The sequence below is a fragment of the Amphiprion ocellaris genome, chromosome 22 (assembly GCF_022539595.1).
Source record: "Amphiprion ocellaris isolate individual 3 ecotype Okinawa chromosome 22, ASM2253959v1, whole genome shotgun sequence".
In the NCBI taxonomy this organism is placed as follows: Eukaryota; Metazoa; Chordata; class Actinopteri; family Pomacentridae; genus Amphiprion; species Amphiprion ocellaris.
The window spans coordinates 10,086,798-10,230,976 of NC_072787.1; the positions used below are offsets into that span (position 1 = coordinate 10,086,798).

At 39.3% G+C, this 144,179-nt stretch overlaps 5 protein-coding genes across 8 annotated transcripts in view; 3 read left to right on the forward strand and 2 right to left on the reverse strand.

The window, feature by feature from the left end:
• Positions 1–3,072: 3,072 nt before the first annotated feature.
• Positions 3,073–22,577, reverse strand: rec8b (REC8 meiotic recombination protein b). Of its 2 annotated transcripts, none has more exons than XM_023275457.3 (18): positions 21,440–22,577; positions 21,259–21,327; positions 20,428–20,570; positions 15,659–15,734; positions 15,024–15,141; positions 13,399–13,474; positions 12,580–12,647; positions 11,238–11,319; positions 10,506–10,572; positions 10,049–10,241; positions 8,624–8,758; positions 7,960–8,035; positions 7,123–7,325; positions 6,759–6,798; positions 6,578–6,653; positions 6,399–6,500; positions 3,756–3,862; positions 3,073–3,561 (listed from the first exon to the last, which is right to left on the reverse strand). In XM_023275457.3, the coding sequence occupies exons 1-18, from the start codon at positions 21,493–21,495 to the stop codon at positions 3,470–3,472; spliced, it is 1,779 nt and encodes a 592-aa protein (XP_023131225.1). In that variant the 5' UTR covers positions 21,496–22,577; the 3' UTR covers positions 3,073–3,469. The 2 variants fall into 2 exon arrangements, with proteins under 2 accessions (XP_023131225.1, XP_023131226.1); XM_023275458.3 differs by having other exon boundaries at positions 6,379–6,500.
• A 2,972-nt stretch (positions 22,578–25,549) lies between these two features.
• On the forward strand, positions 25,550–56,913 carry pdcd6 (programmed cell death 6). 2 transcript variants are annotated; one of them, XM_023275445.3, is made up of 6 exons: positions 25,550–25,752; positions 29,715–29,776; positions 41,589–41,633; positions 44,146–44,316; positions 55,358–55,467; positions 56,006–56,913. In XM_023275445.3, the coding sequence occupies exons 1-6, from the start codon at positions 25,670–25,672 to the stop codon at positions 56,102–56,104; spliced, it is 570 nt and encodes a 189-aa protein (XP_023131213.1). In that variant the 5' UTR covers positions 25,550–25,669; the 3' UTR covers positions 56,105–56,913. The 2 variants fall into 2 exon arrangements, with proteins under 2 accessions (XP_023131213.1, XP_023131214.1); XM_023275446.3 differs by having other exon boundaries at positions 25,551–25,752; positions 44,146–44,304.
• On the reverse strand, positions 47,762–50,037 carry LOC118469573 (lysine-specific demethylase 5B-like). 2 transcript variants are annotated; one of them, XR_008600418.1, is made up of 8 exons: positions 49,880–50,037; positions 49,627–49,749; positions 49,310–49,375; positions 49,092–49,181; positions 48,878–48,983; positions 48,550–48,655; positions 48,323–48,384; positions 47,762–48,079 (listed from the first exon to the last, which is right to left on the reverse strand). XR_008600418.1 is itself a non-coding variant. In XM_055007198.1 (7 exons), exons 2-7 carry the CDS (start codon positions 49,333–49,335, stop codon positions 47,990–47,992), a joined length of 480 nt encoding a protein of 159 aa, XP_054863173.1. In that variant the 5' UTR covers positions 49,336–49,749; positions 49,880–50,035; the 3' UTR covers positions 47,762–47,989. The 2 variants fall into 2 exon arrangements, 1 of the variants encoding a protein (XP_054863173.1); XM_055007198.1 differs by having other exon boundaries at positions 49,310–49,749; positions 49,880–50,035.
• A 155-nt stretch (positions 56,914–57,068) lies between the features above and the next one.
• Positions 57,069–91,225, forward strand: zgc:101569 (uncharacterized protein LOC449822 homolog). The gene is made up of 8 exons (XM_055007197.1): positions 57,069–57,419; positions 66,465–66,635; positions 71,994–72,091; positions 72,876–73,020; positions 83,800–83,949; positions 86,343–86,458; positions 88,070–88,215; positions 90,810–91,225. Exons 1-7 carry the CDS (start codon positions 57,278–57,280, stop codon positions 88,175–88,177), a joined length of 930 nt encoding a protein of 309 aa, XP_054863172.1. The 5' UTR covers positions 57,069–57,277; the 3' UTR covers positions 88,178–88,215; positions 90,810–91,225.
• A 1,854-nt stretch (positions 91,226–93,079) lies between these two features.
• The window catches only part of bmp6 (bone morphogenetic protein 6), a 59,947-nt gene continuing 8,847 nt past the window's right edge, over positions 93,080–144,179 (forward strand). The window contains exons 1-4 of the mRNA XM_023299867.3: positions 93,080–94,044; positions 125,569–125,761; positions 129,940–130,088; positions 130,278–130,475. Coding sequence (XP_023155635.1) covers positions 93,636–94,044; positions 125,569–125,761; positions 129,940–130,088; positions 130,278–130,475 — 949 coding nt within the window. The 5' untranslated portion in view covers positions 93,080–93,635. The remainder of the gene's footprint in view (positions 94,045–125,568; positions 125,762–129,939; positions 130,089–130,277; positions 130,476–144,179) is intronic.

Consider the following 144,179-nt stretch of genomic DNA (forward strand, 5'->3'; position numbering starts at 1 on the left):
TGTAATTTTCTTCTTTTTCAATCATTGAAACGTTCAAAATCTGTTATAAAGTGAAAGATAAACATATTTCAAACATGAAATCATTCAATAATACAATACAAACAATAATACAAATGATTATTCTTCACCAAAATGATAAAAATGGCATAAAACACATTGATTCTTATATTTTTGACCTACTTATGGAAGAGTGTAGGGTTCAATCATTCATGCATCTAAGGGTTAAAATGCAGAATATCTGACTTCCTGGATGTAACTCCAGTCCTATACATGCGTATCCCTCTGTCTGGCTTCTCTGCTGGTGACATGAAGCATAAAAATGCTCAGGTCAGCTGAGGTTCAGTGTGGACATCAGATTTATGACTGAGTGTAATGAGATGATCCTCTCCTCCACGTCCAGTCTCATTATTCCTCCTGCTCCCTTTGTCTCATTTGTCAGACAGCTGACATGAGTTTGATGTATGGACCTTTCACATTGCAGCACCACATTTTTCTGCTTTTGAAAAACGCATTCTAGCTGTTACCTTCCAAGGCCGTAGGACACAAACATGTTCCTCGTGTTGAGCTGCATGTGTGTGTTTGTCCTGTACAGCACACATCTTTTCCCACTAAAGCAGCACTCTGAACTCAGCATGTCACATTCAATAGTCAGCCCCGACAAATCCTCTAACTCAGATAGCTGTACGTCAGCGGTGTAGGGAGGCAGGTGACGGAAAGAGCTGGGAATGTGTAGGACCACAGGGAGGTTGGCTGTGTAGAAGGTTTTTGATCAAAAAGCAACAGACCATGTGTTTGCAAAACTTTGCTTCTCGAAGAATTGTCGTCTAACTCTACACTGTAGAACAAGCAAAACAAAATGCAGTTTAAAAAAAAGTGAAAATTTGGTATTTCTACTGCACATTAAAAAGCTATGGAATACTGTAATGTCCTAAAACTGTAAAAATATTGGCAAATATCTGTAAGATTATGAGATTTTTAACTGATTTAAATGCAGTAAAACAGTGTAATTGTGTACCCACACATTTGCGAAAAAAAAGAAAAATGAATTGTATGTTAACATGTAAATTAATACATTTGTCTGTGATTGGACTAGATATCTGCTCCGCCAAGGAATGTGGTGGAGATATGTGACGATCCACGTACATCTGTCTGTCTGACTGTGTGCAACATTACTCAAAAATGGACCAATGGATTTCGATGAAATTTTCAGGGAAGGTCAGAAATGATACAAGGACCAATTGATTAGATTTTGGCATCGATGCGGCTTGTGGTCTGGATCCACGGATTTGTTAAGGATTTCTGTATCATTGTTAGATAGCGGCACAGCATCACTGTAACTATGCCTACAAGTGAACACTACGTCAGCTGCCTGCTGACTATCACATGATTGCGATCCTACAACAAATCCACCGCTGGGGATTTATCAGGACATATTCCGATAAAAAAATACAGAATATGTCCCCTTTGGGTCCCACAAGTCGTGTCCTTTTCTACAGTGTAAGCTGATTTGTTCCAACCCCACAGTCAACTAAATCTCCATTTTCCTAACTGGAATTCTGAATGGATTGCTGGTTTTATTCCTTTGGCAATCAAGAGAAAGAAAGACCTGACTGGCTAGGAAATTATACAATGACTGAGCATCCTTGGCGGAGTACTGTGCTCTCTGAGTGCTTTTCTTGTTTTAAATGCTTGTATTTTCGATTAAAAAGCAGGGACAATCTGTAAGATAAAACTCAATAATTGTTTTCTGTTTTTCAATCCATAATATATATATATATTTTTCAATCAAACGTCACATCTCTCAAAAACAACATAATCCCATATGTATTCTTTTATAGTTTTGGTGTCTTCAGTATTAATCTACAATGTAGAAAATAATTAAATTAAAACCATTGAATGAGAAGGTGTATACAGAAGAAAAATGCAGGAACAAATTACTATTTGTAATTTGTTTTATGTGGACATTATTTACAGTTTTTCTTCTTTTACAGTCCCATGTAAATTCATATTTTTTTCTGTGATTTTACCAAATTTACTAGAGAATCATGAAAAATAACGGTAAATTGCCACCCCCAAAATACAATTAAAACCTGTTCTAAAAATGTTTAAGCTCTTTGTTTTGATCGCTTGAGTCTAAGTTCACTCCCTCCACTCTTATTTTAGTCAGTCTGCCTCCCTCACCAGCCTGTGACCTTCCCAGCAGCCTGCTGTGTGGTTGTAAACACAGTGAAGTCACTCTTCTATTTCATCCAGCAGTTCCAGTGATGCAGCAGCAGCTGTTACAGGGAATGCTCCACTGTTGGTGACACTGATGACTAACTGTGAAATTATATTTGCACACAATAGAAAGAACATTGTTGACCAGCTGTGTTTTTGTATCAAAACATTACATAGCGGTGGAAAAAGACATTTCCTGGCACCGCAACCTGAATGTATCACAAGCAGTACCAACAAAATTACCATTCCAGTACGCTGATGTGAATTAGGATTTGTGCTCTGTGACTGCAGCGCTGACCTCAGCTCAGGCCTCTCAGACACAATGAGGTGCCACACACGCACACACACGCACGCACGCACGCACACACACACACACACACACACACACACTACAGTACGAGTGCATTTAACAAGCAAACACTACAATTGTGAAGAGTTATTGGGGCGTGAGGTCAGACAGGAGATTTCTGCCAGCGAGGCACAATCCACTCCTGTTGGAGGCAGGAAGATAAACTTATGTACTTTCTGCACATTTCATTGATTTTTATGTATTTTTCTGCATCATAAGCAGAACATCATAAATGTAAACTGTGGTTCGTGGGCTGCTTTCATTCTCTGGCATGCTTCAGTCCAGAGGAGCCAGCTTCAAGCACAATACCATTATTATCTGGAGGATCGATTTAGTGACAGGAATTTGTATTTGGTATTAAATAAGGCTTAGTTTACTTTACTAAGTAACAAGTAACATTCTGACAAATTAAATCAAATATCAGCATTTCTAAGAATATGTGTGAATATGTTTAGTGCACAGAAAAATAATTCAAGATTATACATAGTTCCTCTTAGTAAATAACAGTTTATTAAAAGTTGAAGTACTTAAAAAGATAACTATTCATGTAGCAGATACAAACTGTATAAAAACTGTAGCTTAAAATCATTTAAAAGGACAAAAGTCCATACAAACATACAAACTCCTCAACAAAACCTGCTAGTTTCAGACTTCAGTAACACTAACAAACTGTTCAAAAATACAACCAGCAAGATTTAAATAGTTTTAACCATTCTTAAAAATACAATTAGTACAGCTCAATGCTTTACTCTCCTGAAGATTTTTGAAAAATATGCATAAAAACAATGATAACTGATGATGTGTTGGTGATAAAAAGTGAAAGACGGATTATCTTCTGACAGTGGCTAAAAACAGGAACAGAAACTGTAACTCTGTGGGGCTTGAGCTGAACGCTGTGGTTGTTCAGACATCCACACCGAGCCCTGCAGGCTTTATACCGATGTCACTGTATGGTTCAGTCTGATGTGCAGTCGCCTGTCCAGCAGACAGCAGCTCTGAAGGGAGGAAATGATGCACATTAATCAATGACAAAAACCTGACTACATCTCAGTCAGAAATGAATGATCTCTGCTTTATTAACACCAACATCCTCCTCTTTCCTAACATCTCTGTCTGTCTACATGAAGTCAGATTCCAGGTCGGTATTGCAGTTGAACAGAACATGATGCGTTCATTGTGGTTTCCTCACCCAGCAGTTTGTAGAGTGTGTGAGCTGCAGTGGAGCGGTGGGTCTCCGGGGGCAGCAGAGAATCAAAGGTGACTTTTCCAAACCTCTGCAGGATGAAGCTGATCCATCTGGAAAAGAGCAGAAAACAGGATTCAACTAACAAGTATTCTGGAGGCCTGACATGGTTCTAACATTTTATTTTGATCAGTAAAGTGCAACATTACAAACTAATTCAGGTGTGACTGCTCCCCCACAGACCAACACTGTAATGCTGCTGAATTAACAAATACTGCACCGAATCACACTAATACTTCATATCCAACGTGACCAATATGCGACATTTACACTAAATCTATGACAGCTTCAACACAAAGGTTGTGGTATCTGATTGTGGAGTTTAACAGGGATAATTCTATAGAGATAATTCTATGAAAGCAGCTCAACCTGTGCCACTGTAGACAAGAAGTTGCATAGAATAGAATAGAATAGAATAGAATAGAATAGAATATCCTTTATTAGTCTTACAAGGATAAATTTGCAACGTCATAGCAGCAAAGTGACAGTAAGAAAAATCAAGAGAACATAACTAGAAAATCAAGGACATAAGCTATATACATTATATATACAATATAAATAAGAAAAAATGAAGTATGCAAGGTACTGACAACACAAATTTAAGAATATATATACAAGGATGTATGATATAATGTGTGATAAACAGTTTGACTAAATATTGGAATTGAAAATATACACTAATAGAATTACAAATTATTCATACTCATACCAGATTTTGATTTATAGTGTTGCTAAGACGCTTTTTGCCTGCTTTCAATGGGATTTTGTTCCACTCCTCTTTTGTGATGATCTCCAAGTCTTTGAGGTTCAATGTTCCTGGGGTTGAATGTTTCTCCCACATCTCTGTGTCTAAACAACTCCAGAACTTTAGTTCTCCTTGGTTAGCGTCCATGCAGGCCAGCCTTGTGAAGTGTCTGCTGGTGTGTCTGCCTTAAAATGTTGTTACCAGACATGTTCAGTTACATCAGGATGGTCTTAGTGTTGATCCTTGGATCCTCTTGGCCTCTCAGACCACCATTCCTGCCAGTGCACGGGCCATTTGGGGCTGCCTTTGAAATTTCTCACAGTGTGAAGCTCTTTGTACTTTTAAAAATATTTTTACACTGTGTCCACTGACTCTTGAAATCATTTGGATGTGGCTTTAGAGCCTTTCCCAAAGCAAAAACTCTGCCTGAGTGATGAATCCTGATAGGAAGTTTTTTGCCAGGACTTGCAATTGACTGACTGGAGAACTACTGTGGAAGCTGCTCCAATTAGACGGGCATAGAAGCTCCATTTTCTCAAAAATAAGTGACAAAGTATATGAATATTTTTGGCATTTTATTAATAATGTGTAAAAAAACAACAACAAAAAAATGTTTAAATGTATTGACAACATCTCTAACAACAATAATTACTCCGCCAAGGAACGCGGCGGAGTTACATGACGATTGGTGTACATTTGTCTATGAATCTGTGCGCAACATTACTTAAAAACGGATTTGGATGAAATTTTCAGGGAAGGTCAGAAATGACACAAGGACCAAGTGATTAGATTTTGGCAGTGATGCAGCTTATAGTCTGGATCCACGGATTTGTTAAAGATCTCTGTATCATTGCGAGATAGCGGCACGACATCACTGACTTATCGGGACTTATCCGTCAGAAATGATACAAGGAACTGATTAAATTGTGGGGGTGTTTCAGAGTCCCATCAATTCCTGTTGCCTGCTACATATTTACGTCGCGTGATTTGGTATCTGTACATAACGTACACATGCATATCACACGCCTGTACTCAGTGCAAGATCATTTTGTCTGTGGGTACATCTACAGTAAATGGCCACATTCTATAGTGCTATGATTTCTGATCATCAATAACTAATAAACAAAGACTGCATTTCTTTAAAAAAAAAAAAAAAAGCTGCATTTCTGACAATGCAATATGTTGGGATGAACATCCTTGGCAGAGTACTGTGCTCTCTGAGTGTTTTTCTTATTGTTAATGTCATTTCCAGACAGAAAAAAACCTATTGGTCAAATAAAAATTCACTACAAATCAACATTTTTCATGGGTATGAATAATTTGGGGTTTAGCTGGCATGTTCTGATGAAGCCAAAGAGCTCTGGAGTTATTTCTTTCACACATCAGAGTAAGCTGAATATTACTGTCAAAAGTCAAATAGACAGAGAGGTCAGAGGAACATGCCGCTAAGGACTAATCACATCAGGATAATTCTGGCAACAGTACAGAATCTGGAGTCTTCACATCTCGACACAAGGGAATATTAGTTCAATAAAGTGCAACTGGAGGTTTTGCAGCATGAATACCGAGTCAGCAATTCAAACTCAGGGGTCAGAATGGACAAAATGTCAGAGGAAGGTTTGCAGCATTATCTTTTCTTATCCAGTACTACCACATTAAATCTTAAACGGGTTTGTATCCAGAGAATAAATCACTGGCATGATTCTCACATCTTGATGCTTTATTTAACTGTGTGCATCTGCAAAAGGCTTCTCATGACTTCTTTGAAGTAATGCAGACTAAAATCATGGCCAACCGAGTATGTATGTGTGCTTGTGAGCTTACTTGAATGCGTATAGTAGTACCTCAGCATGTTCCTGCTCTCTGTGTCAGTCAGAGCCTCAGGCAGCTGAATATTTTCCTCGGCTATAGGCTCCATTGGTGGTTGGATATCTTCCTGCGGTGACCTGCACAAACACACACAACTCAGTGATCTGTTTCCTATCCATCTAGCTGTCCGTCTGTGTATCCATCGGAGGCTTACCATCTGCTGACAGGAGTAATCATATCACTTGCAGATTTGTCTTCTTTGGACATGTCCAGGATCACATCTAACACAGCTATTTACACACAATGAATGAATGAGGTGAATAATCTGTTTATTGTGTTCTCATAAACATGATCTGAAAACTGACGTGTCTGAGTGAGTGAGGTAGGTTTCTTACATGAGCCTTCTACAGGTAGCAGTCCTGATTCACTGGACATCTGAGAGAGCGAGAGAGAGAGAGAGAGAGAGAGAGAGAGAGAGAGAGAGCTTCATGAAACAGAAAGGTTTCTAATCTAATTTGTGTCACCACTGAACTGAACACGCTCAGCTGGCAGGCTCTGACTGCAGGCTAGCAGGCTAACAGATAACCTTTATTTCTCTAGCTGTGGTTTCACACATACACTCAGGTTTTGCAATGGCATTAAAGTGGAGTTTGGTAAGATGATTAATCAGTTATTACTCCAGCTACCACTGTTTTACATCCTCCACACAGCTGGCTGAACTCTCATCTCCTTTCAAAACGTAGCTTCACACAAACCCACCTCCTTCATGCCTGAGCGCCTCCTCTTCCTATCCATCCTCAGTATCTCTCTGTCCTGCTCTGACTCCCCTCTCGCCTCCTCTTCTTCCTCCTCCTCCTCCTCCTCCTCCTCCTCCTCTCCTCTCTGTCTGTCCCCACGTCCAGGCAGGACAGTGATGGAGGCCTGCTGTTTCCATAGCGACATGAGGTCAGCGTTGAGGAGGGCTGCAGAGGGGTCAAAAGGCAGAATGTTTGCCACGCTGAAAGGTTATTCTGTATTTTCCTCACAAGTGCTGATAATTGAGAGTCATTGTTTTTCATAGGCTGCAGTCGATACTAATTAAATGTTCCTGATGCCCTACAAGGTTGTTATCGATTAAAAAACATGCAGGTAGTTTGTGAGTTTTACTCTAGTTTTAGTCTACAGACAGTCAGGTTGCAGGTTGAGTGTAAACATAAGATCTATTATGAATCACCTAAATGTTTTATGTATAAAACTGACTAATATTCAACTTCTATTCTTAAGGCATCGATTTATTTTCGTTTTTAAACTGAAATTTGATGATCCAGTGCACCACTTCTTCATCTTTTAAAATGTAAGTTTTAAAAGGAAAATATTTTATCTTTTCTTCACTTTCCATTATTTTCAGTGATTCAGACGGTGTCAATTACTTCAACATGATACAGAACCCTGTTATGCATTCATCTATATTGCTACTGTGTTTCTATAGCTCTCTGTTCCTACTCTTCTCTTATCTGCTATTTCATCACTCCCTTCTACAATTTCATCATTCAAGAATAAAGCGACATTAGAAGCAATTGTTCAGTCCATAGTATTGGTTTTGTATTTGGTACTGACATCCACAGGGGGCATTGAAGAGCTGAGCAGGAGTTGCACACTTGGTCAGAGATGGCAGGTCCAGCAACACCGTCGACTGAAAGGAAAAACAAGATATTAGCTTGATGGTTCTAGTGGGGATGGTCCAAACAAAACTTTCTGAGTGCAGAGAGAGACAGAATAGGTAGAAGCCAATCATAGCATGTCAAAGGAATTGACAGATGTAAGGATGGAATGGAGGGGGAAAAAAAGCAGCACAGGAAGAAAGCAATAAAATCAATGAGTGCTATTCCAGAGGGTTTAGACTAAAGGAAGAGAAGTGGAGCGCTGGAGTTTAATTAACTAGCACCCTGGTGAATAGACACTTTGATGGCAGAACTTTGATTACACACCATCAAAGACTGAATATTCAATTGCTCTGTGAACCATTGATCCCTGTCAACTGAAAGAGTGTACGTTCTTGTACATACATATAATGAATACAGCTCTTGATATGCTCTGTGTGGTTGAGAGACAACAGGCAGTTTAATGTGTGCTCTTGCAGGCATGTGGTGCAGATAAATCTTAAAGTGGTCCAAACCTTAATTAATCATCTGAAACATTGAATTAATTCAGTGCATTCAGACGCTCAGATGAATCTTTAATTACAGCTGTTAAGTGACTTTGTCTGATTATGTTTAAACACCAGGTCTTGTGTCTCAGCCAGCGGGTTTCCAATCTGCTCCTTCATTGCTCTGTCAGATATCTGCACCTCAGGGTCGGCAAAAACCAGCTGACGCTTTCCTCGTCCACCTCGCTTCCTGAAAGGAGGAACAACCATCTGATGGCAGAGTGAGAAACACATAGTTTTAGTACTGGATCTGTAAGATGACATCAGTCTCTGGTTCAATGTGTGGACACGCCCTCATGTTCTTTCCATTACCTGTTTCCGAAACAAAACAAGCTGCTAATGTGCCACTTTGTTTGTAACTTAAAGCTGATGACAGCTGTCACGGTCATCACAGTGTTTCCTGCACGTCAGAACTTGGCAGCCTCTTGTTTTAGATTTATATTTGGTGCTCAAATACAAAAAATGTAGATTTAGTGATTTGTAATTTCCATTTAAGTAATTAAATGGATGACCATTTTTCAAATAACACAGTAGTGTTAACATTAGGGCCCGACTGATATGGATTTTTGAGACCGATGCCGATTCTGATATTTGGCAGATAAAAAAATCTGATTACCGATTAATCGGCTGATTGATTTAAAAAATATATAATGAACAAAATAAGTTCTTTTTTGGTTCCTCAATGCTTACAATAACAAAGATATGTATTACAGGCAGAACATTTCACTGTTTTACAATACTTTGTCCTTTAATATTTGTTTAACTTTACAACAGAGAGGAATTTTCAAGTAAATTTAACCTCTGGGAAATTATATAACCTTAAAACACTCAATCTATAAATAGGTTATGAAATACATCTTGTCTAGTACTTCTTGTTGCTGCAAAATAGAGGCAGGTTATAGTGCAGGTAGAAAAACTTTTAAAAAGTTGTAAACAGGTAACAGAGAGGAAAACAACAAAAATACTGAGGTAACATTCTTTCACAAGCTTCCTTTATTTTTCTACTCTACAACTTTCAAGAACAAAGAACTTTAAAGTACAAAATAATGTGAAAAACTGCAGTAAATTTCTGCAAAATAAATGAATAACCTTATATAAAATGTAAATATATAGATGAAGTATAAACTCTATCTTGTCACATCCTCCTTTCAGTCCTAGAGTCCTAGTTTGAATGGAGTCAGAGCTCCATGTTTTGGAACGGTGCAAGGACATCATTCTGTGTGAATCCGACACTTAACAGCATTTATTGTTTTATGAGAAATTAATAAGATATCAGTGTTTAATTGGCAAAACTCTGGCCGATGATTATTATTTTGAAAAGGGCTATTATCGACCGATAAATCAGTCGGGCCCTAGTTAACATGTCTCTGTTAACTCTGCAAAGTGTCTCCAAAAAGTGATAAAGTAAAGCAATAAGTACTTGCTCACGGCAACACACAGCACATCTTTCACCAAATCACAAAACAAAACTTGTGACAGTCAGCATCACCCATGTCTCACCTCCTCACAGGGGCTTTCTGTCCCTCTGACCTCAACTTTGTCGGATGCTCTGGAGGGTGGTGTTGGCATGGCAACATGCACAGGGGTCATCTCCAAGGCAACAGCTGTCATCGAAACCTGTACAGGCTGACCCGACTCCTCGTCCAGCAGCCACACACTGTCCTGCTCCGTCCGCAACACTGACTCCTTCAGCCTGGAAACAGTAACACACACACTGACAGTACACACTATAACAAATATGTTTAGATATTATGACAAGCATTGTTGTTGCAGCTTTGAGATTAATATATTGACCCAACTGTGACTGAAGTAGTTTTTTTCTTGTTGTAAAAGTGTCTTTTCTTCTGTCAGTGTTTGTTTTTCAGCAGGCTGTAACAGACAAAACTAATGCTAACACACACAGTCTGACTGGTAACACCATCATGAGCACAGCTCTTATTGCTGTGCATTGACTCACTGGTCAACAGAAGACATGGCTCCCTCAAGTTCCCTGCTCCTCCTCTCTGTTTGTCTCCCCTTCACTTCTGTTTAACACATACAGTGTGAACATAATGCACAGTGAAACAAAATACATATAAAAATGCAGACACAAATTAACAGGCACTCATGTGAACACATTTTCCCCAAAATGATTTAATCTATTAAAAGCTCATTAATGAAGCACATGACTTAAATTGTTAATTAGTCCTTGTAACAAGCTTTATGACAAATCCCTTTCTACTGATGTTTTAATGCAAGAAATTGAGAGCGAAAACAAACTCTACCCATTTAAACACCAGCCACTATCATGTTGCCATTCCTTGCCTTTGTTAATAACAGTAGGCAGCTGTGTACTCTTTCTTAATCTCTGTTAAAGTAACACAGACTATCTCATTCTGCCTCTCTGTTCTCCCTTGAAATGAAACAGCTTCCAGAAAATAACCCCTTTCTCTCTGGTAACGAAAGCGCTCACACAGGCTGAATTGCTTTTTTTTTTTTTTTTTCAATTACAGAAGTGGCACATAGAGTTTGACCTGGCTGACTGGTGCAGACACATTACAAGAGAGGAGCATACTGTGGAACTAGTGAGCTGGACACTTTACACGTCTAAACTTTACTGCAAACCTACAGTATAATGTTACACTAAACAACAAAGTCATGAACATATACTATATTGGCAATCATCTACATTTATGAGAGAAACACACACCACTACGGAAATGGTCTGGTTGTTCCATCAACAAGTGAATCTCTCTGTCTGTGGCTTCAGGAAGGTCGTCTCCCTCAAAATACTGTTACAGAAAAAACAAGCAGAGGAAGAATAACATAAGCAAAAACACTGAACTACAACACAACATACAGTAATACAGTATATATATCTATCTATCTATCTCTATCTATCTATCTATCTATCTATCTATCTATCTATCTATCTATCTATCTATCTATCTATCTATCTATCTATCTATCTATCTATCTATCTATCTATATATATATATATATATATATATATATATATATGCTAATGTTCAAAAGTTTGGGGTCACCCAGGCAGTTTCATGTTTTCCATGAAAACTCACACTTTTATTCATGTGCTAACATAATTGCACAAGGGTTTTCTAATCATCAATTTGCCTTTCAACACCATTAGCTAACATGATCTAGCATTAGAACACAGGAGTGATGGTTGATGGAAATGTTCCTTTGTACTCCTATGTAGATATTCCATTATAAATCAGCCGTTTCCAACTACAATAGTCATTTACCACATTAACAATGTCTAGACTGTATTTCTGATTCATTTAATGTTATCTTCACTGAAAAAAATACTTTTCTTTGAAAAATAAGGACATTTCTAGGTGACCCCCAGCTTTGGAATGATAGTGTATATCAGCAGACTTTTGCCTGCAAAGCAAAATCAGACCCATGGCGCACACAAGCAGGGGCAGAGGACAACAGGGATGGTAGCAACATGTCTCTGTGAGCAAACTGTTAGTGCACACTGATGTAATTAAGTCAGATCGTATCAAGCCGAAGTGGACTTCATCATCTGATGATGCTTCAGGAGGAGCATTATCAGGTCCTAAGTGACACAATGAGGAGGCTAATAGAGCATGAAGGTACTGCTCGACCCGACTTACTGCAGTGAATCACAGCTGCTCTTATGACTGAACAATATAACTCTGTCTTCTTTAAAACAATGTAGATATTGAGAGGTGGACTCAGGATAGTCTGTTTGCCATCATGTATTTTATGTGTAGAATCCCTGGGACCACTAACTCCTCTGCAGTATAAATTCAAGAAAATCCTATAAATATGGGGGGTTTATTTAAACTGACTTAAAACCTTCACATCATGGTCACAAACACAGAACATCTCCTGGCTTTAATGCTCCTTTCTCATCTCATACTGAGGCATGTGACAAAGATGTTAACCAGAGATGTTGTGGCACACGGCCCGTGTCCCAGCTCAGTGATTCACCAGGACACCTGCTGTGTTTAAAAATGATGATTGGAGTTTTTCTTGTCCCTGGACTCGGACAGAGAGTTTACCTCAGCAGCGGTGATGACGAACTGCTCCTTCTCTGTCATAGTGATGGCAGCTGGAGATGACCTGAAAGCTGCAGAGGGAATTACGAGTCAAGTATGTTTGAAGCATAAGAAGAGAGAGGCTGGAATGTGAATTATTTTAGGGAGAAAAACAGCCAGAACAATTAATTTTGACTACCCTGGATTTAAGATTAATTCAGTGATGCCTTTCAAAGTTTTGTTCAAATTTTTCTTTAAAGCAGAGAAATAGAAACCTTGCAGTGCTAAAGTTTTTTTTTTTTTTTTAATTGACATAGTATAAGGTTTAATCCAATTAAGAACCCCATTTTTAAAACTTTAGAACATTACCTTGAGTAGAAATCAATTATAATGCTGAAAATTAAGAATGATCCATACTCTTATTTGATGTAGGTAAGTTTATTTAAAGTGTGTAATTAAAGTGTCATTTAGAGGTGTATTGAAAAGTCATTTTTGTATTGTATAGTTAACGCTGTCATACAGTAAGCTGTGTCCTATTTCAGATGAGATCTCTTTTAAAGTCTACAAATCTGTAGTCTTTTGAGGATTGGAGGCTAGCAGGCAGAACCTGCACATCATCCCCAGTTGAGATAGTAAAAACAGCATTTTTTAGGAGACAAATGAGTACTGGGCGATGGATTTTGAGACCATTAATGCAAAAAAAAATAGTCACGTCCTTCAAAGTTTCTAAGAGCCTTCAAGTGAGGCAAATTTATCAATCCATAGTTATGTTTGGTCTTGAATTGGTCATCCCTGAAATGGGATACAGCTACAGTGGTTCACATGCTAAAATATCAATCTCACCATTCTGGTCAAGTGTGGTGTGGGGATTGGGCACCAGGGAGTGCTGTGAACCCATCTCTTCAATCACAAACTGTGTCTAGAAATAAACATTGCAAACATTATGTAACAAACAGCACACATAAACACATTTATGTTCAATTTTGGGATGATTCCAATGCTGACAAAAAATGCCTTTTCACAACTAAAATGTGCTTGAACATGAGACTAGTGTTATTTTATCTTCTTTTTACCTCTGTTTACCAAAACGCTTAACTGTGGGTTCAGATGGACATCTGTGGTGATCTATATGTGTAACAATGGATGAGATGAGTGTTGTGTAATCTGGCTTGCCTGATACTTTATATACTGATACTGAAATTCAAATTTGTATCTGAACTCACAGCATGTTCTAATTTGCATCGCAGTGTAGAGAGCCTTTAAATTCCATAATAGTGCCCAATGAAATACTTTTATATCACTGCTCACATGCTGTGTTGTCTGTTCAAGAATAAAGTCCCAGATGATTTTTCCATGGGGAAAGTTTACAAGGAGGACAAAGTTCAACAGTGTCTGCCTGATTTACATCACTGAGACTGAGTATGACTTATCTATTGTGAATTACTGTATCTGAGAATACCAAAGGGTTGTATGGAGGGATGTGGGACATGTGCTATGCTAGAATGGGGGTGACTTGTGTACGTAATACCATAACAACGATGATATAAGGAAATGGTAAATTTGTAATTTATGGTGCTTGTGTCAAGAAACATGAGATGTGGGGGGGAAAATTGAGCATTCAAGCTGCGACTGTATAGCTTGGTCTGAGCAATGGTAAAATGCTTTATCTTACCTTTGGAAAGGTGTGGCCTGTAGTGAATGTATTTAGGTTAACCCTTTACTGGACTGGATTACAAATAATCACTTGTAGCTGAGCATTTGAGTTTAATATATACTACTAGTTTGGACACACTTTCTCATTCATTTGGATGAGAAAGTGTGCCCAAACTTTTGATTGGTAGTGTAGTCAGAGTAATGTACATTTTCACAGGAAAAGAGCCAAACAATCTTCCATAAAGCATTCCCTCTATCAATTAACTGATCTATCTATCTATCTATCTATCTATCTATCTATCTATCTATCTATCTATCTATCTATCTATCTATCTATCTATCTATCTATCTATCTATCTATCTATCTATCTATCTATCTATCTATCTATCTATCTATCTATCTATCTAGATGTGCTGTATCAATTCACACCTCCACATTGCAAAAACTGCCCGAGAAAGGCATGAGGAACACAACAAAAAGTCCATTGGCTTTCCCTCCAGACTCTCCAGAATCCAGTGGGATGCACCTGAACAAGGCTGATCTACTGAGGCCCCTCCATGCAATCCACAGAACCCAGAACATTCAATACTGATGTCCTGGTGTCACTACAGGACATCCCCAGAGTGTCTGTGTCAAAGCTCTGATGGTTAGAGCTGTTTTAGCTACATGAGGGGGACCTCACGAAGACCTCATATGACTTGTTTTAAAAATAACTATTATTGTACCAGTCGTGTTTATGTGTTTCTGGTAGATGTTGTTGCCCATATTCATCCTGCCTGCATATGATTACAGAGTGGATGTCTTACAAACATACCTGGTGTATTTTATAGGGGCTGGGGAGTTGGTACAATTCCATTAGACCGAAGAAGGGATCCTGAGCTCCCTCAGCCTTCTCCATCATGTACAGGCTGTCTGGAACATCCCAACCAATCCTACCAGATAAGGAAAGTGTGACACAAATAGTAATACTCAGCGTGTTAAAGCATCCCATACATTTTAAGTACTCTTGTATCACTATGCATACTTTAATTTGCGCTGGTGGTTTTATATATTTATGAAATAATGAAATATTGCTGGGATAAGATTAACATAGAGCATATTTAGACTCCCAAATGTGGAAAGATATATTGCACTTGCAGACAGGAGAGCTCATACATTACTGCTGTTCCATAGCGTGGCTTATTAAACAGTTACGCAGCTATTCACATGAAAGTAGCTCAATTTGTTTGGCTCACTCAGTAAAATGCTACCTTCTGCTTTTCACAGACTTTATTCCCCCAGACAATCTGCCTCATAAATATTCCACCACAAGCCTTTGAGCTCAGACTTCACCAAACACGTACGACATCCTCACAGCTCTGCTTAAAATTTTAGATGCCCCATGATACAAAACTTTCTTCATCTGTGCATCATCAGCCTGTGTGAGTGTGTGTGTGTGTGTGTGCAGACCTGTCAGATTCAGCCATGTCAATATGTATGCATCTCTTAGAGCGCAGCAGACGATCAATGGTTTTTTGGACTTCCTCTGGAAAATAAAAAGGGGGTTAAAAATGTTCACACAGATCTTTCAGAAAGGCAGTTTTTCCTGCAGAAACAGTAGCACAGATGTCACATGTGAGTCAAAGTTGACAAATCCAATGGATGTGACCATTACAACTCCTCTCTAGACATGAGAAGAAGATGGCTCAGATTTGGAGTTTGTCAACTCCTACAAGTACCTTGGTCTCTGACTGGATTCTTCACTTCCTTTCACTCCTCACATCAATATTCTACAGGCTAAAATCAAATCTAGACTGGGGTTCCTTTATGGTAATAAGACTTCCTGTATATGCTCTGCCAAAAACACTCTTGTGAAGATGACCATCCTCCCCATGTTCGACTATGGCAATGTCATCTATAAAATGGCCTCTAAGTGTGCCCTTGATGTCCTTCATCACTCAGATATCCGTCTTGCTACATTTGTTTGTGTGTTTTTTCAGCCTTTTAGATCCTGTATGTCGTCTTTCTGTCCTGGAAGCCTTAGCGCTGATTCTTCTGTCTCCCTTTAAGCCTCATAGTCCATCAGTCAGACAGGAAGAAGCGTAACTCTGCACAGCACAGACACTGAATGAAAACTTTTTATTTTACCTTTCTCCACCCACCATTGTGACCTTTACAAACTGGTGGGCTGGCCCTCCTTTTACACCAGGCAACTCCAGCACTGGCTTTTACTCATTTACAAGACCTTATCAGAGAAGCAGGCATGGCAACAGCAAATTTTGATTTCAGCTGAAAATGTTTGGTATACAATCTTCAGGGGGCGTCTAGGGGGGCACAGCCCCCCTGAAGCCGAGAGGTTTTCAGTAAAATAGAGGTGATTTAGAATGAAAAACATGCATAGAATTACAGAAGACTAGATTGTAATGAATAAGTTAATTTAATGAAAAGTTAACTTACTTTTTCTTCAATGTTGTCTCACTGCATTTAGTCCTACAATTTTTACAGTTCTATAGGTCTTTTAACACTATTTACACTGGAGTTCTACACTGGTCACAAAGTCACTTCTAATGTCACAGTTTCCTCTATGGAGTCAGCTGTGTCAGTTTTTTTTACATTTCCAGAACACTCTTTAAACACTATCAGGGATTCATTTTGCCCTGAGTCATGATAGATAGATAGATAGATAGATGGACGGACGGACGGACGGACGGACGGACGGACAGACAGACAGACAGATAGATAGCTTTATTTGTCATTGCACACTTTCATATACAATGAAATTACATTGAGCTGCCCTGCCAATGACAGCTCCGGCTGCTGCATAGTGCTGCACGGCGCCTTTCTTCAGGAAAAAAAAGAAAAAACATGTAGGGATCTGGGTAGGGATAGCAGAGGGTAAAAGAAAAAAAAGGCTCGTTGTATCAGATGAAACCTCCAATTATTGGGAAATTCGATTTGAGAAGGAAACCTAAAAAAAAACAAACCCGCAAACAGGCAAAGCATGACGTCAGACAAGGATAGTTGGGATAAGGATGTGGGGTGGTGGAGGGGGGAAGCACCGCACAGTTAGCCGGTTCCTGGGCAGCAAAAATTTCCGCGCACGGATTCCTGGCTCCTGTGTATGGTGAGGAAAGCTTGTGGAGGCGGGGGGGATGGGGGATATGGACACGTGTGCAAATGTTTAGCTCAGTCCTCAGTTCATGAGTCCGATGTGTGTGTATGCGTGTAGCCCATCTTCTTCCGTCTCAGACCTCCGGTGTCTTCGTTCACGAGGGTGGGAGCGCGATAACACAGCAAGGTTGCTATGGAGACGTCCTCGGTTGGCCCGGTCCAAAAGTCAACAGGTGTCCTTGGGAAGGTGGGGGGGGGTGGTGTAGGAGAGCTATCTCTTGGCCATGAAACTTCCATAGGAGTTTGTTATTGTTCCAGGGGCGCCAGAATGTAATCAGTTATTCACATGTTTGGGCGGGAGAGAAGTAATTTCACCTTCTCCCTACTGCTCTCAACAATTTTAGACCTCAGCTGTAGCGATTCTCACCCTGATGGCTTCCAATCTGCGACTCAAATCAACAGTCACACCAAGCAAATTGTTCATCTTACGACTGAGTTCGTCATACCGAGAATCGGCAGCCGTGATCCGTTCGTTTGCACAGACCAGCAGAGTTGGACGTCATTTCTGTCTGCGGTCTTCCTGATTTTCCAGAAGCTCAGGCCAGTGAACAAGCCAATTATCAGCAGGCCTGTCATCATAAATCCGAATATATAAGCATCTTCCACATCCTCCATGGATAGGGGTGCCAGGCACATGATCCCCTTCCACTTTCCCCAGGCGTCGATCACGTAACCAGAGGCAAAACTCCCATCCGGGCAGGTAGGCTCCCCTAGGCCTGTGCTCTTTGTGGCGACAATCTTGTCAATTGCGTTGAGAGACCAGTTAATCAATTCCATGATCGGTGTTTCGAAGGTCCAGTGCCAAGCGATCACTCCAAGTCAGACAGACAAGACGAAGATGAAGAAATGCAGCAAGCAGGGAGACATGAGGGTAGGGAGGAACAGAGATAGCGGAGCAAGGAAAAGTGCGACCGCCTCCTACGAGAGCTGAGAGCATATATCAAATACCCAATGTTTTGTTAAATGACTCAGATATTTTACTTATAGTGAGTACTTCTGATTCATGGCTTGAGAAATCAAAATGATTATTTTAAAGCAAACTGACCCACTCTGATAATATTTGACTCAAGGTTTCAAACTGTCATGTTTTCACCTTTACCGTCACTTTTCTCTCAAGCCAATTCCATCGGAACTGGTTTTTGACACTTGTATCTATTTCTAGCACCGATGACTCTTGATCTTTCGATAAAAACCTCATGATTCCACCGAAAACGATCCCAATAGCTCAAAATTCCAACACGATCATGCCGCCATGTATTGTAACAAAAGAATGCATCGAGCAATTTGATTGGTCCAATCGTTGGCAGCTAACCAATTTCCACCAATCGCAAGGCCTTTTACAATGCAGCAGGAGCTAGACTGGTTCTCTTTGTCTGTTACGCTGCGGGAGAAACGCCGAGCGCTTCTCAAAAACCGGGAGCAAGAGTAACAAAAACATACCTCACCCCCCCTAAAATTTTCTCAGCGGATTTGGACGATTCACAGAAATGATCAATTTGAAAATTAAAACGGCGGATTTCCGCGGAACGGCGGAAAATTGCCATGCCTGGAGAAGACACCACAATACCTCTCCAACCTCCTACACCCCTTCCATAACAACTACTACCTGATGTCCAGTGATTTCATAACACTGTCTATCCCCAAGGTTCATACCGTCTTTGGCTGGAATTCCTTTTGCTTTGCTGCAGCAATCGATTGGAATTCCCTCTAAAAATCTCTGAAACTGTCATCTCTTCCATCACTTTACATGTTGAAGCAGAAGCTGCAGCAGACCATAACTGACCGCTGCAAATGCTGACTGTTTTCATTGCATTGCTAGGATTAATCTAGGCTGTTTTTAATCTCTGCTTAAACACTTGTGTGCCCTTTTTTTGAGTATGAGTTGTTTATTTCTTATCTTTCTTCCAGCAGGGGCCTCCTGACAGGTCATCACTGTAGCTGAGAAATTGTTCTCAACTGATCTTACCTGGTAAAATAAAGAATTAAGAAGGCAATGACGCAAAATGATGTATCCTCACAGCTCAATAGTTCTAACGTCAAGAAGTTCATCTGTATTGTCTTTGAAGTTGTTTGTGCATCAGTGCTGGGCCTTTTGAAATCTACACTCCAGTACGAACAAACAAAGACTTTTGTCCAGACAGAAAGACATTTAAATATAATTTTAAAATATCATATGAAACTGAGAGTACAAATTCCCATATGCCATTCTTATGAAACATCATCTAGGAACATATTGCCGACACCACCACTGTTAAGTAAGAGCCTTAGGAGGTTCTGTTCTGTTCTAGTGATGGATGAAATTAAATGCCATTACTGAATCCTAAAGACACTGTAGACAATAGAGAGTGGCTGCTTTCTTGGCTTCTCCTACTGCTGATCATCCTGCATTGTGTTTCACCATTTTCATCAACCATGGCAACAGCATGATTGCAAATCTATCTGATGCAATATCAGTGTCATGGTGTAATTTAAGACTGGATGAATAGAGACTGCTGAGCTGTTTTTGACGATATTGCTTTCATTAGCTCCACATTGGCCTCTAAATCACACTTACTAGCGTGAGTAGGGAAACATGCATTACACAGAGTGCCATGATAGCACTGCTTCGGATTTACAACACAACAGCATTACTGGGATTGAGAGAACTGACAGGGACAATTTGTCTGCAATGTTTTGCATGAGGAAAACAAACAGCTTTTGCCCTTTTCACCTGAGGTAACTTTAAAAAGCTGTGCAGTAGAAAATGATGAAAATTTGGTTTCATTTTCGTGCTTCTTGTTCTGCTGAGAATCATTCTGCACACTGACTGCATTTTCTGTTAATCCTATATAAGTAAGCCACCGTAAAATCCCAAGTTTTTGGTAAATACTATAAAATTAGATTACTGCCACAGTTGCTCAATGTATAGTGAATGAGTTTTATATTGAATAATGAAGCAGTCTTTTCCCCTCATTAATCCCTCTTCATTCCCTCAGTATATTGCGTGCAGACAATGTAGATGGGAGCCATGCCTGATCAGAATTTTGAGTTTCTGGTTTTCCTACTCTTCCTTAATCCTTTTCTCTCACCAAGCAGGATGCCACACTGCCGGTGGTAGACGACAACTACTCCATACTGTAGCTGGGATGACAGGTAGAGACTGAACCGAGGCTTGGGCAGGTTGGGTTGTGGTGGAGGAACCTGTGCGGTCACATAATCCATGATGTCCATACTGTAAACATTTGAGAACAAGAGTCAGAGACATGTACACTGTAATTCATCTGAAACAAAACTCTCCATATCCCTAAAAATAATGTACAACAAATACGATATAATGCAATCCAAGGTTTTTTCCTACATGGAGGAATTTTTTTTACATCCCCTAAAGAGATTTTATCCAGTGAAAATCTCGAGCTGTAAAATGGGAAGAATTTTTTTTTCTTAGTTTTCAGTTGAGATTTCATTTGCTCAAACATAGAAATAACAGAAAAATGCATAGATTTCTGCCATATTAGGCTACCTAGACCTGCCTTTACTGTATGTGGACTGATCAAGCTTACCGTTGTGCATAATCACCTTCCAAAGAGCCATTCTGATCCAGACATATCCCTGAAGTGTGCTATTTTAGGTAGTTATGCAAAGAGAGATGATATTTCTCTCTTTAGCTTGAAAAATTATTTATTTAGAAATATTTTTCCACCAACTATAAACTAACACACAGATGATTTGAAAGAAAACTGCTGAAAATTTGCATTAAACTATTTGTGTAATTTAAGTTTAGGAAGTGACATATAGGTAAACATAAAAAAACCATACAAAACAAAAGTTCAAAACATCTTGATGTGGGCTAACTATAATCACATATCTGTCTGCTAGCAATGAAATGGGTCAGAAAAGGTATTAACAGTGAACAGTCTTACCAGGTTTGCTTGATATTGACTCTGAGAAGCTCCCTGCGAGTGACCCTGGCACCTCTAGTAGCTGCTAACCTGAAAAAAAAAACATATTTGCTAATATTTCTTGCTTTTTGCTGCAACTATGATTAGCAGCTAAGTTCTTTTGTTAGCTTTGTAGCTACATGCTAACAAGTTTGTAACTTACCAAATTGTGGAAAAACATCCAGTAGGACGCTGGAGGACATTCGGGTAGTAAAACATTTTGTTGTACCTTTGTATACAGGATTCTTTGAGTAAAAAATTCAAGTTTAAGAGTTGGACTGATGGGAAAAGAAAGTGAAGCTAAGTTAGTCACTGAAGTTTGCTCCGGTTTTCCCGCGTCAAATCACGGCGGACCAATCAGGTTACGAGATTCACATTGAAAGTAAACAATAGTGATGCTTTCAAGTGCTACAGAAAAAAATCGGGACACTGGCCGTTTAGGTGCGTTTAGGTACTTTTGTAATTTTGGGGTTTAGAGGTGGATCTGTTAGTAATAAAAAAAACACACTACAGCATTGATCATGACTATTTTTGTCTTACTGTAAGACTGTGCATGTGGAAACATAAAATAACCATAAAGAAGAAGAAAATATTTATATCTATGCACTGTGTGCATTGTGTGCTGCTCTCTTTTTTTTATTCAAACTGTTCCATCTGCTGCTGTTACACTGTAAATTTCCCCGCTGTGGGATCAATAAAGGTTTAATCTATCTATCTATCTATCTATCTATCTATCTATCTATCTATCTATCTATCTATCTATCTATCTATCTATCTATCTATCTATCTATCTATCTATCTATGTAAATAGAGTGATGGAAGTACTGAAGCACTGTATAAGCAATTGTAATTTACTTACACAGGTCTCAAGTACTATTTTGCTATAGGAATACAACTTTATTCTCTGGTACACTTAACAGCCAAAGCTGCAAATTAGAGATCGCCAGTCTGTGGTTACAAACAAAGAGATACTAGATAATAGACATGTGAATTATATCCATACACTGCTTAATCCTCATTAGGGTTGCAGTGGTGGCTAGTCTCTCCCAGCTGACTTACGGTGAAGGCAGTAGACACTTGGACAGGTCACCAGTCTATCATAGGGCTACACATAGAGACAAACGGTCACACTCACATTCAAACCAACGGACAGTTTAGAATCACCGGTTAACCTCAGCATGTTTTTGGACTGTGGGAGGAAGTCGGAGTACACGGAGAAAAGCCACGCATGCACAGGGAAAATGTGCAAACTCCATACAGAAAGATCCCGAGGGTGGGATGCGAACTGGGGATCTTCTAGCTGCAAGGCAAAAATGCTAACCGCCAAGCCACTGTGCAGCCTATATAAATTATATAATCTTTAAAATAATTTTTATATCATATTTTTATTGTTCAGATTAAACTACCCAACAGTATACAAAGCATAATAAAGTATAGAGAATGAAAATCCACTCAGCTACATATGCTTTTTCCGTGGTAATGTTTACATAATAGTGGACCAATTTTATTGTGTTATATTGCTGCTTTTTCCTAAGCTAAAGATGGGAATACTTCTCTCAAATTCAAAATGCAAATCAACTTCAAAATTTTTTAGCTCCATTATACACTACGGGTAAGTAAACTCAGCTCTCTGCCCATATGACGGTACTTCAAAAAGTTCTCAGCCTCACAAGAAAATTTCACAGGAGAAAGTCTGGTCTTGTATTATTTTTCAACATAATCTCCTTGAACTTCAGTGCACTTGGTCCACTGATGTTTAAGCTTCACTATCCCTTTGCGGAATAAGGTCACATCTTGAGCCTTCAGAAACTCCTTGACAGCACTGATGACTTTATCATTGCTCTGAATATGACGACCACACAAATGACATTTCAGTTTGGGAAATAGAAGTCAGAGGGTGCATGTCGGGTGGGTACCGTGCATGGGGCAACAGTTCAAAGCCACATTTGGCTGCTTCTGCCACCGGTGCTGTGTGGATTGGCACACTGTCTTGGAACGACAGCAGACAGCTTGAAGATCTCCTCTCCTTTTTTCTTTGAGCTTTTGTGAACAGTGATATAAAGCTTTGTAATATACAGTTATGCCCCAAAATGGGAGTTCACCTTGTTTCCGGGTGACACCAGGAATTTTTTTCATGTTGAGATTTGACAGCATATGAGGCTGTTTTTGTCTTACCAAATATTCCCATACTTTAAAACGTTGCTCATGTAATGACAATATATAATCCTCTATGCACACAAGTTTTTGTAAACCTATGAATTAATCCACATCACCAGATTGGCATTACTGTCACCTTGGCTTGCCATACTTGTCACACATCAGAATCTACTTGTGTTAGAAGCCTCAAAACTTTGTGAAATGTCGACCAAAGACTGTGATATTTAGGGCCAATAATAAACAATTTCACCTCTGCTGGAGCCATTCAATCAGTTAAACCTCAGAATTATATTTGTGGGAATATTGAACCTTAAATATGACTTCCAAGCCATTTTTAAAATTCAAAACAGAGAATTTTCCAGGTGTAAAAAAAAATAAGAAATTCTAAAAATCCAACCAAAATATTTTATAGGTCAAAATCTGAGACAGTGCAACAAGATATTTTCTGCATCCTGTCTGAACTGGCACAGACTGTCCTGAGATGAAGAATGGCCGCATGACAAAAAGCGCAAACATTGCATATTATATGAAATGTCTGGCATGGAATTTGAAGTGTTTGAAGTGTATGCTTTTGTGAAGAATGTAAATTTTAAATATTTGTTCACTACTTTTAACAACTTTCAGTAACTTGAACAGCATAGTTTACCAGTAGCTTGAATATTCCAGTTTATTGGTAACTTCAGTGGCTACGTTTACATGAGACCTTTAATTCCTCTTTAATTCTGAATTAAAGTTAATTCTGCTTTAAAATATCCTTGTAAACACTTAATTCCGAATTAAAAAATTAATTCCGAATAAACTTAATTCCGAATAAACTACCTGGTTTATTCCGATGTTAATTCCGAATAAACTAATTCCTGTGTACGTTCTATTCATGTATAAAGTTAATTCCGCTTTAGTTAATTCCGGTCATTCTGCGCATGCTTGGCTCCTCACGTAGCGATGACGTAGCGACGTACACGTTCTGCTTCTCAAGTGACGCAACAGAAGTAGTACGCCATTGTCGAGTTGCTGTTTCAGAATGAGAATAAAAAGCAAAGCGAAAAGCGTGCTTATTAGTTGTTCTTCCATGTTGTTGGGGAAAAGAAATGCTGCGACAAATGGAGTTTGTTTTCTTCCGGTAAACAGGGATACGTCACGTCCACTCCCTGTCCAATCAGAATCCTTTCCAACGCCCAAGCGTTAAGCGGAATTAAGGAAGGGGAATAAACGTGCGGTATGTAAACCTTAATTCGGAATTAATATTTCCATGTAAACGCGAAGCACAAAACTTTAATTCTGAACGAGTTAATTCCGAATTGATAATTCCAAATTAAAAAACTTCATGTAAACGTGGCCAGTGTTACAGTTAATGTTAACTTGGATGTTACAGATTATCAAAAACTAGAATGTTACAGTTTGTTAACCCCTTGAATGTAACAGCTTATCAGAAAGTTGAACAATATAGTTCACCAGTAACTTGAATGTTACAGTTCATCAGTAACTTTAATGTTTCAGTTTATCAGTAACTTTGATGTTACAGTTTATCAATAACTTGAATATTACAGTTTATCTGTATCTTTAATGTTACAAGTTATCAGTACCTTGAATGTTACAGTAAATGGCAACTTTGATGTTACAGTTTATTCGTAACCTGAACGTTATAGTTTATCAGTAACTTCAGTATTACAGTTTGTTAGTTACTTGGATGATACAGTTTATCAGAAACTTGAATGTTACAGTTTATCAATAACTTCAGTTACAGTTAATGGCAATTTGGATGTTACAGTTTGTTAGTCCCTTGAATGTTACAGTTTATCAGAAAGCTGAACAATACAGTTCACCAGTAACTTGAATGTTACAATTTATCAGTAACTTCAATGTTACAGTTTATCAGTAACTTTGATGTTACAGTTTGACAGAAACTTGAATGTTACAGTTGATCAGTGTTATGGTAATAGTAACTTGAATGTTACAGTTTGTTAGTCACTTGAGTGCTACAGTTTGTCAGTAACCTGGAAGTTACAGTTAATGGTAACCTAAATGTTGGTTTCTATTTTTACTGTTAGTGAGCGCGGGTGTGACGTCACCATCCTTCTGGGTAGTGCTGAATGATTGGCCCCGCCCCTGAGCGCGCGGAGGCAGGCGGTAACGTGAACGTCGGGCGAAGGAGTCTGATTGAAGAGAGAGGAGAAACTACAGCAGGAGGAAACACAGGCTGTACTAGCACAATTTCGCACAGAGCACTCCCTTTAAAATGGCGTACCACAGTCCGTACAGAGCTCCCCCGCACATCAACGCTCCTCCGGACCAGGGCTTCCTATGGAATATCTTCCAGAGGTGAGTGGCGGAAGGCGGCTTGTTGTCTCGTTCCGATCCCCAGTGAAAACTGCTGTCGAGTGTAGCTCGGAGGGGCAGAGAGTGGGGCTGGGTGGTGCTGACACTAAATATTTCATTGACAGCTCTTTTTGTCTCGTTTACTCTCGCGTCCTTCTAAGTATTTTTGGTTCCGAACAGCGCCTGGCAGTGAAATTAGTGATTTGTCAGAGCTAAGGTTACCTCTCAGTTGAGGAAATGTTACTTCACAGTGTAGCCTGCTGCTGCTACATGTCACTCAGCTGTTCCGGTGCGTTACATCGCTGCACCTCCACTGTCACATGGCTGTGGAGTTGACGGTAAATGAAGTCACAGCCTCATTGTTGTCTTCCCCAGCAATGAGAGTTTTTAAACCTGAGACCTCCAGGAGTCCTTGAGGGCTTTTCCCCTGAAGCAAAAAGAAACCCAATTCACTTCAGACTTCCATTTTTGATGTGACTCACATCCCTAATGAATGACTTCTTACAGCACTACTTGTGCCTCTGCATCACATCTGCACCAAGCCAAAAAAAACCAAAAAACATCTGTCAGTATGGGATTACCTGACAATTGTAGCTCTATATGACGCAGGAGATCAATTTATGGGAGGCTGGTGTGAATACATTTTAAAGCTAATTTCTATACGGCTTCTGTTTTTCTTCCCCTTATTTTATTATTGCAGTATCTGTGGCGGCTTTCACCTCTTGATAGTCATCAATTTCCCCATAGTCTGAGTCAAAAGTGTGTCAGCAGCTAAGAAGGTCATAGTAGTATTCAGAGAGAGAAATGCTGATATGCTTTGGCCCCTGGTAATAGCTATAGAGTTATGTAATACTGCAGAGGATTTTTTTCTCACTACACTGAGATGCTGCGAACACTGCGAGGCTTGAAACACCCTTAACGAATTATTTATGTATGTTGCAAAACCTCTGAGAGATCAGGTCACATGTGAACGCTTTATCTTCTGCCATCTCTTTCTCATTCACACGGTCCTGCTGCTTTGTTTGCGGTCAAGCAAACAGCACTCCTCATGACTATCATGACTGTGTACTCATACGGAGTCAGCATCAGTTTGTGTCAAGTGTTGTGACTGTCATGAACACACAGAGTCAGCCTTCCCACGAGCATTGTGTCACCTCATCTGCTGCCTCTTGGTGAATATCTGGCTGCTGGAATTCCCTCGGTCATGTGATCAGAGTCAATAGAGCATAGTTGACGTGGGAGGCCTCTCAATCTCACATACACACACCAAGCAGTTCATGACTCACTGTCCTTCTGCTTTTAAAAATCAATTCATGCACTGTAGCTCACTTGTTTGTCCTGTGAAATCATTAGTCTGTCTGATTGGATCATCATGGTAGGAGAAGAAAACAGTCATTCGTTTTGAAGGTGTTTTCCACATGGTGAAGGTGGAGAATCTCCAAACTGTTTCCATGACTAGAGACTGAATGACTCATGAAGAATTCTTTCCAATTAGCCTCCTTTCTTATGGATGACGTTGGCATGACAAAAATGTTTGCACCCAGCCCTTCAAGAGTCAAGAACAACAATGCTCTTCTTTATAGATCAGCAATGCAGATTGATTGCTATGGAAGAATGACAACCACATGTTTGCAGTCTGTGACTCCTGAATACTGAAAATTTTCAGAGTTGTAGAGATTTTGCTGGCAATTCGTTTCAGACGCAGCATGATTAGATCTAAATGTCTCAGGATTCATTCCACAAATTGAACCTTAGAATACAAAAATGTAAAAATAGAAAAAGTGGCAAGGAAAAATGTTTTTTTCCCTTTTTCCACCATGGGAGCCACAATGACATCGCCTTACATTTGGACCAGTTGTGTGGAAAGTAGGGCGGGCGTTGTTCCGCAAGCCATATTCCAACCTGACTACTTAATAGGAAACAGTGAAACATGGGGCAATGTGAGCAGAATAACTGACTCAGTTGTGGTGTTTTATGTCGTCCTGCTGCTTTACAAGTTCTGTTTTTAAGTTCTGTATTTGAAAAGATGGAAACACCAGATGGTTAACTGTCAGTTCTGCAGGCGAGAGGGGAGTTTTAATAATGCTTTCACTTCTTTCTCAGTGGCGAGGTAGCTTTACCTGAAGTGTTAGTAAGGTGAGGACAGGAGGAGGGAGGAGGCCTGTACACACACACACACACACACACACACACACACACACACACACACACACACACACACACACACACACACACACACACACACACACACACACACACACTTCTTTGAGTTAATCTATCGGTGTTTAGTGAAGGTTGGGTACCCCCATTGCCTGCCCCAACCCAACCACTCCTCACCTTCACTGGGACAAAGCGGGCTTTTATGGACACACTGGGAGCTGTTTTTCCTCCACCAAGGAAACCACGTTGGTCTCCTTGTTTGTTTTTCTTTAGTTAAGTGGGGGAAGGTAAAGTAGAGGAGCACACACGGACATATAGCTGATCGGCGTAAAGAAAGCCGCGAAGGCTGCAAACATGGAGATATGACCACACGGTAATGCATCACAGCTGGGAGCAGAAGCCCAGCCCACAGAGTCAGCACTGGGCTGGACCTGTGGAGGGGTTCCCCGTCTCATCTCCTCCCTCTTCTGCTCTGCTGATATTCAGAGTGTTTATTGAGCAAGCTCTGCATCAACAGGTTGGGTCAGGCAGGTTGCTGAGGAACAACTGAGTCACTGGATGTTTGAGTAAGCTGCATTTCAAAACCCGTTATTTGTGTCACAGTTAATGTTTTCACGTCTCTGCATCCCAGACAAAAATCACGGCTGAATGGAGCTTTAGTAAATCTTAATAGATACAAGCCCGGCTTTCCCTTCTACTGTTTGATATCTACCAGCAAGCCAGCTCCTCTGTAGAATAGCTGTGCACTTTCCTCCACTTCTTCCTCCCTTACAGAGATTTAAAAATTAACCATTCACTTAGAGATGGGACGCCCGAAAGGCTTGTTTAGGGCTGAAACAGTTGAATAGTTGAGTCTAGTGATTTATTATTTATGTCAAAGATTCTCTGTTTGTGGCCTCACCATTGTGTTAAAAAAAAAAAAAAAAGTTTCTGTGACAACTCTCAAAGGTTTTGACCATTTTATGACATTTTGTAGTATATTAGATTCATATTAATGAAAAGAATCCAGAATTGCAACTCTTTTATTGATTAAATACTTGTTTCGTTAGTCATTTATCCTTTAGAATGTCAGAAAATAATGGAAAATCACATTGCTCAATGTTCAGATTGCCATGTGAAAAGGTCATACCTGAGAATGTTTGATGTTTTTTACTTAAACAAAGATCTGATTTGTTACTGATTAGTTTTCTGTCACTTGTTTGTTTCAACCCTGGTCTCAAACTAAGAGACAGTCCAGTTTATTGTATCATCATGCATACTTCTAGTGAATTCCGTCTTATTTTGACAGATTGAAAGCTATTTTATACTTTTTTTTGGACAATTTTGTCTTTGATATTTAATTAAATCAAACTGGTTACATTATCCTCATAGGATCTTATCAAAAAGCAGTCAGAAGTTGGTTAATGGCTCACAATGCTTCCTCTTATCTGAAGAATTGGACTGTTTTTAGTTTTCGTCTCACTCATCACTTGGAAAATCTGTCTGAGATTCTTCCAAGCTGACACTGTGCGGGTACGACTAAGAGCTGTTTGTAACATTCAGTGTCACTTTGCAGTCTCAGGAGCACACACACATTCACACACACTCTGAGCTTGTGTGGCTGCACTCTCAGAGCTACAAACTGTCTTGTGTGCCTCAGTCATACAGCTCCATTCATTCCCTGTGGAGTGTTGAAATACTAACACACGCTTGGGGATAAAGTTTCAGCTGGCGACTGCTGTTGTCGGCGGCTATTGTATGCTGGAGTGTCTGTGGGTGTGAAGTGGTTAAAGCCGGCAGTATCTAATCTGTGTTTTCGTTCCCAGGGTTGACAAAGACCGGAGTGGAGTGATATCAGACTCAGAGCTTCAGCAGGCCTTATCAAACGGTGCGTGTCAGTGTTTCTCTGAGGATTGTGCCACTCCCATTTTTGTAACTTTCTCCTTCTTTTTCTGAGCATTTATGCTTCGTTCCCTTCCCTTCTCCCCTCCTTCAGTCTCCATCTCTTCTTTGTTCCACACCCTTTTCGTATTTTTTTCTCTGCTTCTTTTTTGATCCTCTCCCATCTCCTTTTTCACACACCACTGGTCTCTCTGATTTAAGAAACTGCCGAGTCTAAGCACAAAGTGGATTGGGAATTTATTTTTATCCGCGGGTGACAGGTGGATCGAATAAAAGTGAATGCAGTTTTATTTTTGTCCCAGGACAACAGAGAAGCAGGTGAAAAGTTTATCAGTGTAGCTTCAAAGAGCCCACTTTGATATACTTCAGTGTCTCTGCAATGACAACCAACTCACTGCAAGGACTGGTTAATGGTTGAAATTGTGGGTGTGGATGGTTTACTGAGTTATAGTCCACAGTGGTCCAAACAGTGTCACACAGACCTGCTTCTGGAGGCTGTAGTAAGAACCACAGTCTGCATTTTGACAAGCTTGAATAGGGGCTTTTTTATTGTTTAATGTTTTCTGTGACTAAAATACAACCACAAAAGCGCAAGGAACTGCTAACAGAATATTGTCTGGGCTCCAAACAAACTAGCTTACTGCCTAGTATAGTAATCCAGTGTTACCTTCAAGGCCCAGGCATTTCATGCTACATTGTTTTGTGGGGATTAACAAAAAAAAATCCCTGTTCACGACTAACTTCTCCTTAGTATGAAAGCTAGTCTGGATGCTCTTATGGCAGAATGAGTCTCTTTTCAAGATTTGAAAAAACAGAATTAGCGTAAGACTGTATAATGAAATTACACGTTACTTGCAAATTTATATAAAAAATTTATAATCAAGTCATAACAATAAGACTGTTTTCATGTGGTGAAGGGTGGAGGGTGAATTCAGTAATCTCACAGCCTGAAGAAAGAAACCGCTTGGAAGCATGGTGATACAGCAGCAGATACTTCTGTGTAGCTTCCCCAGACAGCAGCAGGGCAAACACGCTGTTGCTGGGGTGCAGACACATTGTCTCACTGACATCACTGATGTTCAGTAGATGATTCTGGTGTTCTTTAATCATCTGCTGCAGAGTCTTCCCGTCTTGGACCGTGCACATCTCAGTTTGTGATCTTTCCAATTAAGATGCTCTCTACTGCTCCTCTGTAAAAGTTAATGAGAAGTTGGCACGGCAGTTTGTCAAGTTTCCCTCACCTCTCCTCTTGCAGCATTGAAGGTGAAACACACAGCATAAATCAGCCTTATTTTACCCATCTAGAGACCTAAAATGTCTTTAACCCCTTGCAATTTGGTTTTAGATCAGGGGACAGCTGCATTTTTGCCTCACTTAAACTCGTAAACGATATTCTGTGTGCTATTGTCAACAGAGAATACCGTGCAGCTGTTTTTGTAGACTTGGCTAAGGCATTTGACTCTGTCGACTACTTCATTCTGTTGGAAAGATTACGAAATATCAGTCTTTCCAAGAATTGTCTAAGTTGATCCAGAAGCTATTGTTCTGGGTGCATGGAGTCAGTGAGGGTGGATGGTCTTCTCTCAAATCCTTACCAATTCACGAAGGTGTTCCGCAGGGTTCAATACTTGGTCCAACACTCTTTAACATTTACATCAACAATATGACCCATGCCATAACCAATTCGCACATCCACCTGTACGCAAATGACACCATTGTCTATGCATCCAGTTCCTCCCTCCACACTTCCCTGTCTGCACTACAGATTAGCTTCAGTAACATTAAACATGCTTTTTCCGATCTCCTTCTGACACTAAACATAAGCAAAACCAAAAGTATGGGCTTCAACAGAAACCTCCCACAAATCGAAAACCCGATGAAACTCCTCTGACTGAACACCACTGAGATTCAATTTGTGTCCTGCTATAAGTATCTGGACATTTGGCTTGATTGAAACACATATCAGTACGCTCCTCTCCAAATTTAAATCCAGAATCAGCTTTCTCTACTGTAACAAATCTTCATTCACGCACTCCTCTAAATACCCTCTTGTTAAAATGACAGTCCTTCTATTATTTGATTATGGTGATGTGTTATACAGATCCGCTTCAAAAAGCCTCCTTCATAAATTAGACACTATCTACCACTCTGCCATCCGCTTTGCTACCGAAGCTCCTTGCAACACCCACTGCTGCAGTTTGTACTCGCTGGTGAACTGGCCCTCTCTTTACACTGGTTTCTGTACATCTACAAGACCCTCATTGGTTAAACATCACCTTATCTGCGTTCATTACTTACCCTTCATAACAGTTTCATTAAGTTCCACATTCCCAAAGTCTGTACCACTCTCGCTCGAAAAATAAAATAAAATAATGTTTTCTAAATGGCTCAACAGGTTTATAGATGACTGTCATATGAGTCTGATCTTAATTTATCGTACTTTTAATACTAGGATTAACTAGTGCTGCACTTTTATGACTTCTGTGTGGTTCATCTGTGGGTGATGATGATGACATTTGGCCAGAAGCACACAGAATTAGCCTCAGTTTTCAAGCACAATATCATGTACAGGACCATCAGGTGCATGTTTATTTAAACCCTTTAACAGGTTCTTAGTGAACAGTCAATTAAAAACATTTAATCCAAGCAGTAAGCCATTTATAATGCAGAATGATAGTTAAACTGATTGAAGACGGCGAAGAAATATTTCCAAAATCAGCGTTAAAAGAACTCGAGGATACAACACGAGGATTACATTACATATCATTTCATCAAGTAGTCCCACCTGACCCCCTCAGATTTTTCTAAATTTTTACATACTTATAGAACATTATATATGATGGAAAAATCCAAAATTTCAAGGTTTAATTGTGAAGAGTTCCAAAGTTATGACCATTTGAAGTAGGTAGGGGGTACCCTAAAATAGCGACCAAAATTAAGACTTGAAATTTTCGGCTATTTTCAGGCTTCTATAACTTCTGAACAAAAAGAGCTAGAGGTCTGAAATTTTCAGGATCATCCATAGTCCTAAGAAATGTGAAAATATTTACTTAAAATTTCTAATTGCATGTTACAGACAATGACAAATTTGAGATTTTATCCATCACGAACTTCTAAAATGCTACTTTTGGCCACCTGTTAAACAAAAACTAATCATCCTATTCATTAGAAATTTAATGTGCTGTATCTTGGCTATCTAGGGAATGGATCTCTGTAAAATAAAGGTCCTATGTTATGTTATGTATGATATATGAACAGCTAAAAATCAAAAATATCTGTCCGACCTTCGGATTCAAAGGTCAATATCAGCATGTGGGATAGGTAGTATCACAAAATAAAAGACACCATGTGAAAGTACAGGAATTGCCCTAAATTTTGACACCAAGCACAACTTGCTTCTATAAATCCTTCTATGTTAAATGTTCAAATTAAATATGCACGTTTTCACCCCATATTTTAGCCATATATAACAGAAAATTTAGTGATTTTCAAGTGTTCAAATGTATGTATTGCAGAGTAAAGAAGATGTTAAGTACTTACACATTTTCAAGAATTAGTTTGCAAAGTTGGTTCATTTATGTCTTTCAGAAATTTTTTTTAAACAGTTCAGAAACCTTCTTTTCTGCATCCTGGCTAAGATTATACTGACGACCCGTTGCTGTCGTCAAATCCGCAATTTGAGTAAGGATATGGTCTGTTGGCACCCAACACTGGTCCTTCCTTTTGGGTCAAGAAAATGATCTGGCAGGGCCTTTTGGTTTCATGAAGTCTAGGAACACATCTGCCTGCTCAGTTGATACTTCCACAACATTTCCCAAGTACCAGTAATTATCATAAACAGCTGCAACATACTGGCCAGGATGCAGATCATGCTGCAAGAAATCTGCCACAGTTTCTTCAGACACAAGGTCATTCACTCTAACATTTAATTATAAATATAAATATTTAATTTGAACATTTAACAAAGAAGGATTTATAGAAGCAAGTTGTGCTTGGTGTCAAAATTTAGGGCAATTCCTGTACTTTCACATGGTGTCTTTTATTTTGTGATACTACCTATCCCACATGCTGATATTGACCTTTGAATCCGAAGGTCGGACAGATATTTTTGATTTTTAGCTGTTCATATATCATACATAACTTAACATAGGACCTTTATTTTACACAGATCCTTTCCCTAGTTAGCCAAGATACAGCACATAAAATTTCTAATGAATAGGATGATTAGTTTTTGTGTAACAGGTGGCCAAAAGTAGCATTTTAGAAGTTCGCGATGGATAAAATCTCAATTTTGTCATTCTCTGTAACATGGAATTAGAAATTTTAAGTAAATATTTTCACATTTCTTAGGACTATGGATTCCTATGAAATGATCCTGAAAATTTCAGACCTCTAGCTCTTTTTGTTCAGAAGTTATAGAAGCCTGAAAATAGCCAAAAATTTCAAGTCTTAATTTTGGTCGCTATTTTAGGGTACCCCCTACCTACTTCAAATGGTCATAACTTTGGAACTCTTTACAATTAAGCCTTGCAATTTTGGATTTTTCCATCATATATAATGTTCTATAAGTATGTAAAAATTTAGAAAAATCTGAGAGGGTCAGGTGGGAAATTTTCTTAAAATCTGTTGATTTCATATGGAATGACCCAGCTGGTTGTGATGGAAGTGCAGTTACTCTTGATCATGTGTAGCTCAGGAGGAGGAGGAGAATTCAGACAGGATTAAGGGTTCATTTCCCGTCAGGTCTCCTAAACAAAAAAAAAAGAAGTATACTTGTGATTCTGCCAGGCAATTTGGAGAGCAGTGTTGAATAAATGATACAGGTCCTCTTCTCTGCTCAAATCCTGGCAAGTTGTACACTTATTTTGACTGAGCAGAGCTGCCACAGCAGGGGCAGGCTGATGAAATATCTGTTTCAATCCACACACACTACACTGCACCAGAATTGCTTCTTGACCTTGCTTGCGAGATGTTGAAATGTGGTACTGATTAATGAGACGTATATTTCGGAATGCAGTTCGCTCTGTACCGTACTGTAGCTCAGGTTGAAGTTTTGTCTTCTCATTAAAATATAATGTGTGCCCCATCAAGTTTATGCCTGAATTGCACCAGCAGCTTTTCAAAGACTTTTGAACAGATTACACTTCCCAGAAACCCATTTTTCTGGGCACTTCAAAGGAGAAAAAAAAGAAGTGTCTAAGCCAGCAGCAGCTGTGAAAGAAGCTGTTATCAGGCTGCGCAGTGGCTCTGGCTCAGCATACTGATTAGTGTGCGAGTGTGTTTGAGCATGCATGCACGGACACGTGTATTTATCAAGACTATGTGTGTTGTGCATTTCATCAGATTTTTTCTTCCCCTTTTAGACAAGGGCTAGTGAGTAGCCTTCTTTGTTTTTAGACTTGGCTTGTATGTGTGTGTTCTTGCCATGTTGTGTGCTTGTCCACCGTGCTGTGTGTGCGTGTAGCGAGCGGCAGGTTTCCCAGTCCAGTCTCCGCCGGTTTATTAGGCTCATTCTGATATGAAACAGAGCCAGTGGAGCTGAACACACACCGCACTGCATCCTGTCCTGCAGTTTGCTTGCCAAAGCCACCAACCTCGTCACTGTTGGACTGTCTGTCGTGACTCTGCTGACCCTGCAAGTGCTGCTTTTATTTATATCAGCTTCGACCGAGCTTTGTCTGCCGTGTCAGTGTTGTCCATCTTAATCTTTTATTTTATCACCCGCCTATTCTTTACTCCTCTCCTTTTTTTCAGCCCTCCTGTGTCAGAAGTGCAGAGAATTATCGTTTTACAAAACATTATGAACAAACTGGAAATTCTTAAGAAAAATAAGTTCAATTTCGACAACATTATGCCTCATTTTATCATTTACACATTACAGCTTACAGATCACAGTGTGTTTACAGAGGCACAAAACATTTAGTCACAGGTATCTGGAACTGAATGATATAGTATTTTACTTTAAAAAGACAAAAAAACACAAAAACAAGACAAAATATTACAAAAATTAGACACAAAATGATAAAAAATGAGACAAACGACACAAAACAACAAAAGAGACAAAAAATCAGACAAAGTTACAAAGCCACAAAAAATGGTCAAATGACAAAAACGATACAAAAATTGCATAAATGACACAAACAAGACAGAAAACAACAAAAGTGAGAAACGGAATGACAAAAAAATAGACAAACACAGCGAGACAAAAATAACACAAAACAACAAAAACGATGCACAGAGCAACAAATGAAGCGAAACACAAAATGATAAAAATAAGACAAAACACAAACGAGACAAAAAGGAAACACAAAATGAGAAAAACGAGAAACAAAATGACAAAAACATGAGACGTACGACAAAAGTACTTTACGATCAAAACAACTTGTCATGGTCTAGAAATTATTTTAAATAGATAATTTTACAAATTTACAATTTGTAGTTGATGTCTTCTTTGTAATTTCCATCCTTCTGTTTATCTCTCCTTTGAGTCGTCTGTCTGCTTGTCTTTATGCACATCTGAAATCAGCCAGCCTTCACTTGCATGTTTATACAACATCCTTTAAAGTCACGTTCAGTTTTAGATGTGAAACAACACTACAGGATATTTTCAGTTGTTTTTTCCGAGTGTTTTGATGCTCACTGTGGCAGGATGTTGCTTGTTTTGCTGTCACAAACCACATTATAAGCTTGGCAGATCATTTCCAAAAGGTTCTAAAGCACAATACGTTACTCTCAGCCTTTTATTGTGCAAACACACTAACGTTTCAACACTACTGTGTCTTGATCAGAGTCAGTGTGATCAAACACATGAGGCAAACGGATATATTCAAACCAAACCAGGTGTTCAGCTCTCATTGGATAACTAGTTAAACAGGATGTGAAATCTATTGGACAATAAATCCGGGGAGGGGGGGGTGTTGCTATGTCCGTGTCCAGGTGCCACTCCCCTAACACCATGCCAACACCACAGGTACCTGGGCATGTCTTAAAGTTACAGACACAGAAGTAGAAGAAGCATCAGAAACAAATATGTGACTCGCTGCATAAAAGACTGTTGAACTGTTTCTATAAACTTTTAAGATGGATCTATTTTTCTCCTCTCCTCTCCTCTCCTCTCCTCTCCTCTCCTCTCCTCTCCTCTCCTCTCCTCTCCTCTCCTATTTCATCTCCCTACTTTCCTCAGGAGGATCTGCCTGCTGTGTTCTCTCCTCTTTTGTCTTCTCTTACTCTTAACTTTCCCTCTTTGCCGCTCATCCATGCTCCACACTTAGTCCCACTTTTCTCTCCCTTCTCAGTCTCTGTTTGTCCTCCCTCTTTTCCTCATCCCTCTCTCAGTCCTGGGTGTGACGGTGCATCAACCCTGATGAGTCTGTGATTGGTTTCGTGCCGTTGAGATGCATGTCAGTGCTGTGTTGCATGCATGCCTACGCCATGGTTTTTTTGGCCTTCCTTCGCTCAGCAGTGAGCAGATATCATACCAACTCACCATCATGCTCCCCCACTCTCCTGCACACGCTGATTTATGCTCCTCTTTAGTTATTTATTTAAATGTGTAGAAGACGCAGTAGCGTAGTAAAATTGCTGAGATGCAGAGATGACTCATTAGCACATTCTGCTACCTTTATCTTTTACACTTGCAGTGTTCTGTTGAACTCTGATACGCAGAAGTTGAGTTAGATGGATAGGTATTTTTGAAAGCCAGTGTTAAGCTTTTCAGTACATTTTCATCAGTTGTTGATCATTAGTCATGGTCAGCCATTTGTGACTGGCTCATGCACTGATTGTGTTAGACTTAGTCATTTTGGTCTGAGGCACCAGAGCTGTTTTTCCTGGATTCCTTGAGCTCCTTATTGTGAGTAATGCAAATCATGACTGTTGACTGTCGTAAACTACAAAAATAGACAGAGCTGACTGACTGATCACCCTATGACTACTTTTGTTGTTTTGTGACACATGAGCAACAAGAAAGGCACTCACAGAGCGCAGTACTCCACCAAGACTGCTCAGTCGTTGTATGATTTCCGACGGGTTTGTACTAGGATCGCAATCATGTGACAGTCAGCAGGCAGCTGACGTAGTGTTCACTTGTTGTCATAGTTACATTGATGCCGTGCCGCTATCTCACAATCATACAGAAAATTTAAAACAAATCTGTGGATTCCGACTGTAAGCCGTATCGCTGCCAAAATCTAATCACTTGGTCCTTGTGTCATTTCTGACCTTTCCTGAAAATTTCATCCAAATCCGTTGGTCCATTTTTGAGTAATGTTGCGCACAGACAGACAGACAGACAGATGTATGCGGATCGTCGCATAACTCCGCCACATTCCTTGGCGGAGTAGATATCTAGTCCAATCACAGACAAATGTGTTAATATTGATAATTTAGTAATGTTGCACACAGATAAACAGACAAACATACACTGATCTTCACATTACTCCATTGTTCCTTGGCGGAGTAATAATTTGACTGAATGCTGCTGATACTAGATGCTGCACATGCAACTTAATTGCAAGAAGAATCACAATGATGGTAGTGTTTTTTGATATAGTTGATATCTTTTGTAGTTTTTGGATAAAGTATAGATGAAACTGATGCCTTCATTTGAAATATGACTTGTATTTTTTCATCTCAAGGTCAAACGTTTACCTCAGACAAGATGTAGTCCATGTGTGTTTTTGGGTTCAAGACTGTGTAACTACTTTGTGAGGTGTATATCTGAGTATTTAACGTGTGTTTGGAAAAGTTCATATCCATGTGTGCTTGCTTCTGTCAAGTGTGTACGTACAAGCATCTCACTGAGCTCTATCACGGCCGTTATATGCATGTGTGTACACTGCGGTCACTGCACTCTTTTTCCACCAGCCTGCCTCTCTCCTCACCTCCTATGTTCCCTCTCTCCCCTCCTCCTCACCTGAGTGAGCAGTTGCGTTCACCGGTGAGAGAGCCCAGTGTACAGACCGGACAGAGGGCGTATTGTGCCTAGTTTGCCGTCAGACGCACACAAACATCTCAGCCATACTGGCCGCCTCACACTGGGCAGCCGCGGTCTCTCTGGCACATACAGCGGTGACCTCACAGCCAGCTACTGGTGTGAAACGTTTGCGAGTTGAAGAATTCAAGTGACTGGAAAGGTCATAGCTTGCTCTTTGCTCTACCTTTGGTCATTTATCTGATGGTCTCATGCTGGAGCAACATTTATGCTACAAAAGAATATTCGCTGTCTGTGTGAGAAAATAAACACGTAGTAATGCTGACCTGGCTCTACAAATTGGCCTCGCATCAGTAAGCTTATGATACTTTATTTTTGTTGCTTCAGATCAGCACTCCTAACAGATGAACTAGGAATATAGATTCTGGCCCAAACCCCAGCTCCAGTAAGAGCCTCAGGCCTGGTCCCAGAACAGCTCTACCCAGAGTCCAAGACAGCCTCACCCATCAATAAAACGAACCAAGGAAGAGGGAGGAAATGACTAGTGTCTTCTGGAGCACATGCAGTATTTATCATCCCAAAACCTTGAAGTTATGAAGTCCTAATTTTATTTCAGCAGCTTTATTATTTATTTGGTCACTTTAATGGACTTTCAAAAGTAAAATTAAGGTGAAAATAAATCAATAAAGAAAGGAAGTTCCTGTTTGGCTTGAAGCCTTCTTATTTAAACGAGGTGCTCTTGTCTAAGCTCTTACTGCAAACCTGCTTACTGCTGGCAGAGTTAAACTGTGGAGGGAAATCAAAAACAAGCAGTAGCGTGAAGGAAAAAAAAAGCTCCATAACGTCGGCAAGATGTTAAAATCCTGCAGATGCTGTTTTAAGGTTTGCGGATGGAGTTGCAGGGAAGAATCTTAGGTCAGCAAAAGTATTCTAGAGAGTTCAAGTTACTGCAACATAACCTAAACTGAAAATGTTTTGTTCACCTCATCTCCTCGTGTCTCTTCTCTTCTGCTGGTTATCACCCCTGTTGTCTTGGGTTTTATGTTTCTCTTCTCCTGCATCCTCCTACACTCACTTCTCTTTATTCTTGATTCTGAAGTGTCAGCCTGCTAGTAATAAAGTGAGGTGGTGAGTCAGCAAACAGTTCGATGACCTGATAAATCTCAGCGTCTTGAGAGTTGAGACTGTGACGCAGGCTATAAAGTATAAACACCCATCTGAACTAAAGGCCCATCAGTCTTTTTTTCTGACCATATAAATGGCAGGTATATTCACATATAATTGAAATTCATCCTCCAGATGAAAAACAACTTTGTGTGTTTGGAAAAAAGTGGCAATAAAATGCCACAAAAGTCACTTCAAGTGCCTTTTTAAGAACTTTAACTTATTTTGTTCCCTGTTATGATGCAATATTGTGATGTATTTGGTTTAAAAATCCTATGAACTCATCTGTTTTAGTTTTTATGTCATTTTGTGAATCATTATATCATCCAGTATTTCAGGAGGAAATGATAGAGGAAACCAAAATGTTACGGCAGACTACAGACAAAAGATATACAGGATATTCCTAATTCTGTCAATCTTGCACTGGCTTCCATTGTTGCTGACATGTAATTTAAGGTCCTCAGATGAGACTTTGCTCTCTGTCATTAGGGTTAACAAAAACGAAAAACATTATCACCTTAATTTATTTTGCCTGATCACATTTTAATATGTTCTTATGTTAGGGAAGGCCTTCTTCACAGCAGCTATTTTGGTTTGTCATAGTGGTAGAAGTACAGGTAGGATTAATAGCATTAATAATGGTTCTGTGTCCCAGTAAATCACGACAGTGAGCCAGCAAGCACAATACATCCTCCTCGTGTCCGACACTTTGACATGTCATTACAGGACAAGCACTGTGGATTAGTAATGATAATGATGTAAGCAATGACACTAATGACTGCTGCATTCTATTTTGGGGTTCGGTTTCAGGGCCCGCAAGCTCTCGACTTTGCTTACTTGAACAATTAAATGCAGCAGAACCCATCATTAATGTAATCAGTACACCTGAGCTTTTCCTGACAAGTCAACATCTGCTGTGAAAAAGTGTCCAGAATTACTCCCTCATTCACTCATCTGCTGCTCCCTATACGATACACTTGGGATTTTACTGATGATCATCATTTTTCATCGTCACAGACCGCTGCAGAGCTTTGCAGTGGTAATTTTCTCTTCTGTAGAGCATTTCATAGCGGCTTCTTTTGCAGAAAGTAATGTACATGCAGTGGACACTACACAACAATCTGCAGATTGAAATAAAACAACAGACAGTAATTATTGTCGATGTGTGCTTTTCCTACTATGATGTGTCAGAAAATGTGAGAAACGCCTCTTTGAAATGTTTATCTAAGCAAGAAAACAAGCTGACATTGTAAAAATGGAGAGAAGATAAACTGGGCCACTTATGTTATTAATGCTATTATTACTTGTCTTAAAATTAAGATTAACATTGCCATCATTTGTTTGCCAAAGATAATGAAGTGATAAAAAAAATCTGCAAAACCAGATCATTTAATTACTATGTGGTGATATAGTACTGGGCTGAAAATGAATATGGACACACCAAAAATATTAATCTTGATAATTAAGTCACAGTGATAAGATAAAAGTGCTTGTTTTCCAGAAAAAAAACTAAGCAGTGATCTCCAGATTATTGCTTTAAAAAAAAACTTAAAAGAATCTTGTCAAATGTGCTTTTTAAAGCATGTATTCTGTCCTAATTGTGGTATTTCATCACAGTTCCCTTTGTTTCTTTAGCAGCTAAATAGAAGAAGTTATTGGTGATGCTATTGGTATGTTTTTAACCGATGTTCCTGTTTAACAGGCACATGGACTCCTTTCAACCCAGTGACAGTCCGCTCCATCATATGTAAGTAACTGCTGACTGTGACATACCCAACCTTCACATAGACGCCTTTTGTACTTGCGCTTATTAAGTTGTTTATTTGCTTCCTTACCATGACAACCAGATTAATTCATTAAGGTTTGTGCAATCTGCGGTCACGGACAAACAAACCTTTGCTTTAGGAACTGCTGCTCCAATGAAAACCTGCAGCCATCAATAAAATGAGGAAGAGAGAGCATCTGCAATGAAATGGGGAAAGTGGGTTCCAAAGGGCAGCTGCCAGTTGCCTCAGACTACAGATATTGATCTGTTTACACTTTTAAGACAGTTGTAATATGCAGCTGAGGATAATAACTTTAAACTCTTCAATATAGCTGAGGAGAAGTTGGCAGCTTTTGAATAAATCTGCTGTAGGTCAGACTATATTTCTATACACATATAAACAAACTATCCTTTGGACGTCTGAATATGTTTTGCTTCTAGATTTGATAGCATGTCCATGTGGTATGTCTGCTGTGAGACATATTGAGGAGGCAACAGAACAGAAGTAAATTCTTATATTAATTGTTATAAAAGAGGTCAGGTCAATAAGTTTGTGGGTCATTCCAGAATTGGAGGACATTTTACGTCCCACCCATCAAATTTCAAATAATCCATTTGCAAAATACTAACACATGCACTTGTTGTGTAAATTTACTTGTCCTGAGACCAAATCTAAAAAGACAAAGAGAAAAGAAAGTTTTAAAATACCAAATATGTCTGGAGTTCCCCTGAAAATGCCATTTTTCTCCTGTCCCACCTCCCTGATGACCAAATTGAATCTCAAATAAAACAGTTAAAATGAAATTTAAACCTCCTTTTTTGGTATTATTTTTCATTTTCATTGATGTCTCTTGTAATTGTGGGAACATTTTCAACATATTTGAAATGATAATTATTATGCATGGAATGTGTGTCCCGCAACAACCCTGTTAGAATAACCTTTTTAGCTGGTAAAAAAAGAAGAAAACAGTGAATCACTTGATACGCTGGAATTAACATCATCAAACAGTTCTCCAAAAGAATGGGTAGAGCAAAGCTATGTCCTCTCTTCTGTTTTTCATATTTTCATAACATTGTCAGCGTTGACTGAATGTCTCACTCTACCTCATGCAACCTGTTATGCATATTATCTGGATAAGACAAATTGTTTTTACTGTTTTCCGTCAGTCAGTTTGTCCTCTTGGTCAGCAGTAACAGCTAGCTAAATATCTAGCTTCTACTCCTGAGAAAAAGCTAACATTAGCATGGATTAGCAACCCTGTTACTGTGATTAGAGTAGGGTTAGCAAATAACAAATAAAACATGGAATAAAAATTGTGCCATTGATGTGTAAGCTGAGCCAATCAAGTCTTTGATAGTTTATTACCTACTATTGATGAGTATGTAGCAGAAAACTGTAAAAGAGAAGGTTTGTTTTTCAAATATTTTGAAGCCCAAATGTCCTCCAATTCTTGAATGACCCTAGTCTACATGCGCAATAGCAAGGATCTGAAAGTGTAAAGATCAAGTTTTTTACTTTGTTAACATGTCTGTATGGTGTTTTTTGTATGTTGGCAGACATATCATGATTAAAATATGACATCAACGCCATGGAGAAGTGTTTCCACCCTCAAATTACGTTGTAGTGTAGATTCTGACTTCCGGGGTTTAGTACATAAATAATGTAAAGCCTGTCGCCACTTTTAGTATCATTACTCTTTTTCAGAATTAGTTTGCTGTTCAAATATGTGGCTGATATACTAAAATATTACAATTAGCCATTGCAAAGCTCAGAGTAAATTTAAGGTGTTTGAGATAGGTGGATGAAGAGAGATAGAGGCAGGGATTTAATAGAACTACGTAGTGTGTCGAGTTACATCTAAGCCATTTTAAGATAGAAAGGGATTATTTTCATTGAAAACCATTTAAAAATGTAACTTTCATACATCAAAATGAATTGTAGGGGATTAAATCAATGACCAGAATGGAACTGTAGCTTCCTGGCATGCTCCAGCTTCCTCTTTAAATAAAAATGTCAAAAATATCTTTTCCCAAGTCTCATATGTACTTTGTTTCGCATTTGTTGTGTGACTTTTAGAATAAATCCCCAAAAATTCCTTTGCCTCTCCTTCCCCCTGCACCATGCGCACTAAGTCCATTGTTTAATAGTCCCACAGCAAGAAGCATATCCTGTGATAACACTCCCTTTGTTGGGAGGTAATTGGATTGAACTGCATGGGGGTGAGGAGAGGAGTACTGGTGGGGGGGATCAAGCTGTTTTCTTTCTCTGTTATAATGCAGTCTTATGAGGCAGGAGTTAGTCAAGTGTGAATCTCTCTGACCCGCTCTGTTAACTCTACTGTTCTCCCACAGTCCAATAAAACTGTATGTGGCACCAAACTGTCCCTCATGTTAGTCAGCAGTTATCCAAGTCCAACATTTCCACAGATGTGTGCATATATTTCTTTGTGAGACAGTGTGAGTGATGTTTCTTACTCTCGACCCTCTCCTTCAGCCATGTTCGACAGGGAAAATAAAGGCGGAGTGAATTTCAACGAGTTCGCCGGTGTGTGGAAATACATCACAGACTGGCAGAACATCTTCAGGACCTACGACAGGGACAACTCCGGCTTCATCGATAAGAACGAGCTGAAACAGGCGCTGACAGGGTTCGGTGAGCAGCAAAGTATGCTTGTATATTTAAATTTAATGGCAGTGGTGGAGGGCTCCGGGCTATCTCTCAGCTTTCTGTGGGTCAGAAGGTCAGGTTTTTTTTTTGTCTTTTCTGGTAATTCTGTGTGTGTATGAATAGAGCAGCATGCCAAAAGAAGACTTCTGAATTTTATCCCCATTTTTTACTTGCCACTCATGTAGTAAAATTTTACATTAATTTATCTCCAGCTTACTGTTTACAATGCAGTGCAACTAACAGTGGGCAAATCCAAAACCAGTCTTTATTGGATTAAAGTGCTTTAGACCAATGGTTCTACAGAAAAATGTCTCAGTAAATAGTGTAACAGTTTCTGTAAAGTCCCTTTCAGACATGCAGTACTTTCCATTAATCTGATGGCAACTGAACAATGCGGCTTCATGTCTAAATGAACACCCTGCTAACATAAATTGAGGTGATCTCACTTTGTTGAATCGAGTAGAGAACACAAGAGACACAGTTTGTGCCAAAATCACAGAACACCTTTCTCACACACTGTGCGCTACAGTTTCATGTCTATTGGGCTACAAACTGAAAAGTCCATAACAGTAAAACTTTACTGCCATGACAACAGACTCTAGCAGCTCAAAATAAGTATACTCACCAAAAATGAATGTAATCTCTCTTTTTCCAGAAGACATCAAGAGGAGCTGAGGTTTAGTGTGTTGCTTCCAGCTGTTTGTAGGGATTTTTCCTCTGAGTTAAATAATTACCAGCAGCAGGATCTATGTGAGCTTCTCCAAAATAAGATAGTTGCATGCATGAAATAACAGCATCAATAACTTCATAAAATTATCTCTGACATCCAAACAAAATTCTTCACATTTTACATGTTAGATGTCACACAAAGTTTATAAGCTTCTGATAAATAATTTGTTACACAGCAGTTGTTCTCTGCTTAAGTCCTTGAGCTCCATCACAGCTGTTGGTATATTTTCATTTTGCAGTTGGTAAAGTTGTAGTTAGATTATCATCACACACAGAAGTTTAAATAACTAGTGAAATCATACAGACACTAAGCTATTACTATTAGTTAATTTTAATCTTGTGTTTATTATTGCATTATTATGTCTTATACACTACCAGTCAAAAGTTTGGACACACCTTCTCATTCAGTGCTTTTTATTTATTTGTATCATTTTCTACATTCTACATTTATTTATTTGTATTATTTTCTACATTGTAGATTCATACTGAAGATTAACACTTTTTTGCTTACAAGATAATTCCATATGTATTTTTTTTAATAGTTTTGATTTCTTATTAATCTACAATGCGTAAAATAATTACATAAAAACCACTGAATGAGAACATGTGTCCAAACTTTTGACTGGTAGTGTACAATGCATGTACTGTCCAATTCTGTGTGAATGTTGAATATGATGCATGTGCTGCAGCTCTCTCCATCACTGTGGTTGGTCTGAATGAAGCCACAAGAAACATTAATAGAAACGTGACCTAAATGAGAAAATGCGGTTAGTTTAATAGACTCATGAAGCAGCAATGCTGCGTCTGGAAAGGGCTTAAGTGTTATATTAGGGGAGAACGTGCACAAATGAGCAATTAAATGTTTAAAATAACAATCTGAAGACTCCAGCAGCCGCATGATAACTTTGAACACTGGAGGCTTTTTTTAAAACTGAAGAAGACTTCTGGATTTGCCCTCCAGTGATTACAGTAACTGTAAATGAAAAGCTCCAGCTTGTTATTTAATACTGTTAAAAAAACGAGTGAATAAAAATATCCCTTTGTGCAATATAAGTGGCAAGTAAAAAAAAAAAAAAAATCAGTGTTTGACTTTGCATGCTTTCTGTATTTCTTTGTGGTTCTGTTTGCAGTGGGTGTGGTCTAAAACTGGATCAGCAGTGTAAAGGACTTAAATTCATTAGGGTCAAAACGTGTGGAATTTTATTTTGAAATGTACTTCTTGTGTTTTATGTTGTCATTTCCTGTTATAAAGGAAGTTTATTGTGAAAGGTCACTTAGCGCGCGCAGCGAGCTACAAAAGTAAACGGTACACGGTAATGACGGTAAGAAGCACAGAGAGAGTAACGAGTGATAAAAAAAAAAGGCAACGATAAATGGGAGAGTAAGGTGTAACAAGTTATTTAGCTCCAGTTGAAAGTGGCAACAAGTTACGGTAATTAAATATTCTCAAGGTTATACTTTAAAGGAAATACGGTGGTACTTTTGAAGCCAGCTAGTGTGACATTTCTGTGTTTTATTTCCGGTGTCGTGCCAAAGTAGTTACCCCCGTCAGAAAGTGTATCCCCTGCCGCGGGAGCGCGCATGCATTCGGAAGTGTGGAGCTATAATTCTGTGTTTAGATATCAGCGTAGTTTATGAATAAAACTAAATGTGGATTGTTACGATCACGCTTTGATTGTCAAACATGTTTGGTAATTTAGCACATGACAGTTCAACCTAAATAAATGCTTTTGCTATACATCGCGTGTTGCCTAATTAATAATATTGATAGCGCTGCCTAATAATGTCTTTTCCTTCTCCTTTTTGTAATAAAGTGTAAGCGATCACCCTACTGACTAAACGTAGGCTCAATAGTCTTTGGGTGGGTACTAGATTCAAACGCGCTATAATTCACTCTTTAGATCAATCTGTCCAACTTCTGATACAGTAAAATCAACACCACTGTGAGCATTTTAACACACTGCATTTGCTGCAGCACTGCCAGCAATAGTTGTTGCTGTAACTCACTTTCCACAGGCTTAGCAACACCTGTGAATTAGGACTAATTTCATTAATCACAGCTAAAGTTATAAGGGAGTACAAATTATTTCAGCCTCATTCGCTGGACCTGCCAGAAAATGTACCCCCCTCTATATTCTTCAGGTGATGTACTAACATCATGTGGTTTATTCTGCAGACATTTGTGGTCATGCACAACAAAACTTGTGAATTAGGACTAATTTCATTAATCACAGCTAAAGTTATAGGGGGGTACAAATTATTTCAGCCTCATTCGCTGGACCTGCCAGAAAATGTACCCCCCCTCTATATTCTTCAGGTGATGTACTAACATCACGTGGTTTATTCTGCAGACATTTGTGGTCATGCACAACAAAACTTGTGAATTAGGACTAATTTCATTAATCACAGCTAAAGTTATAAGGGGGTACAAATTATTTCAGCCTCATTCGCTGGACCTGCCAGAAAATGTACCCCCCCTCTATATTCTTCAGGTGATGTACTAGCATCATGTGGTTTATTCTGCAGACATTTGTGGTCATGCACAACAAAACTTGTGAATTAGGACTAATTTCATTAATGACAGCTAAAGTTATAAGGGGGTACACATTGTTTCAGCCTGCTTTTTTCTTACTGCAAAATTTGTTTTACAAAATGCTCAACTTATAAAACTATTTTTAAAAAAGTAAGTACTGTTACATAAAAAAGATGCATCTTGCAGAAAAAAGGAAATACACTTTAATACTATACAGTTAAAACAACGTCTCTTAAAAGTACTCAGCTTACCAATAACTTATATAAATAACTACACAATCACCATTTGTTTTTACGAAAAAAGCATATCCAGTTGAAGATAAATAACAAAAATAACAAACACAACTAACATACTGGTCCAACTATTTAACAATTACAACTCTAGATACTATTCATCCAGCTAAGGACTTTAACAAGCAAGACAAACAAAATCCTCTTCTGCTGGTGGGCCTTGAACACACATTTGGTGGAACCACCGCAAACAAACATCACACTGAATCTGAAAGACATAGAATCCAGGTTTTAAAAAAGATGTCTTTCAAGAAGCTGTACATTGTTATTGTTGTGTTATTGTTACAATCAATTCAACAAATATTACTTCAAGTGGAGCGAAGGCAGAAATAAAACAATAGTCCTAGGTAGAACAGAAGAATCTAACATAAGCATTAAAGACAATTCCCATTATCAAAAGAGTATTCCATTTCAGATTTAGAGTTGACTGTTACTGAATAGCTCAAGTTACCCAGTTCACATCGGACTCATGTTCCTGTTCCCCACAAAAGTGGCATCTGTCTGTCAGGTCATCTGTGAAAAAAAAGAGGACAGAAAAAATAAGAGCATGTGTGATATTGTCATGCATCAAAATTTGCTTAATATTTAGGTAACGTGAGAGTATTTACTATGATACAGTTGTAACATTTTTACAGGATTTTTATGGACAAGTCTATGAAATACCAAAATATCTCCTACCAGTTTCCAGGAGAAGAGTAACAGCAATTTCTAGCCTGTGTCTGTTTATGGCCTCTTTCGTGGCAGGAAAACTGGTGTCTTCCTTTTGCAACAGACATTCTGCAAACTGAAAAAGGCATTTTAACATAACCTTAAGCTATCCCTCTTAGTAATTATGAGCTTATATGTCACCATATAGAGATATTAATCTGCTGTAACTTAATAACTTCTGAGTTTTAGATATCTCAATAAAGCGTAATATTATTTGTCTTGGGGGAAAAAAACAGGACAGTCGTGTTACAATACAGAAATTTGAGGATGATGACATTACTCTGCAAAGCAAACATACCTTCAGTGCAAAGACTCCACACGATGTACTGTCAGATTGTTGTGTGTGTTGTACAGTACCGCATGTCCACCTTGAAAAGTTGCAGCCTTTTTTTCGCATGAAAGCCCTACAGAAATAAAAGATTAATTTCTAAATTGATATTACATAAATGTGTGCCAATTTGTAGCGATAGTTGACATGCCTATTACCACGCTTTTAAAACAAGTATCCTCACCTTGTTGTGTTCAAACATTTTTTAATTGCTTCCTTCGACTCCCCCAGCGAATCCAAGTACAAGGATTTTTTTTTCTTGTGGGTAGATGACCTACAAATAGTTTTCCCATGAAAAAAAATTAATGAGACATTATTTCTTCGCCTACTCTATTTTATACCAAGCACTGCATTAGTATGTTTACTCTTTTTATATTATGTTTTATTTATAATTTTTTTTACCACAAGTGTCCAGTGATGATGCTCATTTACAATTCCCAGAATAATGTCGTACTCCAGGGGTTTAATCTAAAATTGAATGGAATAATAAAATGGAATAATTTGATACAAATATGAATTGCACATTAAAAATCTATTAGAAATGTGGATTCCTACAACTAAACAGTTTCAAGCACAGTATCTCTTGACATATGTGAAATAAAGATTTACAATAGATGTATTTGGAATCTTGAAAGCATTAGCTTTCCATTTAGCTTTGACATTTGAAATATATTGAAATCTTAGGGAAAATCCATAACATTCATAATACCAATGCTTACCTTGAGTCTCTGAGTCCTTTTTTGCCACATTGCAGTCATAGCAAATGAATCAATGAATGCTGCTTTTGCAGGATTCTGGCGATTGTGTTCACGCACTATGACTGCCAAATATGCATTGATTACCTGTAAGAAAAATTAAGCCACATAAGATAGTATTTTTTTTTTAACATAAAAATACATTGACTGTTTTAAAGCTGACTTGTAAAGCTGTAAAACCTATCTATATAGCAAATAATAAAGTTTAATATTGTACCTCGCTTTCCAACTCCATGTCGGGACCAACTCTGTGAATGTCCCAGTAATATAATTTGTATGCTCCTATTTTGGAGAGGAGGACATGGACTTCTTTTCCTGCCCAAGCGTCCTTAACATCTATCAAAATAAGAAAAGAAGAAAATTATAAAGAAAATTAAATGAGGGGAAAGAAGCAAGTGATATATATTTTGCTATCTTTGCTACCTACCCACCCACACACACACACACACACACACACCCAAAGACATGAAGAAAGACATAGCGACAGGGAGGAAACAGAGACAGAGAGAGGACATGCGCACAGAAAATCTTACATTTCTCTGCAAGAGTTTGAGTATATGTTGGTGTTTCTGCTGCTGGCTGTAATGGTGGTATGGAATTTGGGTGGACTATGGTTGCTGGGACAGCTGCTGGGGCTGTAGCTGCTGGGGCTGTAGTGGCTGGGGTTGTAGCTGCTGGGGCTGTAGTTGCTGGGGCTGTAGTTGCTGGGGCTGTAGCTGCTGGGGCTGTAGTTGCTGGGGCTGTAGCTGCTGGGGCTGTAGTTGCTGGGGCTGTAGTTGCTGGGGCTGTAGCTGCTGGGGCTGTAGCTGCTGGGGCTGTAGTTGCTGGGGCTGTAGTTGCTGGGGCTGTAGCTGCTGGGGCTGTAGTTGCTGGGGCTGTAGCTGCTGGGGCTGTAGCTGCTGGGGCTGTAGTTGCCGGGGCTGTAGCTGCTGGGGCTGTTGGTTTTAATGGGGATGATGATGCCTGTTGTACCACTGATGCCGTTTTTTTTTGTCACACTCCGGTGTGGCACTCTGGCTGTGTCCTCAACGGTCAACTTTAGTTGGTCCATGTTGACTTTGCAGAAAACTGTCCCTTTGTCATCTTGGAGATCGACACTTTTGTCGGTTATCGCCACAATAGTATAAGGGCCCAAAAAGTTGTTTTCCAATTTGCCCCCCTTTCTCTGTTGGCTCCTGATATTCTGTCTCCAAACTCTGTCCCCAACTTTGAAGTTTGATGGTTTGGCTTTTGACTTGACTTTTCCCTTTGTTTTTTCATGTCCCTTGTTGAGATTGTCTCTGACCAGCTCCAAGAGGTCCTGTTGCTGCCGAATGTCCTGTGACAAATCCTCCTGTCCCACTATGTCCTCCACAGAGTTGTCAACCTTTGAAGAACAAGAGATTGTTTGATGTTTGAATCAAAATCTTTTTAGGGTTATATAGCCTACCACAGATCACCACTAAATTTCCTCTGTATGTGCAATGTTTGTAGATTAATATAATAATCCTTGGACAATTGTCATCTAGATATATAAATCTTGGAAGCTGATAGGAAGACAGCGTACCATAATGCATTCACATCAGTCTGATCTGACAGTGTGTACAGAGTGTGAGAGAGAGAAAGACAGGTTAACAAATGGACAAATACAGATTGATTATGTACTTAGACTGACATAGAGACAGATAGGTAGATATATAAACCATAAACCAACCATATAGTGTTCTGGGACTTGTGAAGGGTAACGAGCCTCTCTACCAAACATCAAGAAGTATGGGGAGTATTTGGTGGTCATCTGTTTCTTGGTTCTCAGACCAAACATCACTGCATCCAGATAATCATCCCATGTATCTGGATGTTCACCGACCACTTTGCTCAGGGCTCTGAGAAAATAGGTGATTTTAAAGCACTGATATTCATCACCGTAACAAAAACATGAAACTGACTTTGACTTTGTAATAATATTTCTCCATGTGGCTTGGAAAGCCACACCCTAAAACATGTATACAGACATAATTTAAGTAACAGAGTTTAAAATGTTACAGTTTAATTTAACAGACACTCAAAGTGACATGGATCTGGAATTTACACAACACAAGCAAGGATCATATCAGAAGAGAACAACACAATGTGCCATAAAGCTTTGAGTGTAAGTTACACAGCATGCTATTGTCAACAGAAAATGCACAGAGGCAAATTTAGAGTTATCAATTTATGACTATAACGAAGAACTCACCTCTGGATTGTGCCATTCATTTTTTCTACCAACCCATTTGTTTGAGGGTGATAGGGAGAGCAGAGGCTTCTCTTGATGTGAAGGATTTCACACACTTTAGAGTTGATCTACAAGCATAAGTTTTTGTTGACATTTTTGATATGACATTAATAACAACATCCTGTCAAAAAATCAGTTCATACATACGGCTATGCTACAGAAACAGAATGAATCAGCAACAAAATGAGGGGTTACCTGAATCAAAAAATAATAGTTAAAATTATTGGTGACTAATATTTAAGAAAGACAAATTCTGCCAAGCATTTAAATACTTACAGCATTGACAAATTCTTTCCCCTGGTCTGTTAAAATTCTTTTGGGCGATTCAAACTGATGGACAAACTTGATGATGCATTGTGCCACTTCCTTGGCTGTCTTTGATTTCAGGGGGTAAGCCTGTGGCCATTTTCGTGAAATAATCGATCATCACACAGATGTATTGATGTCCATTGTTTGTCTCAGTCAGTTTGCCTATTAGATCCATCCCCACCAATTCAAATGGCTGGTAAACCTTTCGTAGCAAAAGATTGTCAAGTTATAGTTTTATTCAACAAATTGCAATAATGTATACTGCTTTTATGTTGATATAGAATAACATTCAACACTAACTACTTGTGATACAAAAAATGCACTCTGTCTTTTTTCTACTGAGAAAAATATTTCTATAGTTTCTATGGATTTAAAAATATTTGTGCCTTCTTTGGCTGAACTCACCTTGATAGGAATGAATTCTGTGGGCTTTTTAATAGAGTCACTGCTTGCCTGGCACACTGTACACTGGGAAACCTTATGATGACATATTATGCATGAGTAGCGCTTTTTAAATAAGCACATGTACACTTAATACCATGATGATTTTTTTTTTTATTATCATGGAATTTGAGCAAAATAAAAAAAGAATTTAGGAGAAACCGTTTTTCCATGAACCTATTCCATAGTAATTACATGTGGTTTCAATTTAGGGGTGACTTACCCACTTGCTGATATCCACTGACATCCCTGGCCAATAAAACCTTTTTGAGATAGCATCTCTTGTTTTTGTCTGGCCACAGTGTGCCCCAGTGGGACTTGCATGAAAATCGACAAAGATTTCATTGGCCTCATTAGCTCCACAGACCACTTTGGTTTTCAGGGCTTTTGCAGTACCCTTGTGTCGCCAATAATAAAGCTCCCGTCCTAAATAATGAGAAGAAAAGCAGCAGTATTTCAGAAATTGATACTCTTAAGTGCATGATACATACTGGATGGTATGCGTTATTATATGATACGGTTTCAGATAATGCTTGAAAAAACGCCTTAATGTTAGTCTTACTGCGGAGATTACATAGGTTTTATCTTGCAAAACAAACCATTAGATTTAAATATTATTTGTAAAATATTATGAGACATAGTCACTTCTCAATAAATCATGACATACTAAAACTGCGTCAGATATGATTTTAGACTATTTTATTTTTTACATGTTTATTCTGTCACATTAGCGAAATGGTTATAACGTCATTGGCCTTACCTTCAATCTCATACAGATGAGCCTTTCGTCGAAGTAATAATTTCTCCGTCTTCGTGAAGTTTGGAGGATACTCTTTTTTAACTTTATATTGAACAATGTCTTTGTAATCCGTAGGATTCATTGCTAACTTTTTTTACTTGTCAAAGTCAAGGTTGATAATGCCGATGATGCTGATCCTCGACCTGCTCCAAAATGGTGAAGGCTAACCTTGTGTAATTTGCATAATTGATTGAAGGAATCACGTGTACTACACATGACTGCACCTGAGAAACTTTTCATTACAGTGGAGGGATACATTTTCTGGCAGGCGCAATGCATGAGGCTGAAATAATTTGTACCCCCCCTATAACTTTAGCTGTGATTAATGAAATTAGTCCTAATTCACAAGTTTTGTTGTGCATGACCACAAATGTCTGCAGAATAAACCACATGATGCTAGTACATCACCTGAAGAATATAGAGGGGGGGTACATTTTCTGGCAGGTCCAGCGAATGAGGCTGAAATAATTTGTACCCCCTTATAACTTTAGCTGTGATTAATGAAATTAGTCCTAATTCACAAGTTTTGTTGTGCATGACCACAAATGTCTGCAGAATAAACCACGTGATGTTAGTACATCACCTGAAGAATATAGAGGGGGGGTACATTTTCTGGCAGGTCCAGCGAATGAGGCTGAAATAATTTGTACTCCCTTATAACTTTAGCTGTGATTAATGAAATTAGTCCTAATTCACAGGTGTTGCTAAGCCTGTGGAAAGTGAGTTACAGCAACAACTGTTGCTGGCAGTGCTGCAGCAAATGCAGTGTGTTAAAATGCTCACAGTGGTGTTGATTTTACTGTATCAGAAGTTGGACAGATTGATCTAAAGAGTGAATTATAGCGCGTTTGAATCTAGTACCCACCCAAAGACTATTGAGCCTACGTTTAGTCAGTAGGGTGATCGCTTACACTTTATTACAAAAAGGAGAAGGAAAAGACATTATTAGGCAGCGCTATCAATATTATTAATTAGGCAACACGCGATGTATAGCAAAAGCATTTATTTAGGTTGAACTGTCATGTGCTAAATTACCAAACATGTTTGACAATCAAAGCGTGATCGTAACAATCCACATTTAGTTTTATTCATAAACTACGCTGATATCTAAACACAGAATTATAGCTCCACACTTCCGAATGCATGCGCGCTCCCGCGGCAGGGGATACACTTTCTGACGGGGGTAACTACTTTGGCACAACACCTGTTTAGCTCTTACGTTGGGTCCTATGTTGAGCTACGTTGGTCTAAGTTGGACTTGCAAACTGCAGCCTGGTTTATGACATGTAATAAAAGACGTTTGATCATCAGTCCTGGCTTTCACTAATTTCGACTGGTACGCTACAAGCAGTATCATGGAAGACTACTTTTCTTCATAAATGCCAAAAGACCCTTATTAAATATGCTGTTTACAAGAGTGGTGGTACTGCTGATGATTACTTGAAGTGGGGTAGTGTCTCAATAAAACAGATGTACGGTGTTTGTCTGACGGCGACAGTCCTAAAAATGCCTTTAATCAGACCGAATCATAACACGTCTCAGCTACTGCCACAACTTGTTCATCTGCCTCGGCCAGTCTGTAGTCGTCCAAGCCATCTACAGCTCTGCCACAGTTAGTTTTAAAAATGTTATGGTTCATTTAAAAGTCTTTACCTGTCCAGGTCCCTTATGTACCTAAGAGTTTTTACATCCCTCCTCGCTTCAGGATGATTCGAGGTCTGGGCTGAAAGCCGGAGGTGATCATCCAGGTTGATTCATTTGGTGTGTTCAGTGGATGTCCACAATGGAGACTAAATGCTTTAGATCTACACTATAAAAACACAGGCTGAATGTGTGGGATGTCTTTAAAATGTAGACTATATATCTGATGTTATATTTGTCGTTGTGTGTAGGGTATCGTCTATCAGACCAGTTCTACGGCACTCTGATAGATAAGTTTGACCGCCAGAGGAAGGGACAGGTGGCCTTTGATGACTTCATCCAATGCTGTATTGTACTACAGGTAACACTGAATTCTAACAAGCTGGATATACTGTAGTAGAATTAATCATTTTCTTCCCAGCTGTATGCACATACATGCATATATATGATGCCCTTGAGTTTAGTACTAGCATCACAACAAGGCTACTCATGTATTCATAAGATTCAAAGAGGAGTTTTAATTATGCATATTTAAGAACACATTAGTCTTCCCTTTCTAGATGAATGTCTAACGAGAGTTCCACTTGAGCCAGTTTGTTCGTTCTCAGTAATTTCATACATTTAGGAGGAGGCAGCCGAATGTAAATGAAGCATGAAGAAGTTTGAGATAGTAATATACCAGGAGCTTCAGTTTTTTTTCTGAGCTAGATTTGAATTAATGGACTCATGTTGATTAATATGCATCTTCCGAAATGTAGAGTACAACAATTCAACAATGACAATGTAAGCAATTGCACTAGTCAGTGATTAAGTGTTCAGTTTGTTCACATTGAAGCCTTTACAATATGTTTTTTTGCTGTTGTTGTGCTTTAATTCACTACTTTCTGTTCTTTCTGCAGAGGTTGACTGACGTTTTCAGGCGGTATGATACAGACCAGGATGGCTGGATCCAGGTTTCATATGAACAATATCTTTCCATGGTCTTCAATATAGTATAACACACACGGATCATCACAGAAGAGCACAACTGGACATAACTGTGCCAAAGCTACCGGCACCTCCCGGATGTCTGCCATGGTGGACACTACAAGATTTTTTTAAAACCTAATTGTTAGCCCTACTTGGGCTGTTTCCCATAAATTTATAAAATTAATACTAGAAACCTTTGAGGAACCTTAAGTTATTTTGAGGTTGTAATATTACCCAGATGATAGTATTTATCTGGAAATTGAATGCTTGAAAAAAAAAAAAAAAAAGTCTTGTAGTGTTTCGTTTGTTGACCAATCTGAACAATGTCTGTGTTGGGGACTCTGGGTTGGGGAATATCATAGACACATCTGTCTTTCTGTCCGTCAGTCTGTCTGTTAATGTCGACAACATTTTTAATGTCTTAACTTTAATTGATACAATTAAAAAAAAAAAAAAAAAAAAAAGATTCTCCGTTGAGAGTGAAACGATGCATTATAAATATGATTTGCATGCTTTTCAGGGAAATTTAGCCCCATGTTCAAGCATGCTTTCCCTTTCCCTTGACTTTTCCTCAGCCCTATTTTGCTCAAAGCCATGTTTACAAAAACTGTGAAAGCAGACGATGTTCTGCTTTGGGATTCACTGACATGCCAGCTTACATGCCATATTTGTACAAACTTATTTTTAACGGCAAATCTTATGTTAGAACATTTAATTTTTGGTAGAGGGTCAGCTAATGCTTTTAGTATGGCTTATTTTTTGTGCATGATGCCTTAAAATGTGTAAAACAAAAATAACACACGAGAAATCTTTTATTAAAAAAAAATAGAACATCTGATTTGGGGTTTGCTCATTATTTACGGCACAGCAATGCATTTGCTTTCATTGCAGAGGGAAAGTGTGGATTTAAAAAGGCTCAATTTCGCCCTCTGCTGTGGGTTTGAAGTTTTTACCACTGCAATGCACCAAGTGTGGGTCCAGAACGGTTGCTTTTGTTTCAGTTTCTGTCAGGGAGCGTATAAATGTTACACCTTGATAGGAAAGTTGTTTTGAAGTAAGCTAGCTTGTTTCGACTCCGAGCTAAAATCCTAATTTTTGGCTTCCAGACATTTTGGAGTATATATATTTTAAAAATATAATAATTACCGATAATTATTTTCTAAAGTTCGAGCCTGTCTTTTTTTTTCCTGAGAGAGTTAACAATGGCGCTAAGACAGTTTTGCAAGTTGACACCAGTTTTAGGCGCTAACTATCGAAGTAAAACATTCAAACCGCCTGGAAAGACGACTTTGTTGGCAGTAAAATCCTACGGCGCTGCAAATGGAGGCAAGGACACAGGAGTAGGTATGAGTGAAAACATGCAGTAACTTAATAAAGACTATAGGAGGTAGTATATATATATATATATATATATATATATATATATATATATATATATATATATATATATATATATATATATATATATATATATACATATATACATATACATTATTATATATAGTGAGAGACATCTGCTAAGTCAGGCTTCTAAAGCTCTCAAAACAAGCTCAGAAACATTCACACAATTGCACAGTTAAACCTGACTTTGTAAGGTGACTTTTTAAGTCCTTCACAACTTTAATTAATGATTAATCAGATTAGTTTTATCTGCAATATCAAAATGTCTGTTGGGAGACATATTGAGGGGCAACACAAGTACAGACACAATTACCTGAAATGAGGTCAGGGTCATAAGTGAGTCTGTATGCACATTGCCTTGAAAGTGGTAAACTTAAAAAACATCCCTGTCAAGATACAATTTTTTTTTTTTTTTTTTTTTTTTTTTTACTTGCCATATAGTGATGGAAAAAAAGTTTTCAGACACTCCATACCTTTGCATGTATATTGCATTAAGAATCACTCTCAGGTGCACTCTTCAAGTGCAATTTCTATTAGTACAGTCACAGCCATGATAAAAACAAATCCTAAAAGAGCCATTAAATACTTAAAATCGATTGGTTCCACAAAAATAAGAAATTTTAAGTATTGGGTCATTTTGGTAGAATTTAGTTGTGTCAGTTTTTCTTGTAAACAATAAACAAAAAAATATAGAATTTGTATTTGTTTGTGTCTGTCTAATGCAGCCACACCTTTTGAAACACAAGAAAGATTTTTCCACAAATATTTCATGGTAATATTTGAGATTGTGTAAAATTTTAAGGGTGTCTGAAAGCTTTTTTACACCACTGTATGCTGTTATTTCATATGCTTGAAGACCTATCATGAATGAAATAAGTAGTCAACACAGTGGCTGAGTATTTTCACTTTGAAACTGCAGTGTAGTGATTGTTAAAAAAAAAAAAAAAAAAAACAGATTTAGAGGTATGTGTGTGTAGCAAACCGAAAGAACTAATCCTGTGCGAAGCAACACTTTGTGTATTAATACTCTTCCGAATTGGTTTCCAGTTTTAACATGTATGACTTCAATATTCTAACTTGCTATTGTGTAGCGTAGAGTAGTTTTAGCATTTAAGCAGAGTCGTAGGTGGAGAGATAGTGAAGGACTTCACAGATCTGCACATCCTAGTGGAAGCAACAGTGTTGAGTTACATCTAGGCCATTTTAAGGCAAGAATGGAAATTTGTTAATGGAAAAGACTGCTAAATATGTAACTTTAACCCTGTAAAACCCACTGTTGCAGAACTACAACATCAGTTTTATTTTTTTAAAATATTATTTGCTATTGTGTGTATATATATATATATATATATATATATATATATGTATATATATACATATTGTTTATTATATATATATATATACATATATATATATATGGCATGCCGTTTAGGAAATTATATATATATATAAAATTCTGAATATATGGAATGAAAGTCGGAATATATATATAATGAAAGTCGGAATATATATAATGAAAGTCGGAATATATGGAATGAAAGTCGGAATATATGGAATGAAAGTCGGAATATATGGAATGAAAGTCGGAATATATATAATGTTCATACTTTCATTCCATATATTCCGAGTTTCATTCCATATATTCCGACTTTCATTCCATATATTCAGATTTTCATTCAATATATTCAGATTTTCATTCCATATATTCCGAGTTTCATTCCATATATTCCGACTTTCATTCCATATATTCAGATTTTCATTCCATATATTCAGATTTTCATTCCATATATTCAGATTTTCATTCCATATATTCAGAGTTTCATTCCATATATTCAGAGTTTCATTCCATATATTCAGGGTTTCATTCAATATATTCGGATTTTCATTCAATATATTCGGATTTTCATTCCATATATTCCGAGTTTCATTCAATATATTCAGAGTTTCATTCAATATATTCGGATTTTCATTCCATATATTCAGACTTTCATTCCATATATTCAGAGTTTCATTCAATATATTCAAAGTTTCATTCAATATATTCAGAGTTTCATTCAATATATTCCGAGTTTTTACCTACCGAGCCCCGGAAGGGACATGTCGGTATGGCGAAACGACAATGGAGGACACCCACCCGTACGAGAGTTTTATTGAGTTTTATTTTGTAATCAGCCTAAAATACAAAGACATTCAAGCAGTGCGATGCATGAGGAGTCTGCCATGCAGACCAGCGATCCTAATCCTGGTAAGTTTTATTTCTCCAACACCCTGCTGTTAGCCCACTATGAATACACAACTACAGTAGTCCCACATTAATATTATGAAGGCTACACCAGCTAACGTGGTAGGACACAGCATCAGTGATCAGAGGTTGGCGTTGAACTGTTGTTTGCTAACCAGTTAGCCGCCGCTAAGATAACAATTATGAAACAATTCCTTATAAAACCTGAGAAAAGGAGCAGCAGTATTTCCTAACAAGACCTGTATTCAAAACCTCCCACGTTGTTACACAACGACCCATTAATTATATTACTGAACTATATGGTAATCATTGAAATTTCTCTTGAAGAACCAATGAACTGTTTGCTAACATTATCATTAATGTAAGTCTAAAACTAATTCAACTGATCAATTTAACACAATGAAGTAAAGAGTACTGGTAATGTGCAGCTATTTTTATCATTTCAAGGTAAAATGCTGATTGTTCTTGAGGTTTCAGCTTTGCAGATGTGGAAATTCAAAGCATTGATTTCCTTTACTCAGATTTTTTTGGGTGGTTTCCAGTTGTGCCTCAAAGCAAGGCATTTAGCACTGTTGGAAATTATTACAGGTATTTTTGTAACACTTTCTAACATCGTATGGACAAAGCAATAATTAAACAGTTAATGGAGAAAATGGTTTTAAATTACAGATGCTATCATCAACATTTCTTGTTCATTTATTTAGTTGTCGGCCTTGGATGATGAGGTCCAGTTACCAGGACTGTTACTCTGCAGCTCACTGATCCCATCCTGCAGCTCATCCATGTTGTCCTTCTCTCAACAGACCAAATCAAGTAAGATCTGTTTAGACTGTGTGGACAACAACATGATCAATATGTTAACTTTCAGCCCATCCTAAAATCACAAAACAGAACATTTACTTTAACTGTGTTTATGAATATAGAAAATAATTACTAACAAATAATACCTTTTTGGGTGCTTTTATGCAGGAAAAAGGAAGCAGGATGCTACTGTGGATCTGCTCTTCAGATTAGCTCTGCTGTGATTAACAATCTGCCTTCATCGCAGTCACAGCCAACGGGGAAGGCAAGTAATTGTCAGAGATGTTTTGACTCTTAACACTGAACATGTTAGCGTTAGCTTAGTTACTTAGCTTCGACTATGTTTTCATCCATTACATAACAGTTAAACGCAGTAAGTTGATGATAATATCTATGTTCATCTTTACAGATGGTCTTAAGGTTAATTGTGAGGCAGAGGTCAGCTGTTGCCTGGATATCCGTGATCACGCCACTGGTGGGACACAATTGTACTGGATTTCAGCTGAAGGCTGCTGTTCTGTCCAAACGGTCATGAGACACTGACATTTTTATTGTGATATACCCACCACTGTTGTTAGTTTTTGTTTCAATAAATAGTTTGAGATGAGGAAATCGCTATTGCATGCTTCTACTTAACTGCCCTACTTTCATGATTTGGTATTACCATAGCATGAATTTTTTCCATTTTCCATAAATTTCACCCAAAAGTTGAATAACTATTTGTGAGCGGTGTATGTATACACGTCATCTAAGCACACTTTAATAATATATCTGCTGCAGTAGTGCAGTTTATCTATCTTGCTTGGTGTGATATGTTCAAAAGCACCACTAATTATCTGTCAAAATGTGTGTAACAGAAGTGCACTGAACACTGAATAAAGTCTGTAGATTATAGACAAAACACGCATCTTTCATCACAAATTTCTATTTATTCCCCCAAAGTGCAAGAGTAAAAATACAAAACAGGTGAAGTTAAATAACTAAAATGTAAAAGAATTTACAAAAAAGAAGATTTTTTTTTTTTTTTAAAAAGATCAGAAGTAGTGGATAATGCAGTTTATTTCTGTGACAGTCTCTCCAGCACTGACACCGTACGTCCCATCAGTCCAACCAAGGTGTTTGAATTTTCATCCATCCTCTGGATGTTCTGGAGCATAGCAGTGGTCAGGTCTTGGTCTCTGGATGTTCTGGAGCATGGCAGTGGTCAGGTCTTGGTCTCTGGATGTTCTGGAGCATGGCAGTGGTCAGGTCTTGGTCTCTGGATGTTCTGGAGCATGGCAGAGGTCAGGTCTTGGTCTCTGGATGTTCTGGAGCATGGCAGAGGTCAGGTCTTGGTGTCTCCTCAACTGTTCCTCTGACCTCTCCAGATACTGCAGCAGATCCACAGTAGCATCCCGCTTCCTTTTTCCTGCATAAAAGCACCCAAAAAGGTATTAGTTGTTAGTAATTACTTTCTATATTCATAAACACAGTTAAAGTAAATGTTCTGTTTTGTGATTTTAGGATGGGCTGAAAGTTAACATATTGATCATGTTGTTGTCCACACAGTCTAAACAGATCTTACTTGATTTGGTCTGTTGAGAGGAGGACGGCATGGATGAGCTGCAGGATGGGATCAGTGAGCTGCAGAGTAACAGTCCTGGTAACTGGACCTCATCCTCCAAGGCCGACAACTAAATAAATGAATAAGAAATGTTGATGATAGCATCTGTAATTTAAAACCATTTTCTCCATTAACTGTTTAATTATTGCTTTGTCCATACGATGTTAGAAAGTGTTACAAAAATACCTGTAATAATTTCCAACAGTGCTAAATGCCTTGCTTTGAGGCACAACTGAAAACCACCCAAAAAAATCTGAGTAAAGGAAATCAATGCTTTGAATTTCCACATCTGCAAAGCTGAAACCTCAAGAACAATCAGCATTTTACCTTGAAATGATAAAAATAGCTGCACATTACCAGTACTCTTTACTTCATTGTGTTAAATTGATCAGTTGAATTAGTTTTAGACTTACATTAATGATAATGTTAGCAAACAGTTCATTGGTTCTTCAAGAGAAATTTCAATGATTACCATATAGTTCAGTAATATAATTAATGGGTCGTTGTGTAACAACGTGGGAGGTTTTGAATACAGGTCTTGTTAGGAAATACTGCTGCTCCTTTTCTCAGGTTTTATAAGGAATTGTTTCATAATTGTTATCTTAGCGGCGGCTAACTGGTTAGCAAACAACAGTTCAACGCCAACCTCTGATCACTGATGCTGTGTCCTACCACGTTAGCTGGTGTAGTGTTCATAATATTAATGTGGGACTACTGTAGTTGTGTATTCATAGTGGGCTAACAGCAGGGTGTTGGAGAAATAAAACTTACCAGGATCAGGATCGCTGGTCTGCATGGCAGACTCCTCATGCATCGCACTGCTTGAATATCTTTGTATTTTAGGCTGATTACAAAATAAAACTCAATAAAACTCTCGTACGGGTGGGTGTCCTCCATTGTCGTTTCGCCATACCGACATGTCCCTTCCGGGGCTCGGTAGGTAAAAACTCGGAATATATTGAATGAAACTCTGAATATATTGAATGAAACTCTGAATATATTGAATGAAACTCTGAATATATGGAATGAAAGTCTGAATATATGGAATGAAAATCCGAATATATTGAATGAAACTCTGAATATATTGAATGAAACTCGGAATATATGGAATGAAACTCTGAATATATGGAATGAAAATCTGAATATATTGAATGAAAATCTGAATATATTGAATAAAACTCTGAATATATGGAATGAAACTGAATATATTGAATGAAACTCTGAATATATGGAATGAAACTCTGAATATATGGAATGAAACTCTGAATATATTGAATGAAACTCTGAATATATTGAAAGAAACTCTGAATATATGGAATGAAACTCTGAATATATTGAATGAAACTGAATATATTGAATGAAACTCTGAATATATTGAATGAAACTCTGAATATATGGAATGAAACTCTGAATATATGGAATGAGAATCTGAATATATGGAATGAAAGTCTGAACACTTTCATTCAATATATTCCAACTTTCATTCAATATATTCTGACTTTCATTCAATATATTCCGACTTTCATTCCATATATTCAGACTTTCATTCAATATATTCCAACTTTCATTCAATATATTCCGACTTTCATTCAATATATTCAAACTTTCATTCCATATATTCAGAATTCTAGATTTTATATATATATATATATAATTTCCTAAACGGCATGCCATATATATATATATATATATATATATAATATATTATATATATATATATATATATATATATATATATATATATATATATATATATATATATATATATATATATATATATATATATAATATATTATATATATATATTTTTTTTTTCCTATATTTGGCTCTTACAGGGTTAATACACAAAGATTTGTTTTTAGTGGTTTTGTCACTGGATGATGAGACTGCTTAAATGATGACCTGAAAATTTTCTGCTATTATGTGTTAAAATGTTAGTTACAAAAACTACAATTTGTGCTATAGTTACCAGAGGTGCTCCTGTTATTTTCATTTTATTCTTTGCCAATTAGTTTGCTTCCAAAAAAATGTCAAAAAGTAGTCATGGATTCTCATCCAAGATTATTAGATCCTAAAGTCATAGAAATTTTTAAAATTTTCAGCCCTTCTGCTTGATACATTACTTAAGTGTTAATGTAGTTGGAGACTAATATACTAATTATTCAGAGCTATTTTAATAGTTTAAGTAGTTCTTTTGTTGTTGTTTTACAATTTTTCTCAATTGATAAGATATTAATTTCCATTCACTGCACACAGCCACCAACTGACTGCACACATTTCTCAAAATCAGGACACTGCTGTCCAAATTTTGGACACTATTCATGGTTTGCACACAGTTTCCAAAACTCTTGCACTCTTTTTGCAAAAGACTGAACACGTTTTTTGCTCATTTGAACACACTTTTTCACTCATTGCACACATTTTTCAAAAAGCGAACACTAGGAAGCAGAATTGGGACACTGTTCCAACACTGCTGTCACAATTGAGACACAACAGGTCAAAACTGAAAACACTTTTACCAATGAACTGCACACTATAAAACCTGCTGGGAAGCAGAATTCGCTGTGCAGAATGCAATCTGTTGTTCAGGTCAGCAGATAGTAAAGATGGTGCATAAAGTAAATGGTTTCAGGTTTACTGTGGTTTACTTCACATGTATGTAAATGTTGTTTGTCACTTCAGTGACATGTCTATACTGGAACAATACAAGCAGTCAGAAATGTTCTGAGAATACTGTAAAAAATCAAATGTATAATTCTGGTTCATGAGTGCTAGTAAAATTACAGAAAGTGTACATGACTGACTCTTCTCTGTTTTGTGTGCGTTTGTTCCAGAGAGTTTTTCAGTTGGATTCTGATGATACACATGAATACATCTGGGACGATGTTAGTTTTCATAGAGGACTATTGATTTGGGAATGTTTCAATATTAACCCTCAAGTTATTGTGGTTTTTCTGCCACCATATTCTCTCCCTTTCTGAGTCCTATAGAAGAATTCTTCTCTACATAGAGGTGGAAGGTATATGAGCGGCAGCCATACTACTTTTGAAAATCTATTGCTATCAGTGGTCATGGCATGTGGTGATGTTTCTGTTAATGCATGTCAGGGCTGGATCAGACACACTAGGTCTTTCTTCCCAGAGAAAACATAGCTTGTGATGTTGATGAGGTCCTGTGGCCTGACCAGGCTGAAAGAATTGATGCAGACGTCGTGTAAATATTTGCATACTGTACTGTGTACCATACAGTGTTGTATTTTTTGTCTAACATTATTTTTATTTTATAATGTACAGTCAGGCACTGCAATGGCCCCCTCTGAGTCATTTATAGGATGCATTTGTGTTTAAGTTGTCATTTTTGAGGACTGTATCATTTTTTTGCACTTCATGTGAAAACACAGTGAGAGATGAGTGTTTTGTATTTAGCAGTACAGTGTCCTAGTTTTGCTACGTGTGTCTTAATTTTGAAAACAAAGTTCAGATTTTGACAAAATGCGCTTTTGACACAAGTGTGCAGTGCTTTGTGAATTGTGTTCAAATTAAAAAAAAATAGTGTGCAGTGTGTTGGGAAATGTGTGCTATTTTTCAGGAACAGTGTCTTATCAATTGAGAAAAACTGTAAATGCAAAAAATAAATCTCCCTTATAGGCAGTTATTCTACCAAAAATGTGGTCCTAAAGTTTAATCTGCTGAGTTTTTCCCACACTTAGAGCTTCAGTCCTGCAATGTAACTGAAATAAAATGGAAAACAGCCCTCCAGAGAGGTAGTTAAAACATGGTTCCACTCCCTTGGACCTGTACTAGTACTGTGTAATTATTTGTTTGAGATATAGCAGAGAAGAAAGTGCGGCGCATGACAAATTGCTTGTTTTTTCATCTTGCAATGCCTCCCTTCACTGGGTTTTGTCCCAGAGTCCATCCTCCTCAGAACGGCCTGCGTGAACGAGGTTAATGCATCCAGTAGCTTTGTTTTCTTGGCTTTCGGATGCAGTTGCCTCTGGGTGTGGTTGACAGTCGGATTCCCTGGGTGAACCTAAACGCTGTCAGGTCAACTGCCTGCTGCAACCTCAAGCAACAATCACTGGCACACAGACGACACACACTCATAAACACACACTGAGACAGAGCGAGTACCAAGGTCCTCACCTCAGCCAGACCATCTCTTTCATTGTCTCATTCTTGGTCTTACTTTTATCAAGTCTGTCCACACAGGACAATTTATGTTCTATCACCATTCCCCCTGCTGTGAGGTTTAGGCTTAATGTGTCTGGGTCAGTCTCTTTCTAAGTGTTGTGGTCCATATTGGTTTCCATCTGTGCATCTTTTTCATTCTCTGTCATTAGCTGCAGGTCAGACTGTGGTCTCAGAGCGAAGGGGATCCGTGGTTACTGTGGCAATAAACCGACCTGAGATGCGTAATGCGGTGAACCAGGAGATGGCACGGCATCTGCTGAAAGAGCTGCTGGCTTTTGACAGTGACCCGGATTTGAACGTGGCTGTGCTGCACGGGAAAGGTAAAAGAACTGTCAAGTACGGAATGAAAATGAGCTTTTCACTGTTGTTTAGGAAAGCTGCCACACATTCAGTCAGTTTCTCTAATTTTGAACAGATTAGCATCAGTGATCTGGACTTAATTTTTTCAGGTTTACTGCAGGTTATGGAAATCTTTGGAATATTGTGAAATTTTGAGAGCATTACACTTTAAAGCAAATAGCTTTAAAAATAAATGTTTGTACTTGCTGAGAGTTGGAGGAGGAGATTGGCATCAGAGTAATGTTTCTTTAGTAAATATGAAGTAAAAGTTACAAACTAAAGGTAACAAAATCCTCTAATTAGTAGTGTAGTTTAACAAAGTTTTATGTCCCTGGTTTGTTTTTTTGTAGTGCAGCAAGATTCAATTTTGACGTCCTCTGATGATGTGATAGTAGATACATTATTGTCCCTGTTGGAAAAATGAATCTTGGACTTAAGTGCTACACACTTATAACTGCCTTTGTAGCAAGTCACAATCCCATATTACACAGATTTCAAGTATTTCACAATTAGTAGTAAAAAGTGCTAATAAAACCATAAAGGAATTGGATGACAAATGTAAAAATTAAAAAAAAATATTAAAAGCTAGAATGTTCAACATTTTTCCCTTGTGTCCACGGGTGTTACCAACCTTGGAAAAAAATGTGACTTGACATACTATAGATATTTTACTACTTATAGTACCGTTCAAATGTTTATGGTCACTTAGAAATGTCCTTATTTTTGAAAGAAAAGCATTTTTTTTAATGAAGATAACATTACAGAAATACGGTCTAGATATTGTTTATGTGGTAAGTGACTATTCTAGCTGGAAACGGATGATTTTTAATGGAATATCTACATAGAGGTACAGAGGAACATTTCCAGCAACCATCACTCCTGTGTTCTAATGCTACATTGTGTTAGCTAATGGTCTTGAAAGACTAATTGATGATTAGAAAACCCTTGTGCAGTAATGTTAGCACATGAATGAAAATGTGAGTTTTCACTGAAAACATGAAACCTGAGCCCAAACTTTTGAATGGTAGTGTAGATTATTAATTTGTTTCTATGCTTGCGTCCAATCTGCTCTGAGTAAACACAGCCTGCAGTTCAGCCCAATTCAGTTGGAAAGTCCAGCTGAGTCACTACCACTAGTATGTTTATTTTAAAAAAATAGAATCTGGTTAAGGCCCGCTGTTTATTTTAAATGAGATGTGTAGAGTACAGGAATTTTGATGAAGTAAGACAATTTCAATTTAGATTTGGTCAGGTTTAATGATTAAATGGCACATCATGCATTAATAGTTACAGAACCATCAGAAAATTGAAAATCCAGCGATTCTTTCTGCTTTCATAGTTTCTGGCTCTGATTAATGGTGGTATTTGGGCAACTTCTGTCCTGTTTGGCTTGTTTTGAGGAACTGTGGCTGAAGTCTTTACAAGTTAGAGAAGAGAGGGTTAATAAATTAAAGCAACCAGATTCTTTAGTCCTTTAATATTAATCTTTTTGCGCAGAAAATGTGCAAACCTGACAGGGATTTGGATCATAACAGTGCTCTTAAATAGAGAAAGTCACGGGATGTTTACTAAAGATTCATTGTTTGTTTTATTCGAACTTCTTTCCATCTTTCCTCAGCCCTTCTTCTCTTTCTTACCTCCATCACCTGCGCTCAGCCCACCTTCCTTCAATCATCTTCTTCATGTATTTTTTTTCCACCTTTTGCTCCTTGGAATGCTTAGATCTTGCCGAAACACTGGGGTGACCAGACAAGAGCACTTGCAGTGAAAAGACACACACACCTGTGAGGTGGCCTGCACTGTGTCAGCTACCCAAGTCCAGAACTGTGCCAAAACTCCTAAAGCTTCTAAAAATAATCATCACACACAGTGAATGAACTCTTTCCCTCAGTGGAAATAATGTCTTCAGCCTGGAACAACCTGTCTGCTGCATAAAGTTCACTGTGGCCTCAAAGCATATACTTTAGAGGGTGGGGTCTCTCCAGATGATGGCTGCTGATGCCTCTAGTCTCAGCTGTGAACTGAAAACACTGTGTTAGAGAGTAATTAACTTGCGTTAAATGGGTTAGCAATTAGCAGCACAGTAGGTAGTTCCAGCAAAAGTGTCTCTTCTACGATTCCCAAACTGTCTGTAATGCAATTTTATTCGTTCCACCGCACATTCCTGTCAGCATGTTGTCTAGTATTGCTGCTGGACTACAACAAGATGACTGACATTCAGTAGTGTTTAGCAGTGTCTGCATTGTGAGATGATGGAGAGGGAGGTTCTAGTTTGGATGTAGTGTTTCTGCAAACATAAGGAATCCATTTTGTTCAAATTAGCACAGACACAATCACTCTCCCAGCTCTCATTTTTCAGTGTTGGGGTGTTTTTTTTTTTTCACGTATGAAATTAAGAATAATTGCTTTCAGCAGGTTTTGAATATGCTGGGACATTTTGGAGTGGTTGGGATTCGGATTTCTTTGGGTGTTTGTGGTCACGTATAGATGTCAATGCAGCTGTGTCACTAAAGGCGCCACATTTAGCTGAACGGAGACGAAGATGCTTTGAATGTCTTGAAAGCCTTTTTAGTCTCGTAAAACACAAGACAGAGAAGTTCTAGTTTCTCACAAAGTGTTGGATGAGGTTAGGTCTTTGTGCTGACTGGTTGGTTTCCTTTACACCAAACTGGAAAAACAACCTCTTTATGAACCAGACTGCACATGAGGCATAGGCCCTTTATGCAGCAGATGCTTTGACTGGTCATAGAAGGTAAAGCACAAGTGTTCCCAAGAACATTAAAGGGATATTTCAGTGTCTTTGAAGTGGGATTGTATGAGGTACTTGGACACAGTCACTGTATAACCTGTTGTAGGTAACAGCCTCCAGTTTGAAGAAATAGAATGATGATGGCAAAGTGGTGAAAATATTCAGAATATAGCATACACTTAACATCTACAGCAGGGCATCACTTTGATTTTGTGCTGGTCCTGATGTCTGCTTCTCCAAACTGAGGCCATGATCTACAGTAATTATTACACTGACTATGGATAAGTACTTCATATAAGCCCACTTCAAAGAAACCAAGCTATTACATTAACATTGAATCTCTCCTTTTCCTACTGTGACATGTCAGAGTTTTCTGAATGTGAGTGGAGAAAGTCTGTTGTCACATCAGAACAGGAACAGTTGTTCCCCAAACAAAGACTTGGAACAGTGGTTCCCATCATTAGGATCCGAGCATCGAATGGTGAAGACTCCATGGGGTTCTTTGTTTACATTTTTTTCTGTTGCATCTAAAATTGCAGTTTTCCAGGCCTAAAAATAGTCGAAAATGCGTGCAAATTAGGTGTGAGCCAAAATGGCTCAATAGTGCCACCTACAGCTATGAAATTTGGTACACATATGTAACCAAAAATATAACTGACAACCATACCTAAAACATAACAGGAAGTCAGCCATTTTGAATTGTGTCTCATATTTTGGACGATTTTGGTCCAATTTTTGCACTTTTTCAAAAGCTGTAAACTCAAACAGGGTAACCCCCACAGAGCTCAAATTTGGCCAGGATGTACACCAGGCATGAGCGATCAAATGTTATTAAAATGCATTACAAAAGTGTGAGGGCGCGGAAATGGTGGCTGGTGGAATTTTTCGGCAATTCTCCATGACAGGAAATGCTTTTTAACTAGCCTGTACATGCTCCAATCTGCCTGAAACTTTACATGTGTGATCAGAGTCCAGCCCTGATGACATTCACGGGCTGATATACTCTTACAGTGATAGCGCCACTGGGTGGACAGTTCTCATGGATTGCCATCAAACAGTCCATAGGCCAAAATGCACTCTTTGTTGCAGCTCCGGGCTGCACAGTGGCGTAGTGGTTAGCACTTTCGCCTTGCAGCGAGAAGATCCCTGGTTCACGTCCCAGCTTTCCCGGGATCTTTCTGCATGGAGTTTGCATGTTCTCCCTGTGCATGCGTGGGTTTTCTCCGGGTACTCCGGCTTCCTCCCACAGTCCAAAAATATGCTGAGGTTAATTGATTATTCTAAATTGCCCGTAGGTGTGAATGTGAGAGTGCTTGTTTGTCTTTGTATGTGGCCCTGCGACAGACTGGCGACCTGTCTAGGGTGTCCCCTGCCTTCGCCCGAGTCAGCTGGGATAGGCTCCAGCCCCCCCCCGCGACCCTATTGAGGATTAAGCGGTGTATAGCTAATGGATGGATGGATGGATGTTGCAGCTCCACCTGGTGGACATGCTTGGATTCACTGACCCGTTCAACGCTGCTTGCAGCTTTAATTTGGAATATGTGACTGCATCTGTGGATTTGACCAGGTTTACCAAAGATTGCTTTTCCTCTGGTATATATGAAAAGTTTTTAAGGAAATTTAAATAGCAAAATTTTGCCAATAATTCACAAAAATGTGGCAAAATTAGGTCAACCCCCTTTGAAGATAATTGTGACTGTCAACATACTTTTGGTTCTGTTTTATAATTTATACAGCAATAGCCCTCATGAAAACAGTTTGTGTGTTTAGCGTTGACAAAATATGTTATTTTTCATAATTTCAGTAAAATTTCCCTTTAAAGCCTCAAAGCTTCAGTGACCCATTAATTTCACTTACTCATGGCAGTTGATTAACTGCATCACTTTTATTTCTTGTAACCCCTGGAAAAGTTTAGTCTAAATCTCAGAGCTCACATTTTAAGTAAATTGAAGATCTCTGTTGACCTTTCAGTTCAATAACAAACTTCCTTTAAGAGACTAAATAATTGCGTTTCTTCCGTGAAGCTCCATAGCTTCTGCTCATTTCCTCTACAAGGACAAATGGATTTAAGCGCTTCGTCACAATGCTGCTCCCTTACACAGCATGTCACACTGTTTTTTTTCTGTAATTGCCCTGCACTGACGGCTATAATCAGAGCTCCCAGTTGATGGGTGTTGCTGGCGCATGTGTTCATTACAATCATTTTCATTACTGTTACATTACAGAGAGAGGAGGATTTTATGAGTCCCTGCCTGAGCCTGTGACATAGTGTTTGTAGGTCTCTTGGGTAATGTTGTAATTACCACATGAATCCAACGGAAGGGGTTGTGGTTGCAATATGTTACTCTTCCATTAATGAGAATATGTGCATTTGTGTGTGTGAGCACATGCGTGATCTGTGTCTATGCATTGGATTTGGGTTCTTTAGGGAAGAGAAGCATTTTGTGTGCCAGCCAGCCCAAAACAAGCTGCTGTCCAAATTGCAGCCCTCAGACTCCAGCTCAACTTGTTGTTTTTTTCATCCTCATCATTTTCCCTTCCTCTCTGACTTTCCAGCTGCCATACTTTGTAATTTTGTGGTCTCTTCCAGGAGGGAATTTCTGCGCTGGTTATGATCTGAAAGAGCTGGCCAATCACACAGGCCCCCTCAAATTGGAGCAAGATGTCACTAAGGGTCCCGGTCCATTGGTGAGCGGAGTCTGGAGTGTGTGTGTGTGTGTGTGTGCACTTATGAGGGTTTTATCTATATTTTCCTTATAATGTTCAAGAGGATTAAAGGTTTCCATAAAATGTAAAACCAGAAAATGTGGTCAGCATTGATTGTGTTTATTTTTAGGGGTTTGGGAGGACAGGTAGTAGTAAAGATTTTGTTTCAGGGAACGATGTTGAATCAGGGAAATGTCTCAGTAAGTAGAGTTGTGTTGCTATGCACAAGCAGAACGTCCTCGCTTCTGGTACACTCTAATGACTTGACAAAGAGTAAGAAACCTAACGCAAATGATGTGCTGTGGGCTATAAAAACTTCAGCCTCTATAAAATCGAGTTGGATTGCATGTTAAGTCTTTGGGATTGAGTGGACCTCCTCTGCAGAAAATTATAGCATTGTATCTCCTACAGAATACACAGTGCCTCATTTGTTCAGCTGCAGCCAGAGCGAGGATCATTTGTTCCCTTTTTTGTTTGACAGTTTGAGAAATGAATTAGGAAATGAAATCTGGAACATTTTTAGTAGATAAACCATAGCAATCAAAGCAAACAGGCAAAAAAGCATGAAAGGGATAGTGAAAACATCCACATAAATATACACTGTGACAATATACACACTTAGTTTTCAGAATGTTTTCTTCTACGAGAGGCTGATGTTGCTGCCTTGTTTACAGCGTGTATCCCTTTCATGTCGGTTGTAGTTATTTAGCTTTGTGTGTATACGCGCATGTATGTTTGGATTTACGAATCCAGTTGTTTCCTCTAGGGTCCATCCCGTTTGCAGCTGTCGAAGCCGCTGATAGCAGCAGTGAGTGGTTTTGCTGTCGCCGGAGGGCTGGAACTGGCTGCGCTGGCAGATCTGAGAGTGGTGGAGGAGAGTGCCGTCATGGGAGTCTTCTGCCGCAGGTTTGGTACGTCTAACACCTCATGATGCTGTTATGTTTATTGCTACTATAGCCACTACTGTGCCATACAATACTAATAGTGGTGGATGGTCAGGACAGCTACTTTCTTGCTTTAAAAAAAAACAACTACCAGTACACTTACTCAAAGAAATTCTAACTTTTATTTAAACAAAGATGTTTGACTGTGAGAGTCACTTTGTACTCACTGTTTCAGCACTGATCTTGAAACTGCACAGTATTGGCAGCCTTGTTAATAAACAATATGCAAGTACTACTCTTTTTAGACTATTTCCACTCTGTTGGCCCACTGATGGACACATAAACCTGCTTCAGTGACGGACTCTTCTACTTTTTTTTATTGCTTTTCGAACTCCGTGTCCATTTCAGCAAATCTTACTCCTCAAAAGTTTTCTAATGTCATCACTGATCAGTAATAGAAAGTAACTAAATACATCTACTCAAGTACTATGCTTTAGTGCAATTTTGATATACACTATATTGCCAAAAGTATTCGCTCACCTGCCTTGACTTGCATATGAACCTAAGTGACATCCCATTCCTAATCCATAGGGTTCAATATGACGTCGGTCCACCCTTTGCAGCTATAACAGCTTCAACTCTTCTGGGAAGGCTGTCCACAAGGTTTAGGAGTGTGTTTATGGGAATTTTTGCCCATTCTTCCAGAAGCGCATTTGTGAGGTCACACACTGATGTTGGACGAGAAGGCCTGGCTCTCAGTCTCCGCTCTAATTCATCCCAAAGGTATTCTATCGGGTTGAGGTCAGGACTCTGTGCAGGCCAGTCAAGTTCATCCACACCAGACTCTGTCATCCATGTCTTTATGGACCTTGCTTTGTGCACTGGTGCACAGTCATGTTGGAAGAGGAAGGGGCCAGCTCCAAACTGTTCCCACAAAGTTGGGAGCATGGAATTGTCCAAAATGTCTTGGTATGCTGAAGCATTCAGAGTTCCTTTCACTGGAACTAAGAGGCCAAGCCCAGCTCCTGAAAAACAACCCCACACCATAATCCCCCCTCCACCAAACTTTACACTTGGCACAATGCATTCCGACAAGTATCGTTCTCCTGGCAACCGCCAAACCCAGACTCATCCATCAGATTGCCAGATGGAGAAGCGCCATTCGTCACTCCAGAGAACGCATCTCCACTGCTCTAGAGTCCAGTGGCGACGTGCTTTACACCACTGCATCTGACGCTTTGCATTGCACTTGGTGATGTATGGCTTGGATGCAGCTGCTCGGCCATGGAAACCCATTCCATGAAGCTCTCTGTGGACTGTTCTTGAGCTAATCTGAAGGCCACATGAAGTTTGAAGGTCTGTAGTGATTGACTCTGCATAAAGTTGGCCACCTCTTCGCACTATGTGCCTCAGCATCCGCTGACCCCGCTCCGTCAGTTTACGTGGCCTACCACTTGGTGGCTGAGATGCTGTCGTTCCCACACACTTCCACTTTCTTATAATACAGCTGACAGTTGACTGTGGAATATTTATGAGCGAGGAAATGTCACGACTGGATTTGTTGCACAGGTGGCATCCTATCACAGTTCCACGCTGGAATTCACTGAGCTCCTGAGAGCGACCCATTCTTTCACAAATGTTTTTAAGAGCAGTCTGCATGCCTAGGTGCTTGATTTTATACACCTGTGGCCATGGAAGTGATTGGAACACCTGATTCTGATTATTTGGATGGGTGAGCGAATACTTTTGGCAATATAGTGTATTTGCATTTCACTTAAATATTTCCATTGTATGCTGCTTTATGCTTCCACTCTGCTCCATTTCAGAAATAAATATAGCACTTTAAGATGAAGATTTTCCATAATAGAAGATATAACAAGCTTTTAAAATATAACACATCGTACAAGATTAAACTAGTGATTTCCAACCTCGGCTTCTCACGCAAAGCAGTGTGTAGATGTCTTCGAGATGTTAACATCTCCGCCACCAGTGATTTTTCTCTCAAAACTTCTCACATGGTTTCATTTCAATAAATGTTCAAATGATCCAATTTCTCAACAAAGATTAGAGAAAAACACCAGCAACTGAAAAAAGTGGATTATTTGGATCAAAAGTTTGTTTTTTCGTCTTCTCTCTCCCATTAAATCATCTAATGGTTCCTCAGATTTATCTGCTGTTCCTGTATATAAGACAGTTTATAAAGTACTTTAAACTAGCTCCACCTGCAGCAACTACAACAGTAACAAACTGCTGACGCACGCATGCTTCACTATTAATAATCTAGTGATACCATATGTAACAATATAGCAGCCGGACTGACTAAACCAGTACTTTTACTTTAATACTTCAACTACGATTTGCTCCTGATACTTAAATACTTTCTCTTAAGTCAGATTTTTCACGACGGACTTTTATTTGTAGTAGAATATTTTTACATTGCTGCATTGGTACTTTTACTTAAGTGGAAGATATGAATACTGTAATCAATCAACCTTTATTTGTACAGCACTTCTCATTTTTCATACAAATGGAATGTAACAGAAAGAACAGAAACAAATAAACATCCACATCCCCCCTTTGATGAAAGAGTGAAGTACTCGATAAAAACAGGCACTGAGGAACAGAGGAAACCCTATTATAAATACGTACAATGTGGAATACTTCTTCCGCCACTGCTGATATTATTGATTCAAAGATAACTAGTACATTTCCAGACTCTGAGGGCCCATTTAATGTACTTGTAATCTTTTACCGTAGCAGCTGTCACTAGTAGTAGTAGTAGTAGTAGTAGTGTTACCTCTTGTACTTGCCACAACGATGTGAAACCCTCTACTTAAAGGAGTAGGAAGACATACTTTTTTATCCTTTAATCCTGCTACTACACATATTTCAAATTCAACCCTGTCAGTGGTAATATGTATGGTTCTGCTGCTACTACTGGTGTTACAGACAAGCCAAAGGCCTCGTTTTTGGCAAACCATCTCTCTTCCCTCTTATTTTCAGTTTCGCTGCTCCTTCAGTTTGCTCAGCTAATTATATCTGTCCATGAAGGTATCCTTGTGTTTTTCTTGGCATCCAAGCATACGTCATCATCTGTCTCCTAATGCCAGCAAGCCGACCCTTGTTTCTATTTTTTAACTTTGTTGCTCTGTCCTCTGTTATCACCCCAACCTCCTCTTGTTTGTGCGCGAGGATGGAGTCATAGTGCGATAACGCCAGTGACTGTGACCTTTTGGCGTCACGTCCAGAGTCTGCTGGGCAGTCTTGATAAGTACGAGAGGAAGTGACCAACTGCCAGGTTTCCACTGCAGGGCCAAACAGGGTTTACTCATTATTTATGTCACACAATTTCCTCATAAACAACATTTTCCTTTTTCGGCGTCTCGCAGCTTACCAGCATGGTTTGCCTGCTGACTCAGCTATACTTCAAGCAGCACTTTGGATCTTCTGCTCTAAACACTTTAAGCTAATCCTGAGCCCAGAAAGTCACAGCCGGCTTCACTATGTAAAAGTGGCTCGTGTTGGACCGTTGCAGCATCTCTCATATAGCTATCACTGCTCTAACCATGCTTCTGGAGGGCTTAAATACAACCATAGTGTTTATAAATACAGCTGTTGTACTATAATTTACTGGCAGTACTAGATTTAGAGTGTAAACATGCATGGCTTATCATCTGAGGCCTGTAATTTAACGGGGGAGCATCCTGGCAGTGCCCTTGTCTTTCTGTCTGACAGACAATGTATCCTCACAGACAGGACATCCACTCTCTCTCTGCTGTGTTACTGTACACTTAAAGAGCTATTTTACTGTTATTATTGTAGATTTCATGACAATTTGAAGGATTCTTGATTTTTTTTCCTTTTTATGCCCATGTAAAGCAGCTGTCATCACAAAATAAATAACTTCATTCTTAATAACAATTTGTTAACTTTCTCCTTTTTTGATTAAACTATTCACCCTTGTAATAATTCATCTGATAAATAAAAATAACCGTTCTTAATAATAAGCTCTCTAGTTCTCAATGTTAGTAGAGAGAGCTGGAACAAATCTTTTGCAACAACACAATCAAGAATCATGGTTCACTTCGTTTATCAACAACATTGATCTCCATTCACATCTTATGCAAACCAAAATACATCTGTAGCACCAAATATCAAAAATAATTTAAACTGATGTCAAATGTATTTTCACATTTAGTTATTTTTTACGTTTACCAGCTTTTAGATTTGTTTCGTTCTCAATTCTTGTATAGCTCTTTGTGTCTGTTGTTGATGCCAAGCTGTTTATTACCAGTTATGCATGTACAGGGGGTCCTCAGTTTACGATGTCATCGACCTACGGCGTTTCGTCATTATGTTGGAACTGGTTACGTGGAACTAGTTACGTGGAACTAGTTGGTGAGTGGAGTGGACGAATACGTCGTCACACCGCGAATGTTTACATTCCCCGGTTGTATGCCACCTTCGATTGTGCTACATTCGCTGACTTTCTGCCCTTCATTATGGCTCTTAAGCGTAATTCAGACTCTTTTGATGGCAGTGCTTCGAAGAAAAGGAAAGCCATCTCCATCCAACTAGTTAAATTCGTGCTTGCAAAATGAATCATGAATCGTAGCAAACTTGCCTTCTTTACTGTGGCCTCTGACCTAATGTAATTTCTATCTATCACTTTCAACATGGCACAGTTCTAAATAAGCCACACAAGCAGCATGCTTTGAGTTGGATGAAATGATTTGGAGAAAACCTTATCCACATTTCAGCACTAGTACTGGTTAGAAAGAAAGACTTCCAAATGCACAGTTTGCAAAACCACACCTTTCTCATTTACTTGGCTTGACAGTTTCACATCTATTACAAACTAAAATGTCCTTAAAAATAAAGGTTTACTGTCGTGTACATGGAAACTAATAGTCTTTCCTCTGAATTTATGAATCTGCTGATAAATTATCCCTGACATGGAAGCAGAATCGGTCAGGATCTAATGGCAAGTCACACTGTGTACTTTTCCTCACTTCAGGCAGATAAATTGTTACGCGCAGAGTCAGAGTTTATCAGCTGCAGTTGAATCATTTGACACATAGCAGCTGTCCTCAGGTTGAGTCCTGATCTCCATCACAGCTGTCGGAATATTTTTAGACTATCATCACACAAGGACAGAATTCTCTGTGTTTAGGAAATTATAGATGAACGAGGCTATTAGTTATTTGGACAATTTTAATAATCTGCTATGAGTTTAGACTCAGTCTTTTGTTGATCAGTGCATTTTTATGTTATACATCACTTGATGTACAGCCCAACCTTGCAGGTATGATAAATATAGGGTGCTTACTGGGAGCTGTACTCCCATACTCAAAAGGCCAGTGTTTTTACATATCGTATGCAAGTAAAAAGCTTTAGAGTGAGAATTATACTCAAGTTTAAGCTACATCTTGGCCATTTGCCAGAAGCAGAAAGAGAGGTAGGAAAACCTTGATTTGAAGATTGAGTTCCAGATTTAGGAGATATAGGAGCAAACACATAAGGCAGTTGTTAGAATTTTAACAGTGGATTATCAAGAAATGTCTGGACACAAACTGCTTTAATCAGAAATCTTCACTCTGCACGAAGAATGCAACTAATCTGATGCCTGCACTCAGGCCCCTTCTGTCAGCTCAAAACTATGTTTGGGAGGCAGAAATTAGCATTACTGCGGTTTTGACATGTTAAGTCGCACATTTCCTCCTTGTAATTAATTCTCAGGCTCTTGATTGCCTCACATCTTCAAGGCTTATTTGTCAACACATTTGGGTTGTTTCCTCAAGCTTAGCTGAAACCACTGTGGTTTTTCATTCAGATGTACACTTAGCAGAGCAATTATTACTTTCACTGTGTGTTCTTTCACCCATTTTCTGCATAGTTCTACGCTGCACAACCAACATCCTCACCTTTTCAAGCCAGTAGTTGGTGTAGATTAAATTAAATGGTATGTGAGGGAAGCTTAGTAAGATTTAATGAAGCTTTTTTTAGGGGACTAGTTTTTTAAAATGTGGCTATAGAGTGTTAAACGATCCAGCAAATGCATTTAAATGTATTTTATTTGACCAACATTAAACAATTGAAACTTCCCTTGCCTTTTCCATCAAAATGACTGCTGTTCTGTGGGACACACAGTTTATTTAAAGATCCCAGTGTTTCTTAGCGATTATTTCCTTTTAATGGTTGGATTCTGTAACCGTTTTTGGGTCAGGCACAGATGGCAGCAGCCGGAGGGAATCCCTGGTTGCTTTGGAGTTGAAAAACCCTCAGAGGCTTGCTGCACTGTTCTGATGTGGGCCAATGGCTACCACAAGGATCTGACAGTTTTCTGGCATGTGATTGGCTGCCGAAACCTGTGGCTTCCTGTCTGGGGCCCCTCTGCCCCGCCAAGAAGGAAATGAGAAGGAGGAGATGGTTGCGTCACAGGAATCTGGTATTAGTGTCTACTGCTCTTGGAATTTTTAGAGACCTGAATGAAAAACCACAATGCTTACCTAATCCTCACGATGTTATTTTGGTACTTTAAACCAGAGGAACATCACAAAGCAAAAAAAGAGCTGGCATTAGATAAGGAAACTTAAATAAAATACTTTAGTTCAGTCAAGGAGTTTTCTTTATATAGAGAAGCTAAATCAGGCAAGCATAGAGGTTGTTCTGGATTGGTCCAAGGCTACACTTCTGAGTTTACTGTTTTGAAATTACAACCATGAAGTTGAAATCCCTTCAACACTTCAGTCATTCAGCGGCCACAGAGAATTTCAGTTTCTCCTTCCTTTTCTTTCTTCCCAATTTTAAATCCTTTCTTTGGATGACAAGGATAGATGAATAAAAAAGAAGAAGCCAAATGTTGAATTTAGTCAAACCGCAGTCCAAAAACTGACATAGAATCAGCCAACTCAAACACCTGCTTAGTAAGTTTGAACCTGAGGGACACAATCCAATGATTACATCATCGTACTTCAAAAGCAGCACTCACTTTGAAACTGCAGATTTTTCTTCCATGAAGAATGAATGAACAGTGCAGTTGGGCTGCTGAGATGGAAAACAATCAGCAGCACAAGTAGATAAATTGATATGGGCATAAGCTCTGTGCAGTTACAGATAGCTTTACATTAGTCCAAAGGTACAGCGTGGCTCTTGTCTTTCCCAATCTTTTGAAACTTTGGGGCACATTTCTGTCCTGATAGGATCTTATCATGTTCAGCTTTAATGTCATTTTAAACTTTTTATGAGCTATCCTCCTCTGCAATTTTCATGCTGCAAGGTCCTATTTGCAGCCCTGGTGGTCTTATATAATAGTGATCTGCAAACTAAAGAATAGGAGCCCTGGTATTAAATGAGTAGGCTAAAGACATGAAATCAAGTTAACTGTGTGGCACTCGTCTCTGATCCAGCCTAACTGAGCTGTTTTTCTCAATCCCCAGCAAGAATTTCAAAGCAAGCTTCCGACTGAAGGTCTGCTCTTTTACCTCTGTCCATTTAGTCTGGAGTTATCCGGAAATCGTTAATCCACATCAAACTTAATCGCATTACCTTCATGGGAGGCCATTGTGGTGGGTTTTGCTTTGATGTGGTAACGATGGAGCAAACCAGTTAATCCAGTGTGTCATGTTTCACACTTTTCTTGGATTATTGGTAGCTGTAGACTGGTGGTTGTCCCATCTCCTCACATGGGATGTGATGCCAAAAGAGTTGTATAGAATATGTACAGATGATAATTGGAGGGAAATTGCAGTTATAGACCGCATACACTTATCAGCCACAATGTCAAAACTACTGATAGGTGATGTGAATAACATTGATCTTCTTGTTACGATGCAAATTGTTATGTCTTTGATTAGACTACTTTAAAGCCTTTAAAGCAAACAAGTGTGCACTGTAGTTAACTGTAGTTGACTTCAAGTCATTAAAAAGCATCTCCATCACAACTAATACTAGTGAAGACTTTTCTCTCATTTCTCTAGTGATTGACAGAAATCAGTAGCAAAAAAAGCACCTTAGAAGCCACAGTTTGTCTGTAAAACAATATGTGATGACTAAGAAGATTCAAGAAGACCTGAACTGTGCTGCATCTATCACAGGCTAACACATATCAAAGTTTGTGGTAAGCAGATAAAGTACAAGACTTGTCCTACACATCAGTTCAGTCAGATAAGCAGTGATGGCCCTGTGATGCAGGAAGGGAACCACCTTTCATATCTGCTTATTTAACAATAGGCTTTGCTGACTCATGTTGGGCCCTGTTAATAACTCAGCCTTGACAGTGGACTTATCTGCTTTGAACAAGAAGAAAGAGGACGCTTTTTTAAAATGTTCTGCTCATTGTGGTGGATCAAAGATGAACAATCCAGATTTTTGTTTTGCAGTCACTGACTGATTATCTTGTATCAGGATCACTGGCAAATATTTCCCTCTAAAAAAAAAAGAGGAGGCTCTCCACCTCAGCCAGGCTCTTTAAAACCAAACATATCTTTTGAGTTAAAACTCTTCAAGGAAGTACTCGCCAACCTCTCAGCTTCCATTCATGTGGGACAAAGCACAGGTCTGTCAAACAGGACGCATCAGAGACGAGACTATCAGAAAAAGAGAGGAGGGTGAGGGGTGGAGGTGCTGGAGACGGGTGCTATGGATAAGGAGGAAGATCTTTCCGGTTTACTGATAGCAGTGGTGCCAACAGCAGTGCCAGAGATAGACAGACTGGAGGTCAACCTGTCTCTTTATCTGTTCTTTGAGTCAGGCTCTGTCTTCTTCTGCCTCATTCCAGCTCATTGTGCTACTTGTTGCTTTCTTGCCAACCTTGTCTGGTCCTCTTTCTGTCTTTTCCTGTGAATGAGTTTTTAGGGATTTAGCAAGAAGAATCAAAAAAGACCGAAGAGGGACTTTAAATGTTTAAAAAGTTAACAAGCGAGTAGGGAGGACTGAACAACCAAAAGAAAGGGCAAAAATGATTGAACTGACGACTAGAAGTGATGAATGAAAAGTTTAATTATAAGTCAGTGTAGTAGTTAAACTGTTGGAACAGATACCTAAAAGGTTAAAACATGTTTGAAATGCCTAAACATACCGGATAAACAATTGAAATTAGAAGATGGTTTGTGTATGTGTGAGCTTGCTGCACACACACTTGTATATAAATGTCCTTGTGCATGCACTGTATGTGTGCATACTTACATGCAGTGCAAGACAAAGCTCCACAGAGCAAAACCCTGGCTGAAACACTCTCACTTCTTATCTTAGTCAATATTAAAAAGACCTTAAATCAGACACACATGCATACACACCTGTGCTATTTATATATTTGAATCACAGCAAAAAAGGATTTCAGATGTCATTTATGTTGCATTTCATCGACTCGGGCTAATCAGTGGCGCAGTCTGTAATTTACATTCCAGTAGAATACACTCCTGTAATGACGGATGACTGAAAAATTGAATGAAATCTAGTATTTGCAGACAGTGTAGAAACCCCCTTCCTCCCACGCCTAATCATAGTCTTCTGTCTGTCAGTGCGCCATATGTGCTGACTGTCTAAACCTGGACCAGGCCCCTGGATTGGCTGCACATGTATTAACACTGGTATTCCAGTTTAATTTATTTGAACGACACGGAGAAAGAGAGTGGCTTGCAGAGTATGAATAGAATTACATTATTTCCATGACTCCCCACAGAATGAGAGAGGGAGAAAAGAAAAAATCTGAGAGCTAGCAATGATGATTTGGGGTTATGAAAACATGTTCGACACATGTGCTCTCAATAAGGGGCGGTCAAATAGAATCAGTGACTTGGAGGAATTAGGGAGTTGGGATTGTGGTGTGGAACTTGGGAGAACTCAACGGTAGGAAGTATGCCAGTTGCAGCTGTTGCTCTTTAGAAATTAGGATAGATGCCAGAAGCTTACTGTACCTTGCAGTGTACGCTTTCTCTCCCTTTCCCTCTCTGGTGGACACGGTAATAATGCAAATGTGTCCATTGAGACTGAGAGTAAGGAGGGGTTTGAGTTTTCATGTACTGATGTAAAGAAAGCAGAGCTACAGTTGAGGAGTAAAATTGTTTCAAAACTTTGTTCCTCAGACAGATGTAACCCATATTATTGCCAGTAGTATATTATGTGTTTGTAAGTGTTTCTTCAGCTGTTTTCACACAGCTTGAGTGACCTGAATACATTACACTGGCACAGTGGCCTACATTTCCTTTGACCTTGCACAGTTAAGAAACCAAAATCTGTCTGTACAGGTGGTTTTAGATGACCACCACCCATATATTCTGGATATGTTTTCACAGAACAGGAATTTCCAAATGTGGTAGAGCACCAGAGACACGTAGATATTCTCAATGACCCTGTAGTGCAGACTGTGTTTGATTTAATTTGAAAGCTTGTTTTTAAAAAGCTTTGTTTTTTGATTCATTGCTCAGACATTGCTTGTGTGGTCCAACCTCCATTGCAAAACTCAGGGAAATTCCATTTATATTAATATAAAACACCTGAAAGCAGCAAAATGTAACATTTATAATGTCAGAGCAGAGATTGTGTGATGTTATTTTTTAAAATAAAAATCTGAAAATGAATAAACTGTCAAAATTGTTGATTACCGTAATTTCTTGCTGATTTTCAAAAGGAATAGCGGATGCAATGACGAATCATTTCAGGCTATGTGAAAGGACTTTAATATGTGGTGCTGTCTAGTTGGATGTCACATGGGATATTTTGGATGCACTACAATATCCATGAATGTCTGCGGTGCACAGTTGACAAAGACATATATTTCATACTGAAGATCTGATCTTTTGCTAGGAGTTCCCCTGCTTGATGGAGGCACAGTGCGGCTTCCGCATCTCATTGGTCTGTCGAGAGCCCTCGACCTGATTCTGACTGGACGACCGATTGGAGCACAGGAGGCTCTCGCCTTTGGACTGGCCAATAGGGTTGTTCCTGATGGCCAAGGTATCTAATTAGTAATTTGTTTGTGCTTTTCTCAGTGTCATGCTGTTGTTTAGGGTGGGTTACACAGGCTGTCAATGAAATGGTCTGAAAGGTGAAAACAACACGTAAGTGACTTAAACCTGCATTCTGTTTAACAACCAGCAGGGGGCGACATCTCTGGTTGCAAAAAATAGTAAGATTGTATCGAAGTCTATGAGAAAATTACCCTACTTCTCACTCGATTTGTGACCTCAGTAAACATTTTCCAAATTATTTTTTGATTTTAATTACTAGTTTCAAGACTTACTGAAGACAGAATTACTATAAGTTCATTTGTAAATTATGGTACCAGTTAGAGGAAAATAAACAGCTAAGCATGACGTTTTAGGGCAAGGATACCATATGATGGACTGGTTACTTGCATATTGCCATGTGTCCTTAAGTTCTCACTCCTCACTCATTACATCCTGTTTCAAAAGAGCAAGATGGTGATGGCCAAATGCAAACTCAAAGTTTCACAATGGGAGTCCACAAACCAATGGGGTGAAGCCATGTCCACCTGTTCTATTGTGTCTATGGATGGTTATCAGACCTCAATACTTTCTGTCTACCAACCGTGTTAGTTTTCTAACACACTAACAAGTCCCAAATGGTGTACTCAGAATTGGTAACAAAACTTGTGCGACTGTTAAGCGTTTACATGTTATTTGGTCAGATATTTCCTGATATTAAACAAGAGACATTTCAAGTAGGGATGGCGCCATTATTTGTATCAGTCGATAAAGGCTTTAAAATGAATTATCAGAATTACCCCAAAGTGAACATTGACAGATGGATAATGCCTATTAGGCTAAAAGTTTACAGTTTTGTTGGAAGATGTTACATAAAAATAAAGTGGCACATTTATATCATAAGTTCTTTACTAATTTTAGCCACTGACTGCATGTACAGTATTTGAAATTGATTGCATTTTATGTTAACATTGTATTTGTATGTGTTTACTATTGTGCTGTAACACTAAGAGTAGGGATAATACAGAATATAAAATTTCTATAGGAGAGATCTACTGTTCAGTGCAAATAGACAGAAACAGATGTGCATATACTGACTTCGGCAGTCAGCCAAAAAAGGTTTGAAAATGTTATATCGGATATTCGCAAAAACCCAATATTGTGCGTTCCTAACTTCAATCATCAAACCAATGTCATTAAAATTCTTTGTTTAAAGCTGATACATTGAGTGCTTAATACTACAACTGATTTCACTCTGTTAAGTTAAAAAAATGGCAAAAATATCTTTGTACTGGCCAAGGTAATGTATTTAAAAATATATTGCTGTGGTGCTATTCAGAAAACACACTGAATTGTGCAGCCACATATATTGGAAAATTTTATAGCCTGGCTCATATTTTTATAAATATCAGTTTCATTTGAAAATTATATTGTCATCACTCTAAAAGTGGCAGTGCAGCTAAACTTTTCTGCTCACGAGAATAAGCCAACAAGTGGGAGGTGGGAAAAAAAAATCCAGGAAACATGATCATGATCCAGCATACAGAGCTAGCCAGGTATTGTGGTTTTTACAGTTTGTAGAACAAATTGTTTCTCTCTGTGAAGACCAACCATGTAGACACTGAACAGAATGGAGTCTGGGGCCCTTTTTCCTTCAGGAAACATAGTTTAAAAAAAAAAAAAAACTCTCTTGCAAGAAAGATCAGACAGAATCATACATAATCTAAATTTCTTCCAGTGAATCTGTTTTCTTTATTTGGCTTCAACACCACATTGAAGCTGTAACTCAGCATTAGCACTGCCCGCTTATTCCCATTTAAGCAGCAGTGTGAAGATTAAGCTATGCACACATCCCAATGTGGCATTTCCTGTGTTATATTAATGCATGAACTCTCCCGTATCCTAAAATCCTAAAAAAGGCTCTCCATGTGCTCTTCACAACTTGATCTCTGGTTCACTCTCCTCCCTCCCTAGACGTTAGAAGAAGATTAGCTTAATTCTTTTAGGAAGCCCTTTTTTCCCACAGTCAATCCTCGGTCTAATTGCCTCTGTGAAGAATGATCACTTAGCGCGAGTTTATCATCAGAGGGAAGCCGCTCATATACACACAAAGAGGGCATCAAAGTGTGCCATCATGAGGTGTAGTTTTTTCCATAGGGCCGATCTGGATGTGGTCCAGGGCTTTTATGTGGGTGAGGAGGCCGTGTGCCGTAAAGCTTACAGAGACCCAGCAGCAGCATGAAAGGACTGATGATTTTCTAATAATAGAAAAGGAAAATTGAAATCCACTTGTGATCTGTGTGTGTTTTCTCTGTTATGAACGGTTACAGTTTCTAGCGGATGCACACTGTGCATTGTTATGTGATTGCCGCTATGTTTACTGACTTCATGTTACAACCACAGCTCTGCAGGCAGCTCTGGAGTTAGCAGAGCAGATCAGCTCCTTCCCTCAGCAGTGTCTGAGGGCCGACCGCTCCTCAGCCATGTACAGCTGCTACGACGCTGCATCTTTCACACAGGTACACTTGTGGTAGGAATTGTAGCCTGTCACACCTTATCTACCAACATTTTTAGATTCATAGGCAGTGTTTCCTTTGTGTTCTTTCAGCAGCAGTTTTGCTTTGTGCACATTCATCAGCGTGTATTTACAGGAAAAGCTATAGCTATAAATAGAAATAACCTTAGAAGTGTTATAGAGCCGGTTATACATGAATACTCTGTTGTTTGTTAATTTATCCAGCACCTCTCGACATTTGAATGGCTCTGAAAGGGCCAAATATCTGTAGTAAATGTCTAAATAGAAATGTATAATCTAAAAGTATATAACTAAATATACGGGTAGAACCACTTCTAACAGCATATAATCACCCACTATACCACCCACTTGCTCCATTGATCTCTGGCCTTCAAAGGTCATCATTATCCTTTGTATTTTTAACAAGCCAGTCTTATAAACCCATCTAAAATTCAGATATAACTTTATTAACAGCAACAACACTAAAAAGCGGCACCAACTTTGCTCTTCTTTTTGGCACCCTATGGGAACAATAAACTAATAAAACCATTTTGAATTGTTTGTACATATATTTGTACCTCTCGGTTTTTGACAAATAAAATATTTTGCATTATATCTCAGCCCAATTAATGAATGATTCCGAAGTGGTGAATCCTTTGCATGTTGTTTTTCCACAGTTGTATATGCCAAGCAAACATTTTTTCTTTATTATTTCTGAAGTTATGAACATTACACAGAAGATAAACAAACTGTGCAAACTTATGAAATGATAAAGTACAGATGTTTTTTTTTTCTTTCACAAATGTGGATAAACAAAAGGAATGTGACCGTTCGGGTGCTAAAATAATAGGCTTTCAAAGTTTTATTTTTCAAAAATGGCTTAAGTATACACTTTGCTTTTGTGTGCACAGATCAATTGAAATAATTTTATTAATATCCTGACCACCTGATACACTGGAATATGAAGCTCACAGAGGCCCAATGCTTACACAAGGTTATTAGTATTAACTACAGATACCTGCTTTTTGGTGCACTGTCACATTATCTGTTTAATGAGCCTGACATGAATTGGATGTCAAATAGTGTTCATGTATAGCCTGACTGGATTAACTGGAAATGAGTTATCATTTCTTGTAACAGTCACTTTGCGGTGGACATTTAGAAACATGGATTATGTTTAAGTTAGTTCATTAATTGTTAAATATTAATGCACCATGTAAAAATGCATCAAGAGGACTCACTAAAAGTACATACATCAGTTGGAATATCAAAGTGCAGGGCAATTCTCATACCGATGTGCTCAAATCAGTACTTTTGGGTGTTGTAATGCCAATGAAGGTTATTCTGCATGTAAGATAATTTGTTATTCATGATGTTTTTCCCATACTATGGTGCCAACCCAAACTGTTACTTTCAAAGTTGGAAAAAACATTCACATAAGAAGGTCTTAGGAAGTTTTGTTGGATTAAAAGACACAAAGCTGATTGGAAATGAATAGTATATGTGATCACCTTTGTGCTCAGTATCTGGTTGTTTCAGTTTTTCAAAGTTAAGGTTAACCAGGCCTCCGAGCTCATTACATTTTCATTGGTTTCATGTCTCTCATTCTGTCCAGGCCATGCAGTTTGAAATCGACCACGGAATGCCTGTCATCTCAGCAGAATCCATCCCTTGGGCCAAAAAATTCACCACTGGTGTGGGAAGAGGAGGAAAATTCTTCTAGGATTTAAGTTGCTGACGCGTTATGAATCATGATTTAAGGTGATCTAACAAATCCTGTGCATATAAATCTGCATTTAAAATTGTTTGAGCAAAAAGCATTGTTTTTTGTGAAATAGCCTCTAAAATACCAGGAAAATGAGACACAATGGTTTAGGAGAGTCCAAGTCATTTTAAATCCACAGCGTGCAATAAAAACTATATGTAGCCCAAGATGATTAAGCCAAGCTGACGTGTTTTTTTTTCTAGCTGAATATCAACTCATTACTCTGATTTTTTTAATCAGTTGAACACAATATTGTGCAGTAGCGTTGTTACTAGTTTTACTACATTTGTCAGTAGCACAGTAGTCACTGCACAAAGTTCTTTTATTGATCAAGTAGTGCAGTAGCATCTACGCAAGCTCCATTTTCCCAAACACCTCTCAAGTCACAAGTGCGGCAGAGATTTCAGTGTGGTTTAAAATACACCTAAGGTGTAACTAAGGATCAGTACATAATGTTATCTTCATACACAGAAATACAGTGGTGGAAAAAAGTTTTCGGACACCCTTAAGATTTTACACAATCTCAGATATTATCATGACATATTTGTGGAAAAATCTTTTTAGTGTTTCAAAAGGTGTGGCTGCATTAGACAGATACAAACAAATACAAATTATATTTTTTGTTGATTGTTTACAAGAAAAACTAACAAAACTAAATTCTTGACAGTTTCAATATGCCAGGCAGAGTTCAGAGTTTAGTGGTTAAAGCAAAATGACTATGACACATGAAGTAAAACAAAATCATCCTATTTAATGTTTTGAAGGGGAAATATTGCAGTCAATGGCAGCCTGAAGTCTTCAGCCCACAGACATCAGCAGATACTTTTCTTGGTGATGCTCTCCCAGGCTTCACAGCAGCCACCTTCTCTGTCATTAGTTTGTTCCTTATCAAGTAGGAGCTCAGTGGGACTAAAGCCTCTCTGGCTGTACATTTAGTATCCAGCTGAGTGCAATCCAGTAAGTTTGGATGTATTTATCTGAATCAGACCACACACAATGCTCCAGTGTATCTGTTCATTCATCCTGCTGCTTTTTGTCAGCAATGATCAAAAGTTTGGGGTCACCCAGACAATTTCATGTTTTCCATGAAAACTCACACTTTTATTCATGTGCTAACATAATTGCACAAGGGTTTTCTAATCATCAATTAGCCTTTCAGTACCATTAGCTAGCCAGATTCTCGCTAGCCAGATACAAAGCCAAAACTAGAGTTGAAAAAAATGTTGTTCGCGAATTTCTGTATGTAGACGATGCAGCTCTGTGTGCAACATCAGCTTCTCATCTGCAACAACTGCTCAGCAGTTTTTCATCTGCATGTCAGAGATTCGGTCTCACGATCAGCTTGAATAAGACTGTTATCCTGTCCCTAAGCACTGCTCAAGACTTCTCGATAAATGAAACGCCCCTCCAAAATGTGAATGTTTTCACGTCTCTTGGTTCTATCATGACCTCTAACCTCTGCCTAGATAGAGAACTCTCAGCAAGACTGGGCAGAGCTGCGAGCATGTTTGGTAAACTGGAGAAGCATGTGTGGAGAAACAGACATCTTACTATAAAAACTAAGGTGAGAGTCTATGAAGCATGTGTCGTGAGTGTAGTGATGTACGGATCTGCAACATGGACCACATACCGACGTCAAGAAGACTGACTGAATGCCTTTCAGTCAAGGAATCTGAGAGCTATCCTTGGTGTGACGTGGAAAGACAAAATGACAAATGAGACTTTATTTGATATCACCAATTCCCATCCCTTGTCATCACAGCTGAAATTCAACCGTCTCCGGTGGTCTGGGCACGTACACAGAATGCCTAAATGTCCCCAATGGTACAACCCTGCCTTGATAGAACAATACAAACCACTGATGGTGCAAATTTGGCAAATTTGGTCAAGAAATGTTTTTTTTGTTGTTGTTGTTCTGATATTCAACCATGAAACCTTCATTTTTCCTAAGAAGCTTTTTCCCCTGGGTTTGACACCAACAGCAACTTTTAAAATGTACTGAAATGCTACACGAATTGTTTTAATCCTTCTTTTAAAATTTCTACATGTTTACTGTTATGCACCAAAACACCAAGTCAAATTCCTTGTATGCAAGAACATACTTGGCAATAAAACTTCATCTGATTCTGACAGTGGTTGATTTTTGTCACGTCAGTTCACATAACTTTCGAGCCAATTTTTTTTCTTCTCTTGCATGGTGACCTCTTTGCTCCTCATATTTACCGACAACTCCACCTCAATCCAAATGGCAGCTCTCATTAAAGTCCGGCTATGTGTGGGCTCTTCAGCAAAAAGTTCAATTACTTTTGAACACTTACGTATTAAACCTACACAAGTTGAGGCTGAGCACTCTAATATAACAGACAAAAAACATGTAAGTGTCAAAATACTTAAGAGTCTGGACAGCACATGCAGTACTTTATTGCTAGACTACAGGTTTCGGAATATTTAAAGTATGACGTGGTCCTGCAGAGTACAGCTAAGCCTCAATGTGAGCAGAAACACAATTCTTTAAAATCTTTACTCCCTGTCTTTTCCTCCTGTCACTCCTCTCACCCTAACCTGTGTTATGTCTTCATGGTCCCTTCAGACTGCGATGGTTCTGGTGATAAGGCCCGAAGGTGTCCATATCTCTCCACGTCTCTGCTACTGCTGCTGCCAGAGCCTATCTTATCTGTATGTGAAGAGTGAGAACCGGCATCAAAGCAGCACATACCACCACACATGCACCCCCACACACAAACATCTACTGCTGGGTAGCTTCCAGACTAAATACGACAGCCCTCATATCACTCCGATACAGCTTAAATAAAATGTCAAATTAGGGCAGTGCTGTTGTTTTTGTCATCATTTGTTAAATCTTATGTCCGGTTTTATTTGATGCAACGTATCACAGCAGAGATTTTTAGATTTTAAAAGGTTCTATTTGTCTAGATTTAGAAGTTATGTCAGTACAGTGTGAAAAAAATTTGAAACCTTTTTGAGATAAAATTCTGTGTGTCTAAATATGTGATTGAATACTTGACTGAGTGATCTACTGTGAAATAACAGAACCTCGACTGAAGACTCTCTTGGATGTAATTTATCAGCATTCTCAGCTTTTCTTGGAACAAAGTTTCCATTTTTAAAGAATGGCTGCTTATTCTAGATTCATAACATTCAGCGGTTAAGATGAGTTGACGCAAAAACATCCCTGGAAATAATTTTTTGAATGGTGAGATTTTTCGAGATGCGTCTTTGGCTCTGGCACTAAACATAGAAACAGGAAAATTGCTGCTTTTTGGATAAAACTATGGAAGGAAATGGGTCATTTTTACCGCCTCGTGTGAGTCAGCTCCTAGTAACAAACAGCACGGAATCCATGTTTTAAACACTTCATGGGCCATTAATCTCAGGCATGTGTCACATTAAACAAACATTACCCAGTTCACAAGAAGCGATTCAGTTTTCTCGGTGCTCTACAGCGCTATCAAGGCAATGCAGTGATAAACAAAGTGCCCAGACTGACAATGATTTTAAAAAGCACTTAAATACTGCTATAATTACTTGACATTGATCAAATGTGCAAATACATGTGTGTGTGCATTTCCCCTGAGGCAGAGCAGGTGATGTGTGTGTGTATGCTGGGTGAATTGCAAGCAGAGGGAGGAGGAAACATTAAACAGAAGTTCTGTGTCCTGTCATCACACTGTCTAGACAGGACACCTCCTAGACCTAATGAGGTCTTTGTCTGTCTGTCTGTATTTTACTCAAACACACACACAAGCACACATCACTATAATTCTTGGTTTTAGTTCTTCCTGTGAAACATTTTTTATTCGACTGCAGTTAAAGGTCACAGCAGAGTTCATATAAACCAGCACACACACACATACAATCAACTATTATGTATTTGCTCAATAACATTACACACACACACACACACACCTCTCCAACATGCAAAATTAAAGGGAAGTTCGCTCCAAAGCAAGAGGAATGCTTCCACCTGGCTCAGATCTGACAAGAAGAGCTGCAGTAATTATATTGCTATGGTAACTAAGTCTCCCTTTAGTTACAGGGAGGTGACCTTTTTTTAAAAAAAAAGGTCACCTCCCTGTAACTAAACTAAAGCTGAGACTTAGCACAAATGTGTCCTCACCACTGTTTTATGTCAAACCGAATATGAAAAGCACAGATCCAGAAGTACAAAAAAAAGCACAACTGTCCAAACACTTACGGTCTCTATTTCCAAGTGTTCATCTCAGACAAAACAGCTATTGCGCAATTTGTCTGCGGCAGTAACAGGAACATGAAGCCTCATCATGTAGCCAGTTTCAGCTATCACCCTCCGCTCCTCTTTATGCACGTACTTGCTGTTTCCCACTCCATCGTCAGGGGTCGTGCCTCAACTGGACATTCACTCAGCTGTGAGGGAGCAGACATACATCTTATTTCTGGATGAGTAAATGTGTCATCCGTGCTTCATCACAGCTGATTGGACACTTCCACCAATGTTAAGATCTAAGCTGCAGCTGGTCAGTATGTGTATAGATGTGATCCAACATTACTCTAGACAACATATATGAAGAAGCAGGTTTAGATGAAGTGGTGTGACACAACTTGTGAAAGGATCCAGGCACATTAGGTGTAACACAAAAGCAGGGAAGACTTAACTTGACGAGTTTATTAGAACAGACAGCAGTTATTCCGCAGCGAACAAAATATGGAAATATGATGTTAGACTTGTCCTTGTAGCTTAAAGAGCTCCACCTCTGGCTAAGTGCGCACGGAGTTGGCAGTTTCTGGACACACACACACACACACACACACACACACACACACACACACACACACACACACACACACACACACACACACACACACACAAACGTCCACGCGCACGCACGTATATTATGGAGTGCAACCTGCTGATTCCTGTTAGACTCTCACACAGCCCGTAGGAGCAGGGGACCGTCACTGAGAGCAGCTGAAGGACGCCTTTTGTTAGTGCGTAGCTTTGGAAAGTCACATATCTTGGAGAGTAAAAAATATCCACCTAAGTTAAAATGGCTTCTATCAGAGGAGTTTTTCTTGTTTTCCTGGTGGATGTCGCATCAAACGGTGTCTTTTGACCGACTTACCGGAGCGCTCAGAATAAAGTATCACATGTTGCACTTTATCCTGAAGCAGCAAAGCGCGCTACGGGAATCAGAAATGAGAGCAGGGCCGACACTATTATGTGCATTTTGCTTTAGGGAGTATTTCAAATGGCTTGATACACGACTCCTTTTCTGCTTCTGATCCGTGGTTCAGCACATAACAGCGCGCCCCGACGGACTTTGGTTACCATTACGCGCGTTTTGCATTCGGGATTTAGGCGACTGAAGCTCCAAGCCAGGCACACTTGGGACTCCGGAGAGCACAGCGGGACAACAACATGACCGGCTGCTGGCTTGCCTTGGTCGGATTGTGGTGGAGCGCTTATTACTGCACGATGACGGTCGCGGGGAGTAATTATTCACTGGATGGAAACAACGAGGTGCACCCTGGGTTCATCCACCGGCGGCTGCGGACGCACGAGAAGAGGGAGATGCAGAAGGAGATCCTGTCCATCCTGGGGCTGCCGCACAGACCGAGACCGCATTTGTCACACGGAAAGTACAACTCCGCTCCACTTTTTATGTTGGACTTATACAACACGATATCTAGCGAAGAGAAAAGCCAAGTGGAAGGGATGCTGGACCGATATCAGTCCATGCGAACGACCCAGAGCCCTCCTCTGGCAACGTATCAAGAAACTGCCTTTCTAAATGATGCAGATATGGTGATGAGCTTCATTAATTTAGGTGAGTTACTTGGAAATATTTTTATTTTGCTGTTCATTTTTCGTGCGTAATTGTGACTTATGTGAAGTGGTTTTAGTAGAGTTGACGAAAATGAGTCAGAAAATTTCAGTTTCTGAGACTGCGTTAAGGGTGAACAGGTATTGCAAGGAAGGATGCGGTAAAATGAAACAACCGGGATAGAAAGGACTATTAAATAACAAAGATTTATAGACATATTTCCATTTTCTATTTTGTCTGAACAAAAGAAACAACCCTGTTCCACATCGGACCTGTACACCTGAAGCTGCCCCGCTCCCATCGCTCAACAGAGGTCACTACGCAGAGCGGACGCACCATTACGCACACTATGGATCATGAACTACCCCATTGTGTGAACCACATTCAGGGCACATAAGTCACTAATCTCCTATGTGGTTCGAAAAACTGATGAGGTCTGTATTGTTTCGCAGTAATTTATTGTTACACGTCCCCTCTCCGGGTAGATTCGCTCTCCTCGCCTCATTTATGGAACCGAAATTCTGTGGTCAATCCTGCTGTGCAATCTGTGTCATGATTTATGCCGTTTGCGTGGAACATAAACCTAGTATCCTCAGCAAACCATCAACCACCACCGCTGGTATTTGTATATAAAGGGGTATTCCTGCCGTTGACCTCCAATGCAGCGAGTTGTGGTTTCTGTGCGTAAATTGCGTCGCATTGTTTGTGTTTCCCAAGCAGATTTGCCTCTAATTAGCTCCAGTGATGATAAAGAGGGACACTTTAATCATAACGAGTTTGGAACATAAAAGTTCAAAGCCTTTCCTTCCATTAGCAGCTCCAGTGTTTACTGGGAGACTCTAAACAGAGCGCCTAAAGATAAACAGAGACGCTGCCAGAGTCAGACGCTGGTGGATAAGAAGGTTTAAATCCAGATTGATTGTCAGTCTTCTTGGGAACTAAGGCTATTGTCATATTCTGACCATGAGAACAGTGGGAATGTATCACTGCTGAAGAATGCATTCTCATGCTTTTTTGTTTTTTTCTGACTTCAGCTTCTCCTGAAACAAGAGGTCCTTTAAATATTTGTACCCCTCACCTTTATAAACCATTTAACAGAGAAGAATTAGGTTGGAGCGGCTCAGTTAGAAAATGCCTCTCTCCTTATTGGTCCTCTGAGTATTGGTGTTGCAACATGTAGTGATGAAATCCAGATATTCAGACAGAAGGAGGCTGTCGTTTGGGGCTCAAATATCGAAGCCCCTCTGTTGGCTTCTGTGGGGGAGTGTGATGGTGGCGGCGGTGTTTGTGTGTCTGTGGTTTTGGTGCTCCTTTGCTGTATAAGTTTGGGTTTATACTCCTGTGTTGTTGCACATCTGGCTCTCCACTTTGATTAATCACGTCCTGTGCATCTTTTGACGATTCCCTCAGATTTCTGCGGTGACCAAGGGATTAGGTTGCCATCTCCTCCAGCTGTACACAGAGTCCTAACCGCCCTGGAGGAGGGATGGCTTCCTCCCTGAATGTGATTGTAATTAATGTTGGACAGGCCAAGGCTTTCCATCTGCTTTTCAAATAAGGCCTTGCACGACTACCGTGTGTCATCGCCATCCGATTAGTTTTTAATGTGTCTTTTTGCTCGATTGAAGCGATTTGTGTGGAGCCACTTATCGAGCTATAGAACAAAGGGGCCTGAAACACTTCTGGGTGGTCCTTCTTGTTTCAAAAGTAGCCCCAAAAATCTGGATATCATGTGTGGCCTGAGTGAAACTACAAATTAGAATTAAGATAAATGAAAGGAAGAAAAGGGAAGAATCCAAACAATCTGTCTGAAACCATTTGAAGAATATAGAGCTAGATCTTCTGACACAGGTCAGACTAAGCTCCTTATTTTACAAATAAAGACACTGAAAGACACTGAAACAAGATTGTCTGTCAAATCGAAAATGACAGAGACTCTGTTTACACTGAGGACCTGATTTAAAACTGTATTCACCTGCCTACATTTGTAAATCCTCCCTATGTGTAGATAGGCAAATGTCAAACTTCAAACTGACCCATAGCAAAAGAAACAATGGCAGTGATTTAAACTCGGGTTTAAACTGATGTCTTTCACAGCCAGCTGTGGCAGTAGCACAGATAGACAGGTCATTTTTGGCGGGTTTTCTCTAGGGGCACCGATAGATTTAAGAGCCCCTGCGTTACATCCAGTCTCAAATCCGCTCTCTGCAAACCATATACCTCTTCATCCCCCTCTGAATGATTCATGAAGACTTCTAGTTCAATTGTCCGTTCTCGTTTGCTTTCATCACTCGTTCAGAATGACCCGTTGGACAAAAAAAGTAGAAAAAAAATATAAGCAGAGCAAGTTGTGGAAAACTTCAAATTGCGGGAGCAGAAGCACATTTTCCAGCTCCTTTTTCATCTTCATTCCTAGAATAGCACGTTCATCACTGTTTGCCTTGCGGACGTACTGCTTTCCACTGAGGTCTAGTGAAGTGACACTGTGTGCTGTATGACTCATGCTGTGTGACTCCGTGCAGCTCCGAACATGTCCTAATGCACAGCAGGGTCCTCAGGTAATGGCACTGGTTACTGTTAATTTAGTTAGGGCCTGTTCACGCTTGTTGGATGCAGATTTTAACAGAACTTTGTTTGAAATCCAGCGATTCTTTAGTTTTGCTTTAAAGAAGAAACTATTATCATCTTGCCATACAAACATATTTGAAAAAATAGCTTGTACACTAAATCTTGCAATCTTGAAGTCCGTCTGAGAGTCGTTAACGAGAACTAGGGCTGGACCCGAATATCTGGTTCTGACGGTGGTATCCGGATATTAATTTGAGATCCGAATATTCGTGTGTGGTGTTCCCCCCCCCCGGTCGAACGTTACGAACCGAGCCGAAAATTCCGCTCCTTCCTCCGTTAGCTCACCGCTTCTGAACGCCCCCCCCCCGGCTGCTATTCGGGCCATTTCTTTTTTTTTTTTTTAAAGTTATTTTTTTGGCCTTTTTGGATAGGCACAGTGACAGAGAGAGACAAGAAACAGTGGAGAAGAGTCGGGGGAAGACATGCAGCAAAGGGCCGCGAGCGGGAATCGAACCCGGGCCAGCTGCATCGGGGACCAGCCCCTGTACGTGGGTCGCCCGCTCAACGCATTGAGCTATACGGGCGCCCCCTCGGGCCACTTCTTTAGACATATTAAGTGGAAAAATGATGACCTTCCCCTATCATTCCTGTCTCTGGTACCAAACCTCCTATAAATCCTATAAAAGGTAATATATTGTGGAGTAAGTGACTGATATTGCGAGGTTGAATCCCAGTAGAAAACAAATACAAGAAGTCAATGCTCACTCAATTAATGAGGGGTGACATATTGCTGTACAAATATCCAAAGCCACAGTGAGGGCTATAATAGCCAGCAGGGGAAAATTTGCTATTCCTATCAGGTTTGGTTTTTGTGGTTAAGCTGTTACCTTGTGGTTTTTGGTGAGTCAATGATGCACAGAAATGCTTCTGGTTTCATGGGTTGCAGAACAGGAACTCCAAATGTTGTTCCTGTGTCATCTGCATTTAACTCTGATGAGTTTACCGTACCAGAGCTCTGCCGTGCCAGCCAGCCAGACAGGTGTGGAGGCCTCGCTAAGCTTGGCTCGGATCTAGAGGGTAGCCAAAGGTCCTGTTGGTTGTTTGCTCTCCCATCCCTCTGTTTGTCTCCTGGGAGGTACCAGGGGAAATATCCCATAATAATCCAGGAAAATCCATTGAGGGTCTTTGGTGGATGTTTTATAGCACATTCACGTGCTGCTCGGATGGGAAGGATGGAGTTGGGAAGTCATTCTTCTGAGTTTTGGTGTGTTTACGTGCATGGGCTACAAATAATAACATAGAAGCTACAAAGATGAGAAGTTGTATTTTATTGTTCAGAGTATTTAAATAGCACATTGATGTATGTTTGTTGATGTTGATGCTACTCTACTGGACTTGTTACCAAAATTAATGCTATTGAATGACTTTTATATCTATTCCAACTTACTTTGTTTGCTATGAACAACTAAAATGAAATGTTAGCAGAAATAATTTGCAGTATCTGCACCATTCATTCAAAGTTTACATTTACTTTCAACAAGTTGTATACCAACCTACCACAGATTTTTTCCCCAAATTATTCTGACACTGCACAAACACACTATGACTTTTCCTATAATTTTTTAACACCTTTTCACATTCACTGGTGAGATTATTCCTGCCCTATCTACTCCTTGGACTGCTTTCTTTTCGAAGAACCAATTTACACTTGTTATCTCAAGAGTCTCATATCTGCAAAAACCCAGATAAGATTAATTTACATCTAGCCATAAATGTACTTCTTCGGCATTGGCCAGATCGCAAATCTGATTTATGCACTAACACTTGGGAGCAGTAAAAATTATATATGTGTCTTGGTGAGATTGATGCATTCACTCTTTTTCACCATCTGGATAACATGCATCTCAAACTACTTCCCAAAGTGGTTTGAAAATACCATTTTAATCTGTCTTGAATGCTTCTCAAATGCATTTACACTTACCTACTCAATCTCCCCAAGATGCAATAAATGGTAAAGCATAAATAGGAAGTTGGGTTTACTGTTCTAAATGCAAAACAAGGCCAAAATATGATCAATGTGAACCAGTTCCAACATTTTATACATACTCTTTAGAGACACCACACTCAAAAGTGAAAGCCAGAGAGAGGGGAGATGTAATATAGTTTGAAAATAGTTATACAAAGTTCTCGCATTTATATCTGGTCAGGGATCACATAAATACTTTATTTGTAGCACGAAGAACAGTGGCCAATTTCAGTGTGATTTCAAGGTTGATAATTTGCCACCATCACAGGGGATAGATGTTGTTAGTGGCTACTTTTCAACGCAGACTGCTTACTGTTGTAGCAAAACTTGGAAAAAAGTATACATTAGGTATGCATCCTGAAGAAACAGATGCATTTACACCTTGTATAACATCTGGCTGGAATGTGTCTCAGACCATCTCCCAAGGTGGTTTGAAAAAGTCAGACTTCATTCTGTCTCCAATGCCTCCTGGTTGCACTTAGACTTGGCTTCTTTCCAGTGTCTGGAAAGTGAAATTGCATGTCTTTTCCCTGTAGCTTAAATATTATTTTTTATTATTTTATGCTATTGTGCACTTGTCTGTCATCACTGCTACCCTCTTCCCTCTCTCCCTTCCATCTCTGCACACCCCATTGCATGGCTATAGCTGAGCTGTCACTAGCCCTCTTGCCTAAGTCAACAGCCAAGCTTTCTACCAACCTACCTCCCACACTTTAAAGGCAAACAAGGCAGAAAGCTTTAAGAAGTGGGTTTTGGGGAGATTAGCCGGGTCCAGACAGCCCTGGGCTTATTCAGAAATGAAGTGCCCTTATTAAATAGCTGTTTTCCTTGTCTTATGATGCCTGGCTGCATTTCTCAGCACCTAAGCCCAGGTAAGCCACTTCCTTTGCAGCAAAACGTGTCCCAAAGCCCCAGCATGATCAAATAATTAGTTGGCTTCGATCAAAGAGTCAATTGTTTGAAGCAGAAAGTAGCTTTGGAAAATTTTCACTAAATCGTCTTGAAACGCTTCCTGCAAAGCCTTAGAGACCAGAACAGAGGACCACCCGTCACTTCATCTCAACTTTGGGAATACCGTAAACAGTATTAGCCAAAAGTTAAGCAAGGAATTCAAGAAATGCTACAGCAGAATAAAGGATCTTTTCTGAGACATAAACTTGGCAGTTAAAACCTTCCTGCAATGGTGAGAAAAATTACATTAACAAACTACAGACCTCTGTGTTTGTTTTCATCTCTTTTAAGTATCAGATCTTTTACTGCCGCTACAAATTCACTTGAACTTGCAAAGATATCGAAGAATGGCCCAAGATATACAGATAATTGTACTTATTGAGTTTCAGTGTTTTAAAGTGCTTCCTTTTTCTCATGTTTGGATTGTATTGGTTGTCAAGCTCACTGGCAAACCACACAGCTGCCTCAAGAAACAAACAGGGTTGATGGGGGAAACATCTCTGGGTAACCAGATTATGTCTTTTCCAGTTGAGCTTTATGTCTGTCATAGAAGATGAGGTGTTGCAGAACAACTCTGTTGTACATCTTTAAAGAATGTATGGAGTTTTTGCTTTTCTGCTCTTGTGGGTGAGTGTGTTTCCTGACTGTGTTGTGGTCAGTAAAAGGAAGACTATTTTTTATGCCGGTGAATGGAGATGTGCAAACACAGAGTTGGTCAACCTCAAGGTCAGCAGAGAACAATTTATAAGAAAGCTTTTCATTTACACTTAAAGTCATCTCTGTCACACACATTGCTCTAATGCCCGCCATACACCCTCCTGCACCTCCTCGCCCACCCACCCTGATCATATCTCTGGCTCTCACGCCATAACTCTTCAACTTGACGAGATGGCAACAGAGATTGGGGCTAAGTACAGAGATTACACGTCTTGCCATGTTTTTTTTCTTTCTCTTTCTCTGCCTGCCTTCCTCCTCCCATCACTTCTCATGTCTTCGTTGGACATTCCAGTTCAGAGCGATAGCGTCGTGGGCTGGAGGAGTGTGATGAGATAAGGAGCTGAAGTGCAGCGCACTCCCTGCTGGTAACGATCTATCGAACGGAGTCGATAACCCTGGCGGAACATCTGATTAGGGCTCACTGCTCTCATTTATCACCTCTGGGTGCTGGCATCAGGAATTTGCTGTTTGCTCTGTCATACCTTGAGGAGGATAAGGGCAAACTTTAGCTCCTTCTTCACATCTGTTGTTTTCTCCACATCTGCCTGTATTTGTCACTTTTTTCTGTTTCACCATGTCTCATATAATTGTCATAAACTGTCATAAATTTGGTGTTATAGCCATTTGTCTTTTGTAGTCCTGCATGTTTCGTGATTGTTGTAACCCCTTGTTTTGGTACATGTGCTTCTGAGTGTGTGGGTTTGTTGTTAAAACAAGGAGAAGGAAAGAAGAAAGGGTGTGTGTGCATTTTTACTCCTCTCTCCTGCTAAAAGGGTTGTAAAACTGTCAGCCTTTGTCTTGTGTTTAAGTGTCTTTGAGGAGGCCACACAGAGGAATTCATTAACCAGGAATTAGTGTTTGTGCGTGTGTAACGCTGTGTTTGTATCACTCAGGTCTGTGAAATAAAGAGACAGAAACAGAGAGGCACAGATGAGAAAACAATGTTTCTCTTTGATTCATGCATTTCCCCTGATTTCTGAGTTTTTGACTACAAATCAAACCAAAACCACAAAATATGTTCTGTTGAAAGTAAAAAATGAACTACTGTCAGTGTCTGAGTTTAGGCGGATGTGATAAGACTTGGAGTGGCTGTAAGAACAAACTGCAGGATAATCTAACTGTAACCTACTTCCCAGTAATCATCATCTTTATGAGTTACATATAGTGGGAGGAAACGAATATGTGCCATAAAAATAAGTCTTTACGCCCTGGTGCTCTGGTTTAAGCTCAGGAATTGTAGCTTTATTGTAGAATGAAACCATGTCTTTACAACAAGCATTTCAGCTGCAGTTTTCAGCTGATCAGATACATTCGTATTACAAGGGCTGTCACAAGAGTGTTTTTCTATCGATTAGTCTCGTGTCTACTTTACCGATTTGTGAATTTATTGGAATTATTAATTTACCTCATACAAATTAAATAGATCATTTCATTTAAGTATAGTTTATAATTGAGTTTTGAGCTTTGTAATAGATTCAGCAGCTACAAGGATTAAAGATATTAAAAAGTACTCATTACTAATGGTAATGATTGTGTCTGTTCGGGTACTCACGCACTGTGCTAGTGCTGTTGTTGTATGTCATGGAAACTTTGCACATTGTACAAAACCACCTTTTTTCTTTTGTGATAATTTGAAGTACTCCCATTCTTTTGAAACTTTGGGTCTTTGGAAACAGTTACACCGAACTGAGCTGTACACTGCTTCAGCCGTCATTATCTAAAACAGTGGCGATAAGTCCACCCGTCCGTGACGCAGCGGCTATGCAGTGATGCTGAAGAAAAAAATATTAATCATTTATTTGTTAGAAATAAAACCTAAAAAGCTTGTGTCAATGCGTTTTCAGTATTGATGCCATTGATTATGCAAACTACGCCACGTGACAAACCCAAAATGTATTTTACACTTCAGGTCTGTTTTCTACAATCTTATGTGTGTATCTACAGTCATTGTGTTTTGGACTCTGAGCTCTTACGAAAACATTGCTGACTTAATATTGAGTTCTGAGTCTGTACACCACTTGTGCAGATAGGCATAAAGAACTTGAGAGGCTGATGGTAACATCCTGCTCATGCTGTGCCTTTTGTAGAGACACACTGTAATACCTTAAATCTGGACACTTAACATTTCCTTTTCTAACTCCAAGTATTTGCCTCTTATCCACACTTTTGACTACATATTGTTATTTTAGAAGTTTAGGAGGAATAATACTTATTAATAGTACTTTATTTACTTCAATTTTACTCAACCAGATACATTTTCCTTCCTCAAATGATTCTTTCACTGACATCGTTTGAATCTCCATGGTGACTACATGGCAATATATTTAGTGTTACACGACATACTACAGGACACAACTTTCTTGTTAACACTTGGCTGGTATGTCTTTGGAATTTCAGTGTTAAAAAAGGTTGTGAACCTGTGAACTGCTGAACTCCACCTCAGTGTGTCCTTGTGTGTTTTTTTGAAGGCTTTATAAACACATTTATGTGTACATATATGCCTTTGTTTTTACAAGCAATTTGTAGTTATTTTATTGTCAGGACAAGTAGAAATATGGTGGAATCCTTTCTTGCCATGCTGGTGGTTTGTCAGTCAGTTCTCCACCACTTTTGGTCCTAAACACCTATTGGAAGGATTGGTATGAAATTTCATGAAGACATTCATGGTCTGCAGAGGATGAATCCTACTGACTTTGTTGAGCCCCTGATTTTTCCTACAGCACCAGCAGAAGGCTTCGCATGCCTTGGTTTGGAGTATATTAGGTGTCTTCATAATGGCTATTTTCCGAGTGGAGCCAACAGAAATGTACATTTAGACCAGTCCGACATTTGTTAGAAAACATTCGACATTGAGCACAATTCAACAACAGGGTTAAAATTAACCTATAAGTATTACGTGCAGCTGATTAAGAAACACTCCAAACCATCAGTCACTTTCTTCAATAACTGAATCATAGTTTAAATGATACTGAAAAGTGCAGCACTTTGCATATGGCTAGTGCACATTATCTTTTAAAGCACCACTACAGTTTGAGGGTTTACATGCCAGTTTATTCAACACAGCCTGCATTTTTATTTTCTTAACCAAAAATCCTGCCAAGCTGCACTGGTTTTACGAGATGCCATATGTCCCAAGTTCCACTTTGCTGGTTTGCAACATTTGGACGTTAGTGTACATTAAAAACTGCATTTTGTGTTTTCTTGGGTTATCTTTGTCTTTCATTGACAAAGATAGAATGTTGTCTAAGACCTAGGCCAACATTCTGGAATGGTGTAAGATTCTAGAATGTTGGCCTGGAATTCTAGAATGTTGTTGGTTTGGATAATGTTTTCCTAGGCCAACACTCTTGAATGTTGCAAGATTCTAGAATGTCTTCATACATCACAATTCTAGAATGTTGTCCGAGGCCAAAACTCTACAGTGTTGTAAGATTTGAGAATGTCATCACACACCAAGATTCTAGAGTCTTGTAGGATTTTAGAATTGTGTCCAAGGCCAACATTCCAGAATATTGTAAGATTGTAGAATGTCATCATACACCAGGATTCTAGAATGTTGTAGAATTCTCAAATGTTGTAATTCAAGATTCTAGAATGTTTTAGGATTCAACAATGCTGTCATTGGCCTTTGCGATGGCTTTGTAAACCTTTCCACCGTTTTTCACATAGGACAAGTTGGGCTGAATAGTGTTTTTCTTTCAAAAAATAAAATCCTCATTTTAAAAAAATATTAGTAATTAGGTTAACAACTAGCAAGAGTAGCAAGATTTAATTAAGTTGAGTAATGGTACACTTCAGGTTCTCTTTAGGATGTAGTTTATTAACTTTCATATCCGCTGACTTCTCATTTTGTACTAGAATCAGATCAAATGTAAACCTATTTGTGTATTTCTTAGTTTTATAACAAAACTCCATCCATCCATCCATCCATCCATCCATCCATCCATCCATCCATCCATCCATCCATCCAACTTAGTAGGCTTCACACCTCTCTAACACCAGCTTGTCATCATTGTCACTGGGGACATGTTTGCGTTCAAACATTAGCATGTAGCTCTCAGATGTTTTCTTGTGTTGAACTGTAATTTACTTTTGTTGATGAATAACCAACCCATAACCGACTTGTTTATACTTAATGATTTACTCCATTTCCCAGAATACTTCTCAAGAACTTCCTGAATGTTATGAACCTGTCGCGTTGAGCGCGATGTTGATGAGAAAGCAAAGATAAGGCAACAAATCTTACTGCACCTGTGTTGAAATATATTGTCGTTGGACATTTATTTTTACAACTTAGAAAAATAGACTCCTTCAGTACACAATGGACAAGGAAATGTAAAGTAAATCAACAACAGCTATTTATTTAACAGTGGTAAGTGTGTTTGGGTGGAGTTTTCCTTCAAGGTTAGGGTCAAGGGTGAGGGGATGAATGTAGTCAATCAATCATGCCAGTTCTCACCACACAAATACAGACATGTGAGTCTGCTTGTGTGTCAACACTGATAATTGGAGTGTATTTGACAAGCAGGACCCCCATTTTATTATACAAGAAGTCTCCATCACACAGTGGTGTCACAGAGAAAGCTGCATCCCTTGGCCCCTCACATGTTCCCAGGCTGGTCGTCTCTCTAAAGAGGACATGCCTGAAACAACAACTATGGGTCCGCAGTGAGAAAAGGGCCCCATGTGAGCGCAAACGCTCCTGACCCTCCCGAGCAAGTAGCCTCCCTTTCTGCCGCGGTGCCGCTGACAAATTTACGAGCCCTAGGCTGACCCACGGGCTGACTTTCCAAACATGGTACTGACAGGAAAACAGTCGGAGACGGGAGGGATGGAGGGAGGCAGGGAGGAAGAGTGAGATGAGAGAAAGAGTACAAAGGAGGAAGAGAAGCGAGACGTGTATGCTGTTTTTATCAGGGAATAATGTGTACATCATTTTAAAGTCTAATCTACATCTTGTAACCTGAGGCTTCATTAGAGAAAGAGAAATAAGTAAATACAAAGAGGAGAGAGCGTTAGGAGATAATACAACTGTAAAAACAGTCTGGTGAGAAAGAAACAGGCCGAAGAAAGATGGTTCTATTCATATCTCAGCGGGTACAACAGTACACGAGCATGTGAAGATGTCAGAGGTTTGACTCCCAGTTGAGGCCACCGATAACAAAAATGTATCCACTCCCAGTGCCGTGAGGCAGTTGGGATTAAAGGATCTTATCACTGAGGATGTGCAGGGGAAACTCTGCCCACTCCTTCCTCCTGTACGGACACTTTCCACACCTCCAAGCAGCCAGTCTCCTGGATACCTTATCTGACTGACCGTTTGAAAGTAAAGTATGAATCCTTTTCCAAGAAGAAACCCCCCCATTTATTCATTTTTATACAGTATAATTAGTATGGTCAGAATAGTTCTATACACACTCGCACTGCATAAACTGATCGGCGGGTTTTGTATACATGCTTACAGGAATGAGATATTCATCTGTTTAACAGAAAGTTACGTTTCTTCATTCAGTTTGTGAAACAAATTAGTGCTTAGTCTTTTTCAATATTAACTTTTTGCTCTCTTCCTGTATCTGCTATGTTATCTCCATATAGAAAGAATAACTGATGGATAGACTGAGGTCCAGGATTTTTTTAGTACATTTCAGTGAAAATCTGAATGAGAACTTTCAGCTCAGCCCTGCTTCCTAAAAACTGTATTTCTTTGCAGCTACACTGCATTCTCAATTAAGTTTTGAGGGAAATGTATTTTCTGTCACAAATACATTTCTAATAAATATGTTTGTACAGTTTATTTTATTGCTTTACTGTTGCTCCTTCTAAGTCAACCAATTATGTATAAGATGGGGCTGGAAAAGCTTTAAACGTGTTGTAAAATGGTCATTTTTTAACCCAAACTATGATATTTTCCCAAATGTCATATCTAAAGTCCCACAAGGGCCATGAAACCCAAGCCTCCTGGGTTAAAGTCCTGCTGTAGACTCTTGCCCAAGTATTTCCCACAACTTACCTTTTGGGGAAAAAAAACATTCTTCTGTCAAAACATAAATAAAAAAGCAGTTGAATTGTATCCATGTGTAATTTCTGCAAGATGGGGTTGTTCAGCTCATTAAATAGCGTAATTGTTGTGTTTATGTAACAGATTGAAGCTAGATCACGCTGCATTCCTAAGATAAATGAAAAGGACAACTGTGAGAGAGTTGACTGTCTTTCAGATAGTCAAAGTTGCCATCTTAAAGGATAATTCCTCTTTATTACAAGGTGTGTCTACTTTGAAGTTTTATATGTGAAAATTCTGCTGCCTTTTCAAATTAAAGGTAAAGTCGGTGACTCAATTCAAACGCAGTTTTTGTCAAACTGAGCAAATATCTCCTCATTCTGGACACTGTATGATAAAACATGTTTACTGAAAATGTATTAGACACTAATTATATGTGAGATAACTCATAAAAGATAACTGCAGTTTAAACTGGCAAAACTTTACTCATAACACTCATTAAAAAATTATTATTTGGTGCACAGGATCTTGAAAAGTGACTCTGCACAACTGTTTAATTTCCTCTAAAGTGTTTTAAACGTAATGACGTGCTGCATTTTTTATCTGGAACTGTTAGTCTGCACATCTGCAGACTGTTATGAACTCCCACAATGAAACGTTAAAACTGATCAGTAAATCATTGCTCATTTAGTCTGACAAATGTTTGCAGAATTCATTTAGCAGCCCTAAACACACACTAATATTGTTGGCTGTCTTACTTTGCAATAAGATTTTCTTCTGTGCTAATGTATCCACCACCTTTCAGTACTTTGCACAATATAAAAGTTTGACCTTGAGCAGATCTCTTGAGCTAAAGCGAGAAGATTTACTCTTGAGATGTTATATTTTCCACTCAACGCTTTAATGATTTGTTCAGAAGCATTCATAACCATATTAACCTCATGTTTATGTCACTGCATTTAGTTAATTGTGTTTTATGGAGTCGTTCCCACTTGGTCTGACCATTCTGCTGAAATCACTCAATGTCAATTTGAAAGGTACTTAAGATGTGCATTTCTAGCTTTCAGTGAGAAGTCAAGTAACTTGCATAAAGCCAAAATTTTCTACACTTTCATTTCACCAATAATGTGCTGACATCATGGACAGATGTGTTATTAGAAACGATTATTTTTCTCCTGATTTTCCTCAAGGCTCACCTGCTTTTTTAATATCCAGGTATCTAGTTACCGTCGGTGTTTTTGGAGCTGTGCCTGTGTGTAAAACAAGCAGTAGGTTTTACATGTAAGTCAGCCCAGGGGGAAGATTATAGCCGGCCCAGACTGATTTATCAGTGGATCATATGCTCTGACTCTAAGCCGCTGAAATGCGTTGTGGTCACCGCGGACTTTCCAAAGGGGATCACACTGAGGTTCGACTGTCTTCATGACAGAGAGAGTGGAAGGCAGATGGAGCGGTGAGGATAGGGAGATATAATGGAAGAGGGGGAAGAAAAGATGTGTGGAGAGGAAGGTAGGTGTTCGTAGAGGGAGAGGGGAAACAGTGAGCTTTCCTTCTACCTTGCGGCTGTGGAATGCAAAGCCACCAATATTTTGACTTCTCCTTTGGAAACAGCTGTGTTTCCCTTTTTCAAAGATATTTTTTTCCTTATTTATCGGATCCCTCAGGAGAGATCCATCTCTCAGTCCTGACACTGGCTTCCTCCTCTAAATATGGGACCAGACCGGCATAAGCCCGGCACACACACATGTACATGCTCACACACATGCACACCTGCTGCCCAAAAGCAGACTTCAACAGCAGATCACTTTAGCAGGCCTTTTTCTGCCTGTCCTGCTGCACTTTCATGGAGCCACAGACAAATAAAGACACACACAGAAGAGCAGTGATACAATTTACCCATCAACGAACCTGAAAATAATGAATACGAAGACTACACACAGTAGTATACCTAAAAAGACAACCAAATAAACAGACACAGGGCTGTGTGATCAGTCCTCAGATGGTTTCCCACAAACCGTGACAAGCCAGTAAAAGGGGATTCTCGACGACCATCATCCCCGTATTGACATAAATAAAATGAGGCCTGGTAAAAAGTCAAACCCACAGGAATATTTTGTCTTTGCTGAAAATGGGTCCATCAAAAACCGCGAGAGTGCATCTCTGTTTACGGAATATTCACTTAGCGCTCAATAGTGGACGACTTTCTAAAGCATTTCTGAGAGGACCTTTGGTCACAACCAAGAGGAAGGTAGTAAGTAGCCATCATCAGTCATATAAATCACTGAGGAAATGGAGCCAAACATCAATGGATGGAGATTCACGCAGGAGGAAGGAAGAAGATCAGAGATTTATTTTTTTTTTTCCAAATGATCAGACACCCCGTTTGCGAGGGTCACCGAATCTCCCAATAAATATTGACTGTAATTGTACCTTAGAAACTATTATGGGTCCACTTGTTGCCCGGCATTCTTGGATTTCATTTTGTGACCAAGCAACAGCCAAAAATATCTTTATTTTCAAAAATCGCTGATAGATTTGTAGCAGTCTTTCGGGCGCTCAGACAAACCTTCATCTCCAGGCCACCCCAATGTTTTCCCCTGTATCTCATGGCAACGAAAGGACAGCAAATTCTGACAATATGACCAACTCTAAACAGTGGATCTTTTCTTGTGTAGTGTATTGCAAGATTAATCACTCTGGTTGGGGATTGTTGTTGTTAGTCGGATACGTTAGACGGCAAAGTGTTTTGTGTCACCGGTTTTGTTTATGAGTACAGTGTTTGGTTGAGTTTATTTTCTTGTTCGTGTCGAAAGGAAACGACCAGTAGTTTTTCTGCCAAATCGGCCCCCAAAGAGAACAAGATGTTGGCGAGCGAGCGAAATGGACTCATAAACCAAACCCCAGAAGAAATCTTGTGCTTTTAATCAAAGACAAGCAACGTGAGTCGATTCTTTTATCAGTTTTTCTACATCAAGTACATCTACCAAGCTGTGACCAAAATGGAAGGACAGGATCCCTATTTTTGGATGTTGCAGAAGTGCAGATATGAAGTGGCTTTTTATTGAGCTTGGATTTGTCCCATCTATGTGTAGCTCTCCGTCCACCACTGAGGATTCGAAAAGGCATCTGGCTCTTCCATCCACAGCACCCAGTCTTGTGTGAAGACCGCTGATCTGAGTTGAAGTGAAGTGTAGGCCACCATTAGTCGGACCAGAGGCTGTTGTGACAGCTGCTGTACTGTAGAATTACATTTTTATTAACATCTCATAAAGTGGGAAAAAAAAGGATTGGTTCATTTCTGTCCTGATTTCATGGAATATCCTTATAAATGGGAAAAAGATGTTGCAGCGTCTTTTGTTGACAGCTCATTGGCTCAAATTGGTGTCCAATGAAACGAACACTTGTTTTTACAGGGACTTTATGGGAAATGGCCATTAATATCAATGAGTATTTGTCTGTGGCCATTTAGAGCTGTGTCAAACAGACACAAATGCTGTGCAAAAATTATTGGTGTAAAGGTCAAATATGTGCATGAACTCAAGAGGCTTCTTCTGTACACACACACTTCGGGCTTGTTAATCCTGTGAGGTCCCTTATCTCAACTTCAAACTCGGGTCTCATCAAGTTTGCAAACTGCAACTTTAGCACAACACAAACCATATTTCCAGTTCGAGGATTAGAATTCAAAAACCCTGTAGGACTTGCAAATTTATCTGGAATTTGCAAGCAATCTTTTATGAAGCGGGACGCATCTGCGAACATTTGTAAGAAATGCTTGTAAAACTCTTTGTGAACCAGGGAAACCTTAAACCTGAATGCTGAACCTCACCTCATACTCACAAATCTAGTGCTGCTTTTAATCTCCAATATGTTGTCTAAAAACAAATAATTTTCTAGTAAAAACTGGGCAAAGTAAGGTTAAAAGGTGTCAATTGCAAAAATGTAACCACTTGTGATTTTAGACGTTCCAACAATTATGTGCGATATTGGTTGGATATTTGGTGCTTTTTGCATTTCCATTGGAGTTTACAATGCAGGATGCTTCAGAAATGCAAGATGACTGTGGCTGAAAACAGCATCCAGAGTATCAGATCACCTAACTATAATCTTATTTTATTTTTTAAATAATTTACGTGGTACACTCCTAATTCTCCAAAAAGTACAATACCTTTTAGTACACCTTTTCATGCTTTACTGTGATTCAAACACCCAAAGGCCTGAGACCAGTGTTACACTTTTAAATATCCGTGTATGTGAGGGTACACTAGGATCCAAGTGATGTCAACTTCTACCCCAGTCCATGAGAGTAAAACCAGACGCATCTACACGCTGCCCAAAATTTGCTTGCCGACAAGATCAGTCGTATGCATCCTTAGCGGTCGTGTGCGTGCACAAAATATGTAGCCACTGACATGCTGCACATGGACAGACCATGTCCTCAAAGCATACTAGAAAACAGTGTAATATAAAACAACTATGAGGCTGTGGTCTCTGCAGCTGTCTGCATCAGCAAGGGAGTTTAATCGAGGTTTAACCGTAACCCTATCAGGGCTTGAATTCTGTTGCATGCACTTTGCAAATAGTGTTATTACAGATGTGATAATAAATGGTGTTGTAATAATTTTAAATGCAGTCTTTTGACAGATTCACTTCACTAATTACGATCCGCAGAGTTGCAGAAGTGGAAGTAAAATTTAGTTCCATCAACATCTTGCCACAATGTACAGACGGCAATAGAGGTAAAAGTCAAATCTTTTACAATGACAGTAGGCTTAACTTCTTCATGCATTATGCATTATTCTATGCTACATTATGCAATAGTTGTTGTGTTACTTATCCTTAGTATTTGCCACTTTATGTCATGCTACTTTACCTAACCTCATGTTCGATTGCATTACTTTAAATTGTATTATCTTACTCAGTCTTATGTTAGTTTATAGTACCTGTTCTCATAGCGTTACCTTGTACTTGTACTTCATCTTACCTAAGGGGCCTAACAAGAACAGAACAACATGAACATTCTCATGCCCTTGTGGTTCAAATGCCCCCTGCATCTGAGCTACTGGTTCCATGTTTTTAATCCTGAGTAATAGCGCTTGAAGAGATGGAATAAAATCTCCTATTGACACACAGGTATGACAAATCCTGCTACTTGCAGGCCATCTGGAGACTCAACAGAGAGCTAAGTCTGAGGCTGCTACCACTCAGCTGTCAGTACATTGATGGAAAATACTGATACTACACAGTGCAACAGCCATACCTCGGATATCTATCTGTTAGCAAAGCCCCAGCAGAGGAGCAATTACAGCAAATTATCCACCTACCCTCGAGGTTAGGCATACACTCACACACACAAAAACCCACACACATTGTGCGCCGGCTGAAAATCTCATGTGTATCCAGACTTCATTTTATCATCCCGTATGGAATGTAGTGCAGTGGTGATAGAGCTCGTAGTGGGAACCGAAATCAAATGCTCGACCTCTGTGGATACGTGTGAGTTTGTGTGTGTTTGTGTGTGTCCTGGGACGGTACGCCTGACATTATGTGTCATGGTTTTGGATGGGTCTTTAGAAAAACCCAAATGGTTTTTCAGGGATTATATGGAAGATGATGGCTGTAGAAAAATGTGATTATATGGTTCAAATGGAGCCTTTGTTCCTGGGGATACCTGTCCAGTGAGGTCATTATGTAGTGTAACCTGTGGGAGGTAATGAAAGAAGTGCAGCCTGGATATTCAGGCCACATATGAATGTGTGTGTGTGTCTGTGTGTGTGCAATCTGAATTGTTAGGCTCTCAGGAAGTGCTGTATTAGTTTTTACTGTTTGCACTTCTTGTGGACTGATTTAAGACCGAAACATTTGGGGAAAATATTTAATTGTGATTTTTCAGGCAGATGTTGCAGTTGGATTTATATTATAAGTTGAGCTTCAGTCGGTATTCACTGTGTAATACATCAAAGAGAGACTTTCGCACAAGGAGGACGGTATGAATTTGTAAAACCACTGACAGAAGAGTTAGACGCATAGCAAAACATATATCCTAAAATGCAAGTATTGCGATTTGCTAATTGTATCAATTTGATTGTTCAGCCGTAGCCTGAATATAATACCATTTTTAATGTTAGGGCTATGTTTGGTATTAAACCTGCATCTTCATTTTGCGTTCCACTTCTCAAATCTGAATTACAAAAGGCTTTAAGGTTGAAATGTAAATGTCCATTGAGATGAAGGCAGGGTATCATTGTGACATGAGGTTTGAGGAGGGATTCATATGCAGCCAGTACGACATTAACAGCACATTAAACTATAATTTATAGGTGAGATATTTGCTGTGTCACCACCAACATTATGTTTTTACTTTAATCCAATAATTAGCTAGTGGTCAAATAGCCTTTTTTGCTTTGGAAGGTTTTTCCTTTATTAGAGGAAAGGATATAATGCTGTCCTCAAATTCCTCACAACAGCATTCAAAGTGACGCACCATTTATGGTTGACTGCTGTTGACAACAGGTTTGTTGCTTGATTAAATAGCCGAGTGGAAGTGCAGTCAGACTCTCACAGCACTGCAGTTGCATTTTCGTATGTCCTATGAATTCTCCTCCATGTCTTTGTTTGACTTTCATGATATTTCTTTTTATTGAGATCATGGGAATATCTTTAGGAACATAGGATGTAACTTTTTTGACTATTCAAATACATATTATGTACGTGGAGAACAGTAATACAATGAATAAAATCAAAAATATTTTGTTTTCTCTGTCACAGACATAAAAAAAATACGTTAGAAATTGAATAGGTATGAAGTTTTACTTTCTTGAGCAACAGCTTCACTTTGTGGATGTTTTTATCAAGGAAATCATCCCAAACAGATATTTATGTATGAAACCAATTAAAAACACTTGCACATCACTGCTTTTATTTGAAATATTACTCTGGCCCACTGAGCACTGAACACATCTCTTGGCTGTTCTCGGCTGTCTGTCAGGAACACATAACAGCAATCAGTAAACAGTAATGTGCTAAAATCACTTTGCTGATTTGTGCTGGATGCACAGGCTGGAGCTGTTGGCTGTTGTTCTGTGTTTGCTAATGGGACTTGACAGTCTACAAATGGGCTGGTCTGACTGTCTCATATCCTCGCTATGGACGGATGCTGCTGCCTGGCCCTCAGCTCTCACACCGCTGACCTGTGCGACTGTGTGTGCACGTGTGGGTGGGAGTTTAAGTGTAAAGCCTTTCATCCTTGTTTTCTCATGTATCCCATAAGGTGATTTTTACATTTTCATGTGTACTCGTGTATATGTCAGTACCCATATGCATGTAATTACCTTGCTTGCATGTGTGGAAGCCCTTTTCAAGAAATGTCTAGGGGTGGGTGTGTGTTTGTGTGCCTACATGCACTGGACATAAACTCTCACTCTTGCCAGTGGCCCTTGGCTGGTCCTGCGGCGCTCAGTGTGTTGGCTTTGATGCAGGGTCAGGGGAGAAGATCAGAGCACAGGATGGGTCTCCAAAGACGCGCACGCATTCACATGCCCTCGCTCAAAGCCGATGACGACTCCCAGCGGACCTCCAGCCCCTTCATCCGTACCTCAACCCCAGGCGCTGCTCTGCCAGCTGCCGCACTACAAAGAGGCAAAAACAACTCAGCAGAAGGCAAAAGCAGCTCCCGGTGGCAGCCAAGCATAGTGGCAACACCTCGGGCCGCTCACTCTGCTGCAGAGTGAATGCAATGAAAACTGAAAAAGTCAAACAGCTGCCTCGCCGTTTTATCTCCACACTGCATCAATGCCAAAGGTTAAATAGTTTGACGCATAAAATCTGGTTTTAGCCTCTTAAGAAAGACTGGTGTTTACAGCATAAAGATTTCCATTTAATGAGATGTTTTCCTTTTAAATGAAATAGTGGTCATCGCTGAATAGTTGTGATTGTACCAAGTGCAACAGTTTCCCGAGAAAGTCAATCCAATGGGCCAAACCTTTAATTAGATGGAGAAATTAACGATAAATAGAAGACGTGGACATATCTGATCTGTCCTCAGAAACCATCAAGACGAAGAGAAAAACCAGACAGGGCTGTAATTACATAAACACAGATGGATTCTTCTCATGCCTTGGACATTCAGAACCTTTTTTTATTGGTTTAGCCATCCACAATGTCTTTAACAATGTTGACAAGTTCTTGGTGTGCAAATATTTAATTGAAGGGTGTTTGTGAAAGTGTCTACTTTTTAAAATCCTCATTTGTTTCCCTCATTCACTTTCATTCTGTCATTCTTTCAGTCACTGTGGTGCATTGCTGGTAATAGGAGTAATACATTACAGATTTAATTAGAAAGCCAAGGGTTTTATGAGGGTCTTTGGATCCGGTTTGGATCTGGCTCTGCGCTTAAAGCCCACATAAAGGTTAGTTATTGAGAAGATATTGGAATCGTGTTGTACTGGAGAGGAACTCTCGGCTTACACTGGCTTCTTGTTCTCTTGTTAGTTCAACAAGGGCAGTGGTTCCTGTCTGTAATAGGAATGCAATCATCCTATTTCTTCCATGAGACATTGAAAGGGAAAAAAAATAAGCACTCCCTGCTAGGACTGTACATCAGAGCAGTATGATTTTTAAATCATACTTTAGCTTTGTCATAAATCAGATGTCAGCATCTATTCTCTACTGCTGGGATGGAGACGAAGAGGCAGATTAACCTTTGGTTGTGTTATGAAATAGGCCTTTTTCTTTTTAGAAGTGTATGAATACAAAAAAATGACATTTCATGGCTTGTTATGACCAGCGGTTAAGGTCAGCTAACCTGGGAAATGAAGGAGAATTCAACAAACTATTAGTCTTTAAGTGGTACTTGTGGCTGCAGTCTGTCTGTTCAGCAAAAGTTACGTAGTCTCACTTGAAAACGTTATATGGCTAAAGTGAAATGAATTGCACGAGTGTTTAACATGTCTGCAACTGTAGGAGGGTGAAAAAAAATCCTCTTTAAATTGGCAGTACGAACCAAATCTCTCTGTCTGTCATCAAACTGGTACTTAGTAAAATCTTGCTGACAGATCTAATAAAAGCTCCCTTCAGACTCTATTATCTGGGTCACAGGTGCTCTGTTCTCTGTAATCTATATTGCAGCGCTGCATACAACAAGCGAGCTGTCCTTTAGCATTGCAATGCATTCAGAAGATACTGTTTTCAATGGGAGTCTAATTCTTAAATGTTGTGGAAAGGAAGTCCATAACACTCCCTCAGTAATCCCTCGTCATTACAATAGACAGGTATTGTCTGCTGTCGTATTTACTTTTGAGAAAACCTTCCATAATGTTCCCTTTAGTTAAAATTACCACCTGAGTGTTGATGAAGGGCGACAGAGTATTTTGGTGAGAGAAGGTGGTTGTCGGTTGTTTGGCTCTGTGGTTGAAGGACATGTGAGTGACTTGAAGCAGGCGGTCGTTGGCCTCCGAGGGATTGGCTGAGCGGCATTAGGACTGTGAGCTGAAGCGCTGACCACTGACCACAGACAAGTCTGCTGGTCAAACACCGCAGGGCCTCTTCTGGACAGTCCTGCTTTCTTTGCTTAATGTTAATGAACATGGCTATTCTCCTCCTCCAAGCTATTTTATTCCCCCAGTTCAATTCCATCAGCTTTCTATTACTCTGTTTAATATACACTGCCTGGCCAGAAACGAAGTCACCTCATGGATTTAACTAAGCAGACAGGTAAGAGCCTTCCACTGGATAATTACTGCAGTGATGAATATGTTTCAACTACAACAACTTATTTAACCCTAGCTGATGCAGTGAGGAGCTTCTCATTTCTTAAACAACCATGTTGGAAGACATATCCTGTGATCGTAGAAAGGATGTTAATCTGTTTCAGAAAGATCAAATTATTAGCCTGCGTCAGCCAAAGAAACCAACTAAGGAGATTTCTGAAACTACTAAATTCGGGCTAAAAACCGCCCAACACATTATTAAAACCTGAAGGATAGTGGTGAACCATCATCTTCAAGGAACAGCTGTGGTTGGTCATGTGGTCTGATGAGTTCAGATTTACCCTGTTCCAAAGTGATGGGGGCATCAGGGTAAGAAAAGAAGCAGATCAAGGGATGAACTCATCATGGCTAGAGCCTACAAGCATGTGGGGGTTAGGGTTATGATCTGGGGTTGGTCAGGTTCAGCAACGTCATGTTCCCAAAGGATGAGGTCAGCTTACTACCTGAAGATACTGAATGACCAGGTCTTTCCATCAATGGAGTTTTTCTTCCTGATGACATGGGCATGTTCCAAGATGACGATGCCAGGATTCATGGGGCTCACATTGTGAATGAGTGGATCAGGGATCATGAGACATCATTTTCACACATGGACTGGCCTCCACAGAGTCTAGACCTCAGTCCAACTGAGAATCTTTTGGATGTTCTGGAGAAGACTTTGCACAGCGGTCCGACTGTCCCATCATCAATACAAGATCTCGGTGAAAAATCAATGCAACTCTGGACAGAAATAAATGCTGTGACATTGCAGAAGCTTATTGAAATGATGCCACAGTGAATAAGTGCAATACTCAGAGGCAGTCCAACAAAATATTAGAGTGTGCGACATTTTTTTTGGCTGGGCAGTTATGTTCCAGCTTTCTTCTGACCACTCTGCTCTATTCAGTTCCTGCCTCTAAGTCATACCTCCAAATCTGGTGAGTGCATCCTCAAACATTATTTTTATTAAATTGAAACAGTCCATATAATGCACCTTTTTCCTGCGGTTTGTTAAATAGCTGCTTTTTTGTCATGTAAATGGTATGAACTATTCTCTCCAGAATGAACCAGTTTAAAACATTTTACCATATTCTTGCAGACCTCAAAAATAACATTACAAACCTGCAAATGTGCATAATATGGGCTCTTTCAATAACTCAACAGGCTACTTTTCTTTTTATTTATTTATTTGGTTGTGCTCATCAGTCACTGTCAGATTCATTTCGGTCTCATCTTCTGTCTGATCTGTCTGTCTGTCTGCTCATCCTGCCCTCATCTCCCAGCACAGACAGCCATTTGGCTCAAACTTTAAGTCACTAGTCTTTCTTTCAGCACCATTTACCTTTTTCCTTCCGTTTCTACTTAAAGAGACATGCATCCCAGTTTGTAAAAACCAACCTGCCAGGATGAAGCTCCAGCTTGTTTGCAAGTATGACTAGCTCTTCTTAAGTTAGTTTTACGAGGTCTGAGCTTTTTTGTTGTCCATTGAAACTGATTTAAAAGTTGATGATATGAGATTTTTATGCAGTTTACAGAAGATTAAGCAATCTTCAGATATTCTTATCATATAAGAAAATAATTTCTCATGTGACTTGATTCATAAACCACTGAAGACCAATCACAACAAACACAGCTGAAAAGCATTTTAATGTTATTTATTAGATGGATGCAAATGATGAACCATTAAGTAAAGGCTGTCAATAGGAACACAGCTAAATATGCACAGGGTTAGAAAGTTTTGAGGCCGTGCGTGTCAATGTGTGTGTGGGTTTTCGTGCTACCTACAGCTGCAGGGACGGGACAGTGGAGCTGTTGCGCAGGTGGAAATGAGAGAACAGCTCCCGTCAAAGCGTCCAAGTGATCTGCAAATTGTCCATCTCACTCTCTTCCTGTCAGTAACTGTCTCTGTCGCCCCTCCTCTCATTGCATCCCAGACTTTCTCGTTCCCCTTTTCTCCCTCAGTTCTGTCCCACTGGTCTCTCAATATTCCTCTCTGTGACATCTGACTTTGTCTTTTTTCATCTGGTCTTGTCATCTTTATCAGCTTGTCCCCTTGTCCGATGACAAGGGGATTCTTGTCGTGTTATTTTTACCAATGTGTTTTCCTTGATTTCTTTTGGAGCTATTGCTGCATTAATCAAAAATGTTTATTCTCTAAAAGAACACTCCTTAGCCCATCTGCCTCTCTGTTATTATCTCTTTTTCTTACTGTTTTTCTTTCACCACTTTTCTTTGTCATCCCTCAAATTCATATAGGATATATGAATTCTGCCTTTACCACCGTCATTTATTCCTCTCTCCTTTCCTTTTTCTCTTTCTGTCTCTTGGGTCTTTCTGTTTCTTGTAGCAGATTAAATCACCCACAACATTTAGGTGAATCATCAGAGAAATTCCCCAGTACTGTCAGTTTTCTGGTTAACCGCGGCTACCTCTCAGCGTTCAAACGGGTGAAAATTAAAGAGAAAATAGTTCCAGTGAACACTAACTTAGTCATTTTACATGCTTCTGTGTACTTTCTCATGAACTCAGCAATGGGAATATGAGAACAGCATTAAGCCAAAAAATAGACGTACGACATACTTACACTCTTCTCCTGGAGGTTTCAATGAGCGCCATTTGCACCAAATCACTAATATAATCACTGTTTTTCCATCTTTAGAATCAGTTTAAATGAATTCCTCCCTGAATCATCCAAATCTAAATCCCTTTTCCCTTCTGTGTGTTCCTGTCTCAAAGCTCACGTCATGGTGGATTAGCACAGAGGTTACGCTCGCTGTATGCGTTGTGTGAAGACTCCCCTTTGATTTTAGATGCAAAACCTCAGTGGATTTCAATCGAATTTCAAGCTGAGAAGGGGGAGAAGCAGCTGGAATACTACTTAACTGCTAATGCTGTGACTCCCAGGCTGCTTCCCAGCGCTGCAGTGATAAAATGTAGCATAATGTGAGATGTGAGACTGTGGGTGTCTTCATATTTCAAGATTTTAATTGTTTGTCTTCATCTAGACACTGCTGAAAATGACTCTCTTCTCTGAGATTACCAGAATGATTGATTTGAACAGTCTGGTGAGTTGTGGAGTGAGCTCAGTAGTGCCTAGAGATTTTCTTCAGATATGAGGAAAATAAATGTTAAAAGAAATGTGTCCTGCGAATTTCATTAAAGTCGAGTGAAATTGCTACATTTTTTACCTCAATTAAAACTGTTGTGACCTTGACTGTAATCTTTTTCATTTCACTGGCATGATCTTAGTGAAATTTTGTTGCAGTTCTCAGGAAATACAAAGTAGAAGCAGTTGCCAGTTGAATTCTTGTCTGTTACCACCTTTTGCAGCTTCACTGGAGGACCATGACGATAGTAGATAACTCCCAGAGTGTTTGTGTATAACTCATTGTGACCTGGCTAAGTTGAAAAGTGACTGCTTACAAGGCAGCAGCCTAGTGGGAAAATTATTAACCTGTTAATAGAGATTTCAAATCAGAGATCTTGCCAGTTTGTCAGAGCTGCTCACAACAGTTAAACCTGTCTATGAACACTGTTACAGTTGATTTTACTCATTCAAAAAGAACCATCCGCTTTATTTTTCAAATTTCACCATAGATATGAAACAAATAGACATATTTTGGCTCGATGTGTGTTTTTCTGGTGTGATTTCAAGGATAGCGAAGGGGAATTCATCGTGGAATAGTACTGTGACAAGTGTTTCTTTTATGTCACTTTGCCAACATGATGTAAATGCCATCAAACAGCAACTGTACACCAATTAGCCACAACATTAAAACCACAGAGACAGTAGGCGAAACGAATAATTAAAATTGTTCCTTTTGTTAGAAAGTAATTTGCTGCCTGGAAACCTTTTCCTTGCATTCATGTGGACGTTTCTTTGATATGCACCACCCACTTAAACATTGTTCCAGACCAAGCAAACCTTGTCATGGCATTCCCCAAGGACAATATGCCCTGCTCCTTAGGAACTCCTTAGGAACAACGAAGTGAACATGACAGAGCCCACCCAAGGTGTTGATCTGGACACCAAGCTCCCACGATCCCAGTCTGATCAAGCATGCCCCCATCCATCCATCCATCCATCCATCCATCCATCCCATTTTCTTTCGCTTATCCGGGGCTGGGTCGCGGTAGCAGCAGACGAAGCAGGTCATTCTAGACGTTCCTCCCTCGGCAACGCTTTCCAGCTCTTCCTGGGGGATCCTGAGGTGGTCCCAGGCCAGACAAGATACAAAATCCCTCCAGGGGGTTCTGGGCCTATTCCGGAGTCTCCTCCCAGGTGGATGTGTTCGGAAAGCCTCCAAAGGAAGCCTCTCCGGAGGCATCCAAATCAGATGACAAAACCGCCTCAACTGGTTACTTTTGACGTAAAGGAGCAGAGGCTGTACTCTGAGCTCCCTCCAGATGTCTGAGCTTCTCACCCTATCTCTACGGCTGAGCCCAGCCACCCTGCAGAGGAAGCTCATTTCAACCACTTGTATCCGCAATCTTGTTCTTTTGGTCACTACCCAGAGGTCATGACTAGAGGTGAGGGTTGGAACGTAGATGGACTGGTAAATTGAGAGCTTTGCCTTGCGGCTCAACTCCCGCTTCACCACGACGGTTTGATACAACGCCCGCATTACTGCTGCAGCCGCACCAATCCACATGTCCACTTCACACTCCATTTTCCCATCACTCATGAACAAGATCCCAAGATACTTGAACGCTTGCTTGGGGAAGCAATTGACATCCACAACCATCTCCTGCAAAGCATCGGAGCAATTTTATCTTTTAAGACAGCAACGACTTCTTGCACAGATAATCATAACCATGGAGAACCTCCTGATCGACCATGACCTGGATACAGTTACGGATCGGTCCACAGAATTCCTGAATTTCTGGCACAATTTCTGGGTGTATTTTTCTGGATGATGGTGCTACATGAAAAATTAAAGTGTGTCTGATGTGGTAGTCAGCAGCATGGGGGCCCCACAGGGGACAGTGCTCTCCCCCTTTCTCTTCACCCTGTACACATCGGACTTCCACTACAACTCTGGGAGCTGTCACCTCCAGAAGTTCTCCGATGATACAGCCATTGTTGGCTGCGTATCTGAAGGGGACGAGCGGGAGTACAGGATGGTCATCTCTGACTTTGTGGACTGGTGTGAGCGAAACCATCTGCAGCTCAACGCCAGTAAGACGAAGGAGATGATCGTGGACTTCCGCAGGAGGAGGACACCCCGGACTGCACCGGTGAACATCCAGGGTTTGGACATTGACATGGTGGACACATACAAATACCTGGGTGTTCACCTCAACAACAAACTGGACTGGACACACAATACAGAGGTCCTGTACAAGAAGGGCCAAAGTCGTCTCCACCTGCTGAGGAGACTGAGGTCCTTTGGAGTGTGCAGGACTCTGCTCAGGACATTTTATGACTCTGTGGTAGCGTCTGCTATTTTCTATGCAGTGGTCTGCTGGGGAGCAGGGAGCACTGAAAGGGACAGAAAGAGACTAAACAGACTGGTCAGGAGGGCTGGTTCTGTCCTGGACTGTTCCCTGGACTCCATAGAGGAGGTGGGTGAGAGGAGGATGTTGTCAAAGCTCACATCCACCATGGACAATCCCTCTCACCCACTGCATGGTCACTGTGGGGTCTTTAAGCAGCTCCTTCAGCAGCAGACTGAGACATCCACCCTGCAAGAAAGAGCGCTATCGCAGGTCCTTCATCCCATCTGCTATAAGACTTTACAACATCAGCATCACTGGCTGATGTTAACATAAACTGGACTATATCATTACCACCCCAAACCATAAAATTTGCACAGACATTCTTGCACTGCACATCTTTGCACTTTTAAACTTTATTTTTATTTTTATTTTTTTCTGTTAAAAATTTTGCCACCCTTGTATATATTGTAAATAAAACTGCTGTAACAATGTAAATTTCCCCTGGAGTGGGGAGAAATAAAGAACTTTATCTTATCTTTATCTTATCTTATCTTATCTTAAAGGATCACCCTATTTATTCCAGATCTACCTGACAATCGGTCCAATAGTTGCTGAGACATATTTTCTTTAAAAATTATGACACTTTACTTTCTAAACAGGTGTCTGATTCTTTCGTACATTTAACATATGTTGCAGCAAATGTAATAAATATCTGATACTTGTGAAACTCCTCCAGACCTTCTCACCAACCTACACTTTATCAAAGTTTTCGAGCCAAAAAGTCCCTTGATTGCCAAATAGGGAATATCAGACTTCAAGCTCTTAGTGTAAGCCCAGAGGTGTTGGAGCGAGTGTTGTAAAGTCATTTAGAGTGCCATGACCTCTGTTTCAAACCTCCACACACACACACACACACAAGCTTTGCTCATTTATCTAGCCTTCAGCACAAGAGCATACCTGATATCACTCACAGTTAGTACAACATGTGTGTGTGTGGGCAGCTGGTGGGGTAAGATGATGAAATGGTCACTGTCACATCTGATAGAAGTCACAGTTACACTGATGTGAATAACATCTCCTTCTCTATAGGTGGTTTCCTTTGCTTCAGTGGAAAGTGTTTGAAGTGCAGAGCTCAGACGTAAATCTGCTTTAACTGGTGCTTCATTATCATAATTCGTTTTGACCAAGTCACAGCGACTTTCTTGCCTTTGCTCAGAAATGCAGTGAAGCCAGAATGACATGTCCTCCCTCCCTGCCTTCCCTATTTGATTTGTTGCTTAAGTTCAACATTTATGTAAGTTGGAAGTGTCTGCGGATGAGGGGAGCTTTGACCTCCCTGGGTGTGGGTACAAGGTTGGGCTGGCACTTGTGGGAGAGTCTGATTGGTCCCAGTGTTCTCACATCAACACAATTTTCTCTTCTGCTATGACTCGGGGAACAAAATGTGTCATTGGTCCATTTTGGGTGGGTCCCCACATCATAAAATTACCAGAAAGTTTTAACAACCCTGCCCCAGGTACAAAATACAAATTTTCTAACCTAAGCTTTGGGCTGTAAAAGTATTCAATATGAATATTCAAATCTGTTAAAATATAATCCAACCGCTGCTTTTTTATAATCAAATCAGACAGTATCTTCGATTAATCATTTGAAAGAAACAGACTGTGTAGAAGAACACTGTGCTTATGCATGTGTGAGAAAATTATATTCTTGTGTTTTTCCTTCTAATTCCCTTTTATTTAGATACTTTAATCTCAATTTTGAGATAGTAATTGCCTGTTATTGCCTCTACTAAGTAAGTTGGACTAACTAGCTCAGTCTGACCAGTTTTATTTTCATAGAAAACTAGATTTTGAAACTTCAAATTTTGTGAAGGTACAACAAATTTAATATAACAAATTAGAGAGCTTTAGGGTTATTGGTAGACATATTTTGGTAGCTTTAGACAAATAGTTTCCCACTGCTCCAGTGTGATGGCTGTAGCTCCATTTATCATACAGATGGAGTTGTAGATTTTTTTTATTTGACTCTTATAGAAAGAATGTGCTTCCATAAAATGTAAAACTATTGAGCAGCTGTAGTAGAGGAATTAATGTATATCCACGATGGTGGGAATTTATGTTTGGTCTTGCTGTAGGTGAAAAATGGAGGTGGTAGTATACATCTAGCTCTGGTTCCAGGTCTGTCTGCACTTATAGTCTGTGGTGGTGTAGCTGCAGGCTGCTGAGTGGAGCGAGAAAACTATTTCAATCTGTGAGGTCCTGGGAGAGTAAGAATAGTAAGAGTGTATTGATATGTGTGTGAATTTAAGACCAAAAATCAAGCCTTTTTTTATATTGCTGGTATGTCCATATGGTGTTTTTACATGATAGAAGATACATCATGAGGACAATAAGCAGTTAACGCTATGACTCAGCATTTCTACCTTGAAACTAAAGCTTAACAATGAAATAAAAATGTGAATGCAGACATCAGCGGTTTCACATGTAACAAACCCAACACACCATCCCTGTCAGCTGGCAGGTTGTGGCTAAGCAGCAACTGTTGGGTTCGAAAAATTAAAACAACACAGAATTGCCAAAAACTGTAGTTCCTCAAATGGCCACTTGAGGCTGGTTCCAAAAGTGAATCAATCCCCATAGACCCCCATGTTAAAATGTGCAACTTTACAGCAGAAATAATCATGTTTACAGCCTGGTACAAAATACGGCTTCAGTCTTTATAGTTCATTTCTCAATTGTTGAGGATGAATTTTCACATAACTCACCTGTTTCAAAAGTATTAACGCTTTTTATTATATAAATTATGTATAATTGAGGATGTGGTTGCTTTGGGTGCTATCGCAGGACAGTCCATGGCCCACCTCAGCTACAGTTATACGGCACTTTTTTTTTTTTTGCTTAATTTGGGCTGGTTGTCACAGAGGGTTCATCTATCTTTATGTAGTCTGTAGAGAGGGGTTTCTATTTCACTATTCTTCTCAGAATCGGTTTCTGGTTCGAACCTGCATGGCTTAATCACTCCAATATTACAACTAGCCATTTTGTAGTATAGAGTAGTTTTATTGTGTGAGCTGGTGTGCTTGAGCTGCATGAGAGTTGTAAAGGTGGTTGGAGAGATTCATAGGTCTTACCATGCTAAAGGATAGAAGTATAGTATTACATCTGAGCCATTTTAAGGCAAGAAGGGCTTATTCTAAAAAAACATCAACTTGTAAATATGTAATTTTGATGAACAGAGATGAGATTTTAAGGGATTAATCAGTGACCATAGAGGGACTTACTGTCTAGTTTTTGAGAGTTTTGCAATATAAAACACACATTTGCGGCTTTGCATTTCCTGTTAATGTCAGCGTGGGTATTTCCGAGCACAACCTTCTAATTGCATACAACATGTCCCTCTTCATTTATTTGTGTATCAGTTGACTGTGCGGGGCCTTTGCTGTGGGAGAGAACTCCCGGCTGAAACAGAAACCGATTCCCCAGAGAGCACATTATCATTATGGTGCATATTGCACTTAAAAACATAGGCGGGAGAGCATTTGTTGGTTTTGTCATTTCACGCCGTCAGAAGTGGTCGCAGAATGTCTCTAAGTTTGCTGCTGCTGAAAAAATCATGGGCTTTTGCTTCGAACTGATGATAACAGGGATTTATTTAGGGAAAGCGGAAGCCGCAAAACCTATTAAGACTTTATGTATAAATCACATGTTTTACATGCTTTAAAGGCTTCTATGGTCCACCTCAGTTCAGTGTTTGTGAAAAGGAAATCCGCTCATTTATTCACTACTGTATATTTACACAGAAACCCGGTTTGTAAATATAGATTTTGTTCCTATTTTTAGTCAATGCATTATGAACTTCAGGGAAGCCATTGAAAAGCCACAGTATAGGTCAAAAAGCAATAAAAAATGCAGGTGGCACTTAAATTTTGATCCTTTTTCTTTCATTAACAGGAACAGGAGCTGCACACCAATATTCAGACAGTTAATAATAATTTAGCTGTATTATCTTTCCCCGTCTTTTCCTTTTTTGTGACTAATGTCCTAATCCTGTATGTCTGTGTGTGTGTTTCCATCCCACAGTGGAGTATGACAGGGAGCTCTCTCCACAGCGGCGTCACCACAAGGAGTTTAAGTTCAACCTCTCACAGATCCCAGAGGGCGAGGCCGTCACCGCAGCTGAGTTTCGCCTTTACAAGGAGTGTGTGAGCCGCGCCTTCCGCAATGACACCTTCCTACTCAAAGTCTACCAGGTGGTCAAGGAGCACCCTGATAGGTACACAGACACACGTGTTGGGCTCCTCACTTCTCCCAGTCACCCTGATGAAGCTTATATTTACCCTTAATTAATTTTGCATATATGATCTATATACATCTGTCTTAGTGCTTCATTGAAGCAACTGAGACACATTAACAAACCAAATGGCATAAATGCTAAAGAGAATGCTATGTTCTAACTCTGTTGGTCAGATCATGTCACCAAGACATCATATTTCATTGTTAGGTTACATTTTACAGTGGACATCATTAGGTCATGACTCAAAGAGAACATGCTCAGACATGTTCAGACTTTTGCTTCCCATCTTGCCCTTATTACTTTGTGACTGATTTCATACATATTATACTTTTATGTATTGTTATGATTCCAATATATTTTAATAGCGATAATACCTTAAGTATACACCATTATGTTTTTAGCACTCCACATTTCATCTCCTAGACAACATATGATTTATCTTCACATCAAAGTTACAGGTTATACTTTGTGATCTCTCACAAAGCTTCTAGCCTTCTTTTTCCTTCACACACATTCAGTACAATCAAAGCATCAGTGATTATTAGAATATTCAACATTAAGTGCTTCACACACACATACTACTCATCAATTCAACTAAAATTTGCCAGGATTACACCATCATTTACTTTCAGCACATCGTACCCAAAGAATATTACACTACATATCCATAACAGGAGGTATGGAGCTGGGTCCAGATTGACTTGCTGTTTGGTTCCAATCCAGACCGAGGTCCTCAGTTTTGGTTTTGTTGCACCTTATTTTGTTCTTAGCATGTTTTGCATGTTGTGAAACTCTTGGATCTTGAGTGGAATCTTAAGTTCTGATGCATGCATGGGTGGGTCCAGTCGGCTAGCAGAGGGGTTGCACTGTGTTCCTGCTGAGAATCAACAATGTCAACATAAAATAGGGTGTTACTGAAAACAGCAAATGTGTTGACTTGACTTTTTCTGGCTACAAAAAAGGTAAAGATTATGACTTAAAAATTTTTTCCTCCTGCCTCTGTGTTTCATTCTGCGTGTGTGTTACACATACTCTGGGCTGTTTCCATGTTTATAATGTAAAATCAAGCAAAAGCCCATCTTACAGAAATAGCACGGCTTCAAAATCCTCCCATCCTCCAAATGAGCACAGCTAATGCATGCCAAACATTTACATTACGTCGGCAGGGGTAGATAAACATTCAGCGAGATTTCTGAATGATATTTGTGTTTTGTCAAGCCCGCCCACTGAGATGCAACATTAACATGAAGAGAATTTCTGATAGACATTTTTAGTCCGGCATCTTATATAGCTCTGTATATTTTGTTTGTCAGTGGATACACACCAAGGAAACTTTGTTCCTAAAGCCTTGATGTATGGAGATCTAGCACATCTTATTAATATATTATTCTCTGTTAAAGCATCTTGAGAAACAGAAACACCTTAAGATGGGAGTCTCTAACACCGAATGCTTTCAGAGTGCTGTTCCAGGCCAAAGTTGAGACACGTTTGGATTAAAGAACCATAAGAACATCAGCTATAGATGTTGGCAACGTATATTTTTCTGCCTGTCAAAAGGTTTATATTGTATCAAGAGCTACTTATTTGCTGCATTCCTTTATCCCTACAATGGTTGGTTTGTGCTGTTCAGCCTGGAGGTAAAGCCTTTTATTTTTAGAGATATTTAGGGATTAAAGGGCCCATATAGCTCCAATTTCTGTATTATTGTAGGCCTGTTTTTTAACCTTGAAGAAAATTACAGCCTGCATCATTCACTATCAGATAGAGAAAAAAAAAAACAGAAATACAGCATCTATATGCGATGCTGTAATTGCTCAGATTTCTTATCTTCATCTTCCTCAGTGCTGAAAGTCTGTGAGAAAAAACCACAACTAAGACGTTATTTGCTGTAAAGTCTTTGCTGTTTTTCTCATTTTCCGCCTTTTGCCAAAATTTACCTTTGCGATCGGCCAATCAGTGGGAGGCCTATTAACTTCCCCATGCCCCTCCTTCCAGTAGAAAACCGACTCCTGTTTTGACTCCAAGCCGTAATGATAGAGCGCTTAATTAGCTTGACACCCTTTGTACTTTTCATATGATTGGAGTGGTTTCTTTAACAGCGGGCGAGGAATGCGAGAGATTACAATGCCAAAAATGTGGCAAGCCTGATGTCATACTGAGAAAAGACAGACTGCTGCAAAAGCTGCTTTTACTGACCAAAACCCCTTCAGCAGCATTTTTCTAGCTTATATAATGTACCCAACATGATGATATATTTCATGTTCTTGCTGCTTATACAAAGACATAGATCCAGTTTTCAAAAAGACATACGGAAGTTCTAATCTTCTGCATCCCTTCCCTCCTGAAGTCTGACTTACATATTGCTTTTACAGTCCTACAAGTATGCCTTTCCAGCAGTTGAGAAGATGAAAGCGCATGAAATATCCAGGCCAGCTGTGAGTTACACTCTCTCACCTTGCATAACAATTTTAACAACAGCCTTATAAAGGGGACCTATAGTAGAAAAAAAGCACAACGTTGACTCTTGACCTTATTATTCCAGTTCACTTAAGCAGTCAGTCAATAAGACGTTTTACAGTAGGCTTTCAGCGGCCTTCCCCCCTGCAGGTGGCTCTCTGATGGACTCCCTGCCGGCCGCCGTCACGCTAGCGGTGTGTGAAAAAGAAGCAGAAACATCGGCGCTGATATGATGAATGTATGGAGCTAGCAGTGGGATGGAGTGTGTGTGTGTGTGTGTGTGTGTGTGTGTGTGTGTGTGTGTGTGTGTGTGTGTGTGTGTGTGTGTGTGTGTGTGTGTGTGTGTGTAGGAAAACAGGGTGTAGTGGCTCATATGGAAACCGTCGGGAACACTCTCATTAATGACCAATAAAGAGGGGCTGCTGAAGCATGACTGCAGGGGCATTCTCCGAACACCTGGATGATTGTGAGGCTTTGATGTCGGTATTGGAGGAGGGTCGGACGAGCCCGCCACTGTGTTATTACTACTGTAATGGGACAGCAGGAGGACAGGCCCTCTTATCACTCACACTCTGTGTTTTCCTTACATGTCCTCTGCTCTCTTTTCATTAAATACCCCCCCCCACCCCCACCCCACCCTTCTACGACAAACGGGGGTTTGACACATTCCTGCGTTTTGAAGCCTGATTTCATTCACACAAAATATTGTAGATGATATTAACATACATGTAGCCTGATACCAAATTTTATTTCCTTCCTTTTCCCAGTCCCTCAGAGAGGTAGGCTTTAAGGTCAGATCTACAGTGGAGGAGAATGCAGTGTATTCCAGCATTTTCTAAGTGCAGTTATCCATCTTCCTGTCATTTTGTTATGATACTGTTACCCTGATACAAACCAAGAGCTTCTGCATTTCCTTTGGCTTCTTAAAGAGCTAGATCTGGTCTTTCTTATGTGCTGGGATCTTAATGACAGTCTTTTTCACATCTGTGTTTTAAACTATTGATTCAACACAAACATGTCAAAATAAAGAAGACAAGGCACCTGTGCTTCTTTTTTGTTTTTTTTTTTCTCCACAAGTTACCATAAGTTGACCTTTCCATTACTGTTTGAATGTAATTTTTTCTTCCTTACAAATAGTACAAAACACTATGGATAGTGGACAGTTTGATATTTAAAGGTGCAGTAGGCAGAAATTTGTAAAACAGCAGAATTTACAGCTCTTTTCTCTGTTCAAAACTTCTCCCAAATAACAGGCACTTAAAACACGCAAAAATCACCAAATCAGAAGTCAGCATTTATTTGTGGCCTTACCCAGGACCCAAGTTTCTATCCCACTGTGCCATAAAATCCTGTTTTTACCATGAAATTTGTTGCTTTTTATACTAACTTATCTGACAACCCTTGTGATTGGCTAGAACCTGCTGTTAAAGGGTATTTTTTCCTGAAACCTGAAAACGAAACCAGGAGGAAGTGCAGAAGTCTAATTTCCTCTCAGACCCCTTTAAATACAAAATACTGAACGTTTAGTGTTGACCATGGATGCCAAAAGCTACTGCAACCTTTAACTAAGCAGAATTCTTCAGTCTGTCCTCTTTCTGAGTTAATTTTTATGTAGATCCAACTATTTGCACAACTTAGCATCACTTCTATAGTGATTATGTTTTACCCAAGATATTTATTCTTTTATTTTGTCCTCCCAGAGAGGCAGATCTGTTCCTGCTGGAGTCTCGCCGGCTGTGGGAGGCTGAGGAGGGCTGGTTGGAGTTTGACATCACTGCCACCAGCAACCTGTGGGTGATGAGCCCAGTACACAACCTGGGCCTGCAGGTCAGCGTGGAGACCAGCAACGGTGAGGAATTCCACTATAAATCAGTCTCTTTTATCCACAATGCACACAATTTCACTACCTAAAACTATGTTGAATGAAAAAATACATTCATTCATGCTGATAATAATTTAGGCAGTTTTCTCAAACCAGCAGAGCCACTGTGGGATTTTTTTTTTGTGTGGTTTCTTAGTGCTGTGTTCTTCAAAGCAGGCCAGAGCATCAGCTGTAAGGAGGCGGGGCTGGTAGGACGTGACGGTGCGCTGGAGAAGCAGCCTTTCATGGTGGCATTCTTTAAAGTCAGCGAGGTGCACATGCGCTCCGCCCGCTCCACTGGCGGAAAACGCCGCCAGCAGAACCGCAACCGATCCACACAGCCGCAGGATGGATCCAGAGGGCCGGGCCCAGCAGGTATTTGAACGCTGAACCTCAGCTGACCTAAGCACACTGAGCAACCATGAAAGCAATCAGACACTAACTGACCTCCGCATAACCTCACTAGAAGCGTAACTGATGTCTAACCTGTTGAGATCAGCGGATGATCTCAATTTGTGTTTGAAGTCTGATTGAAGTATTTCTCTTTGAGATGCTTGATGAATTGGACCTGACTTCTGCCGGATCTTGCTCTAATCAGCCTCCATCCGATGTTCTAGTTCAGGATGATGACGAGCCGAAATCTGTTTTTACTGTAGCTTCTCTGTAGGAATTAAAGGGAGAGCAGTGTGTCGTAAAAGCCGCATCTTGAGCGGGGGACCATCGTGTCTTTCAGAGCGATATATAAGATATGTTATTTATGAAGGCGCTTTCTATTGCACCCTTCCACACAGGCTGAGCTACACAGCTGGTGGGAGGATTTGGCTACAAATTTGTGGTACAAAGAGCTGATAATAAAAGAACAAAGACAGGAGTATGAGATTAAATGCATGGTGTTAGGGACAGCAGTATAAAAACTTAGGCCTTGACATGAAATAGAAAGAAGAATTTTACGTTGCCTCGTAGCATCATTTAAACCAGCTATAAACGGTGAAGTAATCCTCTAGAGATTTGGGACAGCACGGCAAAATGGCACAAACTAGCGGACTGCTGAATATTCAGTGATTTAGGATGCAGACAGTGAATCCATCTTGACAGGTGACCTCATCCTCTGAACCCCCTCATCAGTCCTCCTTCCTACTCAGCAGATGATGTAATGAGCAGGTATAAGGCCGGTGTTATGAGCTCCGCAAGCTTTTGAAATTAAATCAAACCCCAATCCGCCTACCTTTCACCTGCCGTGTAATTCTGGCCAGACTTTATAGCGCTTAAAGCTAAGCTGCTCCTGTGAGGCTTCATTGTGCGACTGCTGCGGTATATAAAGCTGGTGCTCAGTGAGCCCGCTGTTAATATTTTCTGATCCTTGCCTATTTTGACAGATGAAGCATCATGCTATTAATAAGTCTTTGCAGCCTGCTTTATGTCAGAGGAGAGCCATGTATGCAGCAGTAAAAGCAATGTCTCTACCAGGCAACCACCTCCATATACTTTAAGTATAGCGGATACAGTTAAAATATTAAAATTTTTCTTACACCAAATAGAAACATTTTTTAAACTCCTGCTTTAAACAGAGACAGACATTATTCTCAGGTCTAACATATGGGTCAATATGTAATTCTGGGACTTTCGAAGTCCATGGGATATATCTGGTATACATTTTTATTAAAAGTAAAAACCCTTTGTTTTTATGTTAATTATCATCATGTCTTTACAAATTCCATACTTATTTATTATGGAAACAATCACTTATTATTAAAAAAAATACTGGACATCACTAAAATGTCAACTAAATAACTGTCCAAATTTAATAACAACCACCTTCTAATTAGCTAAACAATAATAAAATGAGGTTATTCAAACATTATTTTGATTGCGTTCTTTTTATTAAATTGAGATAATCATGACCGATATTTCTTTTATGGCAATATATCAAATTTTATTATGGAAAATAACACATTGTATCTGTGTCCGAGAAATAATTTTCAACTAAGTTACCCATTACAAAAACACCTCTCAAGAAAGATCACATGACCTGCTCCACATGATGTAATTTCCTCCTGAAGAAAAGACTGGCCAGACTCCAAGGCTTTCTTAGATATTTAATATAAAGTAGTGTGTGAGTCAAGTATATCTTTATAAATAACTTTCAATTTCAATTTTAATCAACTTTATACATAATATTTCAGAAGAATCTTTGTCTAAAAATGCCATTTGGTGTTTGGTTGTAAGCGGCCATGTTGATTTTAGGCCTGAAAAAAGCAAAAATGTCAACTATGATACAAAAAGTCCCGCAATTATATATTGACTCGTGATGAAACTTTGTCTCTGCTTTTCCACATAAAAACTACACTGAGGTGCAGTTTTTAGAAATACCTGGGCACAAGATCATATATCAAACTTCAATTACTAAAATTTCCCAGAAAATATTACAGACTTATACTAGAAGCAGTCAGTCTGAAACTGCACAAGTAGAAAGCTGAGTTTGCAAAGAAAGTTTACATAAAAATGCTGTTAATAGCACATATTTGAATATCTAAGTTTAGCAGCAGCTAAACTTAATGTAGCCAAAATAGTTTGTGGCTGTCTAAAATCGGCGCACCTGCTTGCTGGACTCATGTCAGACTTGTAAAAAGTTATGTGCCAAAATCAGCCCAAATATTTTTTTGCCGATTCCAAGGGGCTGAGAGTGTCTCAGTGTTAGCCGTGGTGCTGCTAACTGAGGCGAATGATGACACCAAAGAGGTTTTAGTGTGGGCCCCCCCAAAATGTCACCAAACCTCTGCCAGAACAGACTCACTTTTGGTCCTCTGGTGCCCAAACACAGCTCAGTGCACTGGCACAGAGCTGCAAATAGCCCGTCTTGGCTGGCTACCTGGGAAGTCATTTACCTCTGCTTTGCTTCGTGTGCTATGCTGTTTAATGGCTTTACCATCTGCATGGTATACAGAAGTATTTGTAGGACAAGTTGGGTTTGTTCTCACTGCTACTCTCCATTTGCTGGGATACGTTGGCTCTGTTTTCTGTTTATCCAGAGCATCTTCGGTGACTTTCTCAGTAGGTTACACCGCACTACTGTTAGCACAAGAGGTTGTAAGTTAAATTCCTGCAGGGCTTTTTTCACAGTAATTGCGTTAGATGAAAGCTTTGGCTGACACAACACAGAACAAAGACTTATCATTTGTTACGCTGCAGGACAGTTTTGTGTTTACCACATGTTCAGTTTTGGCTCTAGACCTGTACTCTCCTCTACCCAGCTGTCACCTTTGGCTTGAAATGTCCTAAGATGTCCTGAAACTTTAAGACATGTCTTTGAAGACAACGTGAAACTGGGGTACAGTAGTGGACCGGAGAGCTGAGGTGCACAGCATCTGCTCACAATGTGGGAAAGAGTTTCTATAACAGATGTCACCCCTGTTTTTTTTCTTGTGTATAAGCGAATATTTATGTGAAATGTAAATAAACTTACATCTAATAGCTCAGAGGAATGGTTTAATACAATCGTGATAGTCTTCAATCTTATGAGCAAATTTGCAATCTAGCTTGTCTGTTGTCTGCTTTTGTGTCCCATCTGCATCAAGAGGATGAGAAAACTTTCAGTGAGGCGAATCTGCTTTAAAATCTGCTCTAACAACGACAATCTGTTAAATATGCGTCCTGGAGGATTGGACTTTACATAACCCAAAACATCAAGACCTCTCCGCCTCACCACTCGGGACGACTGGGAGTGTAAATATTTAGATCCTACACAGGAAGCAGGGAGGCCCCCCTTGCGACAGCCGTGTGTCCGCGGCCAGCAGAGGACTGCTGGGATTGGACGGGATGGGAGGATCCGTGAGGAATTCAGGAGGGCATATGGTTCCAATACCGCATCACTCACTCCAGAGACAGGGAGGAGGCCACGATGGATGTGGAGAGCATCCGTCTTGTGGAGCGCTCATGGGGAGAAACAAAATGTGGACGTTGTCCCTCAGTTTCTTTTTGGCACAGAGCTTCAGTACATCAGTTCAGGCCACCGCAGATCCAGCTAAAAGGAATATTTCTCCGATAATTCACCCTGATGCTTTTTTTTCCTTATGAAAAACATGAGATCTAAGGCCGGAAGGCAGCGAAGTGTTTGTTTTTAATTGCTAATGTGTGCACTAGCTTGCACATAGAGGCTTTTTTAAAGCTTTTTTTTGCAGCATGAGTTAATTTACACTGTGTGTTTTCTAAAAATAGCTTCCCTCCTCTACGCAAATTGTAGAGTCCTGACCTGTGTGGTGAACCAATGCACCGATTTTACTGCATCACTTCGGTGCCATTTTGTCCTCATCTTAATTTCTGACATCTTCGGACCTATTATAATTTTGATTAAATGAATCCAGCCTCAGTGCCTCACTTTGTCATAAATTACTGCAATGCCTCGCTCAGTCTGCTAAGGCTATAAAACAAGCTTTTAACAAGGAAACTTTATTTTCCCAACTGCAATGCCTGTGAGGTTTTGGACCTTGTTATTTTCTCATTTTCACAATTTTAGCAAGCAGGATTTAAAATGACACGTGATATTAAATATATTCCAGATGACAAAAGGACAGAGGATAGATTCAGCCAAATACATTTCTGCAGCATTAGATTTGAGACAATGGTGTGATTGTAAGCGTAATAAATCATTTTTGTTTTTTGCTGTGTGCTCTTAAAAGCACACAGTTAGCGGAGCGGTGTCTTCTTTGTTTGTTTAGTGGGAAAACTGGTCTTTTTAATTGACTTTTGGACTTATGTGGGGGAGGTATGAATTTTTTTTTGACAACAAGCGTGATATTTCCACCTACTCTTGGTGTGCACACTGGAAAATGCTTCTGTATACTTTGCCAAAAGAACAATACAACACCTTTAAAGGTAATTTGGGGTTTTGTGGGCGAAGAAGGCTGGGGAGGTAATGGGAGTCGGGTTGGGCTTTGGCTGTGGGGGAGGTTAACAACCATCCGGGGAAGGAATATCACGTCCCGGCACAGCACAGGCGGCCTGTAATTAGGTCTAGCCAGTCATTAGCTGTGCAGCTAAAAGACTGACCAAGCTGACAGTATCGCTTAAAGAATTATAATAACACGGCGCTCAGCCAGCTGTGTTTTTTCATCTGTCGCTCCTCTCCTCCCGCCTCCACCTCCTCATTCTCCTTACTCCTTCCCCACCCAATTTCCTTTTGTTAACCGTTGGAGAAATTAGACATGGCGGAGCTCCCTCGCAGGGTTTAATAACTTCTGTGATGAAAGACAGGAAGAAAGATAAACTTCAGTAGTGGTGGTTGGAGGGAGGGAGGGAAAGAGAAGAGAAATGTTAGAGACAACAGTGACATTCTTCTTTCATGTCTTCATGGCTGTTGGGACGCCTGCCTCTGGTTTCAGGACGCACATTTTATTTTAAACACTGAGCCTATAGAAAGCCAGTTTTCTCTTCCTGCCCCCACCTCTATGGAAATTCATATAATTGCTACTGTAAAGGCTGCAATCTCTCCTCTTGAATTGAGAAATTTCTGGAGCAAACTATAGACCTAAAGCAGAGTGGTTTGAGAAATGGTGTCCTGCTCAGGGTTGACTTTTTAATGTCACACTAAAGCCAAAACTGCGGTTATAACATCTGAATTGGCACCATTTGATTCTTGTATTTTTGGAACAACCTGCGATAAATAGAATTTACAACCTTTTCCTCCCGACTGAGGGGCTACTGAAAGTGTTTCAGGGCTTTAACGAATGGCACGTAGTGTGGTGAAGGGTTAATATCAGCCCAGGACTCATACAGTGTATCGAAAGTCTCCGTGTTAAAGAGCTACAGTGCTCATGCTCATTAAGGAGCGGTGTTTCCCCTGCTATTGAATAGTCAGGGTGGGAACCGGCAGCTGCTGCCCACCTCTATGAATTCAATATGAATTGGTTTTAGTGCAAAGTTTTAGTGTCACACAGTGGAATGGATGTTTGTCTACTCAGAGAGAAATATTTCCAGATTAAACACTGTTAGGTAAGTCGCTGTAATGTACAGCAGAGCTCTGTGCCACAGCGTCCATTCACATTACTATCGTATTAAAGGAAATCCTGCTTCTTTTTTTCTCTAAGCGATATTCAAACATTTGGCCCTGCCTGTAGGTCAAGAAGAAGGTGAAAGTGGTTCTTAAAGGTTCCCACCAGACATGTTGTAAGATACACGGGTCACTCCGGAATTGGAGGACATCTTATATCCCACCCATCAAATTTCAAATAATTTATACTAAAATATGCAGTTGTTGTGTACATTTACTTTTCCTGAGACCAAATCTAAAAAAAAAAAAAAAAAAAAGAAAAAAAAAAACAGGAGAAAAGAACGTTTGATAATATTTTTAAAAATATAAAATAAGTCTGGAGTTTCCCCTAAAATTTTCTCTTGTCCCACCCCCCAGATGACCAAATTGAATCTCAAATAAAACAGTTTCACTGAATTTTAAACCTCCTTTTTTTGGTATTATTTTTTTCATTGATGTCATTTGGTAATTCTGGGAACATTATTTTAATCAACATAATATTTGAAATAATTATTATGCATGGATTTTGTGTCCCACAACAACCCTGTTAGCATAACCTTTTTAGCTGTTAGAAGAAGAAGGAAACAATGAATCACATGAAACTCTGGAATTAACATCATCAAACAATTTTCCTAAAGAATGGGTTGAGCAAAGGTAGGCATATTATCTGGATAAGACAATTTAAAAAAAAACCTTTTTTCTTTACTGTTTTCCATCAGTAAGTTTGTCCTCTTGGTCATCAGTAACAGCTAGCCAATGATAGCCAATCAATCGTTTGATAGTTTGTTACCTATTATTGATGAATATGTAGCAGAAAACTGTAAAAGAGAAGGTTTCTTTTTCAAAAGTTTTGAAGCCCAAATGTCCTCCAATTCTGGAATGATCCGCATACAGATATCCTGATTTGAAAAATAAATGGTGTCTGGTGTGCTGTTTCTATGAGAAAAATACCCTTCCTCTCTCACTGAAAAATATATATGAATATACAAATAATTTTAATTGTAAAAGTTATACCACTGAATACAAAGATGTTTCCTCCATCACTGGAAGACCACTCAAATTCCCACATCACTTGTTTTTTGGCCCAGGATTGGCTTCCAAACTGGTCTTAATGCCCTAAGTCCTGCTCTCAGGACCTTAAATTCAAATTTTAGTTGAGCATAGAGGAACTTTCCACTTTCAGGAAAAGAATTTGAAAACCGTCTTTTAGTGTCCAATTCTGAGCATACATCATTCTGTATCAAGGAGGAGAGAAGCAACAATGACCAAATGCCAGTTTTGAGTAGAGGAGGACTTCAAGTTGCAACTGTAGTAAAGGAATTTTGGAAAGGATGCTCATTGACTTTGATCCAGAGATTGATATTTTACTGTTCTGCTCTGCCATGCTAGCTATTTCATCTGTTTCCAGTTTCTATGCTAAGCTAAGCTAACCAACTGCTAGTGGCTTCATATTTTGCATACAGACGCAGAACAGAAATCCATCAGAATTATGGTATTTAAATGTTTTGTGCCATTCCACTATAACTGGAATACTCACAATAGTAATCACAAAGACTTTAAATTTTGATAATTATAATATTGATGGCAAATTTGTACTGGTAAGGTCACTTTTCACGTTCTTTCCTTCTCTGTAGGGGAAAAGGAAAAAGAACTGAATGGAAGCCTCATGGGAGCGGTAGCTGTGTGGCATTAAATTTTTACAGGCAGGAAGGGGAGATGTGGTTTATGGGCACCACAAATCTGGACCTTTACACTCAATGAAAGCCCACAGTAAATATCAGCTTTATTCCTCTTAAAGAGCCCCACAGACTGTAAATGTTGATGGCTTTGAAGGCCAAGAGGTGCAGGGAAAATGAGTTGTGTGTGGATGTGTGAGAAAGAGAGGGAAAAAAAGAGAGTGCTGCTAAATACTTTACCGTGTGCTGTACAGAATACTGCAGAGCAAGATAGCTTTTAATGTGTGTTGGCGTATTTTTTTTAATGAAGAATTGAAGAATTATAGGAATAAACTAGACCTCAGTATGTTTTCTAAATGTCTTAAACTCCTCCTGCGCTACACAAATCCATTTAGTGTACATTGAAAAGGGGACTGGAATTTAATTTTCTGATGATTTAATGAAGCTTTAAACTGGATATGTGACTGTATAGGATGTTTATCCAATTAATTAATGCCATATTTCATTATTTTAGCAAACAAGCTCAAGCTTGTTCAGGGCACAGTTACACAGCCAGACAGTCACAAATCTGTGTGCCACATATGATTAGAGAGCGGAGAATGGAATAAAAGGAGATTATTAAACTTTGTCACGCTGCCTGTAGCCACAGACACCTTATGATTGATTGTATTAATGGCTACTGGTGTTGAAGTCGGACTAGTGCGCAGCAGCTCTGCAGCTTCATTCAGCCTCCACTCTGGGCTGTGATTTGACCCGAAGCTGAATGTCACGCATCATAAACCAGACCGGGATGAGGGAGTAGGGGGTCTGCATGAGAGTGTGTGTATAACATGGCTGTGTGTACTTAGCAATAGTGTATCTTCAAGCTTTTGGAAGCATTACATGCAGTGTGCTATTTAAGGAAACTTACTGCTGGCACACAGTTATTAAAACCCCAATGGTTCATATTCCAAAATGCACTCATAAATCTCTATACATTAACTCTGTGAAAGCTCTGCCATATAATACTGAACTTTTGTAGTACTGTACAGTAATGTGTCATGTGCTCTCTCTGTAAACATAACCTCAAGTTCGTATCAGGTCAGCCAAGTTTCTTAGCCAATCAGCTTTGCTCTTTCAATGGCACTTTTCCTCTGTCCTTGCATGTTTCCTGTGTATAAACACTGTACACACTATAACTGTTCCTCACAATGCTAAAAAAAAAAAAACAAGGACCGCTAAATCAAGGGGATTTTTTAAAATATAATAATTATAGGAAAAATCAGTAGTGGCATCCAGCAGTTGGTCCAGGACCAGCCTGTATCCTCATTTGTGAAGGTCTCTATACAGTAAATCTGTTAAATCCAAGTCTGCTGGAAGGTCAGTCAGTGCACAGGGAGGCAGGACGAATACGTGTGACTCTACATTCATATGTGATGTCCACACACACACACACAGACACACATGGAGCCAAACATGCTTGCCTGAATGCTCAGAGTGCACTTGCATCCATTAAAACACACACACACACGTAAGTGCACACTATTGACTGTGAAGACACACACATGTAAACTCTGTATTTCCACATTAGCAGACACCCAGTGAACTGCCCTTCCTATTGGAGAGGAAGGAACCCTAAACTGGGGAAACACCTGACTGTATCCGACGGTTCCACATGACCCTGTTGCCTCATTGCGCCACTGACCGTCGTGACCGATCTCACCTTTGGTTTCATTTCCTTTACACAATTAACCCATCTAATCAAATGACATACTCAAGTTCTGCTGCACTTAAAAAAAACAAACAAGACAAGACAAAAGCTGTTTTCTAAACAACAACAGCAAGACGTGATTTAAATCACACTTGATTTTAATCTGACTTGTTTGTCACAGCAGTCTAAATGAATGATGTGTAACACAATAATTGCATTTCTTTAGTTTTTATTTATTAACCTTCTAAACCCCATACTCCGTGGTGTTATCTTTTAAATATTGCAGTCATTTATCAGAGCCACAAACTATAAAAACAGAAAAGATCATCAAATTTACAACTGATAGATGGTCCTTAAACTACTCATAAACAACATATAGTTTATAAAATTAAACAATTCTAAGCGTGTAATTGCGATATGTCATCACAATCAATTAATTCTGCGTGCCTCATCTAAAAAATCTGTCAAAATTAAAACATTTGTTCTAACCAGATTCTGTAAAGACAAAAGCGTCTGGGCTCCTCAGTGTAACCGTGAAGCCATTAGTGACTCAGAGAGTTTTCGTCTGAACTGCAGGCTGTGTAGAGCAGATAGATTTAACCCTTAGATGCATAAGTGACTAAACCCTACACCTTTCGATAAATGGGTCAAAAATGACCCATATAAGATTTAATGTGTTTTTATGCCATTTTTGTCATTTTGGTTAAGAATAATCATTTGTATTATTGTTTGTATTATATTTTTGTCCACACAAGAATGATTTCATGTTTTGAAATATGTTAATTTTTCACCTAATAGCACATTTTGAACATTTTGATAATTGAAAAAGAAAAATATTACACAGAACAGCAATAGAAGAATGTCAATGTCCATTTTTTGACATTTTTACACTGTTTTCCTCCAGCTGTTGTTTCTCTCTGTCCCTCCAAGTTTGTGCACTGTGAGAATATGGAAATAAATTAAAAAAAAAACTGCATCAGCTCTTGTATGATATTGTATGATATCAGTGACAAAGAGCTTGGTGTAGTAATACAAGCATTACAATTTCTTTAAAAGTATAAAAGTTAACTTAAAAATTTTAATGGAATGATATCAAAAACATGTTTTTGAGGAACAGCTGGAAAATTAAATGGTAAAAACTTGGATAAAACTATGGCCACTTGGAAACTGTTATACATGTTGATTCCAATTTTCAATTTTACTAAAACAAACAGTAAAATTTGCCACTGTTGTGCTGTTTCCATAGCAATGCAAGGCTTTACATTGTAGTGAATAATGAGCCCACACTGAGTATAAATTTGACCGGAACAAAAACACCTCAAAACTGCTTGGGGTTCAGAAGCTTTAATATTATATTTATTATTAATATCTTAAATGGACCCTGCATTTGTAGATTTCATAGATAAAGAAATTGACCTGTATTTTGAATGTAATACTTCTGAAACATCGGCTAGTATAAGGTGGGAGGCATTTAAGGCCTTCATTAGGGGTCAGATCATTTGTTTCATTAGTTCAAAACAAAGAGAGCACAACTTGAAATGAGGATGCTAGAAGGAAAAATTAAAAAACTTGAAACTGATCTCTGTCAAAATAAATCTAGCCCACCAGATAAGCTTACAGAACTTTTAGCCCTCAGATCCCAGTATAATGAATTATCAGCTAACAAAGCAGCTGCCAACCTATTGAAACTTAAACAAACATACTATGAACAAGGGAAAAATCTGGGAAAATATTAGCATGGGGCATTAAGCAACAACAGACAGATAGGTCAATCAATTATATAGAAGCTCCAAATGGAAAAACTGTGGTCTCTAAACCTTTTAATATCTCTAGAAGTTGCCCGCAAGGATGCCCTTTATCCCCATTACTGTTTATTCTTGCAATAGAACCACTTGCCATAGCAATTAGGACGCGAACAGATATTTATGGAATTTTGGAGGGTCAGGTGGAACATAAGATAGCACTTTTTGCCGACGATGTAATTCTGCTCCTAAAAAAATTGAATAGTTCCATTCCAGAACTTATAGATCTTATTGAAAACCTTTGGAAAAATATCTGGATACAAAATTAATTATTCAAAATCCTCTATAATACTACTTAATGAATCAGATAGGATAAATGGCAATGTTCATGTCTCTTCTTTTAACTCTACAGATAATCTTACAAACTTGGGTATAAAAATTTTCCCTGAATTAAACAAAATTTCTCAAATAAACTATGACTCACTGCAGGAAACTATTGCCTCGTCTCTAGAACGCTGGACATCATTACCAATATCAATGACTGGCAGGATAAGTATCCTTAAAATGAACATTCTTCCTAAATTCCTTTATCTATTCCAAAATACCCCCCTAGCCCCTCCCTCCTCCTTGTTTACTAGAACTAGAAAATTGTTTACCAACTTTATTTGGCAAAATAAACGTCCAAGATTACGTTTATCTTTAATATATCTACCATATGATCGAGGAGGCCTTCGGTGCCCAAATATCCAGTGGTACTACTGGGCAGCTCAACTGTGGTCCATTATCTTTTACTTTTCTTCTGAAAACACCCCTGTCTGGATAGACTTGGAATCCTGCTCGGTGAAGCCTAGCTTACCACTCCACTTGTTTTTGTATTCAGCGGATCGTAAAAGTCTTAGGAAAAGTACAGATAGCCCTATTGTATTAAATATGATTGACATTTGGTTTGATACTTGTAAACATTTGAACATTAATCCATCTTGGTCACGTTTTAGTCCTATTTGGGGTAATGCTAACTTCAAACCAGGGAGTAGTGACCCAGTATTTCGAACATGGGCTGAAAAAGGATTAAGGAAAGTGCAAGACATGTACAGAAAAGATGACGTATTTATGTCCTTTTCAGAAATATCAACCAAATATAACATCCCAAAAACACATTTCTTTAAATACCTTCAAATCAGGAATTTTATATCATCATCTCAAAACTATTCATTGGACATACCTATTACTTCCTCATTAGAAACAGCAATTATAGGTCATTGTTATGATAGAGGCTTAATTTCATCCCTGTATGATTTGCTCATATCCAGGTCTGATGAATCTTCAAAATATAAGTTGAGACTGTGGATGGAAGATATAGGTGATGAAATATCACTACAAGACTGGAAAGGGGCATTCATGAAAGCTCAGAAACAAACAACAACAACCTGAAACTTATTCAGTATAAATGGCTGATGCGTACATACATAACCCCAGTCAAATTGCACAAGTTTAATAATAATATTCCTGATACATGTATTAAATGCAATGAAGCAAGAGGAACGATGTACCACTGCATATGGGAATGTGAGAAAGTGAAATCCTTCTGGCTAGATATTATTAATATGACTGATCAAATATTAGCTAAGAAGCTACCACTGGACCCCAAGCTTTTCCTTCTGGGTATATATCCAACTATCCCACATTTACAGAGTAAAGAATCTAGATTTGTAGATATGTGTATATTACAAGCTAAACATATCATTTCCCTTAATTGGAAAAATGTTGATGGACCAAGAATTGGAAGGTGGATTAAAGAGATGGCATCAAACGTGACAATGGAAAAGATAACATACATTATTAGATGGAAACAACATGTTTTTGATGACATCTGGAGACCTTTTATAAGTTTTTTAAGACATGATGCTAATGTTGGAAACTTGCTTCAGCAGGAGGAAGCTCTGAGGGAATAAAATGTCCAGGTGGCGTGATATAATGTCATGTGAGAAATGCCCTTGATATTCGTCAGTGTTATAACTGTTTTGAATATTTGTCTATATAATTAAAGTGTGCATATATATGTGTATCCATGTCCATGCAGTCATGCACATACTGTATACCATACCCAGGGTTTTATTGCTACCAGCATTACTTTATCTTTTATCTTTGTTTTTTTTAATTACTTAAAATTTTTTAATTGAAATTTTTTGCTTTATTTTTTATCTTACTTTTACTGTTTAAATATGTTTTTGTTGTACCTATTTGGTGAGGGGAAGAGGGGATGGGAGGGAGAAGAAGGAGGAAAAGTTTGCTTTGTTGCATGTAATAGTATCTTGCTGTTTGATTTGCTGTAACTTGCAAACAAAAAAATAATGAACATGTGTAGAAAAAAATGTTGGGTAGATTCCTTATACAAAGTGTATATTATTGTAGAACCACTGCTCATTTCTAGTCCCAGTGGTAGAAACTCGAGACCAAACTCAAGCAGTTCATGTCTTTCTTTTTGTCTCCTCATTTCTTCAACGTGAGATAAATCCAAGTGACAAATCCAACTTGTTCTCCCTCTCTCTGTCCGTGCCTCTTTTTTATTCTTGAGATGAATCCAGCTAAAACACATGGGTCTGGGCAGTGCGGTCAGCGTGTCTGTTCAAAATGAAATTTAATTTGATGATGAAATCTTAATGCAACTGGCTCTGGTGGATTTAAATTACAACTCTTCGCCTTAATGAGCAGCTAAGTGGGTTTGGCTGTTAAACAGATAAACATCAGATCATTCGTGCATGTCTGTGTGAGAGCGCCTGTGTGTGTGTGTGTGTGCGTGCGTGCGTGCGTGTGTGTGTGTCTGTGTATAAATGCCACTGTAATGAATGATAGACGTACAGATGTGAGGAACCAAAATCAATGACCCTTACATAATTGAAATGTGTTTGTGTATGTGGCTGTCTGTGTGTGTCTCACTCACACTCC

Bases quoted from the DNA above. Each gene is read 5' to 3' on its own strand.
- rec8b (XM_023275457.3), bottom strand. From the start codon at position 21,495: ATGTTTTACTACCCGAATGTCCTCCAGCGTCCTACTGGATGTTTTTCC. The intron at 15,735-20,427 runs GTGAGAGAAAAG...TTTATTTTCCAG, and splicing joins GCAGTGTGGCATCCTGCTTG to AGGAAGTCCAAAAAACCATT. The intron at 12,648-13,398 runs GTGAGATTGATA...TTCCCTCTGCAG, and splicing joins CACCACACTTGACCAGAATG to CTTTCAGGTCATCTCCAGCT.
- pdcd6 (XM_023275445.3), top strand. From the start codon at position 25,670: ATGGCGTACCACAGTCCGTACAGAGCTCCCCCGCACATCAACGCTCCT. The intron at 41,634-44,145 runs GTAAGTAACTGC...CCTCTCCTTCAG, and splicing joins GACAGTCCGCTCCATCATAT to CCATGTTCGACAGGGAAAAT. The intron at 55,468-56,005 runs GTAACACTGAAT...TTCTTTCTGCAG, and splicing joins AATGCTGTATTGTACTACAG to AGGTTGACTGACGTTTTCAG.
- LOC118469573 (XM_055007198.1), bottom strand. From the start codon at position 49,335: ATGAGCATCATCACTGGACACTTGTG. The intron at 49,182-49,309 runs GTAAAAAAAATT...AACTATTTGTAG, and splicing joins ATCATCACTGGACACTTGTG to GTCATCTACCCACAAGAAAA. The intron at 48,656-48,877 runs GTATGTTTGCTT...TGCCTTTTTCAG, and splicing joins GTGGAGTCTTTGCACTGAAG to TTTGCAGAATGTCTGTTGCA.
- zgc:101569 (XM_055007197.1), top strand. From the start codon at position 57,278: ATGGCGCTAAGACAGTTTTGCAAGTTGACACCAGTTTTAGGCGCTAAC. The intron at 72,092-72,875 runs GTGAGCGGAGTC...TGTTTCCTCTAG, and splicing joins CTAAGGGTCCCGGTCCATTG to GGTCCATCCCGTTTGCAGCT. The intron at 73,021-83,799 runs GTACGTCTAACA...ATCTTTTGCTAG, and splicing joins AGTCTTCTGCCGCAGGTTTG to GAGTTCCCCTGCTTGATGGA.